We start from the raw sequence: 141,673 nt of genomic DNA, 5'->3' as shown, positions 1-141,673 counted from the left end.
CTGAGCGCTGAGCTGTGCCCCGTGCCCGCAGGCGGCAGACGGCGGAGGAACGGGAGGCCGAGCGGCAGCAGGCGAGCCGGCTGATGCTGCAGCTGCAGCACGACGCCTTCCAGAAGTCGCTCAACGAGTCGATCCAGCCCGACCCGCTGTGCCTGCACAACTCGTCGCTGTTCGCGTTGCAGAACCTGCAACCCTGGGAGGAGGAAAGCGCAAAGATCCCGCCGGTCACCTCCCTCGTCTGAGCGCGGCCCCGGCACCAAGCGGACGCGCGGAGCCCCGCGGTTCCCCCCGCGCTGAAGGGCAGCGCCGGGCCGGCGGCACGGGGCCGGGGTGCCGCCGGGAGGGAGAGGCGTTCCTTTTTGTAAGAAGTGTTAATAAGTTAATTTATTTATGCATCGAGATTTTGGGCACTATTAATACGGAATTATATAAACCCTCGATTATTTATATCGAAATCCGGACGTAAGCATTTCGCGTCGGCTTCGGAACGAAAGGCCGTTTTCGTTTTGATTTTTTTTTATTTTTTCCCCCCGTTCCGGGGACGGCCTCAACGAGGGGTCCCCGAGCGCAGGGGCCGAGGGCAGCCGGGACGGCTCCGCTCCGCTCCGGATGCGGTCGGTGGCGGCCGCCGCTCCCCGCGATGCCCCGGGGCCGCCCGCCCCATCCCGCCCCGCGCTCCGCGCCGCTCCGCACCTCCTCGCACCGGCAGTAGAGAAAGCGCCTTACGGTTCATCGTAACGAAGACTGGGGGTTGGCACGGCCCGTGTATAATACTTTGTACTTGTCGAGACGTGTAAATAAACGGTTTCTTTACAGAGACGTCTCTGCACCAGGCCGCGCACAGCCGCGGTGGGACCCGCGGGGTTGCGCTGGGGCTTCGCTTGTTGGCTTTCGTTGGTTTTCGTTGCTCTTATTTTATTTTATTTTTTTAACGACATACATACCTATTTTCTTTTTCTTAACGAATGAAAGTCCAGCAGCGCTGCGGGTGCGGGCAATGGCCCCAAACGGCGTCGGCAGCGGCCGTGCGGGGAGGGGGACGCGGGTCGCCGTTGGGGGATGTCGGTAGCGTTCCTCCCACTTCGCCCCGCGCTCGCCGTGCGGCTCAGGGCTGAGCCCGAACCCGGCGGTGCCGCTCAGAACACGGAACCGCGCGGCCGCGTTGGAAAACGCCGAGCGAGGGGAAGCGCCCGGCGGGGACCGGGCGATAAAAGCGACGCCGAGATGTCGGCCCGGCGGACGGGTCTGCGGATCGCCGCTTTGGCAGCCCGCACCGCCGCGGCTCCGGGACGGCTCCGAGAGTCAGAGTCCTGTGCTCGGTGTTACGTTTCGGCGCCGTTTGAAGGCAGCGCTATTCTGTGCTGTCCGTGTTCCCGATTTTTCCCAAACAAACAGGGTCGGAGCTGAGCGCTCTGAGCGCGGTACCGCCGCAGCGCGCAGCGGAGCAGTCGGCGCAGAGCCCCGCAGCGCTCACGGCCCCGCGGCCGGCAGCACCGGGAGGACGGGCTCGGCACCACCGTGGGACGGCGGTGGGCTGGGATCCGTTCGTGCCCGCAGTTTCCCCGAGGGCCCCGCGAAGCAGCGGCCTCCAGGCCGGCCGAGCAGCCGCAGCACCGTGCGCCGGGGAATGGGGCCGGGGCAGTTGGTTTGTCGACCCCGGATCGCTTGGGGACGAGACGTGAGCTGCTGCGGGATGCAGCTTTGTGCAGGAAATCCGCACCTGTGTTCCGGGCAGCAGCGGGGAACGCCAGCGGAGACGGATGCTCCGCACTGCTCTCTTTGTAGGTCGCAACGGCCATCCCTGGCAGCCCGAGTCCGCCGTGGCTGTGCTGCCCAACAGTCCGCGCTGCGCCCTTCAGAGGGGCAGTCCCTCGGCACAGCAGAGCCGTGTGGGATAGCAGTGATGCTCCCAGAGGGCATCCAGTGTTCCCAAGGAGCACAAACCTGGGCAGTGCCTGGGCTCGCAGGGCGCTTTGGGGTGCGCTGGTGCTGCTGCTTCCGCAGAGGCTCAACCCACACCCTGTGCCCGGGGCTGTGTGGCCGTGGGGCAGTGGGGGCTGGGGGAGGTGCCCCGTGTCCAACCGAGATGGGTTGGGTACATCGGTGTTTGAAGCTGCTACAAAAGTGATGGTTCTCAGCTGTTGGAAGGGTTTTCCTAAGCGGTTTGAACACATTTGCATGTGCACCCTGGAAGCACAGACAGTGTGTTCGTGTTCCTTTCTTTTCAGAAGCATTAAGCCCAGGGAAACCCATGTTCAAACCCATCGCTGGATAGGGATGGAGAGCTGGAGTAATGCTGAGCTGTCAGCAGGACGTGGCTGCATGCAGATTGCTTAAACTTTGCTGAGTGGTGCTTGTGGGTGATTTTCTGTATGGTGCCCAGAGGTACAGTGCAGGACTCATCCGGAGCCATGCAGACATCCTCAGAGCCCCCCAAGCCCACTTCAAGCCCCAGCCCCTCAGAACGCCCGTATGCACAGCACAGCCTTCCCCGTATAAAAATGGCTGCAGAATTTGCATCTCTCAGCATTATTTTGTGCCCGAGGTATTTGATGTTATGGAGTAATGCACGGTGATCAGATAGATCCGTATAGGCAATCTTTTTCCTAAGTGAGCTTTAAAATCAATGGGTTATTTGCTCTGCTCTCCGCTCCACGATGAGAGCACGGCGCTGGCAAACACACAAACTGCACAGCATTCAGAGCCCCGCTTTACAAAAGTGTTTTGCTCAGCTGAGCCATACTTTAGCTTATCTATAGCTAACATCAATCACACTGAGATTTACACCTCCCTATGCACATTAATTCTCCCTGAAGTGTGCATTTCTGTGCTGCATCGCCACCACCATGAGGAGCAGCTGTGTGGCCATGGCTCACCCCAGCGAGCTCCTGGGCTGCTCCTTCTGAGCTGGTGGAGCACGTCCTAATGTGGTGCTGAGTCCAGATCTCTGGTCAGTTCTGTTGCCTTTGTGCCTGGAACCGAACAGCAGCTGGGCTGAGTGCTGCTCTGCCTCCAGCACTGCAAGGCTTCAGCAGGCTTTTGCAAATGGAAGGTCACGAACCCTTGCCAGGCTCCTTAGATGACTTAAGCCCGGTGCCACAAGTGTTCCAGAATGCCCAAATGATCCCATTAATTTGGCAGCCAGTATGTGCTGCATTATACATAGCGACTTCCATTGGCACATGCCACATCCAATCCATTAGTTGTGCACAAATGCACTTAAGTTTTTTATTGCTCTTAGTTTTGTGTCATCAGCAAAGAAAGGTAAAGTTGATCTTCATCTAAATCACTGACGTGGATTATTGCAATTGATTACAACGAAGGAAGAGCTTTTCAAGTTTGAAAGTTATGTTGTCTTTTATTTCCCCAAGTAGTAATCCTCACTGTTTAAGTTATTGCACGAGAACGGTGTCTGCGAGGGCTGTCCGCATTGCATTCCTTGTTCAGAACATTTCTGTTCATAGGCTGTTGCCATGCGTTTCCCTCCCCAGCTCCATACAGCTCGCTGCCTCCACTCCTTGTCGCAGAAATGCACTGAATGTTCCTTAACCCATCCAGTTACAGAAGGCAAAAAGAGCCGTTTGTGTGCCTGCTGCAGCTCACGGATGCGGGCTGAGGAAGCCACGCTTTAACTGAAAGTCGATGTACCTATATTTGCAAAACAGTGTTTTATTTGCCATGTAATCCAGTGCTCAGCAGCAGCTCAACTGCTCTGCTGGGGACAGGGTTGGAAGGGCAGAGGGGGCTGCAGGGTCTGTGTGCTGCTCCGAGTGTCCGCAGCCCCGAGCTCTGTGCCCTCTGCTCCACACCGCTGCACTGTTCCCCACCTGGGTGAGGACAGCGACTCTTCAGATACAGCAGTGAAACCAAACTTGGGAAAAGAAGGATAGTTAACAGAGCTCGTGGCTGAAGGATGGAGGGGTTAAACACGGGGGCTGCTGAGGAGCTCTGGGCTTTAACGGAGCGAGAGGGCCGGCTGCTGGCTGGGGTGCGGAGATCCATTAAGCTCTGTGTATCTCATCTACTTTACATCAGCTGAGGACACGACCCCGAGTACTTAATCGGTGGCATAATAGAAAGGCATTAGGTTTTCCCTCGTCCATCCGCACGCCGTTCCCATTAGGGTAATGGGGCAGCTGTGGAGATGTGCTGTGGGGCGGGCAGGGCAGGGCTGGTCCTGGCAGGGCTGTGCTCTGCTGGCGGCTGTGTGCACAGTCCTGCAGGCAGCTCGTCCCTGTTTGGTACCCACAGCCAAAACCAAGACTGGGGGTGCAGCCCTGCAGCCCACACTGTAGCTTCTCCCACATGGCATCTCCTGCACACCGCGCTGCTTGCTCACACCTGTGCTGGGATTTCTCCGTATCTTGCAGAGGAGCTGCGATGGTGATGGCTTCTGAAAGCAGCCTGCACAGTGGGGAGTGGGAATGGGGCTGTGGCAGTGCTGGGAGCTCTGAGGCCTCTCTGCAGCAGCTGGTGTGCATGGCACCGGCTGCAGTGTGCAGCCCTGGAGGTTCCCGTGTCCTCAGAGGGTTGGTCAGGAATGTGCTGAGCCGGGACGTGGCCCTTTGGTCAGCAGAAGGTGAGGGGCTGCTGTGTGCTGCTGCCAGGGTCGTGCCTGCAAATGGGAGCTCGTGGGTTAGGTGAGGGGGTGGGGAAAAAAGGTGCACGGGGCATTTTTTGAGATCTGCAGCATCACCCTGTCCTGAGTTCATCAAGTGTAGAAACTGACAGGTTTTAGGTTTTGGGTTTTTTTTTTTCCTGCCTTGTCACGCTGTATCTTTCCAACATCGATCTCTGTGAAGTTGTCCTTCTCCATTCATGTCTCAGCCAAGTGCTTAGAGGTGAAAGGACGCAGCTCTGCTGCACAGGGGTGGATCAAAACCACTGTGCCCTTCTCGCTGCCTTCCCCAGATCCTGAAAAGGGTAGGGGAAGTAGAACAGCCCACATCCTTCCTCGTGTCGGGACTGTTCTTCAAATGCTTCAGGCTGACAGCTGCCCATATAGCTCCTGGGATGGAGCCTGCAGGCTGCCCAACACAGTGCACCCAACATCACTCCCAATGGAGGGAAGCCCTTCTCCAACACCAACCTGTCCAAATTTCATGTCGGCAGCCAAATGTGCCTATCACTGCCAGGAAGCAGTTGGTATATTCCTCATGCTGCCCAGAGCAGTCCCAAGGTCCCGCAAGGTCCCTGTCTCCTCGCCATTCTCACTCCACAGTGTCCCAACTGCAAATTATGTGCACCCAGCCCATGGAAAACACATCGCTGGAGCTCCGAGTACATCGCAGTGGGTGCAAGCGAAACAGGCAGGCATGGCCTTAGAAATGTAAATTGTTCAGTGTCAGCCCACGCAGAGCAGTAAGGTGGGGGAAATTTCTGTGCACAGTGTACCAGGGCTGCTTCGTGGCAAAGCTACTGTGTCACCAAGCAAAATGGAAAGCAGCAAGCACATTAACCATGAGAAGGATGGCTCAAAAATCCTATGGAGCAGAGCAAGCATGGCCACATGGATAGCAGAGGGAGCGGGGGGGGGGGGGGAAAGCACAGGAGTCCCTCTGATGGCAGCATGCCCCCAGCACAGCTCCCAGCAGCCGCTGGGCATGGTGGGCACGTGTGGTGGGGGCTGCCTGGCACCATCTGTGCCCGGTGACACTAGCATGGGCTGACAGCACGGAGTGGCAGCTGGGGGCCGCTCGCACTGCCACCTGCTCGGCCACTGCTCCCCTGGTGCTCCACGTGGGCCTGGAGTGGGGTGGCAGCGGGCAGCCCCCAGGTAGGTCTCGTGGGTTGTGCTTGCTTACAGAGCAGTGGGATATCTTCCTTTGTTGTTTTTTTTTTTTTTTTTTTTTTTCAAAAAATCTGTTTTCAGACAGTTTTTAGTACCCTGGCTGAACTGATGCTGAGATGGATGGGAACAGACGAGGACAGAGCAGAGCAGCCAAGACAAATCCCACACCTGTAGCTGTTCTGGAGCCTGCCGGGCACAGGGAGCCCCGCTGCCGGGCTGGTGTCCCTGCATGGCATCAGGACACAGCAGGACCCAATGCCACGGGGAATGGGCAAGGGGCCACGGGCACCAGCCCCACCAGCGCTCGTGCCACGGCCAGGGCTGGAAGAAGGGCCAGAGCTTGCTTGGAACGGCCCAACAGCTCCAGTCCTCCATAGATCAGGAGAGCCCTGCAGACCCCTTCCTCCCTCCCGTAAGTGCCAGCTGTGGGGCAGGGTCGGGTCGGGGTGGCACAAGGAGCGCACGGCCAACACATGCTGCAAGGCTGCTGCTCTGTGATAAGGGCTGGTGTGCTGGGACGGAGCCTTTGCAGAGCCGTGCTGATTTACGCACAATCTGGCTCGTGGGGACGATTTACCAGCCCTGCCTGGTGCCAAATGCTTCAGCGCACGTTTCTGGTTGGAGTTTTAATCTTCATAACTGCACGCGTTTGCTTTTCCTGATTGTGTGTGCAAACGCTTGTCTAGACTGACAGGCGGGCGTGCTGTGGGCAGCAGGAGCTGGGATGTGAGTGAGCAGGCAGTGCTTTTTGGCTGAGCAGCCCTCAGCCCTGCGCTGGATGCTGGGGTGGCTGCAGCAGCAGGGCTGCTCGCTCCTGGCCACGCTGCATGCAGCTGCAGTGAGAGCAGAGAGTGGGGCATGGAGGTCCCACTGCTGGGGGTGCAGTGATGGAGGGGGTTTCCCTGCTCACAGGGCACTGCAGTGGGGCTCTCTGGGTTTTTCATGTCAGACGCTGTGCCAGTGCCGACCTGTGGTGCTCAAAGATATCCCTCAGGACAAGAGTGAGAGCGATTGAAAACATCACCCAGAGATTTTTAGGGATTTGCATTATGAAGAGAAAATTGAGAAATAGTTGTCCCGTGGCAAGCTCATATTAATTAGTACACAGTAACACCTTTCTCCCCAATAAACCCTGACGGGAGCTGAGATCTGTCACGTAAGAAGCAAGCCGGTCCGTGGAGCATTCCTCGTGCTGGAGAAGCGATTCTCAGCCGAAGTGCCAAGTCACAGCCACAGCAAAAATAGATCTCGTGCTCCCCATTTTCGGCTCGGTACTGCATAATTGTGGCTTCCAGCCATTAGAATTGGTGGCACACTTGTTTGTTCGATGAGGTTTTGTTTGCATTTCGGATTCTCGCATCCGAAGCGGAGGTTCGTTGTGCCGCGGGCTTTCCCTTTGTTCGCAGCGCCCAGCGGCAGTGCGGGCATCCCGCCCCTCTGCCCGTGCTGCGCACACCGGGCACGCTGCAGGGCCTGGCGATGCTAACGTGGCCAGGAGCAAAATCATTAAAATACCAAAAGAAGAAAAGGTTTGGTGCCTCCCGAGCTGCGGAGGCGGCGATTTTCCTCTCTCCTCTGCTCCGCTTCTCCCAAATGCGTAAACTCTGAAGAAGCTTTACTTTTCTGAAACGATCATTCAGTTGTCCCTGGGCTGCATCTTTTGGTAAATTTATTGCTGGTTATTTAGAAAAAAAAAAAAAAGAAAAAGAAAAAAGAAAAAAAAAAAGCAGAACAACAAACCGAAACTGAAATGCATTTTGCATATTAACACGTAACTCTTGTTCCTGTCTGCGCCGTTTGGAAATGGTTGGATTGCTTTTATAAAGAAAAAAATGGCTAATAAAATTGGCCTCAGCACCGTTGCTTTGCAATTCTTATGAACAGTAAAGTGCTACTTACAGTCATTGATGTTAAAAGCTATTTCTAAATTATGGTGCCATTTATTATCTCTAGTGTCCAAAGTAAGTTTAAATGATGCTTATAATTCATGTTTTACCAAATTTCCCTTTCCCCCCGAGGATACCTCTGATTAACTTATGCACATTTAAGCGCTTTTTAAATTCTTCTTTTATTGCCATTATGCTCTGAAAATCTCAGCGATTCTCAAAAATGGGTAATAAAGTTGAGATAAAATGCTGCAGTTTTAGATCAATGCTGACATATCGCCGCGGTGATTTCTTCAGAGCTAAAGCGATAATGCTTCATATTTACAGAATATACACTCGGTTATTACTACGGTATTACCATTTTGTTCTAAGATGAAATGAGTAATTTACCAATTTATTAAACAGTTACATTTAAGTATTGCTTAGGACATTAGCACACCAATCTGTTTACTTAGCTTGAAGAGTTACCATTAAGAAACCCTGTTTATTTAGGTAAAATTTGTAACGATTGTGCCCTCCATTAAGAAACTTATTTTTCTGCAAGCCTAATTGCCTAGAAATGAGTTTCTTCTTATTTACTGTGGTGCATTCTGCTAAGCCAGCTAAAAGTGTCACCATCGCAAGCAGTGCTGGAGAAATTAATAATACATATAGGGAACAGTTTTAATTAGTATAATACCAAACGTTACTAAAAGATTTATGATCCGGTTACAAGTCCTAACGATCGCAACAGGAAAAGGTCTGAAGGGTGGCAGCAGCAATCTGTTAAAAATAAACACACGGTGCAGAACTGCCCCAGTCTGGGATGGGGGAGAAAGTCGGCTTTGCTGCCCGAGGCACAAGGCTTGGTCACCACTGCTGACAATCGGAAGAAACGCCAGAGGCAAAGCAGGGAGAGCAAACAGCATTTTGGGTCAGAGGGTTTGGGAATCACCAGCCTCCCAGCATGGAGCTCGAGCCATCCTGAGCGCTGTTAGAAGACGCAGAGCTGCAAGCTGCTTTCCAGCACTGCTCTCTGAGCAGCACTGCTCTGCGTGGAGCAGCCAGGAGGGCAGGCAATGAGCAAGGAATGGTGGTAAATGCTCTGTGTCATCCAGAAGTGAATCATAGCATCATAGTGATGCTGTTCTCGGGGATCCTACCAGGAATGCATATTGCTTGCTTGGATTTGGGAACCTGGGGCACAAACAAGCACTGTGGATCGCTGGTGTGTTTGTTTTCTCCTGGGTTTGGCCTCCAGCAGTACTGCCAGCAGTGAGCTTCCCTCCTCAGGTGTGGTTTGGGAATATCCAAAGCCCATGTGAGAAGCTGGCCTTGTCCAGCAGCACCATCAGGCTGCCCAAAGGCAATCTGTGTGTGCTGGCTCGTGCTCCCTTTGTCCATCAGAAGCAAGGTGAGGCAGCCAGCAGCCTGCAGGTGTGCAGTTACACTGGTGGGAATGGGGTCATTCACTGTGAGGGGATGGGAGCTGAGTTCCCTGGGGCAGAGCAGGGAGCAGCATCCCCAGTGAGCGTGCTGAGCCCAGGGCTGGAGTGTGCAGGGCATGCAGGACGACATCTCATTGGGCTTCTGCCATGCACTGGCTGGGGCAGTGCTCCTCCAGTAAGGCGTGCCTCATTCCTGCTATTGAGAGGACAGTGTGCAAAGACACATTGCTTTTCCCTCTAACTTTCATGCAGAGTTTGTTTTCTATATGGAACAAGTAATTGATGGAAAATCTCCTGTCCATTACAGAATGATGCTCCATGCCTGTCACAATCAGTAAGTTTGGCAGAGGTGAGTGGATTCCAGTTCCCCATTTGCTTTTGCTTGGGTGGTGGGCGGCTTGCAGGCAAAGAATTGTAGAATCATAAGAAGACTTGGGTTGGAAGGGACCTCAAGGATCATGAATCTCCAGCTCCTCAGCCACAGGCAGGGCTACCAACCTCCAAATCTGGGACTAGACCAGGCTGCCCAGGGCCCCATCCAACCTGGCCTTGAACACCTCCAGGGACGGAGCTCCATAGCCTCTCTGGGCAGCCTGTGCCAGCACCTCACCACTCTCTTGGTAGAAGAAGCATGGGGTGACGTGAGCTGTGGGCTCCTCATGTTCCTCAGCAGCAAAACCCCTCCTCACTCAGTGCACAGAGCCCTTTGTCCCCACATTCAGGATGCCGTGGTGGGCACAGACCATTTCTTTCTGAGTATCTCTTCGGAAGATGCGGGAACAAGAAGAAGAGGGGTCACAGGCTGAGCCTCCTGCTGCTGCTGCCAGAGAACAAATGAATGTCAGAGGTTTTCTGAATTGTCTGCGAAATGCGGATTTTTATTCATTCCTAAACTTTGCGATGTGACTTTCCTTATTCGTTCCCAAGGCCAGAAAAGGAAACACCGTATTTATTCCTGCTAATGCAGCAATATTGATTAAGCCATAAAGCGCATATAAATACATATTGACTCACATTACATTAAAGTATCTATCACTTACTACTTATTCCTCAATAATACTACAGTTATGTAAAAAAAAAAAAAAAAAAGCATTAAAATTGGCATTACCTCAAGGAAAATAGGATCTGCCGTCATTATTAATATTAGGTTTTGGCAAAGAAAAGCTTTAGAAAGGATACAAGTGTTAAAAATGGAAAAGCACCTCCTCCCCCAGCAGGGCTGAGACGTTCCTGGCTGCAGCACTCATGTGGGGGTCCTGTCCCCTGCTGACAGTGGCAGAGCAGAAGCAGCACAGCATTGTGCAGGGTTGGGAGGTGTGTGCACGCTGCTCCGAGCCCAGGCTGCTACAGCAATAAAGGCCAGGAGAGGAATTTGTTAATCCCAACATTTCTCTCTTGCAGAATGCGTTGGGCCTTTTCCGTGCAAAGAGAAAATCCAGCAAAATGCTGTCCACATGGCTATTCTGTGCTTCTGCTTGTCTCTCCTTTTCTTTATAATTAGCCTAATGCGATATCTGATCCCTGCTCTTCTTAGCGTTCGTGTGCCGGCCTGACAGGGCCGGGGCTGTTATTCCTTAGATAAGCTAATCACTTCTTAATGACCTCACAAGGTATCTTTGCTGAGCCGCGTAAAGAGGTTTAACTTTTCCCGTTAAGGTCCGCCTTCTGGTTGGGGTTCTGCTAATGTGTGCAAGGCGTGTGGTGTAAGTGCTGGGGTTGGGATGGGAGAAGCTCACAGTGCTGCTCCAAGCTCTCCTTCCCAGCACCACCCAGAGCCACATTCCTGGGAGAAGCAAAGTGCCCAGAGGCCATTCCAGCCCAGTGCCACCCGTCATGGCACACTGCTCTGTCCTAGCCCAGGCAGCTCTCATCATGGAATCACTCAGTCAATGAATGGAGTGGGTTGGAAGGCTCCTTAATCATCCAGCTTCAACCTGCTGCTATGAACGGAGTTGTCCCCCACCGGATCGGGCTGTGCGGGATGCCACCCAGCCTGGCCCTGGATGCCTCCATGGATACGGCACCACAGCTCTCCGGGCAGCACTGCCAGGGCCTCTAAGCAAAACATTTCTTCCAAACATCTAACAGAAATCTCCTCTCTTTTAGACTAGACCCATTCCCATTTTGTCCTGTCGCTATCAGAGCACTCCTCCTTCTCTGGAAAGTTCTGTCCCCAGCATTTATGAGCACCTGAAAGCACCCACTCGGCAGGAACCTGTGCTCTGTGCTGACAAGGAAAGGGCCATGCCGGTCTGGGAGGCTTAATTTCACTGGCTGGCTCTGATGTCAGTCTTATCAATGATATCTTTTCCTTCCCAGTAGCATGTTCTAATAAGAAACTAAATCACTAAGACAAAAAGCTTCTGGCATCTCCATCTCGTTGGCTCCTACTTCCATCTATGGCATGTTTACAAGAAAACATTTATCGCCGGCACGCTTGCTGGCAGCGAGGGAGGAGGGAGAGCGGAGCAGAGCAGTATCTCAGCCTGTGCTGGGCTGCAGGAGGAGCCCAGGGCTGTGGGCATACGTGGGGACATGTGGGCTCGCTGGGCTGCCAGCAGCACTCAGCCTGCTCTGCAGGCAGTGGGACAGAGCAGGACGGCGGCTGCTCCTCCAGCCCTGGAAGGTCCCACTGCAGGGCTGAGGGGCACAGCGTGGCACACAGGGAGCTCTGCCCCACTCCAGCCTGCTGCTCACGCTGGTGGCTTGCATCTCCCTTGCTGGTGTGGCATGTTGGGGTCCCAGCACCAAGGGGGTCCCATCTGAGGAAAGGCGCGAGTGGGCCCAGTGCCCCCACAGACCCCACAGGGAGGTGAGCAGCTCTGGGCAGCTCCGGGCAGCCCTGCAGCACTTCTGCTGCTCCTTGCAATTAGCAATTAGCAGAGTTATATGCCTTCGGTGCCGGTTGCAGGCATCAGCGAGCAGTTCTGTTTCTGCTTTCTCCCCGCAGCTTGGCCTGACGCTTGTGCTTTAATAGCAGATGCTGGAGGATAATTAGAGCCGCTGCAGATAATGCCGCGGGCGATTTGCTGCTGCGTGCAGCGTGGCAGGGCTGGCACTGTGTGCCCAGGGCTTCCAGCGCTGAGAGCCACGTGCCATGAATTTTGGAGGTGGAGGAGAGGGGATGGGGAATCAGCAATGGTGGGGATCCCCCCAGAGTGATAGATGTGGCACATGGGGTGCTGCTCAGCCCATCCTGCTGCCCAGTCCCACAGCTGGGTGCTCCTTGCAAGCAGGTGCTCCAGACCAGTTGGGATTAGAGGCTGCAAAGCCAGGAGGCCACAGGGCTCCCTGCAGCTCTGCAGCCCCACAGCGCTCACCCCACCAACGCCTTCGCTCTGCTGCAGTGCTGCTCTGCTCCGCTCCGCTCCCCCTCGTTTCCCTCAATTCCCCTCAAAAAAAAACCAAACAAACAAACCCAAAAACCCATGGTTAATGTAATATTGCCTCAGATTGCACTCCAAGGAGCAGAAAGCCAATTTTGGGGGAATGTGAGCCAACCTACATTTAACTGGAATGCTGATATTTACTGTTGCAGTGATTCGGGCCCATAGCATGGGTGAAGTCACTGGCTGGGGATTCAAAGTCCAATTAGGCAGTGCTAATAGAGGAGGCGGCGATGCTTCATTGAGAGAAATTACCAAAATTGTACTTTTAGGACAGTCAATTAGCTGTGTTTTGACAAAGCAACAAAAAGATGAAACTGAAGCCCTTGAAAAAAGAATGAGAGAATTCAGAAGGAACATGTCTGTTTGGGGAATCCTAATATTTTTTGTTGAAATCATTAAGTGAAATTAAATACTATTTTAAACCAAAGGGATAGAATATCTAATTAAGATAGAAAAAAGGTTTGGGGAAGGGTATTGTTGAGGGGATTAGAGGAATGGTTTACAATCCGTGTTGACTGAGGCGGAGCCCAGAATATATTAGGTATATTAGTAGAGGGGATGGGAGAAATCCCCTGACGAGGCCCTCCGCAGCCAAGCAAGGATTTCTTTAGGGTGACTGGGCCCTGATGGTTACGTCTCTCCTGAGACCTAAATCCCCACTTTCTGGCTCTGCTTCAGTCCCAGCCCAGCAGGCTCCTCCAGAACTGAGGCCGGGTGGTGGGCTGCGCTGTGGGCTCCCTCCCGGCTGCTTTTAGGTTGGTTTGGGAGCTCCTGGCAGCAGCAGCCCCTCCAGCACATCACCTGGGAGGGAGCAGCCTGGCTGGGCAGGGCAGGAGGCTTCCTGGACAATTTCTAAGTAACTCTGGATGATTTTCCAACGTTTTTCATCCGTGGCTCCACAGGCTCCCACTGGTAACTCACAGCTCCAGCAAAGCCCTGCAGCCCAGAGGCCTCTCCTGAAGAACTCAGGTTTTGACCTATATCACTGTGCTGTTTAATTCGTTTGATATACAGAGACAGTTAGTGAAATATGCATGCTATATTATATTAAAGAGAAATGTAACCTTCAATTGGTATCTGATGTGCACTTTGCAATAACTGCTATTAGTTGTCTATAAAACTCCTAGACATCATTTGATTTTATTACCATTGTATTATTTTACTTGGGAACATATAGAAGGAGTGGTGATTGCAGGTCTTCGAGCGCTTACTGGGAAATATTTAACGCAGAATGTTTTATTTATTAGCGTAAAGAGACACAATGGATTGTTGGTGATTAAAGTGATGATACTGCTGCCATACTTGTCAAAAATATAGACCTAATTCAATAGAAAGGCGACAGTCAGTCTCCATGTTGATCTATGCTGAAGTAAACTGCCTCTGAAAGCAGTACAAAGCTTGAATTGGCCTCTTAATTTTATGCTCTAGGGCATAGTATAAAAAAGGGAATTCTTTCTAAGTGCCTGTAATTGCATGTTACCAGAACCTAAAATATAAGCCAAATTTTTGAAATTATAAGTGTTAAGCTTTCCATTTCAATTCCTTCCCCTCCTCCAAAAAATCATCACAACAAAAGAGACCTTTAAAATGCCTCGTTATCCCACATCATTAATAAAAGATATGGGCATACTTAGCCTTTAATTGCAAATGTACATTTCGAAATAAAATACTTTTATTTTTCTTCTAAAGAAATCGCTTTCCCTCTCTCCCAGTTGCCAGTGCAGGTCCCAGCACTGTGCTTACACCAACCAACCCCAGCCTGCTGGAGTTCTGCTGTAAGGACCCCGCATTACTTGTAGGGAGGTCAGTGGTGCAAGGCAGATGGGCATCGCTGGTCCCAGGACCGACGGTGTGATGGAGCTCAGCATCACTGCAGCTGGGTGAGGGGTGGCAGGAAGCTTGGGATGTGCCACTGCTGCTGCTGCTGCTGCTGCATCCTGCTGTTTGCTGTCCTGCAGAGCTGCAGAGTGGCAGGGGCTGATCTTGTCCTGTCTCCTGCTGAGAGCTGTGCCTGGTCCCAAAGCTTGGGGCAGTGTGGCAATGCCAGAGGGGTCTGAAACCAAACCTCAAATATTCCAGTGGGGCAGCTTCTCCAGTGGCAAGGGCTTTTGTCCTTCCCCCGCCCCATGCTGACACAGACTGAGATTTGCACTGGCACACAGTAGCACTTGCCTTGGTAGGTCAGGTATTCCCCTTGCACTTGCATGGATTAGCGATTACAGCTTTACTCCTCTGAGATGACAGCAGGAAAAAAAAAGAAAAAGATTAACCATTTTGTACATTTGACGGCTTCATTGGACAGGCAATAAGTCAATACAATTGAATTGGAGAAGATAGTGTTCAAATGCTATTATCTAGCTCTCCATTATTGAGCTGGGATCCTCTGAGTGACTTGCAGAGGTACCTGAGCCTCCAGGATTCCCTTCTCAGGAGCCTGCTCCTCCAGGCAGCCCCGCACACCCCACAGAGCTCATCCTTTGGGGCAGGTCTGGAGGTGGTCTGCCACCTTTCCTCTGTCACCTGGTTGGGTCTTTAGGTACAGACAGGATCCCTCTAACAGAAGGTGTAGGATGCCGTGCTTGCAGCAAGACAGGAGAAATTCACCCGCAGCACCAAGCATGGTGATGCCATGTGTCCCTGGGGAGCCTCTGGGGCTTTCCAGAGCTAATCTGCTCCTGTGGATATCTGCTTTTGCTGTCTAGAGGCAAGATTACCAAGGTGCAGCCATGGCAGACCTGTGGGATTTGGTCATTCAGGGCTGCTTGGAGACCACAGTGATTTCACCCGAAAGAATTCCCTGTGTGGTTTGGGTACCCACATCTTTCCAGAAAGGACGACGGCGCTGTGAAATGTGGGGTTTGCAGAAAGGTGTAGGCAGGCTCTACAACAGCTCAGAGTACATTAAAGGCAGATTCAGTGTTGATTAGATGGGTTTTGACCCCAGCAAAGCTGCCCTTTAATTAAACCTCCCTAAATGAAAGGCAGATCAAACCAAAACTTCAACTGCAAGGATGGCTGCTGGCTTTAAACATTTAGTTAGCAAAATAATCTCTCCAATACAGCCCCTTCTTTGCACGTTTTAATATTCCAGAGTCACCCTTACACAGTAGTGTGAAGGTTCAGATTCGTCAATTGCAGCTTCCATCCCTTCTCATAGCCGAGGTCTTTCCCCAGCTCCATTACCTAGATAAATTTTCCTTTTGCCATCTGTAATTTCACAGTGCCCTCTCGTGTACGGACACCTCCAGTGCATCACTGCTCCAGCACCCGCTAGCGCGCACCAGCCTGCACGCACAGCCCTGCTGCTTTGCGTTCCAACACGAGGGCATCACATCCAAACTCAAACCCAGATCCCACCGCACAAACATGGACTTATCGAGTGCCCCGAGAGCCCTCAGCCTTGCCAGCTGGTATCTAGGTAAGGGTCCTGGCCACCCGATGGTGAAATCGGAGCCTAAAACTGCAACAAACATGGATTTGGGTTGTCACTGATGAGAAAGATGTCTGGAGCACGGGTCTTTACAGGGCTTGGGAAGCAGCGTGTCTTGGTGGTGACACCTCAGAGTGAGCCAGCATGAGGGCAGGGTGGATCTGTGCTTTCTGGAACATTTACAAGAAAAGATGGGCCAAAAAATCCTTCCTCTATCTCTGCTGATTTGGGTGGATGTGACACTTGCTTTGGAAACATATGTCTACAACAATGTGATTTCACGTAAAAATAAGGCTGGCGGGGCTCTGTGAACCAGGGGCACCCTCCAGGGCAGTAGGAGGAGCAGCATCAGTGCCGTGGCTCTGCAGAGCCCCTCAGGTGCCGGCAGCAGGTGGCAATGAGGCATGCCAGGTGTAAGGGGCCTGAGACTCCCTCAGCTGGCATTGTGCTCTGGGACAGCTAATCTTGTGCATTTGCAGCTGATGAGAGCTTCCATTTAGCTCATCAACACAGCCTGTTGGTGGGTGGTGCAGTGACCATGAAAGAGATGTTTCTATGAAGCTCATGGATCCTGCTGAGTTCAGGCACCCTGTCCTCTGCTCAGCTCCAGCACTGCCCTGCATCATGGGCAGTGCTCAGGACACGGGAGATGTCTCTGCCATGTGCCAGGCATGCCAGATAGATGAGAATGGGAATGTACACGAGTGACAGCCTGCAAGTGGGCAGCACGTGGGCAACGCTAATGCTGGGAGTGCCAAGGGCTAATTGGTCTGTCAGCAGCTTGCTGTTAATGAGGCACTTAAGGCAATCCTTCCCACCTCTAAACCCCACCAGCCATGGAACTGGGGGGACTCTGGGCTCTTGCTGAGGTGACAGAAATGGCAGGTGATAAGGGACTGAAGAGCACTACTTTGTAATTAAATGTTAAAAGGCGCCGCAATGAAGGTAAATGAAATTGATGGGACCTGCAGGAAGCCGCTCAGATGTGTGCAGTACATCTGGTTGTGTCAGGACAGTTAACAATTTTAGTTAACAAAATGAAGTGAAGATGTTGGCAGGAGGGAGCTCAGCAGCATCTCGTCAGAGATTTGCAAATAGAGAGCAAAACCTGAAAAGTGCCATACAAGGCAGATGGGAGCTCTCATTGTGAGGCTGTTGTCTGCACTCAGACTTCAAATTTGGAAATAATTTAGAGATATTTAAAAATCCCCCCTTTTTTATTTTTATTTTTTTTAATTTTCCCCTGAGGGAGCTGGAAATCCTTTTTAATGTAAAGGGAATCCTACGTTCTTTTGAGATCTAATATCAAGTCAGGCTGATTGTGGTATTTCTCCACCATATCTCCCCAAGCACTTCAAGTTCTTGAGCCAGAGCCTGCTCTCTGCTCTCCCTTCACTGATTTATCATTTGCCATGAAAGTGTCCAACACATGTAAGGTTCTGGTGTCCCCAGCATCCTCTGGCTGCCACTTCCACAGTTTGCACTGCATGAAGATCTGACTCCTTCTTTTTTTCCTTTTTAATCTGCCACCTACAAGCTTCACTTTCTGCCCTTCTATCTCTTCTGTTCGCGAGACAGCTGCCTGCTGCCCAGTCTTTATGCTTCCTATCACCAAAATGCCTTTTTCTTTTCACAGGGTAGGACTATTGCTACCTATGGAAGATGGAACGGTATCCTGCATGCATACAGTGTCCTCATGGTATTTTCTGTCTCTTGCTCTGGGGATGGAACTGGGATGGTGAGGAAATGGGGCCTCTCCAGATTTCTGAGCAGAAATTGCAGATTTTTTTCCTTTATTTTATTTTATTTTATTTGAGGGTGTGTAGGGAAAAGTGTAGGAGTGGTGGGAAGAGGACCAGAAGGACTTGTTGCATGCTGGAAATGTGGGGCTGCTCTGTTGCTCTAAGCTGGGGCAGCAGAGAGAATGTTGACCATTCTTTTGATTCTCTTGGCATCTGTATTATCACCTTTGTGTACCAATGGGAGCTTGGGAACAAAGCATGGCCTCTGACTGATGTGCTTGAGGTCCTTGCATTGCATGACTCAAACAACATGTGGGCAGGAGAGAACAAAGGGATGAATAAGGAGAGATCATTTCTTTCCCTGAAGAGGTTTAGTTTGAACGTGGAAGCTGCGAGTTGTGCAGGAAATGCTCTCACTGAGCCAAATGGGGTCTGGCACACCGGACACCACAGCTCAGTGGTGTTCCTTGGTCTGTGAGTTGATTTGGATCACCTCATCCCAGATCTGCAGGTCTGTGTCTGAGTGCTCCCAGCCTCCACCGTGCAACACCTTCTGCTAAGTAACCCCCGAGCACCAGTGCTGGAGGTGGGAAGACCATCCGGGAGACCTGGAGCAATGCAAGAAATGCAGGGGATGAGGCAGGCAGGTCACAGAAGCTGATTTGGGGTTAGTAGGTGGTGCTGTTGATCTTGATAGATCAAGATCTTGATAGCTCTGAGAGGATGAAATTTCCCGCCTGAAGCTTGCATTCAGAGCATCAGCTCAACATTGTGTTGGACTGACAGCACCCTATGTGCCTCTCACGCAGCAGATGGGTCTGTGCTTGGGGCCCTGACACTCAGATGGAGTCGTAGAGTGTGTCTAACCCAGGAAGCTCAAGACTTGGACACATGCATGCTGTAGGCCCGCCTTGCAGCCTTAGCTCTACCTTTTTCAGAACCTGTGGAAGTAGTGCGTGAGGAGGTTATCATAAAGCCAAAGCAGAAGAAGTAGCAGTGAAAAATGACCAGCAGAACAGGCTGCTTTATGTGGAGTGCCATCTATTTCCTCCCCTCTCCGTGGCCTTGGTCACTGACCGATGCCTTGGTCAGGAGAGCTCATGCACATCTGCACCAGTGTGGAGCATCACCTCAGGAATGGGTTCATTAGTTTAACGAGCAGAGGAGTGTTGGCAACTGGAAGCAGATATAGCAGTAGTGCACAGCAGCAAATGATAACCCAGTGGGAGGCATTACAGACCCTTTAATGGGGCAAGGCCATTTGGTGGCTGAGGAGAGTGGCTCTGCCTTGCCACCTTCACCTGTGCTTGGCCTGCATTGCTTCTCACTGCCATATTCCTGCCTGAGACATCACAACTCCATCAAATCCAAACTTACACCACTCCTGGTGGGATGTGGTCTCACCTTTGGGACTAGCAGGACACAGAATGTACCTAGGCTTTTAGATACTTTTTTTTTTTTTTTTCTTAAGGCAAATGATCCAGAAGGCAGAGCAGGTGGAGGTGCAATCTGTGCATAAGGCATGCCAGCAACTGGGAGTGCTGATAGGATCCTGGATCAAAAAAGTTGCTGCAAAGCAGTATAAAGTGCACCATATATCGACTTGCTAGAACTCAGTTTATACCCTATTCAAGGACCAGAGACCCTAATTTGGTAAGGACTGGCCTAAATATTGGCAAGGCAGGTGGAAAAATTTGGAATGGATACTACATGTCTTTGAATTGTACCTGGTACACAGATTGTCTCCGCTCTCTTTCAAGGTGTGGCTCTAACTGATGTCCAGTATAAAGGCAGGTAAGGAAGGAGACAGCTCTTCCTGCTCATCCCTGCATCAGGGCCATATAACTCAGTGGAAGAAGCATCCTCCTTACACCCTGGCTTTCATTCCTCCTTCTTTCCCCAGAAGTTGGCCCACATACTCAGCATCTAGCTCCTGTGACACTGAGGCCCTGAGCCTAGCACGTACGATGGTCTGTTGGTACAATTCAAGTTGCTGCAAGAAGCCAGCTTCTACTACCTAGCATTGCAAACAACTGGCTGAGATCTAGGCACATAGAACCCATCTGGGCATGAGCAGAGCCATGTCTGAACCTCGTCTGCATGCACAAAAACTCATCATACAGCTTAAATTCCTTTTTTATATAAAGGGACTGACTTTGAGCTAGCTATTTCATGCTCAAAGCTCATTCATACCGCACGTTTAGGCTCTGTACACACTGGTACAGCTCTTAGGGTATTTAATAAAGAAATAAGGAGAAACTAGGTGAGCTCAGATTTTACTCTTGTGATGCTAATGCCAGGTGTAATCTTGTGTAATTTTGTGACACCTGAGTGCCTTCTTTGTGGACATCCTTGTTGGTCATTCCTCCATTTTAGAGTTGGATCTCTGAAATGGGACCCTAGCAAACAATGGATCCCTTGGAAGTGAAATGTGAGCCTTCAGAAGAGACGGAGCAGCAGCAGCAGGCGCTGCCATTAGCATGCAGGCTCGGTCGTCAGCCTCCCTTGGCTTCCCTCCAGCACACAGCTTTCTCCAGTGCTGAAGGACCTTCTGATGCAGGCCTTGGGCTGCTCTGCATAAATAATGTGCTGCAGGCGAGGCCTGGATGGAACAGACTGTATACTAAAGGAGAATGAAGAAAACTCCTAGTGCCACCCATGGCAGGATCAGTGGATCCAAAGACTGCGGTAAGGAGGTGAGGCTGAGAAGATCTGTGGCTGCAGAACATCTCAGTTCCTGCTGCTGTGGTGCTGGAATTCCACCAGGTATTGCTAGCAGTGTCTTTGTGACAGCAGCTGGCATCACCTGTGTCCCCCAGCCTGCTCACTGCAGTTGCTCTAGGTTCAGTGGAAACACGTGGACTTTCAGGTCTGTAGGTGTTATTTCTGACGTCAAGGAAGGGTAAGTTCTGGTACCTTGTAAGAATTTCTCCTGGAGTTCTCTGGGGCAAGAATGGTGGAGCAATACATGCCTGCAACACAGCTGAAGGTTGTGTCATCATGTCAGTGTGAAAATTAAGATTGCATAGGAAATCTTTATTATGTCTGTAACTTCTGATAGCTTGGCTGCAGCCATGCTGTGGCTTTAACCGTGTTTGAAATGCAATTTCCTAAGTTTTGTAAAAGCTTACTAGAAAGAGAATTCCATTAAGGGAAACCATGTTGACTCCAATTTCTTCCTCAGTTTTCCCAGTGCAGCTATTTCTAAATCACTTGTAAGCTTTTTCAGCTATGCTGAATATTAGATGGCATAGAGTTGAGCAGAATAAAATGATCGATATTGTAATGGACTTCTCATTGTAGTACATGGAAGAAGTGATAAATGTCATGATATATGACAGCCCTTCTAAAGCCCCATGGAGCCAAACGAGATGCAGTAAGCATATATCTCCTACTTGCTACCCCTGTTTTGCTTCTCTGCGTCTGTCCTTTGTTTCCTCCCACATTTATTTCCCCGGTAATGGAAGACTGTAATTGAATTAAAAGTGACTTGGTATGAAGTGGAACGTGCTGTGGCTGCACTGCTTCCCCTTGACGGGGCTGGGTGGACTCCTGCAAGCACAGGCTGTGCTGTGGGCTGCGTGGAGCATGTGTTGGGGTGGTTTTGAGGAGCAGCCATGTGCTCCTATTGGCTTTATGTCACGTGAATGTACATGCAAACAGCCGCAGCCTCCTTCACTATGACCATGGAGTGGCAGCTGTGCATCTTTGGTGTGGCAGTTCAGTCTGCCAAAGACACAAAGAGGATGACTGTGGCCTTGAGACAGTTGTGGAGCTTGGGAAGGACAGAGAAAAGATTGTGTTGTCCTTGGAACCTTCCATCCCTGAGGTCTCTGGTCTTTCCATGCCCATCTGGCTTCGTTACCAATTTAAAGAAACTGCACAGCTCTGCTTTTGCTTGGCATCCATCTCCCAGTGGGCAGTGAATGAAATGATAAGGTTAGGCACTGCTCTTGTCTTGCATTCATATGGAGCAACACACAACCACCTTTACTTCTTCCCTCTTGAAGTTAAAAATGTCTTCTACCAAGCTCTTAGATTTGGCATCGTAATGGAAAACAGATGCAGATCGTGGTGCACTCAGACTTACTGAGCTAATCCTTACTCATACTAGATTTGTGGCACTTCAGTAATTCTGCATTTTCAGGACAAAGTAATGAGCTGTTCTATGAGACGCTTATGTTCTTTTTTGATCTCCGGTTTCCTTGTGGCATTCATGGTTTGTCACACTGAGAGGCTAAAGCTTCTCTGCTTAGGAAATGTGCCTGTAGGGTGTGAATGAGCGGAGTCAGGGAACACTTGGTGACACAGGTACAGGTCGGGAAATGCTGCTTCTGACAGAGTGAAGGGAAACACAGCATAGGGGCTGCAGTACCAGCACAATCTTCTGTGCTCTCTCTGCCTCTTCCCTGCTCCCAGCAGGAGCTGCCCTCAGCCCAGCAACTAGCCTTGCAGCCTTCGCCCCATGCAGTTTCTTTTTCTGTCATGAATGCGTTTTCCAGAGATGATGGTCCCAAATATACAGTGCCTGCTGAGTGCCTGCTGGAGTTGTGCAGCCGTTATCAGAGCTGCTGCAGGAGCTGCGACCAGGCTCAAAATAGGAGTACAGAGCTGCCACCCATGGGGGGTTATTTCCACACACGGGCCCAAATCCCCATCCTCACCCATGTGGCAAGCATCACTATTCGCCCCTCTACCTTACACACAATTATTGTGCAATTATTTTAGTTAGCCGGTGACAATCTGGTAACAAAACCCTGCACACCGCTGCTTTCACCTTAACAGGGCCGCGTGGGGATGCGTCCTGGTGAACCGGAGCTCACACCGTGCATTGCACCAAACCACCACGCTCAGCACCGGCCGGGCTGCGTTTCAAAGAGAGCAGAGTGCTGCGGGGGGCACGAATGAGACAGTGAGATGCACTTGGGCACCACGTGACTCGTCCCCGTTTTGGTAACGGAACTGCTTCCTACTACCCGAATGCCAACGCAGGTTCGAGGAACACGATATGACATGCTGGAAACGACCGGAGTGACGTCATGCGCCGGCACGCCGTCCGCGCGGCCGCCTCCATTTTGTGGCCGCCTCAGCCGCGGGCACCGAGCACCGCTCACGACCCTCCAGGCGGGCGCGCGCGGCGGGAATGGGCGGTGCGGCGCGTGCGCGGTAGCGGCTCAGCGCGGGCGCGGCAGGCCCGAGGATCTCGCGAGAACGCGCGGGCTATATCTGGGAGGGGGCGGGCGCGGGGCTTCCTTTAGTGCGCGTCCGCCCGCAGCGCCGCATCCTTCGCAGCTCCTCCAGCGCGAGCAGGCCGAGAAGATGGAGGACAGCGCCATGGACATGGAGAGCATGGGCCCGCTGCGCCCGCAGACCTTCCTCTTCGGTAACGGGCCCGGCCCGCGCGCCCGCACCCCGTCCCTTTTCCTTCCCCGGCTCCCCTGTGCGCGCTGGGGCCGCGGGGCGCGGTGAGGCGGCCGGCGGGGTCGCGGGTCGGAGGGGCGTCCCGTCGGGCGGCGTCGGGGCGGGCGGGAGGAGGGGGTTGCGCGCGGGCGGCACTTCCCGCGTGGCGGCGGTTCCCGCGGCGCTCCCCACGTGGCGGCAGCGCGGCCTTTTGTTCCGCGGGCCGGGAGCACGTGGGGCGGCGTGCGGGGACCTGCGGTCGTTGCCGCCCACGCGGCGCCTGTGGCGGGGAGGGGGGAGGCTGCGGCGGGCAGCGCGGCCCGTTGGGGCGCGCCGGCGTGGCGGCGCGTGGTCGTAGGCCGAGGCCTAACCGAGCACGTGGAGCCGCGCTGCGTTGTAACGGGGGATGGGGGGGTTGGTGAAGAGCCGAGTGCGGCGCTGTGCTCATCGTGCTTTGCTCTGCTGCAGGCTGCGAGCTTAAAGCGGAGAAAGAGTATCAGTTCAAAGTAGACGATGAAGAGAATGAGCATCAGCTGTCCTTGAGAACGGTGAGTACCGTTTGTTCCTCCATTGCGAGGTCTTAGTTCAGCTGCTGCCAGAAGGGCGGTGCGAGTTGTGAATTCATTTCATCCCGCTGGATTTCTGCAGTCACTGGTCTTTTTCTACAAATCTTTTAGACAATAAGATTTACCTGCTGGGGACTGAATGTATGATTTTGCTTACTGTATCCTTCAGTAAGTACTGATCCTTTATGGCTTATAAAAAGTAATGCAAGTTAGAGGAAAAGATAACCTATGTACAGTAAGTTAATAAATGCTTACTGGAAGGAATTGAGAGCTGGAGCTGACTGAGTGCAATATTCAGTTGTTCCAGGAGCACGAGGAGGGGAGGACTTACATTAATCATAGAGGGCACAGTTCAGCAGACCACAGAAAGTTAACTTTGGAGTGGATCTTTCATATTCTTCCCAGTCGTAATTCTGGGCTTTTTTTCCCACCAAAAGCTAATAGCAGTGCATGTGCTTGGATCTTTCTGGAGCCTGTAGTAGCAAGCAGGGCACAGCATTTCAAGGCCTTTCGTCAAGGCTGAGCATGCTTGTGTTTTCTTTAGCACTAACACAAGATGCCACAACTTTGCATGGAAAGAGGCTGTAGCTCCCAGTCAAGGAGGTGATGGTGTCTCCGCACTTCAATTTTTGTTTAAATGTGGAGATTGCACCTTGACTTAAAAATAAATAAATAAATGAAAAGCTAGAAGTGGGAGTTGCTCCTTGCAAGAGACTTGATGTTAATGCTCTCCTTACACAACTTACACAGTTGTCCATGCACAACTTACACAAAATGATACTTAGGATGCTTTTGCTTAAACATTAGTTGTGGGAGTGATGTCTTCGGTCCTTGCATTTCACAGAAATTACACTCTGGACTTGACTATCTGTAATTTTTACATGATTGTCAGCCCTTTAGAGTTCACTTTCAGGGAAATTTTCTGAGTGAAGTTGATGTGGGTGGTTCTTATGCCTGTATGTTTGTAATGAAATGAAAAGTGTCCCAGGATGATACTTCAGTAAGGCTTTATCTAAAGATTCTCATTTTGGAAGTGAGCTATAGCATCTCCTGAAGGATTGTGCAGTCTTCATTGGGCATGAAGCAGATTGCATGCTTAGCAGGACAGTTTTAGGCCAGCGTGGAAAAAGATGTAATTAAACAGCATAGGTGTAAAAAGGTGTAAATAAACAGCATAGAAAAAAGATCACTGAAAGGAATGATGGGGATTGAAATAGAGGTTAGACAGGTTAGAAATGTCTTAAGCTTGGAATCTCTTAGAAGAGTCTACACACAAGAGATGGCTTGGTAAGCAGAGTAAGCAGTTGCTGGAAGATAAAGCATGACTGTTGTAACACTGTGACTGCAGTCTGTGCTCAAATGAAAGTCGAAGTGAATAAAGAGAGACGTGTTATTTAAGCCCCTGGCCAAATTTGTACTAGAGGAGAGTGGGATGGGGGAAGTGAGGACAAAGAAGGATGAAAGTGAAAGGGGAGGAACATAGATGTGTGTAAAGGTAGAAAGTGGTATGAGTGTTAACTCAGGTCTTTGGGCTCACTTATCAAGTGGGGTGCTTGCTGCCTTGTTCCCCATTTTGTTATTGCTAAGCCTGCCATTGGTGTAGAAGACAAAACGTGCAAATGGGTGCCTGCTAGCCACTCAGTAAAAAAAAATGTATATTAGGTGCCATAGTATTGGTTGAACTGGTGCAGGTGGCAGGGGTAGGTAGCTGGGAGCAGGGAGGACATGTTTTAAAATGAAATTCTCATCCTAGTGGGCAGTCCCACCAGCTGAATGATTCATTGTGCAAATCCATCTGAGAGGTGAGATCAGTGCACCGTATCACCACTAATTCACATTAAAAAGCTGCCTAATGTAGCGCAGCCTACATCCTATTTCTTAGTCTTCATCTGATGTGCTTGTCTAGACTGTGATCACTTGCTTAAAACACATTTCTTGGGGAATGGAAGCTTGAGCATGCCGCTGTCTGTGAAGTGTTTTCACAATTCAGGAAGCGTGAGAGAAGCTTTCTTCTCATGGCTGTTGGGAAGGGATGCAGTAAGCCATGCTTGCTTGCCTCAGAGATAATTGTAGTAGTTAAGGAAGTTCTTGGTTTTCAGAGGACTTGCATGCAACCCTGACTCAGAGGCCAGAGGTTCAGAAAACTGGAATTTCTGGCCTGTCGCAAGTCTGTCACTTCAGGCTGTGCTACCTTCAAGCTATGATTTCCGAGTTTCCAGCATGTGCCTGTCTTGTATGTGGTGTAAGGAATCAAAATACTTGAGTTTGAAGTGTGCTGGGATGACAGCTCTTAGTCCTTGCTGAATTAATGCAGAAGGCTCACGTCTAAGTAAAAGCTCTGAACTCAGCAGCAGTGAGACCTAAATTTTTCTGTAGTAAACAACATAGTGTAGGTGATGCAGTGAGAGCATGATAGATAAGCAGTAGTTGTAAAAGGGAAAGGATTGAGGCTGTGATTCTGATAGCAAAAGCAGCTGTTTCTCTTCCTTTAGCCATGTACACGTGCTTCTTCACACAGGCCTGTTACAGCACTGTCTGGACTTGTCACTGACACCCCCTCCTCCTTTAAAGCAATAAGTCATGTAACTTCCTATATTCATCAGAGCAACTGTCTGGAATTAGACACTGTACATGCGAGTGCTATGGGAGAAGAGGTGGTGGTTTTGGGAAGGAGTGCAACTCAGTGTTAGCAGTCAGAGATGTAAATGTCAATCTTGGCACACAGAACAGCAGACACAGTTTAAAAACTTGAGGAGTTGAAGACTGTTCTGAGATGTGCACTGTTCTGTATTCCACAGGTTACATTAGGGGCTGGAGCCAAAGACGAGTTACATGTTGTAGAAGCAGAAGCACTGGACTACGAAGGCAACCCTATCAAAGTAGTACTGGCATCTCTGAAAATGTCTGTGCAGCCCACAGTAAGTAAATGAACTTGAAACAATCTATTACACGTTGGGTTTCAGGTGAGGAGGGTGTATCAGAAAAGAGTTTAGGTTGGCCAAATTGTATTGATCTGCCCCAGTGGGTTCACAGATGCAGTGAATACAAGCTAAATCAATGTATATATTTCTTGGTACTCCCAGGCTTACTCTAGTCACAGGCAATTGACAGGCTTTAAGTCAATTTATGCTTTTTTTTTTTAAACAAGCTGTATTAATTTTGCATGTCATATCCTTCTATACAAGCACATGTATTTGCACGTGGATGCATCTGTAACCTTCCAGTGTTGTCTAAGTGGAACTGCACAGTGCTGGAGCAGGTGTGCTGACTGGAAGTTGTCCTTTCTGCAGCAATACCTAGAGACAAACGAGGATTGGTCTGGCTTTAAAAAGCGTGCTTTGGTTATGATATGCCATCACCACGTTATAGAAACAGTGCTACTGCTGCACTTTGACCCTGAACTAACTCCAAATGGTTCTGGAATATTCTGTGAGTGTGAAGAGTGTGGTTGGTGTGTTAGGTTTGCCATATCTGTACATTGGTGCAATTGTTTCAATTTGGATGGAGTGCCTGTTAAGCACACTCTGCTTTTTTCCCTTAGGTTTCCCTAGGTGGGTTTGAGATCACGCCACCAGTTGTCTTGAGGTTAAAATGTGGTTCGGGGCCTGTTTATGTCAGTGGTCAGCATCTTGTAGGTATGTATTGCACTGGTTACTAATCTTTCAAGCTGTTGCTCATTTATTTGCAAAACAAAGGGATTTTTACAACTCGCTGTAGCAAACCTGCATGTCACTGATGGAAAAGCAGTCTGGCATGCAGAAGAGAGCACCCAAATTGGGAAGTTCCCACTGCTACCTGAAGTGCTGTGAGCTTGAGTAGTGTATCAAGCAATGCTTCTCTAACACAGGTCTTCTGGTTTTTCTAATTGCCATGTTTTCAGAAACATGGTATAAATAACAAAAGGCAGAGGAGTTCAGAGAAAAAATGCTTGCACTTATTTCCTTGTCTTCTGTATCTGCGTACTGCTGGAAGGCTTTTGGCCTTAGTGGTTAGAGGTGGTTGGAAGCTTGCTAATTTTATTTCCAGCATTCCTAGAAGATCTTGCTTAGTTGTGGGTGACAATGTGCTGTTTTTCCTTACTAATAATCTTTTACTATTGTTAATGAGGTGGATATTTTAAACATTACCATCATTTTATCAGCATTAGAGGAAGAACCAGAATCAGAGGATGAGGAGGAGGATACAAAAATTGTGAATGCTTCAACAAAGAGACCAGCAAGTGGAGGAGGAGCTAAAACACCACAGGTACATTTCCAGTCAGCTCGCTGAATTCTGTTTTGCTGCAGTATTCATTCTACCTTAGAAGTGAGCCATTAGGTGACTTAGTGACTGACTTAATAGGGAGTGTGTGAGACATCTTTGGAAGAGGTTTGTTTTGTAATTAGGCCTCCACAAGTACTAGATTAAAGCAGAGTAGTGCTGTTAAATACAGATAGTTTCCAAAGCTTTGATGAATGGGCTAATTTAAGGCTGCTTTAACTGTTGCAGTAACTGTATGTGTGTGGATTTTGGAGTAAATGCTTACAAACCCTTGCAGTATACTATTGAGGCACTGTGGTGTAGAACAGAAAGGTAAACATGTGCACTCTGTATGCTTGTATAGCATTTAACTGGGCAGCTCTGTGTTGATTTTCAGATAAATTGCTTTTAGTTAGGACAAAAATTACTTTGAGAAGTTGTCTTTTAAGGCTTAATATGGTACTGATGCTTAAAATATACTTTTTTTTTTTTCCCAAGAAAAAAGCGAAATTATCAGAAGACGACGAGGATGATGATGAAGATGAGGATGATGATGATGAGTACGTGTTCTGGCTTTGATCACGTTTTGAAATGCAGGGATCAGTTTCAGAGTATGACTTGTGTGATGTATCTAGATGTTAAGTGAGGAAGGGTGCTTCTTGGCCTTCACTATAGGAAAATAATAAGCTCAAATTTATTTCCAAATATAATTTAAATTGGTGTTATTCAAATGTGTAGCGTTGGGTTGGAAACTTATTCATGTGTAGTTCAGTGACTTTCTATAGATTGAGGATTTCTTTAGTGTGGTGTTGATAACTGTAAGGTTTGTATCTTGAGCACTGAAGCAGAAGGCAGTATATTTAACTGCACTATTACTAAGCAGAGTATTCTGCATAGCAGCATGTCATGTGTTGAAACTATGTGTGGTGAATGACTGCTTTCTCATTGTAGAGATGAAGACGACTTGGATGATGATGAGGAAGAGGTTAAAACACCCATGAAGAAAGTAAGTGGTGCATTTGTGTTGTACTGAATGTATGTGTGACCTTCACCTATAAAGCAAAGCCTTACAGCAGGGGGACAGCTTATTCACACAGGAGTGGCAAGTGCTTGGTACTGCTTACCCCTTTTAATAGGCCTTCAATGGCTGTCCTGATTTTGAGTGATGTTTGAGGGTTAACATGAAGACCCCTCAAGTGGGAGATGGGGGAAGGTGTGTGTGGATGGGATGCTTTGGAATAAACTTCATGTGTATGAAGAAGCTCCAGTAGGATGTGGAAACAAGTGTCTGTTGTATCTGTGCTACAGAAGGGAGGCAGAGTGGTTCTTCACCACCTGTGTGCCATGTGCAGTAAATAGGCTGTGGTGGTGTTATGTGAGGGTGCTGGGCAGTAAGCACAAACTCGTTCCTACATTTGGGTTGTGCCTTGCTGTTTTGGTATGATAAAGCTGATGGTAGTGACAGAGCTTTGAGTGAGAAAGGATATGAAGTGTGTGAGCCTGTGGGAAGGGGTTTAGATGCCAGGTGTTTGAAATTGCATCTGCACTTCAGTGCCATCTGGTGGTAAAAACAAAATAAAACAACTCGGCAGCTGCGGAGTAGAAATTCTTTATTTGAGCTTGTATGTATCAGCTTGAATTTATATTTCAGTAACAGCTTTCTTAGAAGGGAGCAGTTAATGTATCAGTTTTGTCAGTCATCTAATCACTGAGTGGAATGATCCTTTGGTTTAAATGGGAACACAAGAATCCAGTTCATAAATATGCACGTGGCATTGCTCTTGCACAATCCCGTGCTGGATTTCTGTATGAAATATTAGGGGATCTAGGATGTAGAGGAAAATAGTCGTGCATGCTTGTGTGGCCTCATAGCAAAACTTAATTGTTCTCTATTGTGCTGAAGCAGCAAGCAGGTTGTCTTTTCATATTTAATTTACTGTTGTTTCTAATTTCTGCTTAAGTAATGGGCACTGATCATGCTATGTGAGGAATGAGACTAAATTTTTGCTGGAGTTTAAATAGTATTTGTCCCAGGGTTTTCAGTGTTGTTAACACCACTAACAGTATTGTCTTCTCATGGCAAATTGTTTGGAATGCTTCCTTTGCAGCCTGCCCGTGAGCCAGCTGGAAAAAATATGCAGAAAGCAAAGCAAAATGGAAAAGACTCAAAGCCGTCCACACCAGCATCTAAAACAAAAGTGAGTGAAGGAAAAGGAGTGAAATGTTTGTGGTGCTCTGGAAGCTGATTTCCTTGCCTAGCAGAAATTGAATGTGCTGATCTTCAAGTTAGGTTTCTGAAGGAATATGAAGCAAGCTGTAGCTTCCTTGCTTCGTGTACCCTGTGAAACTGTCAGTATTGGAAATAAGCTGTCCACTGTGAACATTAGAAGTCTGATGGTTTGAATTGCCAGGCTGTTTTTGTGTACCTGTAAAGGAAGGTGTTGGTCCAGCACTGTCACTGTGGTACTGTGGTGGCTTCTGCTGATGGAGCAGTCTCCCTTCTGGTTCTGTTTGCTGCCTACTGTGTCCCAGCAGTGCTGCTACATTGTTGGCTCAGTGGTAATCACCAGTTAGGAAACTGATCCATGTGAGGAGATTCTCAAGTTTTCTTGTTCTGTTGCTTTGTAGTTGTTAGTCTTTCTTAGGTGGCTTTTCCTTCCTGCATCTACTCAAACAAGGAAGGTCAATACAGAAATTAGTGTGGAGTGGATGGATACCAGCGTGGCATCTGAAAAAACAGTCAGTGTGTGCCTTTCCAAAGTGTCAGCTGCACCTGGCTGCAGTTGTAGAGGAAGCTCAAAATCAGTGAATGTTTGGGAAATGAAATTTCAGTTTCATTTATGCTGAAATGAAAAACTGTAGACAAGTGCCTAGAAACAATTACAGGTATTTGAGATAGGCACTACTTGTATTGAAGATAAATTTCACAATAGGTATCCCGATGTCTTCGTTATCAGGAAACTTGATTTTTGCATGCTCTGTATGCAGCTTTGTGTGTGATCTCTAACAAAATGGTTGATTTTTCAGACTCCAGATTCCAAGAAGGACAAATCTCTAACTCCAAAAACACCAAAAGTCCCTCTGTCGTTAGAGGAGATCAAAGCAAAAATGCAAGCCTCTGTAGACAAGGTGAGTTTTCTAAACTTCCATCAGCCTTGTTTTTAACACTTCTAGCAGCAGAAGAATGGTTTTAAGAAATGAATGTCACTGCTGTGCTCTTAAATCTGTGAATATTGGTAGGCTGATGTTGACACTGAGAAGTGAAAGGTTATTTGGAATAAGCCTCTGCTCCTGAGAAAGGGGAGAAAAATATTCCACCAGTAGTGGTTTTGTATTTGTTAGTGAGCCGCCTCAGTTTGAAGCTGCATAAAAAAAAGAGAAGCACAGCAACAAATCTTGGGGCTTGATGTTTATTCTAGTGGTGTCAAAATAGCATGCAGGTTTTGTGTTTTAGGCAGCTAGAGTAAAGAGGAGTTTTTTGCATGCTTGGAATTGCTTGGTCTTCCAGCTGTATCCAGCGTTGATATCCAGAGGCTTGTAAAGCTTTGGAACTTCCAGAAGGGGGAGATAGATGCTTGTGATTAGAACTGCATTTTGATAGAAGTGCCCTGTCAGTGGGTTGCTTGAGTACAAGTGTGGAAAGTAACAGCAGTTCTTCTCTTGTAAGCCAAGTCTGGATAGCTGTGTGCTGTGTAGGCTCATTGCAGACAAACCTTAACTGCAGAACAGCTGGCGGAGAGGATCTGACATCTACACCTGTGGTTTTTTACTTCAGTAACTCAGAACTGCTTAAAGATGATGTGCCTTGGGAAGTTACTTTTGAGTAAAGGTAAAGCCTGCAGTGATGTCTGTGCATGGAGAGTGTAGGTTTTTCATTTTGGTCTGAGGTGAGCTGTTTCCTCCTGACACTTGACAAGTCACCCAAAGAACTAGAATCATGGAATGGTTGGGATAGTTTCTGCGCCTGTGCTGTGGGCAGGGATGTCTTCCAGTAGAGCAGGTTGTTCCAAGCTCTATCCAGCCTGGCCTTGGGCACTTCCAGGCATGGGGCATCTGTATCTTCCCTAGACAACTGGTGAACTCTGATAGGATTAGGCTTATCTTGTTTGGATTCCTGAAGTTTTAAGGCAGTTTTGTCCCACAAATGTAAAATGCAGCAAAAATTATTTTAGTGTACGGGGGGGTGTGGAGTGAGCAAGTAAGGATGGGTGGTGCTTCTGTCGGGATAGACATGCATAACCTTTGATTGTGAGCCTGGTGTTGACCGATGGTGTTCTGCTAGGTCAAGTTAACCTCTTGGTTCTGATGAGTGCTAGGGTGGTTCCTTGAGATTTCGTGTTTTCCAAGATGTTGTTAAAAGAGTTTATCTTGATATGCAGAATGCAGTGTGGCTTTTAGCTGTGACAGCCAGTGAGTTAACAAGAGTAGCTTCCATTATGTTATTAATATCATACAGAAGTTCCACTTCAGTAAATACTAAGTCGATACCAGCAAGCGAATGGAAAAGTGGCAGATGGTAAAACATCATCCAGATACAAGCTTAAGCAGAAGTATAGTGGTGCTTCAAGCTGCACAAAGCAGTAGGGACCCCTAAATGTGGAATTAGTTAGTCTATCTGAGTAGCATATTGAGGTTTATTACAAACAAAGATACTTTAAAAGGTGAAAGTGTGCTGTTTTGGAGCATAAGCAAAATGCCTTTGCAGGCATTTCAGTGTGCAGGCACGCTGCTTTGAGAAATACCTGGGTACCATTAAAAAAGCAAACTAAAATAAAAGTTTGGTTTTGGATGTTGCAAGGTGAGTTCAGTAAAATTCCACTCGTTGCAAAAGCTTTGAGCTTCCTCGGGGTTGTTTGGTGTACGCAGGTCATTGCATCATTCCAATAAAGCTTGCTTTTTTTCAAAATAGGGTTGTTCCCTTCCGAAGCTGGAGCCCAAATTTGCCAACTATGTTAAGAATTGCTTCAGGACGGAGGACCAAAAGGTAACTGGATTTATTGAAACCTGATAAAACCCAAAGCCTTTTATAACCTAACCTAGGGATTCTTTTCCACTTCTTAATCTTTACAAGCTTTGGACTCTTTCAAAGGGTTACAAACCACGAACAGTGCTTCAAATTAAATGGGAACAGTTTTAAGGGTTTAGTTGGCTAAGATGAGAAAGTTAATATTTTATTACATTTTTCCAGCTTTTATATGGTTGGTAAATTATCTCTTGCTTACTAAACCCACAGAATTTTCCTTTTGGCACTGGATTGGTGAAGGAAATGAGCTGTGGTTTTCCTTGCTGCTGAAGTTGGCCACCTAGGCCAGTCTGCTGCGCAGCCTTTTGTTGGGGAGGGTGTCTGGGAGGGGGAACTGTTTTGCAATTGAGATTATGGCTTTCTTGCTGCGTTTTCTCCCAAAGTCAACTGAACTCTTGTAAGAGGGCAAGCCAAAAGGTGGTATCAGGAAGCAAGCTTCTGAATTAGTTATTACTCAACTTGTACTAGGCTAAAATGTGTCTTAGATTTCCCTACTGAAATTCCTGTAAGTTAAAAACTTTTCTTCCAGTGACAGAATTCCTTACGCTTTCCTGCTTCCTTCAGTGGTTCAGAGTAAACTTGTCTGATAGACTAATTGATAGGTTCTTGAAAGAGCACTTAAAAGCAGTTAGCCTCAGCTACTGGAGTGGGTCTGACATTAGCCAGGGTAGGCAGAGTTCAGCCAATATTTGCCTAGCTGGTCCACACCCATCCTCTCACTTACCTTCACTGAATTTTTATTATTGTGATTAAAGTGAATAACAGTCTTCTAGCAGAAGGATCTCATGTGTTGCTTTCAACTTAGTTTTCTCTGACAAAAATGCTTTCTTTTTTATTATGTCATGTCAATATTTTGAAAAGTAGAGATAGCAAAGCGGGGGAGGAAAAAACACAACAAGAAACAGACTTTAATTTCTAACTCTTTGTGTACACTTCCAGGTCATTCAAGCTCTCTGGCAATGGAGACAGACTCTGTAAGAGAACAGTTCAAACAGTTTGTTAAAATCTGCAGTCTTACTTCTGTAACCGTTATTTGGCTGTCCTTTTTACAAATGCTGAAAGAGCTTTCCCTACAGTGTCTGATAAATGTCATCCAGATTACCTTGCCAAGAATGTGTTGTCCAAAATGCCTGTTTAGTTTTTAAAGACGGGACTCCACCCTCAGCTTCATTTTAAGTATGTATGGAATGTTTTGATAAGGCATGGTGGTGTGGTGGTGGTGGTCAGACAAATGGAAATGGTGGGAAGACTAAATGTACGTGGAAAATAAAATAAAATTTAGTATTTTAATAAAGTACTATCGTTTCTTTCTTTATGGGTTGGGGGCAGTCTGCATACCAAACCCAGAAGATAGCAGGGCTTTTAAGTTCTCCTAGGAGCTACTGCTAACTATTTTAGCTACTTCTGTTTAGCAATTACACATCAGTCTCAGTTATGTTGTCAGCTTTAAGAACAGCCATAGCCCAGTTCCAGGAGCTCCACAGCTACCAGGCAAATGGCTTAGTGAGAAGACTTAGTGGTAAGCGGGACTTTATTCTTGTCTGGAAGTGACCACTAATTATGTAATTGCATACAACAGCCCTTCCTGCATCTCAGTTTCTGACTCGCTTCATTGCTTTTTGGTTTATGGCTTCATTCTAACAGCTAAGTTTGTAGGGCTTGTGACTCTGCTTGTAAAATGTAATACTTTTGATTTGGGAACTGCTGGCAGCGCTGTTCCTCTGAGGGGCTGCAGTCTCTGAGGTTGTCTCACTTAATGACCGGGCTGAGGGTTTTGTGGAGGGGAGCGTAAGCTTGCATGCTGAAGGATGTGCCCAGGGAGCTCACAATGAGGGGGATCAGTGGCCCATGGAGAAATTCCTGGGAATAACGGAGAGCTAATCCTCCGCTCTTTTGAAGATTGAAGACTGCAAATCCCAAAGGCTCAGATGGGCAGGTAGTCTGCATCACGGTTCCTCAGATCATTCCCCGAAGCACTTCAGATAATGGTTGTCCACGTTCAAACTTAATCCTCCTATTTAAATGGGGCGAAGCATGTTCAATCCTTACACTGGCCTTAGGAGGAAATTAATTCTCAGAGTAAACACGATGCTTACTAAGCAGCAATTGTCCTTTGATATGGCTGAGATGACAAAGTGGAGCCTCACTAGCTATTTTATTTTTGATGATTGCCTACTAGTGATACTAAGGATAATTTAAAGTAACTTGTTGGACTGTTTTCAGTTGCTATATGAAGTACAAATGCCAAGGTGTTAAGTCAGTGGTATGTGAAGGGAGGAAGGAAAGCATGGATGATATACCTGGCACTGTGAACTTGTTCTCGAAGCTCTTGTCTTAATGCTGTATTGCTTCAGGTGCTTGAATGCTCTCTCTGTGTAGTAACTGCAGTAATGGTATGAAGACCAAAACAACGTTAATAAATGGTGACAATTAAACTTGATTTAATCCTTGCTGTGAGTTAATGCAACTGACTTTTCTCTTTTTCTCAGCATGAGAACTGGAAGGCATTGAAGCAACTTGTTGGAGAGCTTGTTTTTATCTGCATGAAGGATGTGTACAGTTGTTGAGGAGACTTTTTGGTTTTCTTTGTACCAGATGATAAAACCAAAACAAAAAGCCTGCTTTGGCTTGTGCTGGCTGGGCATGGTGTCGCTCGTAGAGTCTGCTGGAGTTGCTTTAGAAGTGGAATGTGTTTTTCAACTTGCAAAAAGTCGCTTTTTTTTTTTTTTAACAAGTTTGCTCTTATAAAAGGTTTGACCCTATAGAGGAGGTGATGGATGTGATGAAAACCAACACAGCTTCCTAGAAGCAGCCATTTCCCCTTGGTGAAAATAAAACGTGCTTGGGAAGCAACAGTGCAGATCCATTGTCACAGGTGCATTTAAGCTTTCCTGTAAGTGCAGCATGTGAGATGGCAGTGTGAGGGTTTGAGATGCCTCTTCCTGCAGGGTTATGTCAACAGATGGCATCATATGTATGAGTGAGTGCAAATTTCCTTAGTGAAATAGAGGTGATGGGCTCAGTTTAGGAAAATTGCCCTCCATTTTGCCTGAAATGTGAAAATGGTTCAGTAATTTCAGTGTGAGGTTGTCCAGTCAGTAAAATATTCCGAGTATGAAATCTGGAAGAGAAGGCTGGGGGGTTTTGTGTCTATAAGTCCCTACTATAGCAGGGCACTGGGTACAGCCACGCTTGACAGCACGATGGCAGGGGGATGGTAGAGCTTGTATGGGTGGTTCCAATGGGGAGGTGTGTTCCCATCCTATAGCCAAAGCACAGAGTAATTCTAAATCATCAGGCTACCATGAGGCATCTGTCTACATCACAGCATAACAGAGTAATTCTAAATCATCAGGCTACCATGAGGCATCTGTCTACATCACAGCATAAAATTGATAATTTTAATGAGCTTTTAAGTTGGCGTTTTTTTTTTTTTTTTTTTTTACACCAGTTAATAGTCTTGCACCTCCAGCAGTGAGCAGCAATTGCTGGCTATCTGCTGCCTGTGCCCCATCTGGCTTGTTGCTGTGTGGCAGTCTGCCCCAGCCCTCCTCAAACCAGACTTGGCCTGCTGCTGCCAGTCGTGTCCCTGAGCACTGTGCTCCTGTTGGGACTGGCCGGCCGACGAGTGCAGTGGGGATGCTGGGCTGTGCAGTCCCAGCCCGTAGGTATGGTGTTTGTGGGCAGCTGCCAGCTCTTTCAGTTACTCTGATGAGCTCACGAGGTTGAATTCAGAAATCTGTTTAAACTCATTTGAAGAGAAAATACCAAATACTTGCTGAAGTATTGTTCTTGACTACAGAGTGTTGCCCTTAAAAATAATTGCAGTAAAACTAATGTTTGGATGGAAATAATTCAGTGTTGAGAGCCTGGCTCTGGTCTTGGAGGGTGGCCTAGCTGGGAATGCAAAGGTACAGCAAGAAGTAAAGAGCAACCTGCTTTCTTGTCCCTACCCTGGCAGATCAGCTCCTGACGCCTGCACAGCAGTGCCAGTGCCTCCAGGTGGCTGAGCCCTGACCAATGCTGCTGGCTGCAGTTGGTCTCCACATCTGTTTTCTCCTCCAGATCACGTATCTCTCACACAGAGGGTGCTGAGGCACTGGAACAGGTTGCCCAAGGAGGGCTGTGGATGCCCCATCCCTGGAGGCATTCCTGGAGGCTGGATGTGGCTCTGGGCAGCCTGGTCTGATAGTTGGTGACCCTGCACACAGCAGGGGGTTGAAAGGAGGAGATCTTTGTGGTCCTTTTCAAGCCAGGCCATTCTATGATTCTCTGATCTCCAAGCCTGGGCATCTGACTTGAGAGGTAGTGATAGCAGAAGGGTGCTGTCCTGCAGCAAAACAGTGTTTCTCAATTTCAGGTCTTGGTTTGTCTTCTTCCTTGCGTTGCTCAAGAAAAGTGAATTTTGTTTATTTAACTTTCTCTCTTGGATTTCTGTTTGGTCCTGTAAAATTAAATATCCAAAACAGAGTGTGGATGCCTCAGAACCAGAGAGCTACGACCAGTATGGGGCTTTGCTCAGCACCAGTTGCAGCCTATGGGGAGGCCCAACTCCAGCATGGCTGGTAGGAGCCTGGAAGGGAGCGTGTGTGGGCTGAGGTAATGGAAAACAAGGCCGGGATGGGTGGTGGTTCTGGGCTCCTCGCCACCCAGACGATCCCTCGGGGCGACGTTCATGCTGGAGCACTCTCTGTCCTCCCCTCCTCTGGTAATCTTACCAAATGCCCCAGGCTGTGTCCTGTCCTTCCAACGGGCCGTTACTGACTGGCAGCCAACCTCTCCCAGCTTTTCCTTCCCTCGTTCCCTGCAGAACAAGCAGATAGATTCCTCTTAACATTACCCCAAAGGAAGACTGAAGACTGGATCCTACTTGGGAAATGTCATAGACGAAGCTGCAGATGAATTTGGTGGTTTGGAGCTCAGCGTTCGATGGAGTGCCTTCATTCCCTGGCTCGCTCTAATGGGCAGTAGGTCCTGGCAAGCAGCAGTGCACACAACTCGTTGCGATGAGTGAGGCTGGAGGTTTTGTGATCTGGTATTCATTAGGGGTTGCTCGGAGTCCTGACTGTGATCTGATGGAAGGGGGAGCAGAGCTTGCGTGGCTGGGTGCATGAGAACGAGTAGGGCTGAGGGCTGGCCTCATCTCAGTGGGGCAACCCTGGGCTGTACCTGCTGCTTTTTGCTTTTTCTTTAACCTACACTGATGCTTTTGGAAGCAATCCCGTGTGTTGTGTTGGATCAGCTCTTTGGTGTCTGGCTGTTGGTTGTCTGTCACACAAGTGGCTCTTGTAAGAGAGGATTTGAGCTATGCTTTATTTGGATGAAATAAGTAAATAAAAATATATAACATGTTAATTAAGATGTTATAAATGTGTGTGTAGAGACAGCTCAGTGCTCCTAATCGCGTGCACGGGCTGTTTTGGGATGAGTTCTGTGTTCCTTACTTTCTTTCTTCAGAAACATTCTTCCCTTGTGCCATATCTATGAGCTCTCCCAGTCCAAGCCAGAAGAGCAGGAAAGGGAGAGTGAAGGGGCATGGAAAGGAGTTTGAAGTGCTGGGGATGGCCCTGTTGCTGTTCTTATGAGGTCTGAAGAGCTGCAGAGGTAATAGGGCTGCGAGGTGGTCCCACAAGGGGGGCTGCGAGGTGTTCCCACAAGGGGGGTTGCTTGGTTGCTCTGTCCTGAAGCCCACCATGAGTTGCTCCTAATCGTGTCTGTGCTGCTCTGGGGTGGCACAGACCGTGTGTGGCTGTGTGACTTCTATGTGCAGCTCTGCCCTGAGGTTCAGCAGGGACAGGTCCTTGCCCAGAGGAGGGGGCTCCAGGGCTGGGCTTGTGATGGGGACTTGCTGGAGACAGCTTAATTCAGGAGACCTCAGTTAAAGAGGTTTATGTTTAAGAGCTGTTGAGCTGCAAAGCTCCGAGTTAAGGAAATATTAAGTTTTGAAGCTTAACAGCTAGTGATTTTTTTTTTTTTAAAGGAAAAATGAAACCATGGAGGAATATAAATCCAAGGAGCCAAGCCCTAGGATTTAGCGCAGTGCGAAGGCTGGGATTTCCCATGGTGTGTGTGGGGATGTCTGCAGAGGTCTGTCCATTCTTGCCCCCCAGAAGCACTCCAGCAGCTGCCATGTGCTCTCCTGAGGAGCTGCAGTGCTCATGGGTGGTGGGAGCATGGAGAGCCCATGGGAGCACGGTGCTGCTGTTCTGTCTGTGCACCAGGAGCCCCGGCAGCTCTCAGTGTAGTGCTGCTGGGCGAAAGGATCTCCTGTTGTGGGCTGTGCTGTAGTCTAAAATGGAAAGCTGAGGGATGTGCTAAAAAAACAAGAAAAAACCTTCCACAAAGTTCTGGCGCCTGCGTAAACAGCATTCCATCTGAAATCAAAGCAACATTGTGAGGAGAGGCAGTGATGGTCCTGAAGGCGAGTGCTGAGTGCCACACGTGCGCCCCAGGGTGAGTATCCTTGGTGGGGTCTGGTGGCAAGTACTGCTCCCATGCAGCTGCCTGCAGGATTCTGTCCTCATGGATGCATTCACTTAGGAAGGACAGTGCGGCCTATAAATCTGTATCCATGTGCAGTGCTCCTGTGTGGCCGTGTGCTTTGGGCCCCTGGGCTTCAGCTCCCAGCTGAAGCTGTGTCCTGCCTTCCTCCTGCAGGGCTGTGACTGAGCATCACAGTGCTGGGCTCAGTTCCTGTCCTCCCAGGGAAACACTGGGGTTTTTCTGAGCTCTTCTGACAGTGCTCGCATTGTGTACCCCCCCATTGCCTGGCTCATCTGCCTGGGAGAAGTTTCTAAGTCCCCTATGGCCTCTATAAGGTTGATGTATGTGGGCTGGGTATGAACAGAATATGTGTCCCTATATGCATTGTGTCCCTTCTTAATGTTGTCTTGCCTTTTACAGATGGATTAAATTGTGGAAATCCCCCACAAGAGAAACTTCAGTGAGAATCACTCATGGACGTGGACCCAAGGGAAGAGATTGAGAATCAGATGGAGCGAAAGCAGCATGGGTTCACCGTGGGGCTGAGCTGTGCAGCCCAGCTGCTCTCTGCAGCATGACCCTGTGCTTTCCTCTTCCCTGCAGGAGGAAGAGGCCCCTGGTTGCAGGACATACCAGGTCATGGAAGGGAACCTCAGTAGCCCTGTGAGTTGGATGGGGCTGCTCAGTGGGGCTGCTGGGAGGCAGCAACGGATTCAATAGGCCCCAAGGCCCCGCAGGATGTTCTCTTAATTAGGGATTTGCATATGAGGCTGAAAGGCAGCAGCCCTGGGGACTGATGGGAAGCACGCTGCTGGGCACACATCTACCTACCCAATATGCTGCTTCATGGAAAAGTGATGAGAGAGCTGCTGGGTGCGCCCAAATCTGCACCTTGGTTCAGCTGCATGGAACCAGCAGAGTGAGCTGTGGTGCTCATGGGATCAAGGAGAGGCCTTCAGCAGGGGAAGCAGGTAGGGGACAGGCTGCTGCCCTTTATGTCTGTGTATATGCATGCACTACGATTCATGCATTCCTTGCACTGTACAGCCAAGTGGTGTTCTGGTTTTTCCACCTTTTCTGTTCTCTGTGCTCAGCTGTGCTCCGCAGGGCAGCTTGCCAGGGATGCTCTGCGTTACTCTCCAGGTAACTACTGGGATCGTAAGACTGAAGGAGGGCTTGTCACGCTTCTGAGGCATAAAACGTGGATCTTGAAGTAAACATCCCGTTTCTGATTTCAATAGGATATCTTCAGCATTAAAACCCAAATCCTGCTGCGCGCTCCCTGCCACCACCACCAGCCCTGTGCTCCTGGCAGCTCTCAGTCTGTGGGGTGGGGGTCACTTCTCTCTGTGCCCCCCTGGCACTTTGTCTTTGGGACCCAGAGATGTAAGGCTCCAGCATCACCACTTTGCCCACCCGGTGACAAGTCCCAGGGGTTGTGAAGCTCTGCAGGGAGCTGCTGGCAGCAAAGGTAGGGCCCCACTCTGCATCCCCTCCCACTGGGTCATGAGCTGCGCTAAATCCCCTCTGCCCATGTGTGGCTGCTCGCCCTCAGAGAGGCAGGGCAGGGAGGGGAGCTGCGTTGTGCCACACATGAACGATTTGGGGTTTTTGTGGTCCAGGAGGAAGGAGCAAATTTCACTTTTGCAAGCATTCAGCTCAGCGACAGCCCCGCGGTGCTGTGGGGCGGTGCAGGCAGAGCTCGGTGCTTTTGGAGCTCACACATGGGGGGCTGAGCCTCTGCTGCAGAGCCCAGCTGTGCTGTGTTGCCCAACCCATGGGGCTCAGGGCCTCCCCAGCAGCTCCAGGGCTGCACCCCATGAGGTGTTCCCTGTACTGGGCTCTGCATTTCCCATGGAGTTTACAGGGCCTTCAGTGGAGTCAGAGTGGGGAAGAAATACTGGAGGGGGGAGGGGGGTGCAAAGCAGTGCGTTGGGGCCCAGCTGCTGTTAAAAAGCAAACAGGGAATATGTGGAATATTTTCCTGGCTAACCTGGGAGGATGCTGAAGAAGCTCTGTCACTGCTTTTAAACTTGTTGGGGTTTTCTGTGAGCTACAGGTGGGACAGCACCGTGTGGTGCGGCCTGCAGGTGATGTGATCTGAAGGGAGGGGGGAAGATGCTGCAGGCTGCGGGCTGTCCCCATGGGTGTGTGCTCTGACGTGCACCGTTACTCGAGTATTTGGAAAGCTGGCGGTTATGAGCTATGGTTATGTTCTCACTTAATAAGGTGTTAACTGACATTAGGCTCTCTTCTGAGAGTTGGAATATGCTGGAGGTTTGCAGTTCCCGGCGCTTCGTCTGCTCGGAACGAGCTCTCGGAGACGGGCAGGCACTCACCGCGCGCTCCCAACGTGTGATTTTTTTTCATTTATTCCGGAAAAAAAGCAACCCAAACCATATTTCTATATAGAATAAGAGCGCAGAAAGGCGAAGAGGGCCGCGGTGCCGGCTGCGGTGCGGCGGAACGGCCGCTGGAGGGCAGGCGAGCCGTGCGGAGCAGAGCGGGAGGCAGCGCGGCCGCAGGGCGAGCGCTGCGCGGGGCGAAGCCGACGACAGGACCCGGCCGGGAGCGGGGGCGATGCGAACGCGGCGGGGGCGGGGGCCGCAGCCCGAGCCTGGGGGGGGCCGCGCCGAGAGCCGCGGGGGCGACGCTGCCGCCCGCCCGCCCGGGGCTCTCCGGGACGCGCCGCGCTCCGCCCGCCCGAGGTAAGAGGCGCCGGGATCCGCCGTCCCCCCCCCTCGAGCTGTCCGCACCACCGGGCGGGGGGCGCGGCCCCGCTGGCCCCCGGGCCGTTGTCGTGGTTATCGGCGTTTCTTTCTTTCTCTCTCTCTCTCTCTCTCTCTTTTTTTTTTTTTTTTTTTTTTTTCTTTTTTTCATTTCTCGCGCTCTGCCCCCTCCTGCTGCGCGGCCGCGGAGCGCAGTGCCGGGCGCGGGGCCGGCCGGGGGGGCGGCGGGGGGGCACGGGCTGATGATCGGAAGTTACTGACAATAAGCACCTTCATCCCCCCCAAAGGCGGAGAGAGAGAGGGAGAGGAGGAGGAGGAGGAGAGACAGGGGGAGAGGAGAGCTGATGCCTAAGCGAGTCACTCGGCGCAGGCACGGCGGGCGGGACCACAACTTCCCGGGGCGCGGAGCGGCGCGGAGCGGCGCGGAACGGAGCGCGGCGGTCGGAGCGCGCCCATGTCAGCGCGGCGCCGGGGGACTGCACGGCGCTACGGGCAGCACTGAGCAACCCTCCTCGCCCAGCGATGTATTCACTGCTCTCCGCCTGCACTTGCCTGTAAGGATTATGGCATATATGTATTTTTTTTCCTTCTGTTTTTTCTTTTTTTTCCCTTCTTTTTAATTATTATTTTTATTATTGTTTTTATTGAGTCTATTCGGAAAACTTTCATCTTGGAGGCTCCGGTTGCGTTTTTGCCTGCAGCCAGGTGGGAGCGGGGAGCGGAGTCCCTTCGTGTGCGCAGCGCCGATCTGCGCCGCTTAAATAATCGCAAAGAAAAACAAAGCGAAAAAAAATAGTGAAAAAAAAAACAAAAAACCAAAAACGCGACCGTAACCATTGCACCGCATCATCTGATCTTTTGTTGCCTTTTTTTTTTTTTTTTTCTCCAGATGTTTACATTTCCTGCTGCTGTGCTTTCAGGTACAGGTACGTTGTCCTTTTCTGTCCTCTTTTGCTTTTGGTTGTTTAAAAAAAAAAAAAAAAAAAAAAGAGAAAAAGTAACAAAGGCGGCGCTGACCCCGGCGCGCCCCGCACCTCCGCGCTGCGCTTCGCCCTCCGGTTGCGCGGATCCCGGTGCGGGTGCTCCGCCCGCAGCGCAGCGCGGTGCCCGCGGAGTCCGGGAGGCAGCGCTGTGCTGGGCGCGGAGGGATGCACTTGCCTTGGAGCGGCAGACGCTCTCCTGCTCCTGTTTTTTTTTTTTTTTTTCCCTTATTTCGTAGGGGACTTAACTCCCAAAAAAACGATACTTTGCAAAACACGGCGTGCCCAAGCCAGGAGGAGGCTGCGCGCTCCCTCCCCTTTATTCTGGAGGAAGGCGTCCAAGCCTGCTGCTGCCTTTGATCCTGCCTGGGCAGAAGGCAGCCGCTGGTGGGGCACCACGGGTCGGGGCTTCCAGTGCCACCTCCGTGGGACCCCCGGTGTCATGTCCGGGGGATCCCTGCTGCCGTGTCTGTGGGACCCCGGTGACGTGTCTGTGGTACCCCAATGCAGATGGGCACAGCAGGTGCCACAGCCTTGCTGCCTGCTCAGTGCCACCTGGTCCTGTGTTGGCCCTGCTGCACCTGCCGGTGCTCTGCAGCCAGAGGTGGTGCTGGCAGTGCCTCAGGAGGGGCTGCGTCCCTGCGGTCAGGCCCAACCCAACAGCCCCGTCCTCTGCTCCCCTCCTCTGAATGCATCCACTTATTTTTCCCCTCATCCCTCTGAAAATCACGACTCCCCCGGTGAACCACCAGCACAGCCCCTGCATCGCACAGACCGCAGCTGTAAATCACAGCCGCCGCTCTCCGGTGCGTTTTGTTGTTGTTGTTTTAATCCCAGACCCGAGGAATCCCGGCTGCGATGGCACCCGCTGCAGCGGGAGACATTTTTCTGTGATTGTGTGGTAACTGAAGTTAATCAGCCCCGGCCCCCTCCCTCTCCCCCTCCCTTCGGTGCTTTTAGTGAATCAGAAAAAGTTTGGCCTGCTGCCTGGAAAGCACTTGCTAAAATCTGATCTCTTACTTCAGCAGCCTTAAAACTTGGGAAGTTATTGGCATTTATACAGTTGGAGCTCGCGGGCTTCCAAAGCAATAAAATAATATAAAAAAAAAAAAAGAAAAGGGAAGGAACAAGTCGGTGCTGTTGTGCTATTAGAAGCACGCTTTCTCAGTCTCGGTTGCGGGATGCGCCGTGCGTGGGGCTCAGCCGTCCAGCAGGGCCACACGGGGCTTTGCAGTGTTAATGGCAGATGAAAAGATGTGAGCACCGTAAGTTTTTATTGCCCATTCTGTTACACTTTCTTTCTGGATTTATTCACGGGATTACATGTTTTGAGCCTGAATGGGAGCGAGGGATTATAGGATTTCTTTCATAATGATCAGTTTGGGTAGGAGTTAGCCTTTGGTGAACCGGAGTAAATTAATGCATCGCTCCGGTTTAATATTTATTTAGGCTAAAAGAAGTTGTTTGGTTTTGCTTAAAGGGCTCTGCGCAGCGCTGGGGAGGTTTAGGGACGGATTATATTCTCAGGATGGATGGATTATATCCTAAGGCTGATTTTCACCTCCTGCCGCTGTCGCCGTCCCGCGGCTGCGTTGGGAGCGCTCCCGCCCTGCACGGGGCCATAGGGCTCTGCGTGTGAAGGTGATGCACCTGCAGTGTGCTCTGGGGTCCTGTGGTTGTGCTTCTGCTGCAGGAGGAGTGGTACGGGGCGGCTGCTCCTCCACGGTGCAGCATCCCCTGGTGCAGGGTTTGGCAGAGGGTTTGGGCTCGCGGAGGAGCCGGGCTCCTGCAAGGTGCCACTGTTGGGTGACACGTCCCACGAGGGATGCGTGGTGCAGAGCCAAGCTCCTGGCTCAGTTGTGAGCATCCCTTTGTGGCTCCTGCTCCATCCCTGTGGCCATGTTCCCACCTTGTCTGCTTCCAGCAGCTCCTTTGCTGCCTGGGGTTGCTGTGCCCTGAAAACAGTCCCAGGCAGCAGAGAGGTGAGGTCTCTTTGGGGGCACTGGGGAGGTTAAGCTGTTCATGCACGTTTCACTTTAGGGCTGCTTTGCTGCACTACAGTCTCTCCTGCTATCACTGCCCCTCAGCATTCTTCTCTTTATCTCTCCTGCCCCTCACCGTGCCCTTCACGTCTGCCCGGCTCATGGAGAGGGCCTGGCAGGGCCTAAGTCCCTCGCTCTGATGCTTCTCGTGTATTAGGATCCAGCTTGGGAATCTGATCCAGGAGCAAACGGGAGGTCAGAGCAGCGCACGCTGCGACACCGTGCTATTTTCACATCTGCTGTTGTTGTCTAAGAGGGAGATGGCTGCATCATGCCAATAGTAACTGTTTCTCTAAAGGTCCCGTGCAGCTCCGGGTAGTCACTATTTGGGGCTGTGTAAATTGGGACATAGAGAAATGCTGTTTTCACATACTCGTCGGGCCAGGCCATGTGTCCTGTGATGGGTGGCACAGGCCCAGCCCTGGGGCTGGAAGAGGTGAGGCTTAGGGCAGCCAACTCAGCTGTGCTTGGGACCGGGGCCATCACTGCCATCTGCAGCACCCACTGTCCTGCCACACCGCATTGCCTTTGGAGAGGCAGAGGCCTCTGTCTTACAGATTCCTGTCCAGAGAGGCAAAAAACCAAGCGTGTGAACTTTGGCATACCAGGACTTTTCTGTTGTGCCAATGGGCAGCAAAGCAGAGCTGCTGCTTGGATGCCTTAACCTGCAAGTCCATGTATTGCAACTCATATTGCAGTTTCAGAGCTTAGAGATATGCAGGGTGCTTCAGGGAAGAAGGAAGAGCTTGCTCACGGCAGAGGTGAGCACACAGCAGGGTGTAGTAGGTGTGGGTTCAGAGCTCCCCATTTGAGATAGCTGGACACGCAGTGACGGCTGTATTTAATTTGAGTTTTGCCTTCCATATTGCAACTGGCATGGACAAGGCTGGATGGAGGTGAGGGATGCTGAGATTTGGAGGGATGCCTGCTTTTAAAATCTCCCTGCTATGTCCTCATACAACAGTTTGGTCAGAGAAGAGTGACGGGGCAAAGGGTGGCACTGCCCAGGCCGTCTTGGTTTTGTCAGAGCTGATGTGAGTCCAGCAGCAATGCCTGCACATGAGCAGCATCCGGAATAGTTTATGTTGCCATAAGCCACAGCATCAGTCTGGGCACTGGCAGTTTCTGCAGCTGTGATGTGATCCAGCTGAGCAAGCGAACCTGGAGAGAAAGGCTCCCTTGGGGCTGAAAGTCACTCCTCTGGATCCACAACCCAATTCCTGGATCTTCGGGGCATTTTTTGTGTGTCTCTTCCTTTCCTCAGGAGCTGGGAAAGTCCCTGCTGCCTGCTCTCCCCTCCTCCTGTCAGTGCTATCTGATTTTGCTTTGATTCCTTCCAGATACGGACGCTTTTGATACCAGTTGTGATAAAAGCAGGTGAAAAAGAATTTCAGGAAACTGTGAGATTTTAAAAAGGAATAAAGGAACCTGGGAGGGTAGATACCAGCCTCGAGGACCACCAGGCACGCAGCCTCTGAGGCATCTGTGTGGTTCTGTGCCCACAGGGCCAGGGCAGTGTGGAGCCATCCCTGTGCCCTGCATCTCCCTGTTCTGTTGTGGGAATCACAGGGCTTCAGCCTGGTGCCGTTATCTTTTTTCTTGGCTCTTTTTTGTCCCGTCCCTGGGCTTTTGTGTCTAGGTCCCTGTGGGCCATAGCAGCAGGCACAAGCAGGAATGGTGCAGCCCTGCCTACCTGGCGTGTCTCCTGTTCGCTGGTGTCTGAAATGCCGATGGAGGATTAGCATCCAGCGAAGTAGCTGGAGGGGAAGTGAGAAAAAAACATAGAAAAGACCGTCTGAGTCTGCCAAAGTATTTTCTTATTGGCATTCAGCAGCCTCGCCATAGCATGAAGAGAGAAGAAAGGAGAACAGAGAGAGGAAGGAGGAGGCTTAGCCTGTCATGGTCTGCCTACTTTCTTTTGTGAGAGCTCCTCGCCACGCCGGTGTCTGCGGTGGGTGGGAGCGGACGTGCCGATCCCTGCCGGGGGCTGCCGGGCTGTGCCCCCTCCCCTCGGCCTCCCACAGCACAGGGCCAGCTCGCAGCAGCCGCCCCTGGGCAGATCCCTCCTGTTGTGTTCAACCAGCCGGCGGGTTTCAAGCTCAGGCGCGCAGCAGAAGCGCATCCTCCCCAGGTGCGGCACCGCGCCGTTCTGTGAACGTCAGCAGCTCCCTGCTTTGCAGCACACGGTTGCTTTTCCACGAGGGTACCTGATTCTTTCTGCTGCAGACGCTGGATGAGGGGTCGTGTGGTGACATAAGGAATGCCTTGCTCTGCCTTAATGCCTTGGCCTGTTTCCTTCGGGTGTGATAAAAGCATCCTCTGCGAGTAGCTCTTCTGTGCTTGGTGCTGCCCTAATTTCACTGCTGTTGAGCCCATGGCTGATGGGAGAGTGTTTGTTTTGCCCAAAGATCCCCTGGGGTGCTTGGAAACAGAGGGGCAAACTGCAGCAGGTGAAAGTGCAGCACTTTGTTGGCTTTGGCTGAATGTGTGGTTTGGAGGGGCTTGGTCCAGCAAGCAGCCAGGGATGGCACTGAAGGGGAGCAAAAGGGATGTGATGTGCCTTGTCAGCCTCCTGGTAATGTTTTGTGACACAGCACATTGAGATCGGTGAGCAGTGAATTTGGTGTAGCTCCCAGGGAGCTGCAGGTTGCATCTGCACAAATACCTGAGCTAGTTGATAGCAGCTTGCAGGGTGTTTCCAGCACTGCTTCTTCCCAACTCCTGTTTCTCCTCCTGCACATTCTCAGCCCCCTGTCTTCCCTGCTAAAATGCTGTCTTTGGCACCACTTGCAGGGACAGGTTGTTGAAAAGCTGCTGTATCTTTTCGAATACCCTGAGCCACCCTTCTGCAGCAAAACAGAATTAGCCCCAAGCCTCAGGAGCTCAATGAATACCAAGGTGTGCAATGTGCTGTGTGGGGTGCGTTCCTCCGAATGCAGGGAGCACAAAGTAGAAAATGGGGAGAGCAGTAGTGCTGGCAGAAGCGCTTTGTGCTTCTCGTCATTGCTGTTAATCCATCTGAAAGGAGGGGAGGTCTCTGCATATGAGGGAGGAATGGTTGCTGGTCTGTCCCTCCTTGCCCAGCACCCACACCATGGACCGAGTGCCGCAGGTGTGTGGGTTCCACTTGAATGAGACTGATGCATTTCTGAGCTGGGCCACCCCTGCCCCATGTGATAATCAAGCTGCTCGTCAGGCTTGTCCTGCTGAATCATCTCAGCAGTGGGCATGGTGCTCAACAACACTAACACTTATTTCTCCAGGCTGGTTTCAGGCTGTAAGCAGAATCATACTCTGTTGCACGACAGTCCCAACCAACAGCTAGTGGGTGTGCACTGACTTACAGCCATCATTTACAGCCGTACAATGAAAGCTGGGTTTGACCCCTGAGGCTGCCAGGCCTTAGGGTTCCAGTGCTGCATCAGCCCCTGGATGTGACGCTGCAGTGCAGCGTTGCGCAGCAGAGTTGGGTATCGATTGCCTGGGAAATAAATTATGATGTATGCAGTGCTGGTTTCTGACCCTGTGGTCACGACCTCACAGCGATTGCTGAGACTTCCGACCAGCTGAGATCAGAGCAGTGAGCAGCCCCCTGCAATCAATAGGAGAACCGGCGGGCATGGCTGTGGGGCCTTTTATAGGAATAGTGTGCTGTGCTGCATACACACGATGCTTCATCCTGGGGAACAGTCAGTGCTTTTGGAAACTTTGCCTAGAATTGCATGGGAAACTTGATGTTGGATTTTTATCCTGCGTAACAGGCGGTGTGGGGTGGAGTGTGAGCATCTGTGCGTTGACACTGCAGGGCTGGGGCTGGGTGGAGGTGTGGGCTGTGTCCCTGGGACGTGCAGGGGAAGCAATAGATGGAAATGGTTTGCTAGGGAGGCTGGGAGTTTTTCCTGTGCTGTTTGTATAGAAATAGTAGATAATGGGAGTTGAATTGCTGTTGGAATATTTAGCAAACAAGAACAAGAACGCAGTTTACTTCTGCACTTCTCATTTCTTTCTGGGCATTTCTTCACACCATGATGGTGTGTACAAAGCAGTACAGTAAGCCCAAGTCCAGAAGCAGGTCCTTCCTCTGATAAGCAAATCCAGTCTGGCTGTGGCATTGGCTGGGGACATCCCCAGCACCATGGCAGCAGCTGGCATCTCTGCATTGCCTGTGTGCCAGTCCCCGTGGGGCTCTGCCCCATCCCACAGCTCCCTTGCAGGGGGATGCCCACACTTCGGGAGATGCCTAATGATTGATATGCCTCTTTTTGATTTTTTTTTTCCCCCCCGTTTAAGAAGTTTCAGAATGAATTTATTTTCAGAAACTGTTGAGAATTGTTCCCTGCAAACAGGAAACCTGCAATGAAAGATTAATTAGAAACAAACAAAACTTTTCCCCAGCTCAACAAAGCAGAAAGATAAGAAATCCTATTTGCCTGGCATTTGCAGTGTCAAGATTTCCTTGCAGGAGTGTGGCTAATACAGATCAGTACAAATCTTGTATTAGAAAACAAACTGTGCTTTCATTTCTGGCCCTAGGCTCACATGTTTGTTATATCTGATCCCAAAGGCAGATTGACAGTTTGGTTTGGATTAAATTCAACACATGGTTTATGCCGTGCTTTTGATAAGGCTCAATAATAATCTGATATATATTTTTTTCATGTGGGCTTTAGTACATTAACAGCAGAATTGTCCATTCTGGGAATATTTTTGCAGTGTAACCATTGAGGAATTCATTTCTGGAGGGAAGATGAAATTACTGATTTTGAGAACTCTCAAGGTCTCAACTAAAATCGAAACCCATTAACTCCAGTAAGCCTGACATGACCTGGTCAGGTTTCCAGCTATTTTATTAAGTGATAGAGAGAGAATTTTCTTTAAATATCATTGCAAAGGAGGAGGCTGCTGGCTCACTGGGAGGTATCGGAGCAGGTTCCTGTACTTCTCCCCCCACACCAGCAATTGGCTCAGTTCTCTGGGTCTCTGGGAATGAAGCTCTGTAGCATTTGCACCAGTGTTTGTTCCTGCAAGCTGGGATTACTCTGCAGGAGTTCTGGCATCACCAACATCCATGGGATCCCAGAGCATCTTGCTGTGCTGTGACCCTGAGGTGGCTCACAGGTACGTTGGGTACGAGTAGGTATTAATTGGTACATCATATATTTGTTACATTGGTGAATGGGCTTCCTTCCCACTGCAAAGGCTCTTAATGCAAAGTCATTCATCATTGCTCGGTTCACTACAAAGAAAATTGGGGCGGGGGGGAGATCCAAGACTTGGGCAGAATGAGGAGAGGAAAAAGGCAAGATGGGAATAGCTGGTGGCCTTTGAAATCTCTGATTAGCAGCCGTGGGTCTGGGAACATGGCTGCAAAGCACTGTGTTTGCCCTTGCTGTAGTAAGCAGGACTCCTGGGGCCACCTCCACCATCATGGGGCTGCCTGCACTTCTGATGCAGCTCTGAAGCTTTGCAAACGGGGATGGAGATTGGCATTGCCCACGTCTGCTCATTAGAGTAAGTCGCACCCAGAGCAGCGTGAGCCTGCCCGAGGGACATCGCACTTGGCTGCGCATTGAGCACAGCCCTTCCTTCCAGGCAGTGCAATGGCTTATTGATTTCTTTGGCCCACTTACCCCCACCTCTTCAGCAATAATGACCCTTCCACCCCAACTCTAAATCATCCCAGCCTGGCTCGCCCCTAAGCCCTCTAATCTTTTTGGGTTGTTGTTGGTATTTATGCTTGTGGAGGTTTATGATCTGTCGGCGCTGGCTGCTGAAATGCTTTATTTATCCATAGGCTGGGCCACACAGGGAGCGTCCTTATTCTGGTATCATGTTCAGGATGCTGTAGTTAAGGTTTGTGTCAGCACTTCCATGCACAAACCTTGTTATTCAGGGGTTTTGCAACTCTGTGGAAAAGAAAACCAGCAACCTGGCAGAGGGAATGAGGCTCAGAGGCGTGGATGAAAACTCAACAACCCACTGCCCATTTAGGGATTATTAGATGGGCAACCTCTTTCCTTGAGGAAAATAGCCAAAAACATCCTCCTCCTTTGGTTGAGCTTTTTAAAAAGAAAACCCTCTTTTGTGTGCTCGTATTTTGAGTCGGATGGGGAAAACACAGCGAGGTGAGAACGCAGACTGGAATCCTCCCAGTACCCTTACAAAACACATGCCTAGCTCGTTCAGAACAGCACTGCCCCGCTCTGAATGAGACATCCCAGTATGCCTCGGGAAGAGCAGGACTCAGAGGAGCACATGCCTGCTGTGAGTGCCTCATCCCATCCAAGCACCAGGCTGCTCTGACTAGCTCTGAACTACGAAAATGAAAAATAGGAAGAAAAAACCTATTTTTTTTTCAGTGGAGTTTCTCTTTGCAGCCTCTCAGATTCCTCTAACGTGGTTTATAGCCCTTCTGGACATGAGATTTAGGGTTTTAGCAACGTTCCCGCGCCATGCTGCCCGCTGCTCCCACGCCGCTGCCCTCCAACAGTAGGCGATGCGGTGCGTGAATGTGATTTATTGCCCCGTTAGTGTGGGAGCTTGTGGGCTTATAAATTACTTGGAGATCTCTCGATAATAGAGGGAGTGTGGTATAAGCAGGAGAGATAATGGGGCTTGGAAATAACTTTTGGGGAAAGCAAACTTTGGGCTGTTAGTGGGCGCATGGTGCCGGCTGTACTGGAGGAGCACTGAGCAGCCCAGGCTGGGTGATTTTTATGGCTCTCTTTATGGCTGATGGGTTTTGCAGGCAGAGCAGGGTTGATAACTCAGCAGAAACGCGTGCATAGCCTGTTGTCCTGAGATAGCAGGCTTGGGTCTGCACTGGGGTCGATTTGTTGAAGCCAACCTGCCAGCCCTGCTGCTTGCAGGAAGGAGCACGCAGCGATGACATCCCTCCAGGCTCCAGCAGAAGGGAGGTGTGGTGGCAGCAGGGTGTTATAGGGGAACTGGGAGCACCAAGTATGTGCTCAGCACTTCTGTTAGCAGGTACTGAGCTGGTGTGGCAGGCAGTGCTAAGCTGGAGCCCTAAAGCCATTTCTTTCACCTCTGGGACAGTGCTGGCAGGTTGTACTGTGTGCTTCCAGGTGGGGCGACTCTGGAGAAATGATCTTAAATGGAGAAGGAAGGCGGTTGTTAGCAAAAATCAATTAAACTCATTAAGTAAAACCAGGTCTTCCCAAGTTAAGTGGATTTGAGGAGATTTCTTTAAAAGAAGTAGCACATTTCCAGATGGACACTGCTTCTGTCCGTCTCCAGCATCAGCAGGGCTCCCACTGAGACGTTTCTGGGGCTCAGAGGGCGCAGTTCATGAAATTGCTTTGCTTGCCTTGCAAAGCCTGAAAGAAAGATCAAAGGGAAATATCTCTCATGCAAAGATGATGGAAATTTTGCATCTTATGTTTCAAATAAGTGAATTACTGATCAAAATCATCTCTGGAAGGCTCTGTTCCAGAAATAACTTGCAAGATTTTTGTAGATAAAGAAGTTCCTCATGTACCCAATCAGAGGACTATGCAGGACAGACCTTAGCACTGCAGGTGGCTGGTCACTGTAACTTGGGGAAAGAAAAAGGAAACTTGTTGGCAAAGCGTATGAGTTGAACTGGATGCTCATCTCCATGGCTGTGACTTCATAAATCAGGGTTTGTTTTCAGGTAAATTGCAGGCCTGCCCTGCTTCTCACTCTCACCTCTCTTCCTTCAATGCAATCCGCACAGAACTTTGCCCTCTCCAGGCGCTGGGGCCCTCAGGATTGGGCTGTGCTGCTTGGGATGAGATGGGGGCCTGCCCTGGGCTGAGCACTGGGTGCTGTCAGAGGGGCAGAACTTCTCCCCCTCAGTAACTAATGACGACAAACTGGTATTCAGAAAACATTGAGGCTACTGCATATTTACCAGTCTTCAGCATTTTGTGGGTAGTTTCCATAAAACAGATTTGATCCTTGCCCTGAATTTGCAAACATCTCCATTCAGGGTGGTGCTGGAGACAGCAGCAGTGAAGAGGATGCTCAGTTGGACGCATTTGTGGGTCCCAAATAACAGGAAAATGAAACTTCACACACAGGGAGGAAAGGGTGCAAATTATGGGAAGGATTTGGCATCTCTGACAGCCAGTCCTTAAAGCAGGCATGAAAAAAACAAAGCTGGGGGCACAAGGCAGAAGCGAGCCATCAGCAGCACATACACTAATTAGCTTCCTAGTGAGATGACTGCTGCAATTCCAGAAAATCCCAATTGGCCTCCAGGTATTGTTATACAACTTAAACCTCCTGTTCCTGGTCACAGCCCTCTCCTGACATCCCGGTGCCATGTGGGTGCTGCCTAATCAGGGAGTGATGGAGCAGGGACACCTGAGCATGCCAACCTTTCCAGTTGGCATCTTTCCCATATAGGATCACTGTGTTATCTTGCCAGAATAAGCAAGAGTGGGACTGGCTGGAGCTTAGTAAACGGTTTCCAGAGGAAACTCGATAGAAGAAAAGTGGCACAGGATAATTTGATAGGGTTTCCAGGTATCACTGCTGAATCAGCAGAGAAATGGGAGCTGTGTGCATTTGGAGAAGCCATGTTTCATATGAGACCGTGGCTAACAACCATCTCCTTGGACAGCAGCTCCCATCTCTATATTGCCTTTGTAAACTTGGTGGAAAAAGGCATCTGGAAATGCTGTCCTAAATTTGTGTGTGCTGCTCGGCAGTTGCCACGCTTTACCCTAGAGGGAGTTGCTTTTCTGCAGTGGGAGCAGGGACCTGTGTGTTCCTTGGACGATGTCAAGGGACTGAGATGAAAGGAGCTACCTGGGTAAACATCAGGTCACTGCTGCGGTGCTGCCACTGCAAATGTTTATTTCTTTTATGGGAAGATTGGTCTCCAGTGATCATCTGTCTCTTTCTGACAGCAGTATTTCACTGAGCATCTCTTGGATTTTCCATGTCTTGTGCTTTCGCTCCTGTTTTTGTGGAGGTCCCAGCTGGGCTGGCATTGAGCAGAAGGGACACAGACATCACTTTGGACCCCGTGGGCTTGTGCTTTATGTAACTCCTGGGGGCGACCAACTGCCTCGTTCCAGGTTGATCTGACCCATTTCAGTGTGGTGGGCTTGAGGCTTCTTCTCTTCCCTGTTCCTGTGGCCAAACAGGTTCATGGCTGGAGCATCACCCCAGGAGGGAAGTCCCTGCCGATGGAGGGAGGAAGGGACAGAAAAGCTCCCGAGTGTTTCAAATTTGGAAAGGTTTTTTTTTTTTTTTTTTTTTTTTTTCTTTTAGTAACTGGGCTACATTTAAAGAGACAAACAGACCACTTGTAAGCATCTTTAGCGGTGTGTGTGTGTAGCTTTTGTCCTCGAGCACCCTGCAGGGAGGACTGCCCTGGTTGCATTGCAGCCTCCAGCCCGACTGGGCTCCCCACAGTGCCTGCAAATAGGGTGCAGCAGCCCCTCTGGCTGGGCACGAGGCTGGCAGCACCCTGGTGTGGAACAGCCCTGTGCTCGTCATCTCTCTGCTTTACAGAGCTCCCTCTGCTTTGTGCAAAGGCACTTCCAGTAGTTTGGAAGCAGTTGTTTGCTGCTTCTGAGTCTGCTTTAAAACTTTGTTTCCTCCATGGTTCACTGTGATTTTGTTTTGGACTGCAGGGACTTTGCGTGTTCTTCTCCAGGTTTTATTTTTTGAATGCACATTTCAGCTGCTCAGAAATGCTAATAGAACATTACGTGCAGCAGTTTGGATTGCTGAATAGTTTTAATTCCTGCATATCAGGGCAGTTTGTTTCAGCAGGAGTGTTTTCTCCGTAATGAAAAGAAATGCTTTTTGGTTAACAAAGGCAGCTGTAGCATGGCCAGCTCCCCATCTCTAACTGCTGGCTGTGTGGATCCGTGATGTCAGAGGTAGACTGGGGCTGTTTGGCAAAGCCTTGTTACCATTTTCTTCAAGGCAATACCTATGCCATGAGGAGGGCTGCTCTGTTTGTGGCAGAAGGGTCACAGGCATGAAGCTACATCTGAAAAATGTGGCCTGATGCTAGCAGCAAGGGGTGATGGTGGTAGCACAGACTCGTGGCTCATGCATGGCCCCTGCTACACCCGAAGCACATTGCCACCCATCAGCTGGCAGCTTCCACTTGCTGAAGTGATGGTGTTTCCATGCTGTGTCTTGCCCACAGGACCCACTTGTAGGGATGTCTGTGGTCCTCTGAAAGCTGATGTGGGTGATCTGAACTGGGAGTGCAGTGTGTATGATGTATTAACAAATACCAAAACTTTCTCCCACGCAGAGATTGCACCCTGTGGAAGGAATGGTGGGAAGGTGGGATAGTGCTTTGGGTTTTCTTTTGCTCTCGTTGAACTTGCACGTGTCAGAGATAATTGTGGTAAAGACCTTAAGAGTTCCCCAGCAAAAACCATCCAGGGAGGAGCTAAGGCAGGAGACTTCACCCCTAAAGGGGAGCATTTTGGAAAGATCAGGCTTGTGCAAGTAGTGATTTTTCCAGATCAGGATTGCTGTGGAGCCTGTTGTACTGTAGGACATCCTCCAGAGCTGATCCCAACTTCTCTCTGTGGGTTACGTGGCACAGGCTGGGTTTAATCAGCACCATAGGAAGCATCCTGGGCATGCAGTGAAGGCATGATGCTGGGGAAGGCTTTGGCTGGCACCTTGGTTTGGGTTGCAGTGATCATCTCCAGAATGGAGCTGCCTGACAGGTGTGTATTTCAGGATCTAAACTTTTGAGACCAACCCTCTGAGCTGCAGAAGCGAGCCCCTGCAGATCCAGGTGGGTGCAGAGGGACCTGCAGTTTCTCTTTGAAACCAGTCCTTCCCCATTCCGCCTTGGGGAGGTGAGATGTCAAGAGGAGGGTGGTGCAGGAAGATCTGCTGCTGATGTCCTTTGCTGAGATCTTCTCGTGCCCATCTTCCATAAAGCAGCCTGGCTGCTGTGAGCCTGTGAGGTGTTGGGTGGCTTCAGGCCAGACCTGAGCTGCTGACCCTTGGCTCCCTTGCACACGCTGGGCAGTGGCTGCTGGCAGGCAACCTTCTGCCAGTAACAGTGGAAGTCAGAAGGACCACCCAGTTCTGATAAGGACAATTTAGAAAGGAAGGAGATGGTTGTGAAAAGAGGGGCAAAGGGGCACAAAGGAAAGGGGGGTGGGGGGGGGGGAAGGAGGAACAAAATGAAGATCAAGACCGCTGTTAAGCACACTGCCTGCGAGGGAGGTCTCCATCATGCCTTTTCTAATCTAGAGCCAGCAAGGATTGTATTAACAGCTTCAACGCCATGGAACAAATTAATCCCTGATGTAATTGAAATCGGTGAGGTCTCACAATAGGTGAGTTTGACCCAGTGGGATAGAAATAGAACAAGTATTGGAATGAAGTAGTGAAATGAAGTCACACTGTTAAGACACTGGTATTTCATTCCTAGAAACAAAGGCCAAACAAATGCAGAGAATACATGGCTCTGCTGGGCATGGTTGAAAGCTGCTCAATAATATCAAGCTTTGAAGGGATATTTCTGTGCAGGGAGGAAGTATGTAGGAGAGATATAACAAGCATTAGAAAGAAAGACAAAGAAAGAAAGGAAGAAAGAAAAGCCCTGCTTGCTTGTTGCCTGATTGATGGCTGTGGTAAAATAACACCAGCTCTGAATTTGAAGGAGAAGAAAAAAAATCACAACTGGGGAAAAAATCAGCAAAAAAAGTTAAGGTCTGAATTGTATTTCCAGAGAAGGAAATACAATTGCTGTGGTAAGAGGCATCAGCACCCTGCAGATACCTGTGTGGCTGAGGTGCACGAGGACGGTTTGCTTTGGCTAATGGAGGCAGCAGGACCTGGTGCTACAGAAAGGAGGCTGCTATGGGCCTGGTGTTGCAGCAAGAAGGGCTCGGGCTCAGTCCCCTTGGCACTGCCACGTGGGCACGCTGTTGGAAAAGGGGGAATTTCAGAGGGGTGGGCTCCCTCTTGCAGACTGTGATAATAAGCTGCAGCCAGCAACCTGGTTTTGGATTGGTGAAAATGGGCAGGTAAGGGTGGGGTGCAGAGGATGGTGCTGTTGGTGCTGGTTTAGGTGCTGCCGGCAGCTCTGCCAGCAAGGACCAGGTGCAGAGCTGTGTCCAGAGCAGGCTGGTTCTGCAAGCCTTCCAGCTTCTTCTCTTCCCTTGGTTTCATGCAGTGTGCCTGTGTTTCTTTACGTCATTAATCAAGGCTGAAACCTTGCTCTTCCCCAGGCTGAACCGTTTCCCTGGGTGGAACGAGTTTAAAATGTCACCATCTAATAAATGGCGTGCTTTCACAGTGCTGGCTGAGGTTCAGTCCATCATCAAAAGGAGAAACTCGGTTTTCTCGAAGGCGTCATCATCTTTCTCTAGAGAACAGCCAAGCACTCAGCGATAGGCCATAAAACATGTGTTTCCTCAAGGCTCTCTCAGGTTCCTGGTTCTTGGCACTGCCTCGTGCCTTCCTCCTGCATCGAGCCGTGCTGGGCTGCGCTGCTGTCTGCCATCCGACGGCGCTTTGCAGTGGGAGGGCTGCGCGGTCATCGCAGGAGCTGTGCGCGAGCGCTTCGGGGACACGAAGGACAGCTGCACGCAGGGTCTGTCCCCACGCGGCTCTGGGCTGAGCAGGGCTCAGCTCGCGGCGCAGCTTTAAAACCGATGTGGACCACGGCACCGCGCCGCGCTCTTCCGGCACCGCTGAAATGGAGCGGGAAGGGCCGCCTCGGCCTCCCTCCTCCTCCTCGGCTCCATCCCGGAGGGCCGTGCCCGCGCTGCCCTACTCGGCACGTTCGCTCTCCGGACCCCGATGCCCGGGCCGGGCCGGGCGGCCACCAGGGGGCGCGGCGGCTGCAGGAGCGGCGCGGCGCTGCGGGCCCGGCGGGGCGAGAGGGCGCGGCGGGCGGGGCCGGGCCGGGGCGGTGGGTGAGGAACATGGGCGTACTTGGCTTTCTTCCTTCCCCAGCATGGCGAGATGAAGGCTGGGAGGAGAGCGGAGAGAGGGAGCAGCCTGAATGCATCCCAAGGAGAAGCGCGAGGGGGAAAGGTGTTGTTGAAGCTGAAGGACGCTGTTGGTACAAGGATAAATAGACGTAAGCTGGACGTAAGTACACAAGATGCTGGAGAATGAAGTCGTAGAGTGCTAGGAAAGTGTCTTTCTCAAACAGCTTTCTAAAGAAACAGAGGCAAAAAGTGGTTTCTGACTTGATTTGCAAATGGGTGATGGAGCAATGGGGCTCTTGTGGAGTGTGGGCTTCTGGGTTTTAAATGGGACATTCTTGCTTTCACACGAAAGAGAAACAAACCCAACCCCAAACCAACCAATTGAAAAAAGACCCCAAAAAACAAAAAGCTCAAAGGATTTCAAGGGAATACTTTGTAACTACCATTGGTGGAGTCTTTTGTGGTGTTTGTGCATCTCATGTCTGTGGTTGGAAGAAGCAATTCCATGGTGCAGCACATAGCCCTTCGTGCTGCCTGTCCTGCACGGTGCAGAGCTGTCATCCAAAGGGGCATCTGCTGAGACAGACAGTGACAGAACTCTTTGGGGAGACTTATTTCTAAAGGAGAAAACCCTTTTCAGTGAATAGCAGGAAGAAGTCACCTTGCAAACCAGCAAAGCAGCACAGCTCTGAAGTGGTGCTATTATGAAAGGTTTACGTAACGTTTGTGCAATTCTAGCGGTGTCGTGCCATGGCCTCTCCATGGATGTGCAGGGATTCACTCTGACGTGCCCTCTCCCTTCGCTGGGGGTTCCTGCTGTGCATCTGAACACGGAGTGCTTTGTGTTAGGTTAATTTCCAAATGTGCGTCTGGGCACAAAGAGGCAAGTACGTCAGAGCTGTGCGCAGCCACTTGTGCCTTGCTTCAAACTGCGCTGTGTAACGTGACTGTAACACTATCCTGGCTGTGGGTTGACTTTGCAGTTAAGAAGAAGAAAAAGCAGCAAATAAGGAGCGCATTATGTTTCTCCGTATGTCGAAGAATGACTGTCATGGTGAGCTAGCAAATCTTGCTGTAATTGGCACAGAGGAATGTTGCCAAAGTCATGGAAGCGAAGCGGTTTGTTACTTGCCTTTGCAGACTTGAGAGAGATCTGTCTTGGATATCCCCTTGTTGACCTTATTAAGTTAACTTTCAAGTCTTTAGAAGGTCACGGAGACAATCATTAATATTAGGTTGATTTGATGGCTGAAAGGTAATAAGTGTTTCCTGCTTATCAGATTGGGTTTTGAAAGGACTTTGAGTCGCTTGATTTGTTTATCTTTTGAAATCAGTAAGGCCCTTGGTGAGAGGGATTTTGTATTTCTCGTTCCATGACATATGGTTTGCTCTCTGATGAGGCTTGGAGGCTGAGTTCTACAGAAAGCAACAAATCAGGAAATTCTCAAGTCCAGCTCCCAGCTAGTTTGGCCATGCTGTGGGCCTTGGACATCTGACGCTGTAACGCTTTATGACATGGACAATAACATATTAACGTTCCCTTTTACCAGAAAGCTAAAAATAGAAAGTGAGGCATGTGCAGAGCTTGGTTGGATGGCAAGCCAAATCCTGTAAACATGGCTTGGCACGGTAAGGATTGCATTGACCTCGGCGGGGCTTTGATTGCTTGCAGTTCAAAACAAGCGGCGGTGTTTGCAGGGTCGTGGCATGAGCTTGTAGTAGCACTAACATCACGGTGCTGCTGTCAGGGGCTTTTCTGATTCTTGACCATTTCTTGGATTACTTCATGCTGAAACCTTAGGCAGCATCAGCAAAATCATCTTTTTGCTGGCCCTCCATCTGGGATTTAACACTACTGCCATTCTCAGAGCTGGTGGGTCATTGTGAAGTCATTTAAAATGAAATCCACTCATTATTTGATATATTCATTGTGTGTCATTGCACCAAAAAAAAAAAAAACCTACAGAATTTCCTATTCCGGACTGTCTGAAGACAGATTAGATGTCACCCCTTTCTGTCGCTGAGCAGGAATTAGGACTAAATGGACCTATCTTGGATGTTTGAGCAAGTAAAACAGGAAGCAGAGAGAAGAGACGGCTTCTTGCGTCCAGCCAGCTTGGTTGCTCGAGATGATGGCTGTTTTCAAAAGAACTGCTATTTATTCCCTTGCCTGAACTTCTGTATTGCCAGCTGTATTTCAGCTATACTGCTGTAGCTGTATATATTGCTGAGAGATAGAGTGATAAATAATGCATGTATAAGGAACTGCTCGAAAAGGAAAATAAAGGAAGAATGAAAATGAAGCCGGATGTGATGCCCTCTGTTAGGTTTTGCAGACTATAAGCAATTGGCAAAGAATTAGATCAATGGATCTGCTGTTCTGAGATGCTGAAGTTGTCCTTCATAGACAGTGGTCCATACCAGTTGAACAGGCTTGCAGAATAGACCAGCACCAAACAGCAACAAAATATTGGAGGAGATAAAGTAATGCAGGAAATCCTTTTTCTGTCCCAGGAGTGTTCTGTAAGGTACTTTTCTGGTTTGGAGCTAGAAGATGCAATTGGCCATTGACTTCAGGGACCGTTTGTGCTGAGCTTTGGATCTGTAGGTGTTGTTGCTGCTGGCAGGAAAGGTATTGCAGCTGTTTCGGTCTGGTATTGCAAGCTGGCTTTTCCGTAAGGCTGCTGAGTGCCCCCTGCACATGCAGGTGCTTGGACCAGGGCCTCTTCTGTGCTTGGTTGAAGCAAGCAGAAAGGCAAAAGCAGTTTCCAGAGAGCCTGCTCATGTGCTCCTTGCAGGATCTGTGGTTACAAGGCAGATTGTGTGGACAATCAGATTCACAGAATCACAGAATCACAGAATTGTAGGGGTTGGAAGGGACCTCCAGAGATCATCGAGTCCAACCTCCCTGCCAAAGCAGGTTCCCTACAGTAGGTCGCACAGGTCGGCATCCAGGCAGGTCTTGAACATCTCCAGAGAAGGAGACTCCACCACCTCCCTGGGCAGCCTGTTCCAGTGCTCCGTCACCTCACTGTAAAGAAGTTCTTGCGCACATTTGTGCGGAACTTCCTATGCTGCAGATCAGATTGAATCAGATCAATCAGATTGAAAGGCAAAAGAAAAGGTGGTGGTTTTGTGAATAGCTTATGTGCAGTAATAACAAGTAAACGGTTTTAAAAAAGAGAAAGATTTAATTTTGCTTTGGTGAATGGAACCTGAAGCCCTTAAGTTTTACAGCACAGCTCGGACCTGAAGACATTTCTGTATTTGTTTTGGTGTGGTTGTGATTGTTACGCAAATATATTTTGGGGTGAATGGACTTGGTTTTAGGTGACCTCGAGTGAGTGTTGGCGATCAGTTACTGAAGGAGGCATATGTTACTAATTTTTTTGAGCTTTATGAAAGAGAGCCCCACTTATGGTATATATAAATGGGCTTTCTTATCTCAGTAAAGTTAGCTGCTTGAGGGAGTATGCTCTGTAGGGCAGGGATACTGTGAGAATGGATTTCAGCGGTGATCAAATAGGTTTTATCTCGTGAAATCAACACTGCATGAAATTTTATTTTAGAATATTGATACTCTTTGCTGTGGGCCAGATGCAGCCCAGGCTGGCACAGCTAATTCACTTTGGCTATGCGCCAGCAGAGCATCCTATTTCAGCAAAGTGATTAAGCATGTGCTTATCTTTAAGCATACAGCTAAATCCTGGTGATTTCACTGCTTCTCTGTGTTGGGGCATCTCGACCAGGGGACAGGACAGCCACAAGGAGAGAGCTTGCAGTTCCACCTTCCTTTTTCAGGACTTCTCCTGTTTTGGAACTAGGTCTGTTATTAGAGAGGTGATAGGGTGACATAGGCTTTGGCTGGCCCTGGAGGGGTTTGGTGTCTCCAAATGATCCTGGCTGGCCCTGCTTCAGGCCGTGCTGTTCTTGGGCACATTGCTGGGGCTGTGGGTGAGAGTGGAGTTGAGCCACCCAGACAGCCCTCAGTCGGATAGTGCCCCCACGTGCTGCACTTGGGAGACTTCATCTTGGTGTGGAGGTGCTTGCCCTTCTTGCTATGGGAGGAAAGGTGATATTGGCTGCTCTGCCTTGCAAGAAGGCTGGCAAATGCTTGCAGGTAGATGCACAGCCTGCTTGGAGCTGTGTGCAGTGTGAGATGGCTTTGCAGTTGGTGCAGAGTCCATGTGTGCACTTTGCTTGCAGGCTGGGGCCTCTGTGCTGCAAGTGCTTGAGCTCCAGGTGAGCACAGCTCATCTTGTCTAGTGAGGAACCCCTTAAGAAGTTTGCTTTAGCAAATTAAAACCTATCCGTCCCTAAAATTATTTGTGGTGTTAGACGCTGAGAGCCTTTGTGGTTGGTCTGAGCTTTGTGCATCTGAGCAGACAGCAGGGCTCCATCCTCCTGAATGTGTGGGAGAAGGCGTAGGGCTGAAGGCTGTGAGATGCAGGAGGGAAGATCAGACACAGGAAAGGAAAAATCTGGGGATGCTGGTTCACCTCAGGGGTGTTTCAGTGCAAAGAAACAATTAGAATGTTTTGGAAAATAAGTTGCTTTTTCTATTTCGAAGTTCCCAGAAAAGCAAAACAACCTTCCCTTCCCTTCACTTTGAATCCCACCTGTTTTGTTTTTTTCCTAGAAAAAACCAACGTGAAATTCATTATCATGTGGTGAAGGCAATGTAGCGACGTCATCGTGATTTAAAATCTGTTTTAAATCTTAACATGATGGAGCCAGAATCCTAACTGCAAATAACCTTGCTTTTGTGGGTATAAGGCTGGCTGTCGACGTTATTTGAACATCTCTATTTTCAGTTGGTCAACATCCTTTGTAACAATATTATTTGAAAAGAAAGGTGGAGGAAGAAGGAAAGAGTTGGATGTTATCCATGCTAGAAGCCAAATGCAGCTCGCTTTGCTCAGAGATAGCTCTGGAGAGGAAAGCTAGCAGAGCTTGGTGCCCAGGGGAGCTGAGAGCACTGTTAACCTCATGCCATATCCTCAGCAGGCACTTGTGGTGCTCTTGCTTCTTGCTGTGCTGTTTTCTGACAGTGGGAGATATTGCTAAATATTAATTGTCTGATTCTTGCCCATCACTTGTGTCATCCTGCTGAATGTCTGTTTAGATACAGTATTTTCTGTAGTGCAGCCTGAGCGTTCAACTCCTGCGGTCTCCTACTGACAGTCAAAGAAGAGAGTTAAACTGGTTTCTTTCCTAGGACTTGGGATCCAAATATTGTAATCCTAGCATTTAATAAGGGCAGTGAAGGCGATCCTGTAACATCCCCGTGAACCTCATTGCTGCTGCCACTGTGTTGAATATAATGTTTTTGTTTGGGTTGCTTAGTGAAGGTCTGGTGCTAAGCAGCACTGCCTGCCTGAAGTTTTCCTCCTGCTGCTGATCTGTGTGTCTACTTGATAATTGGAAAAGCTAAAAAGTTCTTTTGAGGTTTCGATGTTCAGGGAGTATTTGACTACTTGGCTTCAAAGCATGCGCTGGTGTGAGACGACAGATGCAGGAGAATTAAGTGAAACTGTTCTGTCTGCCTTGGCCACTTGCTCCCCTCTCGCTCTTATGTGTTTGAGCCCAGAATGGACCTGTACAAGGATTTATTGACCCCTTTTCATTTGCGTTGCCAGCTTCATCCACACCCTAATATATCAGAACATCGTTGCTTTCAGGCAGGAAGGGCAAGCATGCTGTAGCTGGAATGTGTTAGGAACCGAAGCTGCAGCTCTGCTGGGAGTAAGTGCCATTCCTTTGCCAGTTCCAAACTAGGCTTCATGAAATTCCCATGTGATTCTTATTTTGTGGTGGAGTTCGTTTCTTACATGCAAATGGTGCACAGCATTAGAGCTTGTCAACAGGTTCGCTTTGACCATTATTTGTTGTGGTCAAATTAAAAATCACCTGCTGTGCAGCAGTGCCTTTTGGGTGCTGCTCAATCATCTTCTGCTGCTTTTGGTGTCTGAGTGATTTACTGTACTGTGATGGGAGTCTGCCACCAAAATATAATCCATTGGTTAGATGTGTATGGGCAGCATGGATGCAGTGCAGAAGCTCTGAGGGGCAGATTGTGGAGTGTTCTCTGGTCTTTTGTGCTGTTTGAGCATGAATTGCTTTTGGCTGTGTGCTGTTGGGCCTCCCAGCTGGGAGGGCCTTCTTAAGAGCATCTTGGTTGCCTCCTCCTCTGACCTTGGGCAAGCCAGGATGGGTCTGGAAGCAAAAGCAGGAATCCTGTTTCAGTGTTTCTTGGGAACCGTAAGTTAAGATTGGAAACAATATACCAGAGAAAGGCAGATGTGACTGAGAAAGTTTCTGGTAATGTTTTGAGGCTGTAGTTAACTAAGGTTAATTTAATCCATTGGCCAGAAAAAACAGAGGCAGAGGCTGAAGCGCCCGGAACCCTGCTGGTAATGGCCTGTCAGCTGGACACATCAGTTGGGCTCTTACTGCTTGCTCCAAGTGATCCCTCCCCAGGTTGGGCTGGACAGAGATGCAGCAATAGGCAGTCAGCAATGATCAGGCTTCACTTAAAGCCAAGCAGGCAACAAATTTGTGCTGAAGAGAGCCCACAAATACATGACACATTTATCTTTCTAGATTTTATGCCTGTCTGTAGCTAGAATCCAGTTCGCTAACGTCAGCATAAATAGGTTTTTCCCTTGACTTCTTCCCTGCCATTAATCCACACAGTTGCTGAAGGTGAAGCACAAATTCTCTGAAATTGAAGTGCCAGTCCCCTTTCTCCTATACATGTCCACGTAGCTTGATAGAGGCTATGAATATGCAAAAGCGAGCCTAATTTATGGCCAGCCTGGTTGACCAGGATTAAATCAAAGCAGGACCGAGCAGAAGTTTTTACTCAACCACCCCCTCATGCACAGTTTGATTGTAAAAACTCAGGTTTGGCTTACTCTCTAGAGCCAGCTCTGGGTAGAATTACATTTTGAGTGCCTGATACCACGGGCTCGGCTGTCAGATGAAGGCCAGCCAAATCCCAGTCATCTTGCACCATGTGCCCTTTGGCAGGTTGATGTGTAATCTTTCTATCTGAGATGCTTATTTTGTTTCATAGTCTGTTCTCTTTTCTTTTTCCCTCCCCACCACTTTCAGATGTTTGTTGCCGAGGAGAATGTAGATTTTCGGATACACGTGGAGAACCAAACACGAGCAAGAGACGACGTGAGCAGGAAGCAGCTCCGGCTCTATCAGCTGTACAGCAGGACAAGCGGGAAGCACATCCAAGTGCTGGGCAGGAGGATCAGCGCCAAAGGAGAAGACGGAGATAAATATGGTAAGAGTATTTACTGGGATCCCCCAGACTTCAGTTCAAAAGCTTTAATTCACTGTGTTGGCCTGAGAACCTCGTGGGAGAAAAATGAGAAGAGCAATAAAATGCAGAGGATCACAGGGAGAAAAAAAAAAAACAACCTTTTCAGATTAAGAACGTGGAATTTGCTGCGTTAGAGTGGGCTGTCAGCCCAGCTCCCAGCTGCGGGCTGTTCCAACCCGTGGTACTGGAGTGCCCCTGTTTCTGAGTGCATGATGGTGCTTGAAGACAAAAATCTTTCTCTGCCTAGCAGGTGAGCGTACAACTTTCCTCGTGTTATTTATGTGATATCAAAGTTGGTCACTTAGGATGTTCTTTCCTTATGAACTGTGGCCCTTGGCTTAGTGACTTGGAAACTGTGGTTGTGAACTGAGCTTGAGGGGTGGAAGAATCCCAGTGCTTGAGTGAAGCATCCTTTCATCTTTCTAGAGGAGAGTGTTTGGTTTGAGCTGAAATTAAGCAGACTTCAGAGCTTTAAGAGTGCTTAAGCTGAATCCTGAGGCACGTAGATCCTACAGGGGCACAAATAACTTACACAGGCTGGCAGTGCATTCAGTAATTTCCATCTTGATCTGCATACAAGCATCATGATAGAAGTGCTGGTTGGAGACTGAACTATAAAAAAATTTCCTCGTCTTTGTACACTGGGAGATGGCTTTGGCAGAGGCACTTTTGCTTGACTTTTTTTAGGCCTGATTCACGGTTGCTGGAAGGGTTTTAGGGCTGTTTTGAGAAATGGCCCTTTTTCCCTTACAGACACACAGTCCACAGGTGTTGCTGTGTGTGTGTGCAGATGTGTCAGCCAGCATGCACGTTCACATGAGGTTCACCTGACGTGCAGCAGAGGTGGAGGTGGGGTACGATTCGTCTCAGATGGAGTGCAGGTCAAAATGTGAGAACTATTATTCCATCAGCGGCCTTCGGACAAGTTGACGTACCATCCATGGTCATCATTTTGCTTGCTTTGGCAGGGGGTTGGACTTGATGATCTCTGGAGGTCCCTTCCAACCCCTACAGTTCTGTGCCCCTTTCGTTACAGAATCACAGAATTGTAGGGGTTGGAAGGGACCTCCAGAGATCATCTGCTGTGGCAGAAATATGTAGTTGTGCCACTGGAGGTGTTAGCTCAAAGGTAGCTGGCTGTTGTGAAATGAACCCCCAAGGCTGTCCGCCGACTCAACAGTCGCTCAGAAAAAGCCCTGCCCTGTGGGTTCATCAGCGTTTTCCTTTGTCATTCCAAAGTGTCCAGATGAAACAGCAGTGCAAAGTGCCACGTGGCTGCTAATTATTGTGTCATTTTATTGCATTCATCCTCTTAAGGTTTGATATGTAAACTAATCACTGTGTGTTAGCTGCTGGCGTCCCAGGAAGCGCTCTTGCCTGCAGTGAATGTCAGGTAACGTGATGCAGTTTTCTTCTCTGTGAAAGAAGGCAGCATTTACAGTGGGGTGCAGCAGGGAAGTGTGCCCGTGAGCAGCTGACAAGTGCTAATTTATGTGTCAAAGCCCATCTTGTCCCCTTCATACATATACAATAATGTCTGAACAACAAATCCTAGCGCAGGAGAGTGCTTGTGACCAGTGGAGAAGCTGCACAATCACAGAGCCTTACATTTCCAGTCTGAGGAGCTCTGTGGTGTGTGCATCGCTGCTTGCCACCAAATCCACTCTTCCGGTTGCTGGAATCCCTCTAAAAACCCGACGTGCTCTGACCATTGAGGCCATTTGCTAACACCCCTGCCTGCTCCCTCCCCCTCTCCTACTAATAAAACTCCTTGATGTGTCAAGCTGCAAAGCCTTCCCATTTCTAGCTCTGCTGAAAGGTTATGGAAATCTGTTCATCATCTTGCCTGGCACAGGAACACTTAGAGCATGATAATCGGGTAGACAGTGAGGTGGGGCATGAAGGTCCAGGATGTGACCATGCAGAGCTCCTAGCTGTGATAATGAAGGGGGGAGAGATGTCAGAGTTACTGAAGTGAGAACCATCTGTGTTACAGCCAAAACTGGATACAAAGGCAATGACACAGGATTCATTATGTGCTGGGAACCCCTCCCCCAGAGGCATTATTATGGAGTAACCTTTGATCGAGACCAGAGAGAGGCTTAAACCAGGTCCGGAGATCTGAACAGTTGTGAACTTTTGATCCAAATCTCAGTGCTGCTGGTCAGATCTGCCTCTGAAGGAGGACACCTTACCCTCTTAGGCAGCAGATGGCTGTTTTTCCTACTGCCCTTTTTCTCTTCTTTCCTCTTTTTCCTGCCTTTAAGTTGGCACAGTGAGTCAGAGCTTAGCATTTGGGAGTGCCTGGTTCCCACTTCTTTTCTTGGCTGCAGACGATGCAGTCTCCCACAGCTTTTCCCCTGTCTTAACCCAGTCCCCACGGAAAGGCGAGATCATGGTGGAGGTGATGTGAATTGATGTTGGAAGGATTACAGAGGCTGAGTGTCAGCCCAGGGAAGGCTTTGAGAGGACGAGCAGAAGCCAATATCTGAGAAAAGGCAACAGATGTGGGAAAAGGTGCCTGTGGAGGTGGAACGTGAGCTGGCTCCAGCCCTGCGTTCTCCTGCCTACTCCTTCCTGAACAGCATTTCAAACACGGGCAGGGCTATCTCAGAACGCCTCTGCTGGGCTCCAGCTCTGCAGTCATTGGGGACAGTTGTATCCGCTCAGGCACAAGTACAGGCCATGCAAAGAGGTGCCACATTGGAAAGCTGTGAGGTGCGAGTGTTACCGAGTGTGCTTCCAGCTCAAAGACTCACTGCTGCAGGGTGTCCGGACTGGGAGCAGGAGGCTTATCAGAGGTTAGGAGGTGGAGTGTGCAGCGGGCAAGAAGTTGTTTTCTTGGCTTTTCAAAATGATGCTGTGTCCTTCCAAGAACTCTGTCCCATTAAAGGGTGGTAATATTAGGCAAGGGCAGGGCAGCTCAGACTTGGTGTGGGGAGCAGGGATGACTCTGTTGAGAGAGAGACCATGGCTGTGGTTCGTAATGCGCATCATGAACGATAAGCACTAGTCAATTTTAAGGCTGGGGAGGCAGTAACATTTTAGCACCTCTTTCCCCCCTCCTCCCATACTTTTACAACTGGTTAAAGAACAGTGTGTCCAATTGAAGAGAGGCCTTTTATTTTTTGCACATATACAGCTTCCAAATGGCTGGCATGTGAGGGTTATTCTGCCTTTGAAGGAATGGAGAGTTGGTTAGTTTTATTGCAAGGTTTTATTGACTTCTGTAAAACTTCTCACCTCTTGGTTGAAGAGAATGCCCAGAAAAGAGGGGAAGTGACAAATCTCAGGCAGTGAATTGCTCGTTTCCAGGCAGCCATCACAAGTACAGCTAAATGACAAGCAGCAAGAGAGCGATCTGCAGGGCCAGGAGAAATCCAGCGTGAGGAAGGGCCCCTCAAATGTTTTATCTGGGCCTCCATGTCCCACAAATGAGGAAAAATGCAACTCTGTGATGCATAGTTTTATTGGCGTGATAATTTGGGTATGTGATGTTAGGTTTATGTGTTGTTCAGGGCCAAGATCTGGCCCCATATGTGGAATTATTAAATGGCAAATTAAGTCAGTTAATAGAATTAATTGAGTCGATGTAAACCTTTTAATCAGATAGATTTGGTCCTTTCTCAGATGAATTAGAATCCATTAACAGATAAGTCAATTATTGGACTAAATTAAATCTAATAATAATGCCTGCTGCTCACAGCTACTAATTAATCTAAATACACTTACCTATCTCCCAAGGTTGTGGGTTGTTTTTTTTTTTTTTAAAGGCTTAATTGATGTTCCTAAAGTGCTCTGAGATCTTTCAGATAACAGAAGGATCTATGTGAGCAAAATATTATCTCTTCGCAGACTATAAACTAATTAAAAGGCTGATCTATTTACAGATTGCAGGTTTACTTTAATCTCCTCGACCTATTCGGAAGAGTTTGCACTGGCTCAGAAAAACAATATTCCTGCTATAAGCTTATTATTACTTTACAGGTTCCTAAGTGGTCCTTTCATTCAGAAAATGAAAGGGGGAAGGAGAAAAAACAACCATTAAAGTGCTGACAAAAAAAGAAAAGGACCTGGAACCTTTATATTCTACCTCCGATAAATGGTACAGATAGGGAAGAGAGGGATCAGTGACCTGAAACCTTAGATCCTTTCATTTATTTTCATTTCACAAAAGGCAGAAGACATTCTATCCTGTTTGTTCGCTATCTTTGTATCCGGTGCAGTTGGTGAGAGAGCTCTCTTGGTTGGGTGAAGGCATTTTTTGCCTCATTTGTATTTCACAGCCATGTGATTTTTGTTTTAAAGTGTCTACCATTATCCTGAGGGGCAAAGCACAGTGATAGACATACAGACAGATGTGACGGACATTTGTGGGGTGTTTGAGCTCACCCTCCACTAACTCCATGGGGAGTTAGTTTTTATTTATGGCAAGTACTTGGCTGACCATGAGGCAAGGATGTGATATATGCAGGTGGGTTATCAGTTAGCCAACGCTGGGTCTATCCCAGGTAAAGAAATCTCTTGTAGTTTGTAAGGTGGGAGGCTTTCTCCGAGGATGTTCCACACAAGGGGCACAGCACGTAGGTGTGCTTTCTCTCCTTCTTGGCATCCTGTTGGCTCTCAATGTTCTTGGCTGCCCAGTTCCAGCAAGGTGCCCTCGAGAACTCCCTCTGATCTCGGTGGCGTTAAGCTCAGGACTCAACAAACACTCCCAGAACAGGTTTTCGGAGACATACAAAGCATGTGTTTGCTTACAGGGTCAGAAAATCTGGGATCAGGCAGCCCAAGAAGGAAAGCAAAGTCAAGAGGTATCGTGCATGATGAAAATGGATGTATCACAGGTGTTGGTGCTAACACATGCTCCATGCACGTGTCCTTTTTTGGTCAGCTCTCAAGCTCTGAAAGTTGCAGTTGGCAGCTACAAGCGTACAGGGGAAGCCAAGTGCTGGTGGAGGTGGGTGCCTCCATCCCAGGGTCACCCTGCCTGGTGGTGTGCACACAGCCAGCTGTCCCACTGCTGCTGTAGCCGGAGCTTCCCAGAGATGCCAGTGGACGAGCCCATGGAGAGCACATTACAGCTGTCTAGACATAAGCCACGCTCCATCCCGCCAGAGATTTCATTTGTGGTAGAAATGGGCTCTGTTCCATGAGAAGGTGTAATATGTGCGGAAAATATTATTATAGCAAAATAGCCTCCTTTAATTGACTCGAAATTTTGCAGGATTCCTTCCTAGGTTTGGGTAATCCTGTGCTCTCCAGAATTAATGAGCTGACATAGCACTTCTTCGGGTTTGGCAGCTTGACAGCTAATTTAGAACTCCCTAAACTCATTTCACTAATGACTCCCATTTGTTCTATCTCAAAGCCTGGAAACAAATGCAAAATAACAGCGCCATTGTCCCATCCTTAGCAAGTCATTCTTTCCCCTCAGTGTTTCTGGCACCTTAACAGCAAGCTGCCTTGGGAAAACTGATTAACCCTTTCCCTTCCTGGAATAATTAAAATCAATTTTGATCCCCTCGGGAAGGTCAGGAAGGAAAACTGAACTCGTTGTGGCTGGAAGGCACGGAATTAACCTGCGAGAAAGATGGCAGGTGTAGCCCAAGTAGTGGCTGCAGCTTGTTAAATATAGCTGTATTTCCACAAGCTCTGCATTCAGAAACCTGCTTCTCGTCCCAGGAACCAGGTATGTGCACAAGGACCTGTCCAGCCCTGCGCAGATCAGCCAGCGAGCCTGACTGCACCGCGCTTTGCCTTGTAATTTAGTCAGCCGAGCCATCAGCGTGGCTGTTTCCTATTTAAACTACATATTGCTGCCTCCCGTCTCTTCCCATTACAGTTTTGACATGACAACAAGACAAATAATTTTTTTAAAAGACCTTTTATCTTCTCAACCATTTATTTTCACTTACTTAGCCCGAGGGCAGAGCTGACCTCAGCGTAAGCGCTGATCATTCACCATGGCAGCTGTACAGTCGTACGGATCCTGGTGATTGGCCTCAGCCTGAGAAGCCTTCGCTGTCCAGCTGCTGCGTTGCGTCTCGCTTTTTTCCCCCCTCTTGCCCAACATCTTGCAGGCTTTATTTGGCTGTTTTTTCCCTCGGAACGCCTGCCCGTGCAGCCGGGCGGTGCGCTGGGCTGGATGCAGCCCTGCCCTGGCCGCAGGTGCGGGGAGCAGCGCGGCTTTGTGCAGCTCCGGGCACGGCGCTGGGCCGGACCTCCCAGGCTTCCCCGTGCAGTGAGGGGGCTCGGCTGCCATCACCTTCCAGTTGACTCTGAAAGGTTCAGCAGCCACGTGAAATATGTTGTAATCATCTTATACAAACCATCTGTACATCTGAGACTTTTTTTTTTTTTTTTTTTTAACTGCTGAGTTCTGCGTCTGTGCCAGAAAGCTCTGCTCAGGCAAAATGTGATGTTTGGGGGGGAGAAAAAAGAATCCAAACCTTTTGCTCTTTGATCTGTCACAAATCTATTTCAACTAACGCGTGGGTTTTTTTGTTTTTTTTGCCCTAAACTTCTGTTTTTCGATAGCTGCCATCCCAAACTCCCACTGTGGCCCAGTTCCACACCTGATGTTCGGCCGTCTGGTCCCTGTTTGGTGTAAGTACCTGCCGGAGCCCTTCCAGCAGAAGCTGTTATTTGTTTCCCTCTGATGATTTCCCTGTTTTGGACGCTGGGATATTTTCAAGGGCCTTTGCTTGCAGGGAAAAAGGAATCACCTCTTAGCTCTGTGTCTGAACTCCAGGCCCCCATCATCACCGACTGATGTCTGGAAAGCCTGCGCCTGCCTGTCAGTAAATATTAGGTGCTCAGACGCCACCAGGAGAAGTAATACAAAGGTCTGCTGATCGTTTGTCATTTTTAATTTCTATGCAGAGTGGAAAGAGAGCTACAGAATGAAAAATCTTTATCTCCATGCAAGTTGTAAGGGGTTTTTTGTTAACAGTTTGTGTGTGTGTATAATCCTGTGCTGTGATTTAAGTGTTCCCATTAGAAATGCAGAATAGGAAATAGGATCCCATCTGTGAGCAATTTAAGAGGAAGTGAGACAATGGAGTCGATTGCTGCTTCAGTTTAGATAATCAATACAAATATTATTAGTATAGTGATTTATCTTCCTAGGCACTTTATGAAAATGTGAATGCCAGACCCTGAAGACAGGTCAATATGATATTATCTGTTCCTGCCTCGCCGTGATTATATTTCTTTCCCATGAAGCTTGAGCAGCTGCTTTCCTAAATGTTCTTCTGCGTGATGAAATAACACAGAAACAAAGTTGGGGCTTCCCTTTCTTTTCCAGGATGGGAAAGAGGCTCTAAGGATATTAGTGCAAAAATTACTTCTATCCAGAATTTATACATGGGGGTGCCACATAGTTATTGGAAGATGAAGTCCTAGAATATGTTTGCATAATTTTAAATATTTCTAGGCCATGAGTGCGTACACAGAAATGCTGAGGAAACCCCTCCTGAGTTGGTTTTAGTTGTTGTATTTTAATGTCCCTCACCAAACACTGCAGTGTGCTTTCTGCCATCTTTTTCTCATATCTAAGCATGAAGACAGTCATGAATTCAAGTTGATTCTTGGAACCCAATTAAAAGCACCCAGAGAGCAGGCTAGTTAGCATTTCTGAAAGGCTTTTAAAATTGCTTTTACTTTGGGAAGGGGTGGGACCTTGTGAAAAGCATCAACTTGTAGAATTTTTTGTCTTCCATCTACGTACTCCGTGTGCTGTCAAGTGGATGGCGAGATTTGTCCTTCACAAGAAATGTTTGGAGGAGAGAAGAAATGTCACTAACTTCAACGAGAGTGTTCTAATTAAAGAGAGGATGATAAATGAAACCTTGGAGTGTGATGAGCACAGTTCTGCTTGCAGATAACATGTACCTTGCTAGGGTACTGTTTGGGAAACCTAAATGCAGCAGCTTGCTTTGCCAGTAGGGTAATATCAGTAGTGGTGGCTGAGTTGCTCAGCTGGGGCATGCCTACTGCTTGCAGCCTGCCCACGTAAAGTGCTGGGCTGCTCAGGCCGGGGCCTCCAGGCAGCAGAGGGAAAAACCTTGACTCTCAGGTGCAACAATGCAGCACAGATTTCATCCTTAACATCCTTGGGCATCCCTCCTTCATCTCCAACACGAAAGCTGCAACACACCGTGCGGATTTGCCATAAGGATGATGGCATTATGACTGGAGAGGTGTTGAAGAGATAGTAGCAGTGGGGACTGGTAGCCTGATTCGAACTGTTTACTTAGTGTTTTCAGGTGCTATGAGGACGTTCTTGTTTTCAGGTTTGAGTTTCTTCAGGAAAGGTGTTGGGCTTTATAAAACCTAAGGCATTTTAATTGCTCAGGTTTTACCTCGGCTCTTCCACAAACCAGATAGTTAGGAATTTCCGCCGTTGTGAGGTGGAGCACAGCAAACATTCGCCATGCCAGTAGCATTGCGTGACCGTCTGGAAGAGCAGGGAAGGGCCCTGTCCCCTGCGAGCCTGCACGGAGCCTTGGGCTCGGCAGAAAGGTGAAAAATATGAAGCTCTGAAGAGGAGAAATTGCTGATGCATGACGCTTGGAAATCTGGAAGAGTCCGAAAAGGGAGCTGAAAATACCCCCCAAAAATGACTATCTGTGGCTTGAACGAAATAGTGTCCGATCAGCATTCAGAAACCGCTGAATTCAGACCGTTCCAATACTGGCATTTTCCAGACTGCCTGCCAGTGGGATGCAGAGGAGAAAACGTGTAGAGCGTCTGCGGTCTCCTCAGCTCTTGCAAGACGGGAAGGCGAGCTGGAAGCAAAGGGAATGAGAAGGCCCTTTAAAAAAAACTCTCTTTTTTTTCTTATTGTGAGGAACAGAGGAGTGTTGAGGTTGGAGGTTGATGGTCGCATGGCTGCACTGGGTGAGCATCTTTCTTAATGAGCTGTGCCAGCAATGAGTAGTACATGCTTCTGTCCCTACTGAATTTTAAGTGTTTTCAGAATGCCCATAAGAGACAATTCAGGCTTTTATAGTAACATAGAAGCTGAGAGCTTCGAAATGTCTCCTGAGCTTTGTGTCCCTGATGTTGTAGTCACTTTAGTGCCTCTCTTTTGCTTATGCTGCCTGGAGCGACTGAGTTTGAAGCATCGCTTGGTAACACTCAAATTTATTTTACCCTCATATCTGAGATCTGAAATAACTGCTTGCAAGACTTCTCACGTTTGCAGCTGCCAAAAAAGGCGCCTTTCTAACCAAAGCAATGAGAGCAAATCCTGCCATCTTCTGCAGTCCAGCCTTCTTGTAGCAGTAGTGAGTGTTGGGTCCGCTCCAACAAGCAGCTTCCCAGCGATCACAACTGGATGGCAGCTGTGCTGGCTGGAAGGATCTGCCCCAGGTAATGTGGTGTAGAGGAGGCCTCGTCCTCTGGCACTGCTCCTCTGCTTCTGTTCTCCATCGAAGAACTGTGTCGTGTAATGGAGGAGCAGTGGGTGTTGCACATGGATGGCAGTGACACAAGCTGAAATTCGTCATGGTTGATGCTGGAGCATATGGTGAAATGCACTTGGGATGCAGACTTTCATGCTGATGTGGCTGGCGTGGTTCAACTTATACCCATAGTTCTCAAGTGCTTTGTCAAGGAAAGTCAGAAGAGGAAGCAGACAAACAGATAAAGGAGGGGGATCTCCAGCAGCAGATCACCTGCAGGCACTGAAGCATTGAAAAATCTACGATGGTACAGAGAAGCAGCATGGAAGAGCTAAGTACCGAGTGGCATATAAATACCAGCTAAATCTAAACAGTGGAAAAGTAATGTCTAAATGGCTTCAGTGCTTGGCCAGGGATGGTCATAATGCCCTCACTGTGTCTGTGGCTCCTCCTGTGTGGGACAGAGGTGAGGAGCATCCTTACCACAGAATCCCTGTTACTAGCAGAGCTCTGGGTTCCGGGTTTTGAATCACATGTTGTGTCAAGGCAGTGGGTGATCTCAGCTGCTGAAAGATGGTCTTATCAGTGACGTTGTCTCAGGTTCCAGGAGCTAAACATTTTGCCTTCTAACTTAGGATAAATCCTAAGGAAAATCTCTGCTGCTGTGTGGAGCTGGAGGGGTCACGGAGTTGGATCTCTGTTGCAGCCGAGGCCTGGTTTCCTTCTTGCCTGCGGTCACGAAACTCCACTGACTTCAGCAGAGCCGTTCCTGAAGCTCCCCGTGAGACCGAAAGGAGATTAAGATCCCAGCAGTGCCTCCCGTTCCTCTTGTGTCTTGCACCTTTGTTAAGACCTTGCATTTCAAACCATTTTAGCCAGTGGGAGGCAAATCAAAGCTGTTAGGTTTTAGCTGGTGACAATAGTACGGTGCTGCATGGCCAGCCCAGCCCCTTGTCTTTGCGAGACATTTGATCAGCAGTGATTCTTGCCTTTATTTCATTTGTTTCTGCATCTGCATTCCTGACTCTTTTTTCAAGTTGAATTTTTAACCGGTGGCTTGTTAGGAGCAAATAGACCAAAGGATATTGACTTTACACCTACTAATTTGGGGGTGCTAACACGTAAACATAAAAGCTGGATGATCACTGGGTAAATTGATCCACCTGGGAGGACTGGAGGAGGGGAGCTGAAAAGCATAGCAAAGAAACTGCAGTTGAGTTTCTAGCTGGAAACCTTGTCTGTTCTTGCAAACAGAATGAGTTTGTGTGAACATCTGACGGTCACAATTGCCATAAGCCATTTTGTGCTTTGCCAGGGTTTTCTGGTGCCGGAACTATTAAACCCATGTGGGCATAAGAAGGAGCTAAGATCCTAATTAAAAGATGCTGAATGTGTTTACTTGGAAATGAAGTGCCCTTTACAGCACTGGTGGAACAAAGCTTTCTTCCTGCAGCATATGTGTGTGCAGCTCAGTGGATGAGTCAGGTTCCATGTAGCTGTGGGGCTGGCGAGCTGTGTGCGTGCAGCAGGCAAAAACAAATCTTGTAAGGCATACAGCAGCTCTGATATACCTAGAATAGATACTGACAAGAGCAAAAGTCAGCAGTGTGGGAGTACACCTGACATCAGTTCTGCAGCATGGAGGCACGCAGTGAGGGGAGAGATGTGTGCAAGGGGTAAACCTCAGCCTCCAGAGTGACAAACTGGAGGTAGCAGGAGCTGTGCGGATGGGGGTTGTCGATGTAGAGTGGACATTAATACCTTTCTGCTGCCCGTTAAGCAAATATGAATCAGCCATGGGCAGTTTCAGTGCTGCTGATCTCAAGGCAGCTCCAGGTGTGCCTGTTCCTCTGGCAGAATAATAGTGCGTTCCTTAATTCAAGATGAGGATGTCAGCTTTCTTGGGAAGAGCGACCTACTGCAGTGGAGCTGAGCACAGCTAAGGAATGATGGATTAGTGTGGTCCTGCTCTGGGCAGTGGGCTAGGCCAGATGACCTCCAGCAATCTTTTCCAGCTTGTGTTATTTTGTGATTTGGTGAGTGTCTTTCAACACTCAGACCTGGCACTTAAGGTTGTCAGTGACCAGTTGCTTTGAAGGCAGTGGTTCTCTGGATGCACTGGGATCCTTAGGAAGTGTCTGGTGGTGGCCTGTCTCTCCCTTTCCTCCTTGTGATTTTTTGTTGAAATTTTGAAGAATTTGTAGTCTAAAAAATTAGATGTAGGCAAAATTTCCCATACTGCCGTGCCAGTCCTTCTTCCCCTTCCCTCATTTTGGAGTGACTAGCATTTGTTAAGGCAACACCTCTCTGCACAAGGGCACCTGTGGTTTCTTCAGAGGTCTGCACTGTGTAGTGGAGGGGCATGTTTTGGACCAGTGCAATGACCAGTATGTGTTATCCTTTCTCCTTTCTGAGCATTAAACCAGCTTACTGTGTACTCTGAATGGAGAGGAAAGGCAGAGGAGGAGATCTCTTGGCCTGCGCCTCTGCAAATTGCTCCCCAGGCTCCAGACCTGAGACTCCAGCCCTGCATACCCGCTTCCAGGCCTCCTTTCACCAAACCCTGCTCTGTGGTTGTGACTTTCTGCCCCAGCCCTGCTCCTCCGTGTCTGACCTGGCTGAAACCAATATCAGTCTCTCAGCAGGAGGAATCTGAGGAAACGCTGCAAATTTCAGCTCCTGGGGCTAAATTGTTGTGCTCTTTAACAGCAAACTGTGTTGAACTAATTGACAACCAGCTTTAAACATACCCTGATCAAGCAAATGCATTGATTTATTTTTTCCTCTCTTACCAAGCGTTAAGCAGCTTCCAGCTTGGTTTCCTCCCCAAGAGTTGGATAACTCATCTATTGTGTAGTAAAACTGATGGCGGTTTTGACCTCTATACAATCCTTTCAGTGTGCTGAGGGAGGAAGGAGCTTCTTAGGCTTGTGTGACTGTTTGACCACTTAAAACAAAACAAAACAAAAAAAGCCCAACCCCAAACCACACACAACAACAAAAGATGATCCATTTTCTCTGGATGTCTTTGAAAGAAGCTCAGTTTAGAGACAGACTGGAGAGAAAAGCTATTGATTTTGTTTGACCTCCAAACAGACTGCGGTCAGTATATTTTCCCTGCTGGAAGCGGCTCAGGGCTCTGAATTTCAGTGTCAGTGTTTGTGTTCTGAAGTGGACTGGAGCTTTTGCAGCTTCTTCAGTAAAAAGCGAGCTTGAAGGAGAGGTATATATGTATTTCCCTCTGGATCTGCTTCTCTTTTTCTCCCCTATATAGCTTGGTTGTGTTGCTGATTAAGCATTCACTATTCCTTCTCACTGAGGCGCTACAGGTTAGTGGCTTAGGCTGGGACTGCAAGCAGCAGTTCTTGCTTTTTGCCCTGCAGAGCCAGGCCCTTTGCCCGCCTGCACCCATTGCTCTGCATTAGGAGAGGTGCTGGATTTTGGGTGCAGGCGTGAGCTTTCCAGAACCATCCAGTAGGTCTTCAGCGTTTTCCTTTTCTCGTTTTGTTTTTTGTTTTTCTTTTTTTTACCCTTCCCTCTATGCAATGATAAATCTCCTAAAAAATGCCATCTCATCTTACACTCCAAATACCAACTTTTACATAGGAAAGCTTTCTTGATTTGCACTTGGACTCCTGCAGTGGAACCAGGTGTTCTGCCCGGTGACTCCGTAGTCACCAAATGCAGTGATTGCTCTGTTTGCTGCTAGTTGGTGTCGTTAAATGTTCTTGTGAAAAGGCTTGTGGCAGCTGCTGTTTCCTTTCGGTGGCAGTTGCCTATCTAGGAGTGAATTCAAGGGTGGAAGGAAGGACAGTTGGGACGTGTTAAATGAACTTCTTGGAGCTCCTTTGAGCAGTGCCAGTCAGCATCTCTCCATGCCGAGGTGTTGATTGCGTTATCTCCTCGTAATTTAACAATAATGCCTTTCATTATTGTGTATTTGGTTTGTGTGTTTCCGCCTGCTTTGTGGCAAATTCAACACAGTTAGGCAGTAGTTAGCACATCAAAGGGCAGTGACAACCGGGGAGGTTTAATTGAGCTGCAGGCAGAGGTGGGTGATGCCTACTGCTGGGCTCTCTTGGCTCTGATGGTACATTCCTAACATCATGTATAGCAGTTGGCCCTCGTTGACTCTGCTAGCCCTCAGTGTGCTCCTGACTGCATCTTAGGTCAGGGTGAGGGTGCAGACGGGTGAGATCCTGTCTTGTAACTGCCTGGAGTGTATGTGGTCTGCTGGCAGAGACACAGCATCCGTGTGTAGCTATAGTGCTCGTTATCCCAGAGCCATGGCCCACGGCTGTGCAATAGTGACTGCTGGAATACTTCTCTGTAGTCCATACCAGGTCAGGCTGAGGGTGCAGTCCATGCTGTGCGTGTAACCTCAGTGACTTCAGGGCTCCCCAGAACTTGATGACATCTTCAACCCAAACCCCCCTCTCCCTACATCTGAATTTACATGAACCCTTTGCAATGGCTTGGCAAACACTGCTGAGAGTGGCGAGGGACAGAAGCAGAGCCGTTAAACCTCTGCACAAACATGAAGGAAAGGAGCTGATGGGGGGGGGGGGGGGGGGGTGGGAATCAGGCGAGGCCATCGACATGCCCTCAGCCCAGGTGGCTGCGAGCTGCCCAGCACTCAGCCAGTGCCTGTGGTCCTGGGTGGTGGTGACAGCAGTGTTGAGATTGCAGCTAATCACCAGGAAAGCAGCACGGTGAGATGCTAATGTCTTGTGATGGCTTTTGTAGGCATTTTTCAGCATGCTGCGGTGATGGAGCAGAAAGATGACAATGTCTTTTTAATGATCTAAATGAAAAATGAAGCACGCATAGAAAAGCTGAGATGTCCTTGTGTTCTAAGTGACTATAATCTGTTTCTGATAGCAGGGTACCAAAATAGCCCTTTGATTCTCAGAGGTAATTGTACCTCTTAATTAGCTGAAGGAAAAAAAAACACTGCCTGAGATCTTGCTATATAAATTATAATTAACCCCTTGGCACTGGAAGTTGAGATTTCCTGCCCCCGAGCACAAATGCAGAACGCATTAGCAGCACTTAGCGTCAGGCACTCTCGCCCACCGCAGAGGGGTCAGCTCTCTCCCCAGTGAATGCTGCTGGCATCCAGGAGGAAAATGGCCGGGACACCACGGACACCCGAGGGGAAGCACTAAATGCACCATTTGGAGATGTTTGACCCGCTTCTTTTTTCAGAGCTGCAAATGCCACAGCAGGAAGGACAACACAGACAAACCCGGTGGGGAGATGCGAGCGAGGAGAGGGCCGTTCCCGGCAAGCGTTTTTGTTCGTCGACATGGCTGGGTGGTTCCACTGGAGAATGGCTCTGGGGGCTCCCGCTTCACACACCTCGGGTGAAATAATTGTCTGTTGCCAGACACACTCGGCTGTGCCTGTTGTATGCAGAACGCACCGGCCACGGGCGACTGGCCACCCACTGTTATCATTCACCAGCATCCTGCTTTTTTGTCTCCTTTTCATTAGTGTCTCTCTGGGGATGAATTTTAACTCTTCCCACTAGAGGTGGACCTGAAGCAGAGAGCCAGGTCGAGGGCTGGCGGGTGAGCACCATGGTTGTGCTGGGCTGGCTGGAGGCTGCTCACACTGTGGCTGTGCCTGCCCTGTGCCCTGCCTGCCCTGATGCACACAGATGGTCTTTGTTTCATGCTTTGCTCTGGCCCAGCTTGGGGAGGGCTGTGCCGTGTGGGGCTGTGCCCTGTGGGGCTATCTACTGTCCCTGCCAGGAGCTGGCACCAAAACTCCCTTTCTTTGGTCAGCCGGCTCCTTGGCTCCTTATGGACTCTCAGATGGAGAAACTACTCTCTTCCACCATGTGTCACCTGGAGTGACTGCACTCTGCAGTGGGCTGTTTTTGGGCAGGCTGTTTCCCACAGGCTTTCCGTGGTAGTGTGGCACATCCTTGGTCTCCCATACACCCGTGGCTCAGACAGGGAGGGGTGTCACGGTCCCCAGCAGCATCCCTGAGCTCAGTGGATGGCAGCAGCCATGGGGATGCACTGGCAGGTTTCTCGAGTGGCCTTGTCCTGCCGTGGCAGAGATGAAGGGCAGCTCCACTCCTTGGTGTGGCCATGGAACTGAAGACGTGGCCACCAGGGCTACATTTAAATACTGCAGCTCCTGTACTTACAAATAAAGAGGGATTTTCCTTCTGCATCCTTCATTCTCCTTTAAGACTGTAGGAGAGGACTTGAGACTAACGAGGTGTCCGACTGGGGAGGAGCAATGCAGGCATGGGGTAGGAGTGCTGGAAGGAGGGTTTTTCCTTTGCATTTTTCCTTTGAAAATGTGAAGTTTTTTAAAGTGAATGATGTGCTGATTGAAGAGTTGGCCAAAGAGTCTTCCAAGCTAAACAAGCTGTGTTTGTCTGTGCTAGGACAGGTGTCGGCTGGACACCTCGAGCAGCAGCATGCCATGCACTTCCAGCATTTCACCCACTGTGCTGAGAGACCGACCCCTGCACAGACCTGCGGGGACCCTCTGGGGTGGGGAGAGGACAGAGGGATCCCCTGTTACAGACAGAACAGAAATGGGTGTGCGCTGGGTGAAGCTCGGTCACGCTCGGCTCTGTGCAGTGAGACTTTCTGCAACACGGCGGTATTGGACAAGCGATAAATCAGGGCAGAATTTGGACTTTGATTAAAAGATCCTGCAGGCATCCAGATGAGCTGAGCCTAAACTGAAACATTTGGGAAACACTGAGAAACTTTGGTTGTAAATACGGGACTGAATCTGAGCTTTGCAGATGCTGTGTGTCTCTAGGTAAATTGAAACTGGGATAAGCAACAGTAATATGTATTTTACTCTATCTATGTTGGTTCTTTAAATCCAGAATAACAACAAATAAGCTGTTAGAGACATTGCTTCTTTTCTGCTCTTATTTGTAACACAGTAGATGAGAACTGGCTGAGTTCTGTACTTGATTTACTCCTTATATTACAGTTCAGCTTGGAATCTCCTTTTATAAATCCAAACACTCGTGCTTTGAATGCAGAATTATATTTGAGCTTTTTAAAGTACATTTATTGTACGTAAAACTAATTTTACAGTTCTGACAGGTCTTATTTAAATGTCCAGTGCCAGATGCCTTTTGTCCCAGGGGAATCTGGAAAGAAAAAGAAAAAAAGAAAACCATCAAAAAAGCCAACTTTTCAAACTTTTCATGCAGTGAAAAATGCAGTAGGAGACAGGTAAATAGTCTTACTTATGCTGTGCCTCACCCTATGCTGTGAGTAATAGTTAAGGAAAAATATGTTTCCAGAAATAGTTACATGAAACTGAAGGTGTTAAAGGCAGGGTTAATGGCATATCTGATATTTGCTATTTCTGTTGCTGCCACTCTGGGAATAGCTGGAAGGATTGTGCTATTTCTAGTGGGAGAGACCTTTAAAGGGAGCTGATAGAGAGGACTTCCTCTGAGGTATGTCATCCAAGGGCTCTCTTTGGCTGTGGTTGGTTCCAGATGGATGTGCCTTCATGAAAAGGAGGGAAGGGCTCTGTGGCTGGTTGTTCCTTGTCCTCCTCTGTCAGCCTTTACTGAAAATTAATTACAGTCATCTGAGAATGATGACTGTATGCTTCATCTCAAAGAGCATTACGTGGCGAAAGTGAGTGGCGGCAGCACGAGCATAAAAAGTCAGTGTGTTTCTCTGAAATTGAATTCAAATCCATTTGTAACAGCCACTCCCATTTTAAACCTTAAAACATAGAGGAATTTCCCCAGTGTGCCAGAACATTTTTCTGGTAGGTTTTGCTGCTACCTCTGCTCCTCTGGGTTCCAGAGCCACAAGAATCCCACTGAAAATACCGTAGCGTCGTGCAACTTTATTTTGAACATGTTTTTTACTTGTTGGAAGAAGGGAAAGTTACAGTGAGCTTCTTTGAGAAATTGCACAAACATGCTTATATTCCCATCCATAAAATTAATTGTCATTATTTCAGCTCTGCACAGAATAATAAAATCCGCACAGTACACAGAGAACATTACCTATTTCTGTGCCAGACACGGCTGATAATGTTAATTCACATAACTCCACAAATGCCTTCTGCATTTCTCCTCGTTGGCCCCAGTTTGGAGTACTCACAAACACAACAGTGGGACCTGGATGGGGCTCACGTCTGCAGTACGTGCAACCATCATGGTGTTGGCACATGGGAGAGATTTATGTGTTTGGGAGTCCTTGGTATGAGGATATGGTGGTGCTAACATCACACCTAGTTCATTGCTGAGGATGAGCAGCCAACCACCAGGCTGCCCAAGCTTGATGGATGAGTGCTTCAGGGTAAATACGGGCTGTCCTATGCTTCTGGCCACAAGTAAAGGAGCTTTGAAGAAGCAAGAGTACACGGGGTTCCCATCGTTGTCGTTCTCTGCTTATTGTTATTTTTGTGTACATCGGTATTTTTTTTGGGTTCGGCTGAGACTGGAACAAGAGAGTCAAAATAACATCAGCAGAGTTTGTTCTTGTGGTAATTCTAACCCTCTGCGGGACAGGGAAGGTTCACGTTGTTTCCAGACCCAGGAGACTCCAGTGCTTTGGATGCATTTCAGCTGCGCGCTCAGGGCCAGGTTCTGAGGTCCTTGTCTGTTGGTCTTTACTATGTCAGTAGGAGTTTATTCAAATGAGAATGATCAAAGACATCAGGGTTTGGCCCTTTATTTTCATTTTAGGTGCTTTTTCAAGCATAACAGAGCTTCTGAACTTTTTGAGGCTCATCCTTCACTAATTCCAGACTCAGAGCCTGGCAGCTTTTCAAGCAGTTTTCCTGCATCTGTAGAAATACTGTCCACTTGAGCTGTGTTTGGAGACAGCAAGACACCCTGGTGAGATAGAGGAATTTCTGTGCTAACATTTTAAACGTTTCTCTTTCCAGGCCTACGTCTTAGTCATTGCAAGCTTGCAGGTGGTTCAGTTCAGCTCAGAATTTGTTCGCTGCCACTCCCCGCCCAGACGTTTTTAAAGCACACAACCTATTGCCTCCAGTTTTACTGAATCTTGTCTAAATAAGCTTATTCACCATAGCTGAAGCTACTGCCAAAGTATTTTTAGTCTCTTATGTTAGATGCTGCACGAAACATCTGTGAGAGGCCGGGCCTGATTCTCCATTGCTTCGTGCTTTTTTCTTGATTCTACAAATGGGCACAGATGGCTCTGTGTGTAATGCTAACCCTAACCCAAATCCCTGTCTGAATAGTGCAGACGTGGGCTAGCAGCACGATGCTTATGATCTTAATGTTGTCCTCAGCTGTTTTTTTTTTTTTTTTTTTTAAATTTATTTCCATTTATTTGTTTATTTGTTTGTTTATTTTTAAGTTGGGTAAAACCTTTAAGACTTATCTCGGTATTTATTCCAGTCTTATGTCAGCTACACTATCAAATAATTTTCATGTATACGGAGTGATTGCAGACCTCAGCGTTCAGTGAATTTTCATTTAAGCTTCTCCCAAGATGAATATCATTTCTAATGGAGTTGGCTTACAGGGATCGTGAATGAAAGCTTTGTCATCCCTCAGTGACCCAAGTGGGCAATCCTGGAAGCAGTACTTCTTTGTTTTAGATTCTTGTTCTTTTACCCTTGGTATTGCTGTTCTGGCAGAAGCAATAACCACATAACCTCCTGCAGAGATGAGAGCTCACCTGAGAGGATCCTTGGGGTGCCTGGGGAGCACCAGGGGCTCCCAGTCATTTCTTGTTGGCCGCTGCTGAAAAGGCAGGGGACTTTTTGAGTGGGCATCCCTGAAGGTGAAACTATTGCCACAGTTCAGCTGGCTTAAAGAGCAGATGGTTCATCAGTTTGAGAGTGGTGGTGTAGAACCCGATTATCTTTAGGCTGTCTCTGCCTGTATCCCTCAGGACCAGCTGGGCATAACAGCATGCCGTGCTCACACAGCTGTCCTGGGCTGGGAGCTCAGGAGGTGTGGCTGGCACCTATGCGGATGTTTGCACATCTCTTGGCCTCGTGTCACGTCGACGTGCCCACTGAACGCTGAGCAGATAACTCGGGGTCCTGGAGATGAAGCAGGACATCCTGCTGCCGAATGGTTGTTTGCAATGAAAATGCCTGAAGGCATTTCTGGGAGCCTGAAGCCCTTATCTGCAAGTTCAGAGGTAAAAATCTCAGGAAGCTGCTCTCGTGTGCTAGGAAGGGGATTTTAGCCTTGTTTCCTTGCTGAAATTGCTGAGATCCTGTGCTTTGCTCTGGCTCCTGGAGCCCTTTAGGTGAGCAGAAAGCCCTGGGGAGGGTGGAAGATCACACCTCCTTGTCCAAAGCCATGCTTCCATTGCTTTGGCAGTGCAGCCGAAGGCAGAGACCAGACTCTGCAGCCCTGCATGGTCTGTATTGGCACTCAGGGGCTTCCGACGTGTGTGAGGTCCTTTGTGTGAAAGTATTTGCAGGACCAGGTTGCTGCAGTGTAAGTGCCTTTGAGGTCTTTGCTGCGTTATAGATTTTCTTCTGATGTCTCCATTGCAAATATTTAACCTGTCTGGTTCCTGAGAGCTCCGAGTGCTGGCGTGTGCTGCTATGAGAGGGTCGGATCATCTCTGCAGTCTTTGCTTTGTCTGCATGCTCTCCTCTGCAGGCCTGAAGGGATGCCACAGGATGTAGTGCTGTGCTGATGCCCCCAGGGGTTTATTTGCCTGAGATCTTGTCCTTCTTGACCGAGCAAGAGGTTGTGGTTGTCCTTGCAAACCTGGGTGCTTACAAGTGTTCAGAAATACCTGGAATGTGGGCCTTGGAGCCTCTGTTACCCCACCTTGCAGTGACCAGGCACCGTTTGGAGGAACATACAAATGAGAAAACAGAATTTACAGATGCACCATGGATTACCTCGCTTGTCAACAGCCTGCAGGCCTTGTTAGACCCTGCAGACTTTACATAATTTTGGCTTTATTCCCTCCTATTACGTCATGAACATAAAGTGGAGACAGGGTCATTCTCTCCGATGTTGTGGTCACATAAAGGATTTTCTTATTTTTTTGCTTGGGGGCAGGCAGCATTTGGAACAAACTTTAACTATTTGAAGCGGGGATGTGCAGAAGAGCCTGCCCTTGGCTGGGGTTCTCCCTGGAAGCACAGCCCTCAAGAGCGTGTCTTACTCTCTCAGAGGAAGAACAGGTCTGCTGTGCTCACAGCCAGAGCTTCTGCAGTAACATCTGTGGGTCATCCAGTCCTTCTGCGCCTTCATTGCGTTTCCCCTTTGCACCTGGCTGGCACCTAGGAGTTTGTGATAAATGTCATTAAGACACTTCTCAGGTACTTTTTTCTTCTGTCCTTCCTTGTGCTTTTCTGGCTCCCATCCTCGTGCTTCCAGGAAATATTTCAAAGATAATTTGGCATATTTTCTGCTACCTTCACATATCTTCATGGCTTTGTGTTTTTTTAGCTGGAAGATAGCTTTTCAGCATATATGTGTAATCCTTTTCACCTAGACATGTGAGGAATTCCAGTCTCTTCCAGTGGGAGTTTTCAGGAAGGTTTAGGTTAAATGGGCCAATAAGGCAAAATCATGTAGCAGAAGATCTTACCCTCTAAAGACATCTTTTTTCTTTCTTTCTCTTTCTCTCTCTTTTTTTTTTTTTTCTTTTTCTGGAAAATGTATCAGACTATCTAGCTGTCAAAGAATTTAAACAATAATAGCTGATCTGAAGGCTGGAGCAGAGAGCTTTTGAAAATAAGATTGTAATCTCTCTGCAGAGCACCTGGGGATGGATGGGGCTGGAGGTGCTGTGTGCTGGGGGAGGCTCACTGCCACTGAGGGCCCACGTAAAGTTCCCGTGTGTTTTTCAGGGCTGGGATTCACCCTGACTCATTCTAGTTGTCTGGGTGTGATATTCAGCATCACTGTTTGGGCTCTTGAGAGAATTCAATGAGAGATGGGCAAATCATGGATGCCTGGGTTAAAAAGGAGAATCTGTAGGGTAGAAACCAGCTGGGTTATGAGCCCTACCCCAAGGCCTGACTGATCTCTCGAGTGGGACAGGAAGAGAAGGAACCCTAAAAATAAGAACATGTTCTCAGCATCTTATGACTCAGCTTTTCCAGAAGTGGGTACCTCTGGGCTGCCTTAGCCCATGCTTCAGCAGCCAGGATTGCAGCAGGGAGCAGACAGCATCTGCTGAGCCTCTGCTCCCTCTTCCTGGACATCAGGGGCTGCTGAGCAGGGCCATGTGGGTGCTTGTATGTCTGTCAGTGATGCTGTAGATGTTTGTCCATCACTGCTGCTTGGTGCAAGCAATGGCACTCTGCTGAGGGAGGGGGGGGGCTGCCGGCATAACCTCTGCCACCCATGGGGAAGGTGAGTTCCATTTAGCTCTAAACTATAATGTTCTTTTATTAGATCTTTAAACTTTATTTAAATTCTTTATTTAAAAAGGGGGAGGAAGGTATCATATTTTAATTAGCAGCGGTGTCAAAGGAGACCTAGATTAATTATTTGAAATCATTCCATCCAGATGGTTTTAATTTTCACAGCAGGGAACCGGCATCTTTTTAAGGTGATATTTTTCAAATTAAAATCAGCTTGGATATTACTCATACTGGCTGCAGTGTGAGGGGATGGGGGGAAGCAAGGCGCGTGCCCCGTGTTTGTTCATCTGAGCCCGGGCACGCGTGCTGTCAGCCCGTGTTGGCTGTGCGCGGGTTGCTGGCCATCTGGCAGCCTGCAGCTCGAGCTCCAGTGGGGAAATGGAGCATTTTATTGACCTTTACTTCTCCTTTGGCTGGATGAAGCCCGTATCTGATATCTGGGGTTGTTCTTAGCAGTTCTAGTAGCAGTGCTGAGGCTTGGATGGATGGGGTTGGCCCTGCAGCTTAGACGTGGTGCTCCCGGAGTGGGGGTTAGCAGAAGGTGGGCAGGCAGTGAGGGTGAACTTGTGTCCTGTTTGTGCCTGAATGCAAGCTGCCGAGCCCTAGCTGGTGTTTGGAAGCCCTGTTTATGTTGCTGTGTGGATATGATGTGGAGATCTGCAGGCAGCTCCTTGTAGCTCTGGGTGTTGGCCACAGTTCTTGGCCAGTGCTTGGCATCTCACATCTGGTTCCTTAGATTTCAGGCTGCTGCTTTCCCCTCTTGCACTGACTGTGAGTTTCTGTCGCTTCCTCATGGAATCACCAAGGTTGGAAAAGATTTCCAAGATTGTCCAGTCCAACCATCCACCAACAACCAATATTTCTCCACTAAACCACGTCTCTTAGTACAAGACAACCTTTCACAGTTACTTCTTTAGAGATAGTCATACTCCTGGCTGTTCCCTGATCCATTCCTATGGCACTGCATCTGAGCAGCCTCCCTGAGCAATTTGAAGCGATGACCTTCTCCAAGGTACACACCATTTAGCTCAGTGAAGCCCTGGCTTTGATCTGTGGCATGCTCTGCCATCCTGGATTTGTTCATCTTTGTATCCCTACAGTGATGGAATATTTCTGGCCATGTGGCCTTCCTGCCAGAAGTGTGGGTGAGCACTGGTTTGATTCCACCTGGGCATGTGCTGAGACAAAGCATGCAGCTGCTGTTGGTATCCATCCTCCAACCACAGCACCTGCCTGAGAGGCGTGGATAAATGTCCTTATTTACATGTTTGCAAGCTGTGTACTGGTATAATACAGGCATTATCCTACTTGCTGTCAGAAAGAAGTACAGAAACATATTCTTTAAATATCCCCTGTGATAAAGATTTAATGAATATATCTACATAAATGTAAACAGTAACTGGCAAACCCTGAACTTGCATGTGTGACTGGGCTGCAATGGGAGAATTCCGTTTAGGGCCCTCGTGAGTTAAAGGTGTGTGATATTTGCACTGCTGCAGAAGCCAAAAGCTGACTTTACAAGTGGGAAAAATATTAATGTGTTTAAATGAAACAAACTCCTATTTCTATCCCCATGGTAAATCCTTAACGGTGAACATATTTGCTCTTAGAGGGTTTTAAAGTTTGAAATATGAATGCCAAAAAGAATGTGACTTTCTGCAGCGCACATCAAACATTCTTCAGAGTTTGGCAAAAGCTGTGTTTCTACGGTAAGACTCAGTTCTTACAAACGTGAGAATTTCCAGAGCAGGAGCGTGGATTTGCACTTGCTGACACTTACACATTCTTGCATTGTGTTTCCACCATGTCTACTTTCTCCCCTGCATATCGGAGATGGAGCTGAACCAAAATGTCCAGTCTGCATGTTCCTGCCTCTCCAGGGAAATTCTTGGAATCTGAACCTCGAGCATGACTGGAATTTGAGTTTAGATCAGAGTCAGAATGGAACGCTGAATTTGAGCGTGTGTAGGTTTTAGTGATGATGATAGCATGCTATACATCTGTGTGACAGCTTGAATGGCTTCTGCAAATCAAATTGCATCAGGGCAGGTGGTACATACAGATGAAGCAGAAATCTAGCTCCTGCCATGGCTCCTGGAAATGCTGCAACACACTATTTGGCCTTAATAAGACATGCAAAACACAATGACATTGGCCACGTTTCTCCCAGCTGGGCCTGGAATTGCAGGCTCAGCAGAGCTGTACTGCCACAAAGCAATCAGTGACCTCCTGGAAAGACGTCTTGACACTCTCAGGACTCAGAACACAAACTGCACTGAACTTCTCCCCCACTAGCTGTCGTAAGCACCAAGAGCCTGTGCCTGGGGTGCCTCTGTGAAGTGTTTGGGGGCTGCTGACTGGGGGGAAAGGAATCTCATTCTGTCTGTGCTAATCTTGTATCTTCCATGAGAAAGAAATCCATTCTTTTACCTCCTGCAGTGTGGACGGCTAGCAAAGACATATAGAGCACAGTTGTGTATGCCTGTTCTGTGCTAAAGAGGCATTAAATCTGAAGTGTCTGACATGGAGAATTGTCAGATTGGCACTTCTAACCAAGTCTGAAGCTCAGCCTGTGGGTGGTTATGAGGGTTGTTCCCTTGTAGAGCATCCAAATGTGGTGTGGTTCAAGTGGAGGCAATGGGACAACGCACTGGTGAGCTTTGCACACACTGACTTAACATGACCACGCTGGTAAATGCTTTTTTTTCTTCTTCCTTTACAAGCCCAGCTTCTAGTGGAAACAGACACTTTTGGCAGTCAAGTCCGGATCAAAGGGAAGGAGACAGACTTCTACCTTTGCATGAACAGGAAAGGCAAGCTAGTAGGGAAGGTAAGTGTTTCCTACTGATTCTTTTTTAACATGAGTGTTACCTTTAGCAGCCTCCTCAAAGCTGCAGTGATGTGTACAAGCGTTGCCTGTCAGCCTCAAATGAAAAGCAGGACTGAGCAAATGTGGCATTTAAAGGCGGTCTGTCCCTTCACCAGGCCTCCCCCATGTCCTTAAAACCAACTTGCAGCCATCCACTGGGATTCTGTGGTGATGTTTTGGATGCATATCGGTTGACACTTTACAGTTGGGTAAATTGAGAAAAGATGTCAATTCTGTATCACAGCATTATGGAATGTGGTCCATATAACTTCATGACTTGATTGAATCCTGCCTGACTTTGGAGTGATGTTAGAAAAAGGGAAGGCAAGAATGTGCTAGGAAGGTTAGCAACATAGGGCTGCTTTCAGTGTTGAGGCAGGTTACAGCATGGCAAAGCTAATACCGAAATCAGATCATCTTACTGGGACAAGGCCTCGTGGTTCTAGCATTGCAGGAATATTTTATTACATTGGATCCCTGCACAATGGAAGCATGTTGGAAATTACAGCATATTTACCCATGTAGCTTAACTTCTTTGCTGAAGTCATATTTTCGTGCATTAACTTGTTTTTGTAGCTTAGGCAGTTCTTCTGAACTGCTGGCGAGGCTGGCTGCTCGCTAACGGGGCAGGAGGTGCTTCAAAGCTAAGACATGGCCAAACACCCCCAAAAGGTCCCTCCTCCACTGCTGCACTGTGTGCTGCCAGGAATTAAAATCTGGCATCTCCGTGGCTGTGAAAAAGGGAAGCTGAGTTTCATTTTGAGTCAACAAAGGCAGAACAGTGAAAGCCACACTCCCAAACAGAAACCAGAAACCAATTGCTCTGATGAAACATTATTTACATTTGTGGTCCCAAGCGTGACACTTGTGGGACAAGTGCCTTCCCCTAGAGGATCGTTTCTGCCACTTTTATTTTCCTCGCAGCACTACAGATGCTTCTTTGGAGGCTGAGCCTGGGTCTTTCAGAGGTAGCACTACCAGTGGCACCCTGCCTAAGCCACTGGAGAGCTGCTTTTGCAAAGCAGGGAGCATCCAGCATGCTGTGGAGACCTGGAAATAGGATGGGCTCCAGGAGGATTGGACCAAAGCAGCCATTTCTCTCTGCTTCCTGCATCTCTGCAGTGTAACTGCCTGCTCTCAATGAGACACCATTGCTTGACCTTGTTCCGTGATAGGACGTGGGAAATGATTTTAAGCTAAGACAGAGGAGGATTAGGCTGGATATACAGAGGGTGGTGACACACTGTAACAGGTTGCCCAAGGAGGCTGTGGATGCCCCATCCATGGAGGCATTCAAGGCCAGGCTGGATGTGGCTCTGGGCAGCCTGGTCTGCTGGTTGGCGACCCTGCACATATCAGGGGGTTGAAACTAGATGATCATTGTGGTCCTTTTCAACTCAGGCCATTCTATGGCTCTATGACCTTGGACAAAGAAATTTGTTTTTTAACTGGATGTGGATGTATTGGGATGCACACAGTTGCTTTTGAAAATTGCACTGCATATAAACCTGGGCATTAATTTCTTTACACCTTAGTTTTCTGTGGTTTTACCTTGTCTTACAAGTGTTCTAAGGATAAATATGTTACTACCTTTGATGTGCTGATAGGACAATAATGGAGACCTTATAAGCATTCTAGTTATACAGGGATAAAGTAAGCATGAAATCTTATAGTTTTCTGTAACAGACTTTACCCCAGCGTGGGTCAGTGTTGGTACACATTGCCACCCACATCCTTTCCTGGTATGTGCTGAGTGTCCAGAAGCATCCTGGCAGAGTCAGAGGCTGTTTTTCACAATGTATAGTATATTTTGGCAACCTCGGTTGCCCACTGGGCAAGAAGGCAGGACATTTCTTTAGCTTGTCACCTTTCATGCAGCGTAAAGCTTTTGTTTTTTTCTCGATGTGCTTTTTATAACGCGAAGTTGGCAAACGGTCTGTTATTAAAAAAAAAAAAAACTATTCTTGTAAATACGCCATCTGAGCCTTCCCACCCCAGACTGCTGACAAGTTCATAAAGCAGCCGACCTGAGCAGGAGGGGGTACTGAGCATTGCGCTTGGAAGGAAAATGTTCCAGACGCATTGCCCGTATTAACAGCTTCTCATGAGCAAAAAAGAAAATAATAGCATGTCTTCTTGATACCGAAGAGTGTGGTTTTAATTAGTACTGTAGTTTTGTCTCTTTTTGTGGCAGGAGTTTGGGGGAATGCTTTTTAGACCGAACGCTCTAAACAGTGAGTAAACCCCAAGGATAACACTAGATAAAAGTTACGCCTCGGCTTATACAAATATTTAAGCTCAGTCTGGGGGTGGAGGAGAATGAAACCCATAAACTGATTGTTTCACAGTTGCCCTGCTATGTTCATTTGGCAGCAGAGGAGCCCTGGGATGAAATTGGTTCTTTTTCTCTGCTCATTTCCTATTGCCTTACACTGCATAATCCCTGACAATACCAGCATATGCCATCTGGCTTTGTTCTCCTTTGCAGTCAGCATTTTTTGGATCCCCCCCAGTTGAAAACCTGCTTTGAATTTAGTCCTTTTTGTTTTCCATAATCACCTACAAAGGGCATTAGAGATGGGAGCAGGTTGTTGTTGTTCTCAGATGGAACTTGAGACAAATGTGAGCCAGGCTCGCTCCCCACCTGATTGCATTGTGGGCAAACAGATTCATCCATCAGATTTAGAAGTGCAACCTTTGGCTTTTTTATTTACTTATGGGCACCCATGCCAGCTTCTCTGAGTGGGAGGCCATCTGATGGAGTTGTCTCAAGATCCACAAATGTGTCGTCTTGCTCGTTTGTTACCACATGTGTGTTCACAGCCACTGTTGGCCAGAGGGCTTGGAGGTGATGAGGGCAGGCTTTGGATGGTATTTATTGTCATGGCATGCGATGTGTGAGGCTGCTGGTGTTCCTACACACTGTGAAACCTGGAGTGGGGCAGGGGTGTGCAGGGAGTGACTTGTCTGTTAAAGGTGACCTGCTCCAGGGGAGGACAAATTGCATTGTGTTTCTCAGTTGATTCTTGGTGTTATAAAGGGCTGAGAAATATTCTTTTAATTTATGACTGTTGGGTTTTTTCTGTTTTGTTTTTTTACCTGTGGGTATTTGCTGTCTCTATTTTAGCACATGTAGAAATATTAGCTGCTTTTGCACGTATAAGTCTGTAGCAAAAGTCATAAAGTGACTTTTCACTTGGTAGAGGAACTCAAGATTTGTGATAATTCAGTGTAGGAGAGTTAATGACCTTTGTGGAGGAGCTCGGAGTTTCTAGCTGTCATTCTCTTGGTGAGCCCTTCTCTGTTTTTTCTTCCTGTCCCAGCTTCTGTTACCTCATGCATTAAAGATAATAGTGTCATTAAGGTGGGAACTGGATGCTTTTCAGAGCTAAGTCTTTTAAAGCAAGAATTAGCAGACCAGGATGTGAGCAGGTGGCCCTTAATTAGCTTGGCCACTTCTAACTGCTTTAGCTGTGCTGCCCTTAGAGCAGATTGGTGCTATCTAGAATTGCACGCCTTTGCAGAGATTTCTTTTCCCTGTTCCTTCCCAATCCTCTCATCAGAGAGTGTTTGAAAGGTCAGAGGTCTGTTTGAAGCTCAAAGTGGGTCCATCGGCACAGGTGCAAGGTTACCAAAGCCCTGCCCCTTCCTTTAGCTGCTGCCCTGATTTCCTCTTGTAACGCACGGACTTCTGGAAGATGGCAGAGCAGATCCTGAGTTATTGCAGGAGTCAGTACAGTGTGACAGTGCTTACTCTGAAGTGTATCTGAGAACGTAGCCCCAAATGGCCCAAATGTACCTCAGGTACCTTCTGATCCCATAGGGAGAGCTGGCAGGGAATTTCTCCTGGTTCTCTCAGTGTGGAATCACACTCTGCGGTCTGCATGGGCATTGCTCTCTCAATTATAAAGGAAGGGAAGGAAATAGGCCTGGTTTTCTGGTGACCAAGGCTGGGGAGGGATGAACCTCGGCTTGCTGCAGGGCAGGAATGCAGGAAGAGGGGCAGAACGTGGTAAGGGAGCCGTGTTTGTCAGAGCAGTGCGTAGAAATGGGGAAGGTAATGACGGGAAGGAATCCAAAAGATTTGAGAAGAATGGGGAAAGAGCTAAGCATGTCTTAGATTTGATCCAGAAATTTCTTCAGAAGATGCTCCAAGCAGTCCCACTGATGTTCTTCCATGGTTTACCTTAGCCGGGCTCTGTCTTTTCCAGATCCAACAGCAATATTGTTCCTTGCTCTTTGCTGGTTACGTTCTGAGAACAGCTCCGTGTCTCGGTGCTTTGAGCCGCTTGGTGAACTCTCCCAGGAAGGAGAAGCAGGTGGTGGGTGCTGGAGCTCAGGGGGGGACGGGCCCTGAGTGCAGAGCCATAGGGACAGCACGCTCACTTGTCAGCTGGCTGCTGCCCTTCCACGCTACACAGCCGTCATCCAGCCACTGCAAGTCCTTCTTTTGGGGCAGGATGTGGTTATGGAAAATGTGCCAGAAATAGGCCCAGGGATTAACAAAAGAGGGGCTTTCACAAATATCCTTCCATGCCAGTTTATTCTGATGAAGGGAAAGTGGAGGGCGGTTGTGAAATGCATGAGAAAACCCACTGCTTTTTTTCCTAGATGACTGCAATGACCGAGTCTTTCTGGTTGGTGGTTTCCTCAACCCAACATTCAGATAGAAAAGCGCCTTGCGTGCCAGATTTGAAACCAGATGGGAGCAGGAATCCTGCTTGTTTGGATCCTTAGCTCTGTGCTCAGGCTTGGCTCTTCCCACTGCCCTCCACAAAGCCTTGGCATTCAGAGCAGTGGGGCTACTGCCTGTGTGAGGAGTGGTTCTGGCTCCAGGTTCTGGTTCCGTTTTGTGACCATAGGGAGAAGACATTTAGAGCTCTGCAGAAGGTGAGAACCATGGACTCGTGTCCCCAGAAGCCTCTCCTCATTTATACCACTTCAGTGCCTGCAAAGAATTCAAGCCAGAGTTTATGGGATACTATAAAATGGGCAGTTTCCCACTCAAACCGCATGCTGACATGCACCGTCTCTGTTTGGGTTTTCTTTAAAAATCTTCAGTGACCCCATATACGAACATTCTCAGAAAATCGTTATAAATACTTACACATTGCTTTGGAAAGAGCAATTTAATGAGTTTGGTTTTGTTTCTGCTTTCCCTCTGTTTAATGTGATCAGTGGGAAAGACCTGTTCATGGAAAGGCACGAACCCCCTGGCTGCTCAGGGGGACTGGAGCACTGCTTCAACTTGCAGACAGCTAACTCGGGTGCTTTTGGGGACAAGCCTGCTGTTGCTGTGCCCGTAGCCCTGAAACCCTCCTGGCATTCACAGAGCACAGAGGATCACTGCTGAGCTTCTTCCCTCAAAGCCCTGTCCAGCTCCTCTCAGCCTTAAAGAAAGCAGTGCCAGGTGATGTGGCTGTGCCAGGAGCTGGAGGTGATGCAGCTCTGCTGGCTGCACCGATGCTGCTCCCACCATAAGCTGTATCAGAAGTATAAGATCTTCTCTGGTGTGACAACTGCTTTCCAAGCCAATGTATTTCTTAACATTACCAGAAACTTGCTTATACCATATGGCAAGACTCTCTATTTTTGCAGGACAACAAACAAATTGTTGCTAGATGCCAGACTGCTCTGGCAGAGCTTTATCACTGATTCCTGCCAGCAGTAGCCTTTAGGGGATAGTAATGATTTGGGGTTGTTTACATTGCAGCTTTAAAATAGGGGTTTTCTTGAAGCATGTGTGTATTTAGTCAAGAAAGTTGGCTAAAAAAGCTGTGACAGCATCAAAGAGTGAAGGCGCTTGTTAGGGCCTATCATGCAGACTTGGCCCTTTGTGATACCCCAACCCTATAGGAAAAGGAGCGTTGTCTTACAGGAGCTTGGGGTGGCTCACTGGGAGCCAGGACAGGAGTCTTACCTGGGTGGGGATACTGGGTGGATTAGTGTGTCTGGATCAACATCCTTCATTTTGGAACCGGGCATTTCTGTAAAGCCAGGATCTGCACAGCCTGGGAACAAGGAAGGGAGCAGAGCCTGCTTGGTGCCTTGCCTGAGGATGCTCTGCATGGGGCTGGGCTGTGGCTCTCCCAGTGCTGTCCCAATAGCCCTGAGCACTGCAAAGCTGGAGCTGTGGGGCACCCAGCCACCTGCTTTTAGTCTTCCTATAGGCAGGGGCTTTTGTTTGGAAGTCTAATGCAGTAGATGAGGTGTTTGCACTCCTCAGTGTGCACGTCCAAACCCTGCATTTTGGACTTGGGGCAGCACTATGAGTTTTGCACAGTTCTGATGCTTATCCAGGATTTTTCACGGAGTTGCACAGCATTCAGGTTGCTTGACAGAAGGGCTTGTAAAACCTAATGATTTCTGGGACCAACTGCTGAACTTACATCAAAAACAAAACCAGAAACAGAAGAGTGTTGAGTTTAACAGCACGTGTTTTGTGGATCTCTTTGTGACATGTTCAGTCATAAACTATCCTGACTTGGCTTCTCACTTGAGAACCAAACTTGACATGTCTTTTGCTGGATCTCACTCCGATCTCATTTTGGACTGCAGTCTGGTTCTCCACGTAGGGTGGAATCAGTCCTTTTTAAAAATGAACTGTTCCCAGGCTTGTGCTGCCCTTTCAGTTTGTTTTAGTTTTAGTCATCTAAATAAACACCCCAATGGAACCTGGAACCAAACAACCTCCAACAACTCAGAATATGGACCTGACCTGAAAGCAACCTAAAGTGCCCCAAAACCTCAACTCAACACTCCAGGACTACAAAGGCCTAAAACTGATGAGATGACAAAGCCAGTTTTCTTTCAGCTGGGTGAGTGATTAGTCTTCTGCATTCGCCTAATCAGACTTTTTTTTTCTGCAACCAATGGAAAAAATCTTGATTTTTAGTACTGAAAACTTAAAAGCTTACATTCTTGTAAAATTAAAAGCAGAAGTGGAAGCTGAAATCACCCTCTTCTGTTCTCAGCCCCCAAATGTCATGAGGCTTTTGGTAATACTGCAGCCTTTCTCAGCCGCTTTCCATTGCTGGGCAAGTAGAAGCATTGCATCCAAACTTCTGTGTGTGCTGATGGTATCTGCATCTGGTAACTCACTTGTAATTTCACATCTCTACGGTGCCGGACAGAAGTGCCTTGCATAAAGGGGTTCGTAGTCATCATGGCAGGGATGTTGTTATACAATTTCAGGCTGTGTGGACACACAATGATTGTTCTGTTGTGTTATTTGTGTAGGTTTAATGTGTAAAAAACCTGGCCAGACCCCATCATGCACCTTCCCTAATAGGCTGTGAAGATTCCTCCTGTCTGTAGGAGGGTTGGCATGGGTACGTTGTGTTTGCATACCTGGCACACAGGAACCACATTGGGACAACTCTTGTCCTGGAGCAGCATGGCTTGGGGCAGCCAACTGATGCTGAGTGCTACCTGGCATTTCCAGGAATCCCTGCTGAGAATGGCACAGCCGTGTAATGATTCCCAAAAGCCATTTATGGTTGAGCCCAGCGAAACTACTTTCCAGTGTTTATTGTGCTGAGGCTGCCTTGGCACAAAAGCAAATGGATGTAGATGCTCAGTGGTTCCTTCAAAGAGGTCGGGGTTTGTACCTGGACCTTCGCAGCTGTTTGCTGTTAGCAATGGGCCTTGTCCTGGGTCTGTGCTTTTGGCAGTTTGTTTACAGCAGCACACTACTTAAAAGTTTCTCTGGAGGTGGAAAAGGGGGGAAAATGACGTGAATGTGGGGAATGAATTTTGAGTTTAGATGTTCTGGGACGTTGTGGGACAGCAAGCGGCAGATGTTGGTTTTGTGGGAGAGCAGAGGTCATTTTGAAGCTCCGTGTATTCAGAAGAGGGAGAGAGCTTTTATGGATGCTGATGAATATTGAACAGCCGTGGCGGTTGGGGAGGTGGGACAGTGTGCAGGGAGGATGGGACAGATGGGAGATTCTGGAGTTGTTGGAGCTCACACAGTCCACCAGAGGTTGAGAAGATGGAAGAAGCTTGCTCATATGGAGAAGACTCTTTTATTTCATGAATGGTGAAAAGCTGCGTCAATTGTTAACAGTCTGGCCTGCAGCTGTGTTTGTACATGCATGCTTAGATGCTTATGCTCTTAAGGCTGTTTGAGCCAGGAGGCTTTTGTGTCCATAGCACTGCATGGAGGGAGCTTTGTGTCTTCCCTTTGCTGCCTGGTCATCAGAGATTTTGAAGCTCTGGGTGCTGAATATACGTTTTTACCTGCATGGTCTAGTAGATTTAGGACATAGATTACGAAATCTGTGAGGTTATGAAGTACATTTGAACGTGCACAATGCTGCTGGGATTGGATTCAAGCTTAGCTGCTTTATCAGGCAGCGCATTTGTATTTTTTGGTTGTATATCTAGCATCTTGAAAGAGTAATGTGAATATTTAAGGTCTGTGCTACGTCCTTCTGTGTTACCTTCAGGTAGTGCATTCTCTACGTACCTCTGCTGGATGCCAATCCTCCCAGGCTAGTCAAGAACAGGAGGTTTAGCTTCAGCCAAACTGGGTTAGAGGAGCACCGTGACATTTGCTGTATCCTGGAAGCAGAGCTGCCCTGGGTGGCATTGGGACATCCGGGATGGGGCTGGTGCTCAGTTCATCACTGCACAGGTCAGGCCATGTGGTCGGGCCCTGGGAGTCACCTTCTAGGCATATGTCTACATCTCTGGTTAACTGAGCCTTCTCAGTACAGCCAACTGCTTTAAATCAATTAAATTTGTTCAAAAACAAAGGAAAAAGGTTGGGTCCCTTTTGGCAGCCACTCTTCTTTTTGTTTGAAAAATATGTTTTTTCGTGACACTGGTTTTATGCTAAGGAATCCCATTTGTGTGTCTGGTCACCTGAGAGACATGTAATAAGTTTCCAGTTTTTTTGTGATTCCTTTTCAGCAAACCTCAGTTTTCCTTTGTATGTTCATAAGGGCCATCAGTTCTCTTTCTGAGAATGGAGCTTTGCACAGTCAGGGTTTGCATTGCAGAGCAGGCTTGTAAGCTTGGCTTCTGAAGCTTCTTCTTATCCTGTGGCTGAAAGCTGTATATCTCCTCCCAGGGAAGAAATGCCATCTTCTTGAAAGCTGCGTGATAATTTAATTTAATCCTTTTTGTGTTCAAGGAGCAAGTGTCACCATAAAGCTGCTAACATCCTGTCCCTTGAGTTTCTCGATGATTGCAGCTGTGTGTCACATTGGAGTATTGCAGTTCCCTAGGGTTGAACATTAATTACAATTATTGAGAGGGGATGATCATCCCTGAGCCCTGCTCTTGCCTCATTCACCCTCTTTGGGTGGAGAGGGCATGCTGCGTGCGTCTGGTGCAAATGCTTGCATCAAATTGAATTTATTTGCTTACAGAAAAGTGTTATTACTTATAGAAAGGGATTATGTTTTCCTAAAGAAGGACAAGCCTTTAAAGCCCTGCATTTGTTGTTTACAAAAGGAGATGTGTCATTTGCAGGCTGGAGCAATTCTCGATGATTTATGGGTAGCACTTGATTTGATCCTGGGCTTCTCTTTTTTCTCAGTTATATAAGTTGATGTGGAGAGAACTAACACCATCCTGCAGATAATCAATGACCATCCTTGGTCCTAAACTCCACTGATTTAAGCTTGCCTTGGGGAAATTGATGTCACTACCAGAATGTCAGCTGATGGAGACTGTGCTTGTGTGAAATGATAACTTAAAGAGTCAATGCGTATGTTTGTTTAATAAATATAAATGTAGGATCTACCAGATTTGCTACAGGGTCAGCAATGTTCTGGTCCCATGTTCTTGCTCCAGTTATTGTCTAGACACTGTTTTAAAGTGTTTAAAAGTTTTTCTGTAGTGTCACGGGTCCCCACCTAATGAATGTAAGCCCACACAAAATACACTGCTGTTTTTAGATACCTTTTGCAGGCTCAGAACTAAATCTCAGTGGAGACTGAAAATGGGGTCTCTGTGGAGACTGAAAATGACTGCTGAGGCTGCAAAAGCAGAGCAAAGCCCAGCAGTGTATCTAACCAAACAAATCTTTGTAGGGATGGGTAGCAATGCCTTCCCAGGCTGTCCTTCAGTTAGCAACGAGAAGCAGAAATTGAGCTGGATCAGCTAGGTGTAGGGAACGGTGTCTGCTCAGATGTCGTGTCTGAATTGTGCCCATGGTTTCAGGTCTCCTGCAGCAGTTGTTTCCTAAAGTACTGACTTAAATGATTTTCTCTTAAATTTTCATAAAGTTCATTTAAAAAGTGATCAATGTCTCTCACTGTGACTAGTAAGTACACGTAGTTCTCTGAGATGCAGTTAGGAATTTCTATTAACCAAATGTGCGTCTTTCCAGATGAAGCCATCCCAATTTGCTCCAGTCATGAATACGTGCCTTCCTGCTGTGCTGATAGCAGTGTATTTGCTGATATATTTGCAGCAGGTTGGGAGGCATGTCCCGATACAGCCACGGTGTTGCTTGGTTCACCCCAGCAAAGCCTGCAGCTCCCACCCCACAAGTGCATGACTGTGCCCATTTTTGCATGTTTTCTGGAATGCCTGGTGCCTATAGACAGGTATGTGCAAAAATGGGCTATACTGGTGTAATGAGCTCTTCTAGCTTCTGAAGGCGGAAGTACCTTCTCTTTGGAGAATCCCCACTGCATAGATTTTGCATCACTTTCCCTGCTTTCTGAATGCACTTAGATGTCCTGTGTACATAATTAACCTCTCTGCTGCTCTGGCAGACACTTTTATTGAACTGCCCATCATGGCTCCTAAGTATTTTCCTTGGAGAATTGGGCAGGTTCAGAGGGCAGAGAGCTGGAGGAAGCGTGCACGAGGCTGAGTAACTCTTGGCAGTTATAGATGCAGCTTCCCTGATTTACAGCCTGGGCTGGGAGCAAGAATGTGCATTTGGGTCAAGAGGTGTCTCTGTGGTCAGCAGGCCTGGCCATAAATCCTGGGTGCTGAGCATCAGGATGCATATGACAGATCTGTCCTGATAATGCCTATATAGTGCATGAACGTGGCTGGGCCTGGCTTTCAGTGGCCTCAGCACTCAGATTGGCTGTGCTGCGAGGGCTGGTTTCCCCTGCAGCATTGATGGAGCCATGTATGCCTGCTGCTGCACCTGCCTCGCTTGTCCCACTCCCTGACCTACCTTTAGTAGATGTGTGTAGACATAGAGAGGTGGGAGTGCTAAAAACTGCTATTTCAGCATGGCCCTGCCTTACCTTCCTCCACTCGGGCTTTTCCAATTCACGCCAAGTGAGTCTGGAGGCTCTGAGTGGAGCTGGGCTGGTGCAAAAGCACCGAAGTAACGTGCTTCCTGAGATCACACACTGCCATGTTCCTGCTGTGTGCACAGCTCTGGTGTCTTACGGGGGTATCAAGGATGCTGGGTGCCTTTGGTCCTCACCTGGGGATGGCTCTTTGTGGCTCCTATGGACTGCTGAGCCACATATCTCCTGGAAACTTAAGCATTGCATGCTGTCAGCACTCTGAAATGTAGAAAACAAAGGGCAGGATTTCTTCTGTAGAGTGCAGTGTGTGAATATAACAGTGCCAGCATTAGAGGGAAATTCTCAGCAGTCCTTTGAAATAATTGTTGTGCTCCACGGGGGCACCTCTCACCTGGGGGTGGTGTGAGAACCCAGCACGGCGCTTGGGAAGTTCCTGGCTGTGTGCAGAGGAGGAGGAGGGAGGAATGCAGAAAGCGCCCTTTTTCAGGGTTTTTCCTGGCAGAATGCTGGGTGCATATGCCATTTGGAAACCTTAGGCAGGGGGGTTATCTCGATCTCAATTGTAAGGCTGAGTCCTGCCCAGCAGGCGCTCCTGGGCCATACCAGAGTTGCTCCACACGGTTTGTTGTTTGTTCCTAACCGCCCATCACCGTGCATTTGGTCACCGCAGCCTTATCCAAGAGCTCCTGATGTCAGGGTTGGCTTAGAGGGGAGGGGAAGTGCTTGAACATAAGCTTAGCTAACAGCAGCTTAGCACAGCATTACTGGCGGGGCTTAATTTGTGCCCTGATCTTTGCAAACAGAGAAACCTTTCAGCTGTGGAGGCATCTCTCCCCGTGCAGCGTCGTTATCCACGCCGGTTGTGCGAGCTTATTGTTGCTCTAAAAGCCGAGGAAGTTTGGATTTGCCGGTGCCCACTGAGCAAGATTTGTGAAGCATAAATGAGAAAACCTGCGCCGGCCTCCCTTTCCCATAAAAAGCTGCTCAGGTGGCTTAGTGCTGTGGGCTAATGCGGAGGAGGAGGAGGCGGCTGTGCACCTGCTAGTGCTTTGGCTGGGGCTGGTGGCAGAGCTGCCACGAGGTCCCCCCAGCAGCAAGCTGTTAGTGGCAGCGGTGCCACAACAACAAAGGGCCCTTTGATCCTTTCCATTTGGAGAACTTAAAACAAGAAAGCAAAACTACAATAAGGCCAAGTTGGGTCATAAAAAGGAAAGCGGGGAGGAGCACCAAAGCGTGCCGGAGTGTAATTGCAGAAGCAGCAAATGCTTTGGCACTTAATTCTGCTTTAGTGTCAGTTCGGCATTTCGTGTTTAATACTGGAGAGACCGTCGCCAAATGCTCTGCACAAACAATCCAGTGCTCCTCAGTATGTTTGTGGTACTTGGAGAGACCCTGGCTCGAAGGCACCTCCCCAAGCTCTGCTGCCTTCCATTTCCCGTGGGCTGCAAGTCCAGGCTTTGTGAGAAGTTCTGTGGCAGACATGTCCCTTCCTGGCTCTGGGGTGACTGCTGCTGCTCAATGTCTGTGTGGTACAGGAATTACAGTTGCAGCTTTCTGCTTTGGTGCTGGCGATGCCCCCATACACCCCAAGCTCGCAGCAGTCAGTCACCGCTGTGCTCTGCTGAAGCCTCTGCTGTCCTGCCTGCCTTGCTGCCCTTCCGCTCACTTCTTTGCAGGCCTGGGTGATGCTTGAGAGCTGTCTGCAGAAGGTGGATTTCAGGTTGGGTATTTTATAGGTTTATCACAAGGCTGGCTAACAGCTGCCATATCTAACAGCTATGAGGAATGAATTTAAAACAAAAAAGAAAAGCTCTGGATGGTTTCTCTGGCAACAGCTGAGGTCTCAGGAAAGCCATTTCTCTTCTCTTTTTGGCGCTGACTGTGGGTTTTGGTGCCAGACTGAGATTCTGTCCCACAGCCCTTCCTGCTGCACTCCGTGGTCGTGGCCAGCTCCTGGAGGCAGTGGGCAGCGGGCAGACCTGCTGGCTGAGAGCAGGGAAGGGCTGCTGCACGCCACTCTGCTTTCAGAGCCAAAAGAAGGAAAACATCATAAGCTGTTATGCAGTATTGGGCTTTTCTCTTTAAAACTTAATTTACTTGCCTAATTGCCTGCAGCCTCAGCTCCCTCCAGCTGCTAAGGTGGATGGGACAGAGCGCTGAGCTCCCACTGCTGAGCACAGTTGGCTGTTGGCTGGGAGGTGTTCGGTGACTGTGGATGTGCTCCTTGTGAAGGCAAAGCTTTTATTTGTGCCACCAAAAGCTGACACTCCCAGGATGTGCTGGATCAGCTCAGCCTGCATCTGCTTTCCTCAGCCCCAGTCCCATGCCTATGGGCTGTAGGACAGAGGCATCCCTGGTGCTGCTGAGGTCTGTGTCCTCCCAGGGCAGGGTCCCAGCCAGAGCTTTGCAGATGGGCTTCCTCTCCCTGTGTTTTCCTTGTGTGCATCCCTTGTGCTAGCTGTGCTCCTTGGGGCTGCCAGGGCAGTAGGGCTGTGAGCCCTCCCGCAGCACTCAGCAGCTCCTGCCCGGCTCTCTCCTGTTTATCTTAATGAAGCAGAAAGTTCTGAGTTTTGAAGGCTGATTGCTCTGTGAGGTGCATCCTGACTGCTGAGTATGCATGAGATGCACCTGGCAGCATCTCCCTGATGACATCGCAGGGGTGGATGCAACCCTGTATTGGTGGCAGATGTGTCATCAGTGCTCCAGAGAAGGGCAGGCAGTCTGCTTTTTACCTGGTATCTTCACCTGGAAGCCCCTGGTGCTCGGCAAAAGCCATCTCCCTTTTCCATCCATCTCTGCAGTACAGAACAGAGGAGGTAGGGAGACAGACCCAGAGAGGGAGCGTCGTGCTGCTGTTTGAGCAGGGACGTGGTGAAGTGACGGGCACCTGATGAAAACAAGGTGATAAGAAATACTGAGAGCCCTTGTAAATTGTTTCTTGCCCCAATTGTGGGTCCAGCTCTCCATGGTGTAGGTAACGTGTGTGAGTGATTTATGTGCTGTTGGGGAGTATTATAACAGATGCTGTAAAATCGTCTTGTAAGTATCTGAAAATCATTTGTCTGTCTCAGGCGTGCCGTAGCACGTACAGGAATGCTCTGTTTGGGGAAGAGCGAGCTCCTTATCCTCATTTATCTCGAAGTACTTGTAGATGTTGCTGTAATTTCATGTTATCGAATCATTTAGCTCTTCCTCTTCCAAAACGAAATTATTTTATCTCATGCACTTTGTTTACTTCAAATTAGCCCTGAGGTTGGCCTCGAGTTGCACCTTGTTATTCCTACATCTCCCGTCTCTGTCTTAGGCACTGCTGGCAAATTTGAAGGTATAAGTAAATACTTTTTTGTTATGAATAGAATAACTTCCCCCTCCTACACACACATTTTCTTTTAATTCCAGTCTTCGTTTTCCATGAGAAACTGACATTGCAGTGCAAGCGGAAACCTCCCAAATTGCACGAAAACGCTGCAGTTCTCCTAGCAACAAGGTCAGGGCTCAACGCCAGGGCCTTTCTGTGAGCGCGGGGAAACGGCCGCTCCAATTACCTGCTGCCCTGCAGTACAGATTTGGTCGCTTCATCAGCACCTGGGCTTGGGTGGATTTGAAAGCCAGCCACGGTATTGTTTAAAAGTTCTCCATTCATTGGTGAAAGGTCTGTAGTGGGCTGAGCCCTGAGAAACCCGGGGCTGGTTTTATGGCTTCGCATTGAAACCCGGTGGAACCCTGTGGTGTCAACTGATTTCCTCTTCCCCGCTCATGTGGCTTTGATCAAACCCAGGACTCGGAGAATGACCCCCCCAGGACCTGAAACCCTGCGCTTCGCCCACCTCTGCCATTCATTAAAGCGTTTTCAGGCTTTGCATTGTGGATGATAAAATTCGGACCTTTGTGCCTGGCGCCGGGTGAAGCTTGCCAGTTGTATGGCCGAGCTCAGCCCCGTGGGGTGTGCAGCCCAGGTCAGCTGTTTGCACAGAAGGAAGCCATCTAGCTCCTTCTCTCACACCTTCTGCCTGGTACTGCCCTGCTCTGTTGTGTGCTCTTAATGAGGCCGACATGTGTTAACGAAGCCCCTTCAGCAGGATGGTGCTTTAATGGCTTTTGGGTTGGCGTACCCCAGGCTGTGGCAGCGCCTGTTGGGAACAGCCCCAGCATCCAGCCCCACTGCAGCCCAGTGGGCTCCTCACCCCAGTGACCTGCAGCTGTGCTGCTGTGCTGCTCAACGCTGCCTTGGTGTCCCCGCAGATGTGATGGAGACGTGGCCGAAGGAGCTGATACTGCTGCGTTTGTGCAGGAGGGAGGAAGTTTGTTAGCCAGCATGGGCTTGCAGTTCTCTCAAAAACCCGAATGTGACTTCACTGGGGAGCTGGATTGGACAGATGCCATGCTGGAAATCTTTCCTTTGGCTGTGCTAAGCATTAGATCAAGTCCTGTCAGAAACACTGTAGTGTGTTGGTCACTGTCCAGAGACTGTGAAGCACTTGGGGCTGAGATGGCATCCAGGGCTGGATGAGCCTATAGCTACTTGTTGTCTTCTGATGCCCAAACCCGAGTGCTGCTCAATGCTCTCAGTGCAGCACCACTAAATCAACAGTTAAAGGACAAAATGTATTTTCAGACATGTGATTATAGATGAAAAGAATTTCCTCTATGCTGAGTGACTCAAATGTGCTACCAGGTGACACTGCAACTCCCCACAGTGCTGCAGGTGCTGTAGAGTTTGGAATCCTGAAAGCACCCTGAGATCAGTGCATGGTCTCTCTCAGCACACAGGCTTGGCTCTGGCTGAGCCAAACCCCTCTTGCTGGAGACTCAGACCAGTGAGTGCTTTGAGTCTGGGTGCTGTCACATTGGCTGTGCAGTGGTGGGGAGGTGGCTTGCACCGTGCTGTGTCTGAGCAGCGGTCCTGGTGGGACAGGCAGGGTGCTCAGGGAACAGGAGGTCTGACCTCCAGTTCTACATCTAAACCTGGCTCCCTCTGCAAAGAGGCGAGCCATTTAAGGATGTGAGATGGATAGGGGAAGGCTGATACCCTCCTCTCTACCAGAAATGAAACCCTCTTCCAAATCCTGGAAGAGTAGAGCTATATATATGTATGTATATGTAAATATATGCATCATCTTATACATCATCCCCTTTGGCAGTGGACTTAGTCCCCAAGCTGTACTGGCTTGGGAGGCACTTGGGATGCTGACCCATCCTGGAGGAACTGCTCGGCATGGTGACTGCCCTCCATGCTGCTGCACTGCCAGGGCTGGCTTCCACCTAACCCCAGTCTGCAGCAGCAAGCAGATGGGGTGCTGAGGGTCCAAGTGGGGTTGGTAGCACAGCATGTGCCTATGGCCCTTGCCATCCACCTGTCTTGCCCTGGGAGCTTCAGGCATGGTTTATCTGCTCGCTGCCATGCCTGGGATGCTGCAGGAGCATCCAGTACCATCAGGCATTTTTGAAAATATTGAAAATATATGAAAAGCAAGCAGTAGAAGTAGAAAGTGTGTCATTTGGCCTATTTGAAGTTCTGTTTTTTCCTGATAAGCATGAGGTTTCCTTGGAACAAGTTCAGTTTGTCCTCCTTTCTAATGGAAAACGAGAAGCAACGTGTCCTGCATTGCTTGCAGATGAAGGAGCTGGATGGGACACGCTGCTGTCTGTGAAAAATCTCTCTGCCCTTGGATAGGAGTGCTCCAAAAGATGGTGAACTGATGTTGGTTATGTTTTGTTTTTTCCTAAATCGTTTCTGTTTCAGCTGATGGTTTGTTACTGCTCCTGTTAGCGACGTTTGAACCAAAACCAGGGTTCAGATGACTTTATTTGTGCCAGATTGGGTTATGGTCACTGAGCTTGCATTTGGTTAACGATTGATTTCTTTTTTTTGTTCTTTTTTTTCCCTTTTTCAGCCTGATGGCACCAGCAAGGAGTGCGTCTTCATTGAGAAAGTCCTAGAAAACAACTACACGGCGCTGATGTCAGCAAAATATTCAGGCTGGTATGTTGGATTCACCAAAAAAGGGAGGCCACGGAAAGGGCCCAAGACCCGAGAAAACCAGCAAGATGTACATTTTATGAAGAGGTACCCAAAGGGGCAAGTGGAGATACAGAAACCTTTCAAGTACACAACAGTCACCAAGAGGACTAAGAGAATACGACCCACCAACCCCAGTTAAAAGTAGACGAAACAGTGTCACAATAATAAACCACAAAAAAAAAAAAAAAAAAAAAAAAAAAACTGCACCAGAGGAATATTTTTACATTAAAAATAAGGAAGAAGCTCTATTTTTGTACATTGTGTTTAAAAAAAAAAATAAAAATAAAAAAAATTAATAAAAGACTAGATGGCAAACGCTGGGGAAAAGCTGTTAGGGATTTATTGTGACTTGAAAAATGAAATGAACTGCTCTATTTAAATTGACTTCTTGTTGTTGATGACACACAGGTGCTTATTTCTCTTTTTGGAAAGGACAACTTTTCAAGCATATCCCCAGAGGAAAAAAAAAAAAAAAACAAAAAAAAAACCAACAAAAAAAAAGTAATTATTAAAAATAAATAAATAAAGCCAAAGAAAACCAAAGTTCTTTCCCAAAGTTACTGAGACCCTGCCCTGAAACTTGCCAGTTTTGCAGTAATCTATTTATTGTCTGCTGCAAGCTGGACCGAGACAAGATGGTGTGTGCCGCAGTGATGGAGTTTGCGTGGAGTCCTCGACGCATCGATCTTCTGTAACCTTTCTGACGACATAAGGTGTCACGGCTCCGTGATCCTGCATTACGCTCAGTTCTGGAGAATGCTGCTAAATACATTCAAGTGACTACAAAATGACCTAGTACACCAATGATAAGGGAATATTTTAAAACCAGCTATATTATATATATTATATATATATAAGCTATTTATTTCACCTCTCTGTATATTGCAGTTCCATGAACCAAGTATTACTGCCTCAACAATTAAAAAAAAAATTATTTAAAACGCATGTATATATTTTTTGCTGTTCGTGCTTCGTTCCCCTTGCTGAGTAGTTTTTTCTCAATGGCTGTTTACCTTTGATGTGAGGGCTGCAAGGTATATATTTGGGATGGCTTCCCCACTATAAACGTCATTGCCGGTTCTGTAATTCTGCTTTTTCCTCAGTACTGTCTTCTTTCTTCTCCCTCACTGCTCCCAAAGGGGAGGAATCTTATGTGGGGCGATGGGCCGAGAGTGGGGAAACACGTGCTGGAGTTTTTCAAGAGCAGGACTTATATTTGATACTTTTCAGCCCACTAAATATTTCCTAAAGCCTTGGCCAAGGCAAAGGTAAACTGGAAAATTAGCATATGACTCAATTAACACATACTTACGCGTGGCTTGTGTTTCCTTTGCTGGAGCTCTGGAGAGGTGCTATTGGTTTCCATGGAGTCGACAGGATTCAATATTATAACTTTTAAGACTCATCCTAACCCCGACCAGCCCCCAGACCACTCCCTGCCCTCCTTGCCCCACGTGTTTCTCCCCACTTCTGGGTGCTCTGCTCCTCAATGCGGCCCATTCTCCTCGTGAGACTTCAGCAGAGATTTGGGTGATGTGGAGCCGTGTGTAAGCACAAAGCGCTCATCCGTGTTTGCAGACAGCGTGTGCTGACCCTCCTGGTGGAGCGGGTGACACAGCACTGAATGGAGAGCAGCAAAAAGAAGGAGGACAAAATGGTTGACCTCAAATTATAGCTGAAAGGACGACCAAGCACCATTAAGGAAATGCTCGCTTGCTTTCTTGCATGCGCACATGGCTGTGCTCCCTGATTCCAGCCAGGGCTTGGGATGCTCAGAGCTGCTCAGAAAGCTTTTTCTCGTTAATCAGAACGGCTCTCCCAAGAACAAGCTTTCTCATGATAACTTTGAGAGCTGCAGCCAAACCCTGCAGATCAAAGCCATTTGAGTGATGGTGCAGATAAGCATGCAAACGTGAGGATGCTTATCTGAAACAAATCTCCAAACCTTGCAAGCTCAGAGAAAAATGAGCAATGCTGAGTGGGGTCACTCCACGCTGCTTGATGGCAAGCCAGGCAGCCCTGCAGGTGATGCTTTACCTGCAGCCAGCACGTGCGGCTGCTGGGCAGCCCATCTCCATTCTGACTGCATGGGAGCTGCCCGCAGCTGGACCTCGCAGGATGGCAGCGTGCTGGTGGATATGGCTGGTGGGTGCTGGAGGGCTTTGCCAGCTCAGTTCTGCCTTCAGATTGATGCGTGTGGGAGAGATTTGGGGAGAGTTCAGAGGAGCGCTGGGGGTGGGCGACTGGGAGCGGCTGTAGATTGCTGTGTGAGTAGCTCTGAGAGGAGAAACCCAGCTGATTTCCAGGGGAAGAAAGGGCTTACAGGTGTCCTTTTTTTTTTCCCCTGGAAATACAGCCATGGCTCACGGCACCCAGGATCACTGTCAGCATGATAGGATTATAGGATTTGTTTGCCATTGGGCAAATCAGGAGGGGTGAAGGCGTTAGATGTTGGAGAAGGACCATGTGGGGCCAAGAGTTGGGGGGATCTGCTCCCAGTCCCACAGTGTGCACTGGGTTTTGACTGGCACATGGGACCTAGGGGTCGAGCAGTCAGCAACAGGGCCTCTGGCACTCGTATCATTGGGTCAGAGAAATGTTTAGGGGAAAGCAATGAGATGGGTTCCTCAGGCTGTGAAGTATCAGCACAATGAAGAGACGGCCGTGTTCACCTGGGTTGGAGCCTTCTGAGAGATTTTTTGGCTGAGGATGGTGCATATTGAGAATTTGTGTTTGAACATCTGTTCCTGACACTTCATTAAAACAACAGCAACAAAAGCAGCAGAAAAGATGAGAAGAATTCATCACCAGGCTCCCTTCAGAGTGCCTTCACAAAGGGCAGAGGGGTGCTCAGGGAAGGAGATGTTCAAGAAATGAAAAGAAAAAAGGGAAATCCATCATGTGCCAAAAGCCAGACATGCCAATGCTCGAGGCCACCCGGGTGCTGGTGCTGGTGTTCCTATGGGTCATGGTGTTCCTATGGTTGGGTTGTAGTGTTCTTATGGCCAGGTCACGGTGTTCCTATGCTTGAGTTGTAATGGCTGGGTCATGGTGTTTCTATGGCTGCATCATGGTGTACCCATGACTGGGTCATGATTCTCCTATGGCTGGATCATGGTGTTCCTATGGTTGGGTTGTAGTGTTCCTATGGCTGGGTCACAGTGCTCCATGGCTGGGTCTACTCCATGAGGCGGGAGGCCACCAGTAGGCTTCAGCCCACTCAACAGTGCTCTGCTACCCTCCATGCTGTAGAGAAGCAGCGGGTTTTCTGCCTTTATTTCCTCCTTTCAGAAATTCTTCAGGCTGCCTGGATATGATCTACAGTTCTCTGTGTAGGCTATTACCTTTCATTTACTTTATAATTGAAAACTGTTAATGAGAATTTAATTACCATTGTGGAAATAACCTCAATAGCAAGGCGTGTAACACTTAGATGATTGCTCGAAGCAATCGATGGTGTTAATGTGTGTGGAGCTCTGGGTGGGCACATTTTAAACAAATACACTCCTTAATTGAATTTAATAACAGTATATTGTAGCTGCTGCTGCAGAAGTAGGACTGGGTTAGTCGTGCTCTCACAGCAGGGATCAGCTTGTGGCATGCTCTGGTAATGCCGCAGTTGAACCAACTGTGGAACTGGGCCTATGGTGTGCCAAAATGTCTGTCGTCTGAGAGGGGAAACTCTGGGAGTCCAGAGAAGATGACTTTGTCATCTTTGACTCAGCTCACAAGCACACAGCTCAGAAGAGGTCAAGTTTGGGTGAAGTAAACACCCAACTTACACAAGTCTATCACCATGGGCTGCAGGGCTACAAATGGCTCCATGGATGCCCGTGGTCCATCTTGGGCTTACGGAGCATCTCAGTGCCCCTGCGACTGCACAGGCTCCAGCTGGGCCCTCAGCCTTGTGCTGTGGGAGATGGCTGAGTGATTGGTCTTCCCAAGGAGGGTTCCTCCACCATCAAAGCTCTGACCCAGATCGAGCAGGTGAGATGGGTTGGATAACACAAACCATACATGAGCTTTGCTTCAAAAGCACGTTGTGTTACCATACTCAGCCTTGAGAAATAAGGTTCTATGATGGGAAGTAGTGCATGTGTGTGGGGGGGGGCTATAGCTGTGCTTCCTTCCATTAGTCTCCAACCAAGGTACCTGTCTGGGAAGGAAGGAAAGTCGTAGCAAACTATGGTCCTCCTGTCCATCCCTCGGCACCAAGGGAAGGACGGAGCCTGGGTAACCCCAGGGAAAAAGCCTCCCACCCCCATCCCCTCTCCTGCACTAAACGTTGCAACTTGTGTCTGCTGCAAGGGAAAGCAGGTATATTCCTATGCAGAATTTTCTGATTTCCTGCCAAAGGGTGGAAGTTTACACTTAAGATTCACAACAGCTGTTTCAAGTGCCGCTGTCTCGTGCCAGCCATACCACCTGAATGGCCAAGGGATATATATAAAACTTCAATTATTTTTTGAATGTTTGTTGTTTTTCATTTGGAGACAGATGAGAAGAGATTCTTCGCGAATGATGTAACCTACATAGACTCTGTTATTTCCAACGGTGTGAGCTGAAAAATTAGGGAGGAAAAATCAGGTCAAACTGAAACTTTTCTTTTTTAAGTGAGACAAAGTACTGGGTGGAGAGATTTGGGTTTACCAAAAACATTTAATTCAACCTATTCAACGTTTTATTTCTTCTTTTAAATGTAGGTGATTTGAAAGGGAGAAATGAGAAATGAGAAGCCTCACTTTGAAAACAAAAAAGCAGTATTTTGTGCTTAAAGAAATCTCTCTGCTTATTTTCCAGTGGAAACTGTTTTCAAAATCTCTGAGTAGGTCTAAACCCCCTCTCTAAAGTGCTGTTCCTGAGTTTGTTCCTCCACCCCACTGCTCAGCAGTGTGTCTGTGCCCCATGTAGTGCCACCTGCAGCCCCTCCTGGAGCCTGCTGATGGTCCCAGCTGATCCCACAAGCTCTGGGCCATGAGCAGTCCCTGCGGTGACCCCCAGGAGTCAGGAGTGCAGTCACAGAGCACATAGATATGTCACTGAGCATCCCCGTGCTGCGAGCCCCGCGCCACAGGAAGCGGAACTGGATGACAGCAGGTTGGGAAAGCAGCAGCTGAGTTTCCCAAGCCACATCAAACCAATCTGAAGAGAGATGAATTGGTCTGCTTGGGCCTGAAGGATAGAAAACACCACCTTCGCTTGGAAGAAAACAACGGTAGTGGCCAGGAATAACAGAAGATGTAACCGCATCAGTGTTGGCTTCCCTGGGCTGCAAAGCACAGCGGTGGGAGCTCTAGGTGTGGTTGGAGGGATGGAGCTGGGGAAGGGCAGCACGCAGCTGTGGGCACACTGAGCATCCCTCCCTGCCCCAGTAGCCCAGACCTGCTTCCCTGCCTGGCATTCACACCTGTTAGAGCAGCGCTGGCCTCGGCAGGGACATTTGCTATCAAAACAGGCAGTTTTGAGCCCATGGTGGGAATGCTGGGAGAAATCTGTGATTTGGAAGTTTCACCCCAAGACTTTCCAGCTAAAGGATATGGAGAAATGTAGGCATTTCAGGATGTTCTCATTGCATCTCTCCATCAGTACTGGCAGAAATCACCAGCCACCTTGGCATGCACGGTGAAGAAAAGGAGAAGGCAGTGGATTTGGGATGGTTAGAGATGCTTCCTGGTTCAGAGCAGCGCCCAGCTGTGGCCCACTTGGGAGATGCTTTGTGCAAGGCAGGAGGAAGCAGTGTCAGGAACCATGGAGCACAGTGATGGTGTGAGATGGGCCATGGCCCAGGGCACGTCAGTGATACATCAGTCTCTGGGAGGTAGCACGTGTTGCTTTGATCATATGACCATATTTGCATGAATCAGAATGTACAAATCTTGGCTGGGGTTTACAAAAGAGCCTAAAGGAATTAGCTGCCTATCTATCAGTGTATCCGACACAAGCAAATAGTGAAAACCCTTCCACTTCTTTGTGGAAGGCATTGCTTCCCAAGGAGAGACAGCTACGTGGAGCCTGAATGTTGTTTACAGCAGTGGCAGGCTTTGGGGCTGTGATCATCACTGCTCAAGAGCTTTCAAGAGGATAAAATAAGCCTCCTATTATAAGGGCTGAAAATGATCCTAAATGAATAACACGCATGCAGCTTTTGCAGGCACACATTTTTGAGACATTGGAAATGTTGGCACATGCAAACAAACAAAAACACATGTCTCGGGTCTCTGGTTTTCATAGATTTCTGCATGCCATGACATTCTGGGGGGTGGCATTGCCAAGAACTAATGAACCAGATTCCCTTGGCCTGCAGGTTGGCTTGGGGGCATGGGGACGGCGAGGGGAGCTTTGAGCTGGGGGCTGGGAGTAGTAGCCACTGCCCATGGTGGGAAGCAGCAGAAGGGAGGCCATCCTCAGCCTCCTTCTCAAGCAAAGTGTGCAATGAGGAGGCTCTCGGGAGGCACCTGAGCCAGATCTGCATCTCTCCTTGCCCGAACACTGACAGGGCACGGAGCCTGGCTGTCTCACTGTGGCTTTGGAAACCCAACACAGCACCCCAAATAATGCGTGCAGCTTCAGGCAGAAGGTTTTGGTGAGCTGTGGGGCAGTGATAGCAGCGATGTTGGTGAGTGCCATTAGAGCCATTAGAGTGGTGAGACCCAGCTCCCAGTTCTGCATCCCTGCAGACCAGTGCTTTCCGTCCCGCCCATCTGTCTGAATTGCTTGGGAAAGGTAAAATACCATTTCCTCAGGGGTCAGATATTTTGGAGAGGGAAGAAAGCAATTTGTGGCTGTGTTGTCTGCCTGATCAAAAGTGTTACCGGGCTCTGCTACACAATGTGTGCTCCTTAAACCAGTCCCAATTAGCCCTTCTTGCTAATGCTGCGTTTCATTCCTGGGAGACTGCACTGGGAGAGCTGTTATGACTTTGTGATTGTGCACATACCTTTATGTGCTTTCATTCTTAATCCCCTTTTTGCAGAAGCCAAAAGGTCTTCCAGCCAAAAAGGAAATCAAAACCTTTTGTTGGCTGCTTCATAAGAATTAAGGGTGGGATGAAGGTTGTAGCAGGATCTTAATTAGCCATTGTAAATAACGAGAGCGGCAGTGCCTGCAACCATATACCACCTTGGGTTGAGATATTGTCAGACCACACAAAGCTAGGTGAATGGGCAGCACAATGGCAGCTAACATTCACCACCAGCAATTGCAGGGCACGGCACACCGCGAGGAATAGCTCGAGCTCGTGAACCTCGTTGGGCTCCAAATTAATTGCAACTGTTTCTACTGAGCCATCCACAGCGACTCCGAGGTGCTTTTTCTTTTTTGCTGTTGGAAATGTAAAACAAAATATGGGGATGGTTAAAGGGAGAGAGGGAAAGTATTCCTGATGCGGGGAATCTTGAGGAAACCCTTGCTGGAGAGCCGGGCTCTGCTGGATATCTGATCTCGGAGGGGATGGAGGGCCATAATGAGCGCCCAGCGGCTGACAATGCAAACGATTAGAGGCCGTGTGAGGGACTGCTTTATGGAGAGGTATTGAAAGGACTTCGCCCGCCTCATTTAGAGACAGGAAAGTAATGAATAGTCTAGACTACATGGAAAGTGAATGGGGACCGCCTGCTCACCTGCTCCCAAAACAGGCAGGGGAATTCGGTGAAAGGCAGTGAACTCCGAAACTGGTATGGGGACCTGTTCTGGGTTTGAGGGAGATGAATGCGGGGCATGGCAAGCAGGCACTGGCACTCACTGCCAGGCAGGTGGGATGCTGCTTGCTTGTCTGCCTTGGGCTGGTGACATTCTGGTGACAGCTCAGGTCTGGGATGGGGACCTGGATGTGAATTTCAGACCTGCTCCTTGTCCAAGAGGGACTTGTGCAATGAGAAGCCTGCCCTGGGGGTGGAGGGCACCTTAGCTACCGTGCTCCCCTTCCTCACAGTGAAAGCTGTGGTGCATGCTTCCTTTCTCAATACATTTCCACCCCTATAAGAAGCTCCAGAGCCACATTTCCCCCCATGGAGATCTTTCACATCTGCTTGTGGTGGGTTCCAAAGGATGTTCCATGTGGAATATTGGCTCCTTTTGCTGACATGGCATTGGGTAGGGGCTGGAGACAGCCAACAGCCCTGCATGCATGTGGCAGCCCAGCTCTTCTCCAGGTCCCACAAAAGCCATGCCAGCAACCTAGGTGATGTTGGTTCCATTACAGGATTGGAGAAGCCTTTTGATCTTGAGCATGGCAAGCTGTGTTCAGCTTTGAGCCTCCAGGCTGAGATCTTCCATTGCCTGGAGGCTGCGAGTGTGCACATCCCATCCACTGGTGTGCTGCAGGGTGTCTGGGGGCGGCCCTGAAGAAAGCTGAGAGGGGGGCTGGGTGTTTTGGGACCCTGCAGTGAGCAGGATGTTGGTAGGTGGTCTGAACCCGGCCCTAATCTCCCATCTGCTGCCGGAGCCAAGTGACTCAGGCTGCAGGTTCGCTTCGTACCTATGCAAGGTGTGACCCGGCACTGCGTCACCAGCTGGAGGAAGAGAGCAGCCCCAGCCCCTCACCTGCCTGGCCACGAGCCCTGCAGGAGCTCTTCTGCCTCCTTTGGGCTGCCTCCAGTGCCTGAGGATTACCCCGAAGTGTTGTAAATAGCACCCAAGGGTGGGGGCAGAAAAAGCAGGTCAAAGGGGTGGGAGGGAAATGAGCAGCAGTGGCGGGGCTGGAAGCTTCCAGAGCAGCAGTGTTGGGTGAGAGTGAGAGCGTGTGCAGCTCTGCCGGGCTCTGAGCTCAGAAGGAGGGCTGCACCCATTCCTCCTGGCACCCACCACGCGTTTGGGTTCATTATCTGCTCCTGGGGTTTCGTTATCGGCTTCACATCCGACCTGCAATTTCTCTGTTTTGAGAGCGCGGCTGCTGGAGAGCAGAAGCATCCTCCTGGAGGGCAGGGACACCTGCTAGAGAGTCTCTGCACCCACGTGGATCGGGGGTAAATTGAGTCAATTATCTCCCGCATCTCTGTTGAAAGTGGTAGTTAATCCTTTCCTCTAAACCTTTTATCTGACATTAAATGGTCATTAGTTTAAAAGAAAAAGTTAAGCTGACTCTCTTTCCAGCTGGAATAACCTTAGTAATTGCAGTGAAATGCACCGAGGGCATGTACTGATAACATTGTTTTAGGGGACAAACAAAAACCACCATCAGTTCTGCATTCATTACTTTTCTGGGCAGATGAATAAACGAGCAGGACTTGTTCCCCGTGGGCCCATCGCTGCGTGTGCTGTCAGACCTTCCTGGAAATTTCCCGGGTTAGAAGAAACATTTAAATGACAACCAGCCACACGTTGCTGGTGGGAGCCGTTCCCAGCCCTTAATAAAGAAGCAGTCTTCGGCATGACGAGAAGGAACAGCAACACCCCGATGCTCTCAGCCCAAAGCAGCACCCAAAGCCCTGCTGCTTGGCTGGGAGATGCTGGTGGGACCCCTTCCTGATGCAGCTCTTCTTTACATAAAGAAGCAGCCTGGTGCTCGCTGTCTGCCCTCCTCATTGATGCTTTTCGGCAGTTCCAATCCAGCCAGACTTGACATTAGCAGATGCCAGATGAATATTTGCACAAATGTTCACCAGCGAGTTTTTGTGCCGCTCCCTCCCTCAAGGTGGCAAGGGTGGGTGCGGCGAGCGCGGCCGTGTTTGCGAACGTGTCCCTTTGAACTCCCCGGCAGGGAGGGTGAAAGCGAGGGGAAAAGGTTTTCCAAGCGAGAAAAAATACCCACCTGAACAGGTTCCAGCATGTGCTGTTTTGTTGTTCACCCAGAAACCTGTGGATAATGGAATCTGGGAAAGGAAAGGAAGGATCGAAACCGACGCGGGGTGAGCAGCAACGTGGAGAGAAATAAAGCAAAGCTGAGAAAGCTTCGGTGCTGCTGATATGAAAATTAGACACATACAAATTAGCTAGGAAATATCCTGTTTCTTTAGGGGTTCGGGGGCGGAGAAGGTATTAACCTTTTAAAGGGAGCTCTCTGGCCACCCCAGGGAGGGTGTGAAGTAAGTGTTGGGTGATGTGTTGACTTTAATGCAGGAGAGAAGTCTGCTGCTGAGAGCAGCATTAATCTCGTGTCTGCGTTTGCTCTGCAGTGGTTAGCATCCTCCCTTGTCTCCCAAACGCCAGCACCCGACTTAAAGCTGCATGCAGGGCATTCTGCTCTGGATGCGGATGGAGCGTGGAGGGGATTTGCTGTGGGGAAACCCGAATCTGTCCGTCTGGCGATGGGTGTCTGGGTGACCTCGGCCCTCATATGCAGCCTTTCCCGCAGCAGGAGACGTCTGAGGAAGGAAGAGTTAAGCGCTGGCTGGCAGAGCTCCCCAGCCTTGCCTCCCAGCTCATCGAGCAGATGGGGCAGGCACTAATTATCCCCTGCCAGTAGCTGTGCAGTGAGGGCGATGCCGTGCTGGAGCTGTGCCATGCTGGCCGTGCCAGCCCGGTGGGGAGGATGCAGAGTGATGGCCAACCTGGATGGGGATGAGGGCAGGTGGCTGGCGGAGCCGGAAGGGCAGCGTGCATCTCTTCTCCCCTCTCGGCCTACCCTGATATCCTTTATTCCTCATGGGAGTTCCCAAAATATCCAGCAATTTTTACCACTGCGGCACATCATAGCAGGTAACTGGAAAGCTGCTCCAGCAGAAGCTGTTCCTTAAAAACAATCAATCAAACAAATAAAAGCCCATGTCTCTGGCACGCCTGAGAGCCTGGAGTGCGGCGTTTGGCCAGGGCTGCATCCAGCAGCACCTGTCTGAGGGATGCTCTGGGCGCCCCAGGCATTGCCACTCCTTGTCTGATCAGACCTCCGCCCCTTCTGTCTGTGCACATGAGAGATGCGCTACGAACAAAGCATTACTGATTCTTATCTATTGTCATTTCAGAGCAGGCTATAGCATTTCATGTGCACGACACAGTCCACGGGCTTGCTGGAATAAATAACACATGCAAGCTTGTTCATATGCCGAGTCAATAGGGAGCTGTCGGCTCCCATGTGATTTCACACATTTTTTCAGCTAGCTCAGCAATCCAAATGCAAAATCCTGCAAACAGGGGCAGCGCATTTATTTCTGACAATCCCTGGAGAGGGCTGTATCAGTAAACCAATGAATGGATTACACTCACCCGTAGATGATTTTTTTTTTCCTTTTTTTTTTTTCCCATCTGCAACAGATATTATATGGAAAATCTCCATTTAACATGTGATCCAAGAATAATTTGATACAATATAAGTAATATAAGTTAAAAATATTGTAAATCCTTCTTAACTTTCTTGGGGTTGTACATGCAAGAGGAAAGCAGAAGCTGGTGGGTTTCTGGTGGGTTTCATCGTTTATGAAATGGGGGTTATGCTTTGCAGTTTGTGTCTCCACCGGGAGGCCCAACACTCATGCAGGTCTTGGACATAGGGATGGCCCTTCATTGGCCCTGGTGAAAGGCATCCTAAAAACCTGCCTGGAAAGAGAGAGCTGGAATACAGAGTTCATGGGCAGCATGGGATGATGTCTCTAACCCGTGCCTGCCAGAAGGCTGCTCCTCTCTGCCCACGCCTGCAGGCTCAAGTCTGGGTGGAGCATTCCGGGTTTGGGCCAGCAGCTGCAAAATGGTGATAATCCATTAATATGCGGTCACTAGTGCTGCAGAGATGTCTGTGGGCTGTGATGTCAGCTGGGCTGTGCTGACATGGCGGTTGGTGTGGCAATACCAATGCCAGCCTGAAGACCACACAGGGCTGATGAGGCAGCTGGATGGTGTTAGAAAGTCAGCAGAGGAGGATCGCGATCAGAGTGAGGTGATGCTTCAGCAAAAGGTGCTCTGTGCACCAGCTCTGCCTTCTGGACCTTCTGGAAGTTGACTTCCATCATTCCTGACCTGGCGTGCTTTGGATGCCAAAAGTTATTCCAAAGTAGGATGCTGCAGACTTTCTCCTAAACCCACCAGGGTGCCCCAGAAGCAGTACACATCACTGAGAGGTGAGCTGAGAAATTTGGAGGAAGGGGACCAGCTTTGCTTTCTGCTCTTCTACTTCGGCATTGGGCTGGGACCTATATCCCTGACCCCTGTCCATCCTGAGCAGCTGGCACGTGGTTGTGTCCTCACGCCTGTGCTCTCCAGTCCAGCCTGTCGTCAGCGTGAGGAGCTAAGGCTGAAATGCTTGCTGAAAGAGAGGCTGGTAGGCGAGCATTCAGAATACTGAAACTTCTAACCACACAGAGAGCTTAGAGAAATTCCAGTGTGGAAACATCATCCTGTGTTACTTCAGGCCAGGCCGACGTTTCTCGCTGTGTCTCATGCAGCCACAGCTCCAGGTGCCATCATCCTCAGGCAATGCCAGAGCCCCATTCCTACGGCACTGCTTTGTCTCCTGATGGTCTCTGTGACCCTGCCCCGTGCACCAAGGAGGTGCCTGCCCACAGCACACTGCGATGGCCCAGGGTGGGGATTTTCCATGGGTCTGGCATGAAACGAAACGCTTTGATTTTCCTGGTGGAAGAAGTGGCTCAAACAGATCTCACTCTGCAGACGTTCAGGTTTCAGCCAAGTCCCATTTTTTGGTGGGGTTGTTTCCTCATTTATGCATATCCGGCCAGGAGAAAAGAAGCACTGACTGCCAAAGACTGCCCCCGAATAGATACATGAGTACAGGAACAGATGTAGATATAGGTAAAGATATAGATAAAGATACGGGCATAGGTATATAGAGATACAGGTATAAATAGAGATAAAGAATTAGAAATAAAGTTATGTACATCTATGTATATTTGTACACACTTGCATATACTTGGGGTGTGCCTCTCTGTCTCTTGCTGCCTCCACAGCATCCTGCAGCTTTTGTCCCCGACCTGCTCCCTGCACAGCATTGCTGCTCTGAACCCCAGCGCAAGCCTGCAGGCAGCAGATGGGTGCAGACAGAGAGCGAGCGTGGGAGGACGATGAGCCAATATTGCTCAGTATGATAGACAGTGGTCTTAGCACACCAGCAGCCTAATTCAGTCTTTTGCTGTCAGTCTTTTCGGTAGATATGCTGGCAAAGGATGGATTTAAGGAGGAATGTGATGGGGAGCAGGGCAGCCCTTGCTGCTCTTTGCAGAGATGGTCTGAGTGCAAGGAGGGGGCTGGAGGACAGCAGTGGGGGTTTGGCTGCCCTGTGCCCAGCAAACCCTTGCTGTTGCCCTGCTTACTGGGTGGAACCCAGGTGCTCTCAGCCCTAGGACCTTCCAGCTCCCTCCAGGTCTGTCCCTAACAGAGCAACTCAGGAATCATTTTGCAGAGGTGCTCCCCCACCTCTCCGAGCCCAAATCTTTCACTTTGCTTTAAATATCATAGAATGATACAATCATAGAATCATGGAACGACCTGGGTTAAAAAAGACCGCAATGATCATCTAGTTTCAACCCCCTGCTGTGTGCAGGGTCACCAACTATCAGACCAGGTTGCCCAGAGCCACATCCAGCCTGGCCTTGAATGCCTCCAGGGATGGGGCATCCACAGCCTCCTTGGGCAACCTGTTCCAGTGCCTCACCACTCTCTGTGTGAAAAAACATTGGTGAGGAAGTCATTGCTGCACATGTTCATTATTCTCTTTTGACACAGTGCAGTCCACTATTATCCACACTCTTTGCAAGAAGCAAGGTACAAACGTACGTTAAAAGATTTGCAGTGGCTATGGCAGCGTTGCACCTGGTATTTGATAAAGGACACAATTTGGTGTCTTCCTGATGAGCAAAAAATTACATCATTGCTTCTGTCATGTATAAGCCAAGATGCTTGTTTATGGTGTGAACTCTTGCAAGGCTTGTATTATGGTTTATAGTGCAGTATAACATTTGCGTGTGTCCTTATACTTTCACCGTTCAATCAGTAAGAAAAGAAAGAGGAAATAAGATTTGTTAGCAATAAAGCAGTATACAATAGCTATTAAAATGGGGTAATTACATAATTAGCACAGTAGTGGTAACTCGCCCAGCATGAACAACAGTAAAACAGGCCCCGGTTTCCCTCAGTCTGACTTGAGCCGGGACCCTAACAAAACCTCCAAAATGGTTATTTAGTTGAAACACACACGAAAAACTTAAAAGCCATCGTAAAACTGAGAAGGGAGGCCCAAAAAACCACAGGGAAGCCAAACACTTTCAAAGAAACAATAGTAAATTAGGTGTTAAAGATATAAAAGCCTGTTCCCTAACAATTTAATTAGGTAGCATGTCTGTTACAGACATTATGCTGCTAGTTTTGGAGCCCACGGCGGGGCCTCACAGCTCTCAATTCACACTAGCCCCCAAGAGAGGAGTTTGTTATGAAGGACTGATGTTTTTGCTCTACAGAAAAGTGTGATGGTAATCAAGTGAAAATGGCAGGTAGCACAAGGAATTACTATTTTTCTTCCCCTTTGCAACTTTCCTCGACATATTTTTACAGTAATTAAAAGCCCATTTTGAAGAATAGCCCTGTTTTTAATTAGCACCTGCTTCAGTTTCATCTGAGCTCATTCCCTCGAAGAAAGACCAAAACAACCAAGATGGCCGGGCCGGGTCTTGGCTCAGAGCAGTGTGCCAGCAGCTCCCGTCCTGGACGTGGGACAGTGCTGCATCCCCAAGTGCTGCTTCGTGCCACTCCTGCTACTCCATGGGCATCCCTTCTGCCTCCTCGTGCTCTCTCTGAAGTCCTTTTGGTGCCTGATCTCAGAGGCAGGGCTGCAGCTGCTGGGCTCAGAGTCATTTCCAGGGACAAAATTTCCTTTGGCTTATTGCTTGGCTGTCTGTCCTTCTATCACCTTACAGCGATACGAACTTACAGGAGCTGAGAGCAACAGTGAGCTGAGGGGTCACTTTAAGTGGAAATTCTTTGTGAAACAATGGTGATGTATCCCTGCTGGAGTCAACTGAAGCAAGTGGAGAAGTCCTGAATTCACCTTTCTGTCACTTAGCATGTTTTAACTTCATGCTCAGCCTGATTTTAGGGTGCAATGCTTGTCCCAGCCTCCAGTTGCAGGAGCACACAGGTTCACTCCAGCATCACCAGCTGGAGAAGCCAGAGCTGTCCACTTCCAGCAATGCACAGAGATGTGAGGCTCTGCTTTGAGTGATCCAGAGATGGATGACAGCACTTCTATATTATTTTCTGAGCTTCTGACTTTTACTTATGCCTTTAGACTTGCTTCCGGACCTGTACTGCTGTGCAAAACTGGAAAAAGGAGTAAGCCTTTAAAATGGGGTCAGCTGTGTTCCAAGCACTTGTTTGTATGGACTGGGTATTGGGGCTGGAGAAGAGCTGCTCCCTGTGACACTCATATCTTAAGAGCATGCATACCTCTCTGGGCATATACTGAGAAGGGCTTCAGAATTAGAGAGAGGCATGCATACTGCGGGACCTGGGGATGCTCCCATGGATTTGCTGGGCACTGATGCAGGCAGGACTGGTTCCCAATGGGACCGAGCAGCCAGAGTGGATGGGTGGCTTCATCTGACCCTGTGTCAGCCGCTCAGCTGAGCTGCAGCATTTCTGTTAAGGAACAGAGAAGCAAAGACTTCTCTTACCTCACTATCTGTGTCTAAGCCATTGAGACTCCACTTCTCCTCCCAAAGTAGCTGGCAGCAGCTCCCCTCCCCAGGGTGCACAGGCTCCTGCATTTCCATGCTTGTGCGCATTGTTTGCAGAGGGCTTTAGAGTGGAATCCTTCTCACAAGACTTTTTATTTTTTTATTAGCACTTCATTGTTTTTTCAGGGCTGGAAACAAGCTCAGCCATCCTGATGCTATTTTGGACCTCACACCTCTACTTGACCGAAGAGAACTAAGGACAGCTGCAAAAATACAAACAAACAAATAACTTCGACCACTGGATATGCTTTAACTGTTAATGAGCTAAGCCTAACACCCCCCCTAGGAGGCACATGTTAATTTATATGTTTGCGTTAGGTCCATCCTGCAGCCTCTCAAGCTGTCTGTGCAGACAGGATGAGCTGAGCAGGGCATAGAGGTGGCACGGAGTCTATGGTGAGGTTTGACTGTGCCACTGGGGCTCGGTGTGGCAATGCCCATTCCCTGCTCCTGAGGGATGGTGAATGGGACTGCAGACAGGAGCTGCAGAGCTGCAGGAAACCATCGTCTCATGTGTAAATAGCAGTGTGATTTAGCCTGCGGCAGCTGCCAGAGCAGTGTGCTGGATGAAGCTGTGCCCCTTGCCTGTGAGGAGCAGGCCTCCCGCCCCTCGCTGCCCTGTTTCAACCTCCTGTTTTCACCTTGGGCTGCTGGAGCCACCAGAGCTCCTTCACCCACGCAGCGCAGGGGTTTCCCCCCCAGCCTGCCAGGCTGTACGCTGCAAAAGGCCCAGGGACACCTCGGGCTGTTGGTGCTGGAGCAGCAGAATGGGCCCACAGGCTTCAAGTGTCTCCTTGGTCAGAAAAGCAAAATGTGTAAAAATAGCAGCTTACTGTTGAGGAAAACTGCTTCCTGTCTGGGCCTTATTTCATCACCCAAGGCCAGAGCAGTGCAGCTGTGAAACCGCAGTCTGACCGCGGCTCTCTGCTCCCTACCAGGACATGGCCAACGTGCTGCTGGCCGGGGCACCTCAGGGTGACCTCCTGTCCCTGGGGCTCTGCCTCAGAGGAGCCAGCCTCGAACACTTGGGGCTCTGCATTTGAAATACATGACTTTTTTGTTGTCGTTATTTGTGTGTTTGCACTGAAATCACTCAGAGAGGCTTCTTAGCCCTGCTAGGAAGTCCCCACCCTGTTTTACTGATGATCTAAGCTTGTAGTTTGTAACCTCTTGGCCGGCGGTGGGCATTTGTGGGCTGAGTAACTCAGTGCCTCTGCACCTGAGATGGGAGGATGGCCATTTTGTTTGTACGTGGGATTTGTGTCCAGTTGGACAACAGGAGGAAAAGGCTGCAGGGCCCTCAGAGAAGCAGGCTGGAGAGCAGACCTCAGACTGGATCAGTTCTTGAGTCTGATTGAAAGCTTGTAGCTTGAGTACAGTTGGCTATTAGTGGGTATAAGAGTAAAGGCTGGTGGAACTGGCATAGTTTGGTCCAGGGAAACCTGGAATTAAGTGACGTTCTGTTACCAATGGCCAGCAAGATTCTTCAGCTCCTGGTACTGCAACACAGAGGTGAAGTCACTTTGTAGGCGATCTTAGAAACAACCCTAACCGTAACCCTTAAGCCAAGTTTTTTCCTGAGGTAAATACTTCTCCAGTACTACAGGACTTCTCAACGGATTCTCCAGAAAACCTGTGAGGAAAACAAAGAAGCAAAGCATGAAATGGCATTAGATATGTCAACATAGTGTATGGGAACTGCTGAGTCCTGGCCTGAACCACTGATTGAGCACCTGGAGAAAGGACCTGGTCATCCCTGAGAGCACAGGCAAAGGCAGTTTAGCTGTGAGATGCAAAGGGGGTGCAGCCTGGCTGCATCTCTCTTACACCTCATTTAAGGGCTGACTGCCACTGGGGAAGAGCCTCTGGTTGGAGAGCCCTCCTTGTTGAAGCTTTCCCTTGCAAACCTGGAATCTTCTGATACAGGTGAGCACTCTTCTTCCTTTCCTTGAAAGCGCTTCTCTATTGTGCCAGTCCTTTCATCATCACACATCTGTGATAATGCCTTTCCTATTGTATTGATCTGCTCAATTGCTACACGTAGTTTCAGATGAGATCTCACTCTAGCAACTGATGTTTCCTCTGTGTTTCTGCTGATGACCCTCAGTCAGTGCTGCACCAGCCTATGTGGTCACCTACCCTCACTTTCACTGCACTGTCAGATGAGCATCAAACAGCAGCGAGCTGTGTCACCCAAATCCAGTAAAATGTCTGCACATGGCAGGTGAGACCCAGAAGTCCAGAAAGAAACTTCAAAAAGGAAGGAGCATTTCAACCCAAGGCAGCGTATCTCTGTCTGAAGGCCTTGCAAACAGATAAGCAGAAGCTGCCTGAAGTTTGCTCAGCTATGCCGTGGTACGTGGAGGTGGCTTGCATTTCACCAGCACTTGTAGTGTGACTCGCCCCAGGAAGAGGTTCCTCTGCTCGTGGTGGGTCTGGGCACTAATGTTATTACTGTAATGGCCTGGGTTTGCAGCTTCACATTCTTGTTGTCTCTCTCTTGGTTTCGGTCAAGGTACACTCAGAATTTGTTTTTTTTTTTTTTTGTGCCCACCTTAGCAGAAAAATAACCATGAGAATTTATATCACTACAATTCCTGTTCCCCAACAGGCTGTAGATAAATACTCCAAGCTGCATCTGATTTGATTTAAGATCTTATTTCTCTTGCTGAGGTATGTTTCCCTCGTGAGGAGGGCAGTCATCAAAGCCATGATGATTCACGCAGTTTTGCAAAGGAGTGGTTTGCCAGTTGTGTTCTCCCAAGCTGTTGCTAGGCTTGTGAATCAGATCTACCTTATTCGTTCCCACAGAGCCAAGGACTTCAGCTGGAGCCATGGCTGGGGGAGAACTGAGTGGTAATGAGGGTTGGGTCAGGAGGGGGAATTTCCATTCTGGGGGAAGTCCTGACACTCCCCAGCTCTTTTGTTATGAATTGGGATGAAAAAGTGAAATTTGGAAATCTCCCATGAGATGTATATTTAGAAACTAGTCAGGAAAAAAGTCTAAATAAGACTAAATGACGTTGATTTGTTTCTACTTTCCTATTGTATAAAAATGGAAAAACGAGACATAAGGCAGTGAGAAATATCTGAATGCACAAATGCAATACAGATTTTATATGTGTAGCTGTGGAAGCAAAAAGACCATAATGAAATGGAACACATCAATACCATTGAAAAGAACCACCGCGGCGGTGATGAAACACCATGTTTTGACATTCTCCTGTTGTAAAATTTCATTGAAATTGACAAACTGCCGAGAAATATTTTGATTTTGAATAGACTGTACTGGATGAGAAATTGCACTGTTGAAAATTTTTCAGCTGGCTCCTTTGCAAACTGAGTAAACAGCTGACGAGCAGGCCATCGTCGCTGCTGGAGACAGCGAGACAAACACGCGAGGGTCAAATCCTGAGCATTTCAGCAGTCACTCATCAAAATACCATTTGACTTGAGCAGGAAGCTGGACTAAATGTGAACGGCGGTGTTTGGCACACGGTGGGTGTCCAGATGGCCTCGTGTTAGGCACTGCCTTCTGAGGGTGGATCCCACCCAAGTTATTATCAAGGATTCTTGCAACAGCCACGGGAGAGATTGACAAGTCAGATCGCCTTCATTAGGAGCCAAATTCGGGTCTGCTAAATCACCCTCTAAATTTCAAGCAGATGAAAGACGCTGAAGGAGGAGGAAGATGGCAAGAAGCGTTGTTCACTGGAATGCATGTACTGGAACTCACACTCACGTCTTCTGCTGGAGGGACCTCTGCCAAGGGAGAACATCACTTCTCAGGAACTGCTGGTTCGAATTGCCACTTAATCTCTTCAAATTGGCTTTCGTGTACACCCGTGGCACATGGACCTCAGCAGTCTGGTAAGTCTGAAAGTCTGCATTGTTCTCTTGTCAGGTTCTGAGAAAGACGAAACAAAAATGCTGAAGTCCAGTTGCCTCACTTCCAGCAATTTCTTTTAAACTAGTTGAAGTATGCACTTGAAGTGCTGAAGAATAATATCCACTTAATGTGCTGTCAGGTAGAGAAATGTGTGCCCTGCTTTTGAAGACGTGATGATGTACTGCTTTGTCTCAGGTGCAGAGCTCAGTGCAGCCTGAGGAGTTGCACTAGATGCTCTAAAGCCTTATCCTGGCTGCACTGAAAAGTGAGGTAAGAGATGCAGAATAATGCCTGACGCCTCAAATGGTGTGTATCAGGGCTATTGCGTGATGAATGAGTTTGCCTTGGGAGTTGAAATTCATGGGTGATAGCTTTAGGGGAGCAGACAAGACTTCTGAATGTATAAAGAAAGAAGGATACAACTCTGAATTTATACAAGACATATTTAATGTAAAACCCTAATGAAGGGTAATGCTTTGACCCCAAGGAAGGCATACATTTGCAATAAAGCTCTGGGATGCCTCACTTGTTGATGGCACACAAAAGCTTGGCGAATTTGGACTGGGAGATAGGCACTGTTATATGTCAGTGTGCAGCCTGGCTGCTGCTATCACAGCACTGGGAGATGGGAGACCTCACAGAGTTCCCTGTGAGGGCTGTATTTGTTTTCCCTTATGACTTTGGCATTAACAGTGGTGTTCTACTAAATGTGACAGATACCACCTGCAGGCGGCCTGCAGTTTTGAGGAGGTAAACCTTCCAAAGCATTGCTCTGTTCAGCAGTGAAATTCCACTGATCTGGAACTTCGGGTGCTTTGTCCCCTGGTTTGCTGATTTGCTGCAAACCTGCTGTTTCTGATTTTCTTTCTGTGGCAATGTATTGGGAACACAGTATATGGCTTCTTGAAGCTTAGAATTGAGCAGGCAAACCACTGATGTGCAAAAGAGGCTTTTGATGCATGGCAATGTTGTAGACATACAAAATATGGCATGTCTGTACAGACACACATGTGCAAACACATTTAGTACTGCTGTGGCTTCAGAAGCACCCTGTGCCTCCCCAGAAGCCTTTCCAGAGGCAGCAACTCAGTCCTGTTACCTTGTGTCTTCCTCTGTGAATGTCCCTTGTACAGCAGAACACAAGGAAGATTCCATCCTGAATCCCAGAGACGCCTTCATCTCTGTATCTATGCAGCCCCAACCTGTGGCAGCTCTGTGGCCATCCTAAGCACGCGATGCTGGTGAGGTATGTGACCACACACTTGTGCAATGCCTCTAGTTCCTCCCTGCATGCCTCTACACAGGCTGTGCTGTGAGTTCTACTTTTCTTGTTTATTTTGGTTGTACCTGTATGTTCTTCTGCAGATTCAAAGCTCTGAAGAAGCGGTCTTGGCATGACTGTCTGCTGCTGAGTTTGCTGGAGAAATTAAAACTTGTCTTACAGAAGATGGACTCACTGGTTTTATTAATATTGCAAAATAGCTAGATTTGACAAGCAGCCAAGAGCAGAGCTAGTCCCTTTCCCAGCCACAGGTTGTCTTATAGTGAACCCTTCTTTCACTTGGCAGTGCACCGCAAATGTGAGAACCATGCCTCCTCCTGCCATGGCTCTCACATTACCCCCATCTCCACCACGCTGTCCAACTCAGCTTAGCTGAGCATGGAAGCTGCCTCCTCACCCAAGCCTGCAGTGCTTAGCCAGGTGTGCCTGGCTGGATGAGGGACGGGGACACCGCAAGCACTGTGTCTGTAATAGGAGGTGCCATGAGCTGCTCACATTGGCCAAATGTCCCATGGTTGGTTGAGATGACCCTTCACCTTTGTCTGAAGGGTCACAGCTTGGCTTTTCTACAGCTCCAGGTAGAAGGAAAAGTGCCACTGGCTGCAAGAACTGATTGAGTAATTTGTGATGAATAATTCATGGGAGTAATGCTGCCTTTTTTCCAGAATGCGAGCTGTCTGTAGGAAAAGGCTAGGTTTTTCCCATAGAAACTTCTTATTTGGAAACATTTATTGAACAATCTCTGAGAAAAGAAAATCTTGGTCTGCAGCTTATTAGTGAGTTGTTTGTTGTGAGTGTTTGATAGTCCAAATCCAGACTGCCTCGCGTGCATGCATGCAGCTCACATGGGCCTGATTAAAGTCCATCTAAAGTCAGAGGGAGCCGAGGGTGGCCCGTGCAGTGTCTTCTTCTCAGGAGCAGGTTTCTCCCACTCATTGCACTCATTGCACCCAGGTGCAGGTATCTACTGTGCTTCAGTGTTGGGCTCAGAACTGGTCAATTTGAAGAACAAATCAATTAATTGTCAGCATCCTCTAGTACCTCTAGCACTACTAACAAGTACAAGTGAGCTTCAGGCAGCGTCCATATAAACTCAGAATTGTTATACAGGTTATAGAGTTTAAAAGGTCTTATGAAATCATCATGTTGGGCAGAGGAGACAAGACAGCCTTGTATGTAAAGGACTTAAATTATGGAGAATACTTCTTTTTTTTAAAGCACTTCTAAGCACAGTGACTGCTTTTTTTCCGTGCTTCTACACCAGTTCTGCCCTTTCCAGTTTTAATTGTACTGAGTGGCTTTACTGTTGACTCCAAACCCTTGGAGCAGTCAGCAGGAAGTGAGCACTCAGACATGTGAGAGGACTTGGACCACAGCTTCCCACCCATGCCAGTAAAAGGGTCCTGCTGGGACTTGTGGAGAATGGAGCTTCTGGGCCATCCAGACCGGTGTGAGCCACCATAGAGAGCCGTGGTATAATCTTGCATTATTTTTCAATTCACAAGCTCTTTTCTTCCTAGTGAGCCATCTCACCTTGCTGTTTTGAGGGCTTGAAATCTTTTGTGACTGGAGAGAAGACACCATCTTTAGGCACCATCCTTTGGAGTGTCTGGCCTGCAAGCATGAGTTTTCTAACTGGCACTTTTAAAATCTCCCTTATTCTCATGGACTTTTCCAAGAGGACATTGGCTGGTGGAGCATGTCAGACTGCTTGCCAGCCACCACCTACCTGCAGCGACATTTTGCAGCTCCTTCAAGGAGGCTGTAAATATGCACTGGACACATCTGACTTCAGCTAACCTGGTCGAGGTTAATGTCACAGAGATGCGGGAAAGACAGGGAAAATGATCCCTGTGAGCTCAGTGGCACTGTGGCATCATTCCCTTTCCAGACAGTAAATCATACACTAATGAATGAGAGTGGTCATTTCTGAGAGCAGCAGTTGGGGGAGTTGAGAGCAGACCTCCAGGTTGTTCTCATCCAGCCTGAGTCAGCCAGGGCTCTGTTGTACTGGGTTTGCTGAGATAATTTTTTCTGCAGCACCTTGTACGGTGCCCTGTTTAGGGTTTGTGACTGAAACAGTGCAGATAGCACACACTGTTTTAGCTGTTGCTGAGCAGTGCTTGTGCGTCAAGCAGGCTGAAGTGCACAAGGAGCTGAGAGGGGGCACAATGAGGGAAGCTGAGCTCTGCTGACCAGAGGCATTTCCCATACTGTGAGATGTGCTCAGCTCGTGGAAAGAAGGAGGAAGAGGTGATGGTCAGAGTGTGTTTGTTTTCTCAAGTCCCCATGACGTGATGGTAGTGGCTGAACTGTGGTTCAGTTCAGTGTCTGTTGGTAGAAGGGAGGGAGTAAATTCCTTACTTCGCTTTGCTTGTGCATGCAGCTTTTGTTTCCTTTATCAAACTGTCTTTATCTCAATTTATGAGCTTTTGCACTTCTACCCTTCCCAGTTCTCTCCCTCAAGTAATGGGGGATCACAGAATCATAGAACTGCCTGGTTGAAAAGGACCACAATGATCATCTAGTTTCAACTCCCCTGCTATGTGCAGGATCACCAACCAGCAGACCAGGCTGCCCAGAGCCACATCCAGCCTGGCCTTGAATGCCTGCAGGGATGGGGCATCCACAGCCTCCTTGGGCAACCTGTTCCAGTGTGTCACCACTCTCTGTGTGAAAAAACTTTCTCCTAATATCTAACCTAAATCTCCTCTGTTTTAGTTTAAAGCCATTCCCCCCTTGTCCTATCATTATTCACCCTTGTAAACAGGGTCTACATACACCTATACTGAGCATGGAAGACATGTCAGCTTTTTGTGCCCGAGCAGACCAAGGTTCTGCAGCACATCCTGGAGCTCAAATCTCAAACCATCCCTGCTGCCTTGGTATCAAGCACTTCCAGATCCAGGCTTTTGGCTCCTTTCAAGCTTGCTGGCAAGTAGAGAGTGATGTCCTTAAATACAGAGAGAGCTGAGAACTTTTTGGTGGAGTTAGTGCATGCACATCCAAGCAAAGTCTGGAAAATAGAAGGGGAATGGAGCCTGCCTGCGAGGCTGTGCAGATAGCCAGGGCTCAGCAGTGTGCTCCAGCCACGGAGCACTAAGCCATGACAGCAGGCTGGCGCGGGATCGTCGCAGATTATTAGTGCCTCCTGCTTTATAAGCGAAGCTCTGGGGGAGGAAATATGTAGTGAAGTGAAACTGGTGATTGTACAGGCACGCCAGCGATTAAGGTTGAAGTGGGTGGGCAGTCTGTGGGGGCTGGTGTGTTAACTCCAGCCAAGGAGAGGCACAGGCTTTCCAATCTCTGCTATCTCAGTTTCAGCGCTGCAGACAACCCATCGGGGTGTCATTAACGAGCAGTTACTTCACTCTCGTTGCTGTGCTTTAAGGAAATATGTCAAAGGCATTTCTGGTGAGCAAGGGCTCGGTGCGATCAGATTGCTCGAGCCTTCTCACAGCATTCCATTCAGATTATAATACACAATAGTTCAGACCCTGCTGTGTCCCATTACTCAATTATGAAATTGCTTTAGAAGTTGGGAGCTTACTGATTGGCTCTGAATGATTTCATACCCATCATATTTCTGCGTGTTTGTGCTCTTGGGCTGATTTCTCGTTCTCGTTGGTTCAAGCTGCTTCACTCTTCACTTTCATACATGAGAATGTATTTTATACTTTCCCGTATCACTAAAAAAATTACCACTCAGCGTTCTTTGTCTCTTCAGGTCGGTGGCAGAGACACACACGACCTCTGAGGTCAGTTGCTGTGGGTTTGGAACCTTAATGTAATTGCACAGCAGCAAGGAGAACTTGGAAGATGTGGTGAAGTGAATGACAAGCAGCACAGAGCTCTTCTGCCTTACTGTGGGCTGTTTGAGAAAGAGGGCTGGGACTGCAGATCAGTCCAATTGTGCAGTTTCCCTCCTTCATACTAAATCCTCAAGTTTACCCACTAAGAATCACAACCAAAAGGCATAATCAGCCTGTATAAAAATTTAACTTTGTTCACAAATTGAATGGAAGAAGCAAGGAAAAGGTTACAGTGACTGTTCAGGAATGATTTGCTTTTGTGAATCCCCCTTATGCTTTTGCAGGGATTTTACACCTGTTTGAACTAATCCCGAACCCCTAAAACCTGAATCATGCCATTTGATTCTTCAGAACAGCCAGTCTGTTGGCATGCCATGCAAAACTGGAGTGAACAAGAACAGAGAGTGGGCCACTCGGCTCATGCATCCTTAGGACCTGTTTGCATCTGTCCAACGAGAGCTGAAGCAAGGTCCTGTTCTAAATTAAAAGAATGTTACATGCTGTAGTTTGGAGAGCCAAAATAAACTCAGTCTTTGAACTTTCCTAAAACTAACTGCAAGCGATCGCTTTGGGCACCTATTGTTATTAGCAGTGTCGGTTTTCAGAAACATTTTGTACCAATCAAAGCAAAAAAAGCTGGGGCTGACGGACTGATGGCACACGGAATTGCCAGGGTCTAGTAGAACAATACCATTGACGTCTTCTAAGGCAGTGCTGAACTTACAAATTTCCTGCATAGGAAATGTCCTTGGTATGCAATTAATAGTTTTCTCTCTTCTTCATCAATAAAGGAATGTGAGTCAGCATCAGAGCATACTGCCTGGGAGGCTGGATGGGTTTAGGAGCCCGTGTGCGTGGCCAAGCAACTGGATGCCATTGACCCGGTGCTCAAGCCTTGATCTGTTGTTCAGAGGGGAGAGACTTCTTTAGAAAAAGCCTGAACTGTGGCAATCCCTTAAGAGTTTCTCCTGGGCCAAATACTGAAATCCTCTCTAGGTTAATTCCTCACTGGAGACATTCAGAGAGTTGCACAAGTCAAAATGAAATGAAGACACTGGAACTGTCTGGCTTATTCTTAAGGAATAATTTATTTCCCAGAATCAGCATTTATTTTTTTTTTTCCCCTTCAGTTCAGATCAGACCACCAGCAGGTTTGTTTCACCCTCTAGGTGTTGTCAGGGAATTACTGGAAACATGACTTTCTATACCTTTGATGCTCTTAAAATTATAGCCCCTTTTCCCTACACAGAGATGTAGCTAGAAGGTCTGTGAAAGGTTTTAGCTCATGTTTCCAAGAAAGAACCACTGATTTTCTGATGAGTTAAGGCTTTGGCAACAGCAATGGGATTCTCTCACCTGCCAGCAGATAAGAATCATTGTAAATGTTCACCATTCTGGGCTATGCTATCTAGCCAGTTTAAAAGCCAGTACTGTGCCATCTGAATTTTCCCCTTTCAGAATTTCCATTGAATGTGGTCGTTCTGACAATCTGCCATTCCACCAGCACAGAGAGGTGCTTATCTTGCAAAGTTATTTCATTTATATTAACTCATTGTGTTTACTTATTTAAATATTCTCTGCAGATGAGACATATGGCAAATGCTGGCCAACTTAGTCTCAGCTGCTTCTCAGATCCAGATGCTAATATCATTTCATAACTTGGCTTGTGCAGTTCAGATCTGTACCAAAAGATTCTGTTTTGAATTACCATTATATTTGATATTAATACTAAGCATACTCACAGCTGTCCTACATTGCTATTTCCACCCTCCCTGGGATTCAGATCTCAGACAGAGAACATAACACTCTTCCATGTCTGCCTCTCAGGCTTTTAGATCTATCCTGGGCTCACAGTGTATTGTCTGCAGGAGAGAGTATGCACTAATTACCTCTGCATCATACCTAGCTTAGGGGCTTGATGGCCTTTTTGGGGTCAGGTCTAACCTGGGTGGTTTTTCCAGCACTGTAATAGTGATCTTTAGCAGGGAAGTCCAGAAAAGACTGACGTGGAGATTGTTGAGTCTCTGAGGGCATGCGGGGCTGGATTTCTGAAGTGTTTGGTCACCTGAAGATGAGGAATGGTATCTAATGGGATTTTCCAAACCACACTGGGTTCAGATCCTCAATGGTATTAAATGTCTTTGTCTCGGTGAAGCCGATGAGAGTGAAGCAGCAAAGCGTGCTGAGCATGTGGTTGTCTATGCCCTGTACTCTTGGACAACATCTGCAGTCTGTAAGAGCATCAACACCTTTATGAGTCTGGAGAAGCCAGCCCAGCCCCAGAAGCTAAGCACAGGACTTCCCTGAGCTGTGGGGAATTTGCTTGTGCCTGGCACAGAGATGAAATATTCCCAGCTCGGGTGCTTTATGTAAAGCCCATGCCCACGCTCAGCCATGGCACTCACTGGGGAAATAGAGGGTGCAATGAGTAACACTTGCAGCCTGCTAAGGGCAGTACTGGACCAGCTGAGCCTGGGTAAAAATTCCCATCACTGGGAATGGCACTTCAGTCACTTCTATGACTCAAGTATTTTCTCTTTCCCACAATGCCGGTGGCATTAGGGAGAGGAGAAAGATCAAACAGCCCAATTCCTTGTGCCCTCTGAGTATGGCTGAGCAACACCTTTGTGTCCATGACCAGAAACGTGCCCTGGGCATGTGATTCTTTAGCACAAGAGCAGGATGTAGGCTGCTGCTAAGGAGCAGGTCAGCAGTTGAGAGGGAGTCATGTGCCTATGCTCACTGAAAGCTAAATATTTCTATTGGTGACAATCTAGCTTACTGTCTTTCACAGCAGAAAACAGGAGAAAAGCTGTAAATCCAACGTAACCTCACCTGGCCCGTCGGGAGCCAGCACGGAGGTGGTAGGACTCAGGTTGGGGAACATCCTGGATGCTGTTTGGGTTGTGAGAAGGTTGGCATCCTTGGCACGAGCCCATTCAAAAGCATCAGGCACAGCTGTGGCCCCACCAGCAAATTGTCCTGGCCAGTTATGTGCTTGAGGAGCACCTCGCCTGGGTGTTTTCCAAGGTACACCAAGATGCATGCTGTGCAGCGAGAGTCAGCGCCTCTCCCTCCATCTTCTGCTTTCTCCTCAGAGAGGATTGGAGTTTATTTAATCTCAGATTTCTTGCTGAAAAACGCTCAGTGAGCATGAAATGCCTTTGAACTCTGGGAGCATTGCTACTGCCTGTAATAAGGCCGGGTAGCGGGAGACAGCCGCTTCCGCTGCTATTCCAAACACATCTGCACAAAGTGCTTCAGGAAGCACCGAAACGTCCCCGCAGCCACGGCCCCTTGTGTAGGTGCGGGAGGATGAAGGGCACGGCGTGCGACCCGCACACCTCGCACACCATCGGCACGCAGCACGCGACGGGGGCAAATGGCTGAGCCTCATATGCAAGTATTTCAGCCTAGACAACAATCAGCTGCAAGGAACTTGGAATACATCGGAAAGCGGATAGCCAGGAAACCCTTTCCATGAAGTGCAGAGAGGATTTAGTTGCTGAGAGCTGTAAAGATGCATACATTTTCCTAAAAAAACATTCCCGGTGCCAACATGAAGATTCAGTGCATTGTCAAAACAAGCCAAGATTCTTATTAAAACCAATTGCTTTGGTTTGTTAGGCTACTTTACTATGGTGTCTCTAAGCCAACATATGTATTTGGGTTTAGAAGAGCTGTTGCAGCCAAACCTTAGGTGGCTGGAAATGAATGCGAGCTGAGCAGATGCAGGGTATCATTTGCCCACTACTGTCCTTTTGAGGCTGCTTGATGGTATGTGGTATGTCAGATGTTGGCTTTCTCCTCTCTGAGAGCAGATGGCTGGGTGAGGAAGCTGTGCAATGCATCTTTGGATGAGGTAGGCAAGGCTGCAGGAACCCTAGGTGCATCTCATTTGCACAACCAGCAATGTAACAGAAGAAAATAAGAGAAAACATATATGATGTTTCTTGTAACCCGGATTTCACGTCGCTGAGTGCCGTGAATAAAACTTTGAAGAAAGAGGTGATATTTTTCATTAGGCTGTTATGATCCCAAAAACGCTCTCAGAAGAAGACCTTGTGTGTCTGAAAGTTAGTCTGCTTTTTGGGAGAGCTATATTGGTCCAGCAGAAGATATTACCTCTCTCCAACATCATTTATATCTTTTGCCCATCATGTCAACAGCAATCCTATGCTGGAATAAGAAACCAAGGGGGTGTGCTTCTGCAGCATGGATCCTCTCTTTGTGGCATCAGAGCAGAAGGAGAGTCCTTCCACCTGTGCCAATGATGACAGATGGGGTATGTGAAATTGGCACAGGGGGTGATGTTCTAACACAAGTATTCAATTATTCTCTAGGCAAACCTAAAAAAAAAAAAAAAAACAAAAAAAACAAAAAAACCTGAAGATTTTTTGAATGTATATTTGAAGCCAGAACTACATTTCTACTTTATAGTATATATAGTATTGGAAGATTTGACTGTTTTAGTAGTGTGAGGTTAAAAAAAGAAATCGTTAAGCCTTTGAGGGGGTGTGCTAGAGAAGGCAAGAAATTTTCCTATTCCTTTATTGAGCACCCTGGCTCACCCATGAGCACTGTGCTTTGTGACCCCAGTAACATCCCACAGCGATAACGTATTTCCTAAAAGGGCATTTCACACAAATGCAGGACGATGCTGTAAGGTTTGCTAATAGCACATCACCTGCACCGGGCATTGGGAAGTGCTGCTGTGCTGACCCACAGCCCTGCAGAGGGGCACGCTGCTGGAGGAGAGAGGACGTGCCCGAGATTCCCATGCTCTGAGCAAGAGCTCAGCTCAGCCTGCCTCCAGCGGGCTGCGTTCGCACATCTGAGCCTCAAGGCAAACTCCCAGCCCAGCTATCAGACTCTTGGCAGCAATTTCCACACGGGTTTGTTGTATTTGGACTCGAGATTCCCCCTTGACCCCAAAAGTCACACTAAAACGCTAAAAGTATTTTCTTTACTTGCTAAAGAAAACACAGAGGACTTTATTTAGTTATTCAGAACTCCTCAGCCATTCTTCGGTCACTTCATGATTTCCAGAGATTGTATCTGTGCTGTTGTCTGCCGGCTCAGGTCACTCCGAGCAGCTTGGAGGGGAAGGAAAGCTGCTACATTTCATTGTCCTCAAAAGAGAGGAGAAAAATCCGACTCGCGTTCCCAATCCAAACACCACCGCTGCCTCGTGCATTCTTGACAGCTAGTGAGGCTTCATTGAAAACCATTTGTAGCCTTTAGCTCCCTTCTAACAAGTTGGCCATTGCCATCGAGGAGATTTTTTCTCAACTGATTTATGAGCTTTAATTTATATGCGAGCCTGGAATAGTTGCTTTGGGAAGAGTTCTGCCACAAGCCAAGCTTGCACGGAGATGCACAGCAATTTGCATGGTATGTTCTGTACGCTCACCGTCCGGCCTGCAGCAGGCCAAAAAACCCCAGGTGAGGAGCATGCGTGGTTGGAGGTGGTGCTGAGTGCTCCCATCCCAACTGGTCTGCTGGAAAGGTGCATTTGTCGAGTGGATTTAAGGGGTTTGGAAAGCCTCCACATGACCCAGCAGACACATTTTGGAAGTGTGAAAGCACTGCTGAAGCCTGGACTCCCATGTAGCCTGTGCACTGTCACATGGCGAGGCTGGGAAATTGTTTAATGGTGTCTGAATGGGTGGTAATGGGATTTTCCAATCCTGAGCTGCCTCGGTGGAATCTGGGTGTAGGTAGGATTGTGCTAACTCCACCGTTTCCTTTGGAGGGGATGGAGAATGCTTGGCACTTCTTGCATTGGGTCAGGAGCTCCTGACTTCTGGTTTTTTGGCCCAGATGTGTGAAGGGAGGTGTGTGCCCAAGTGTGGTGGCAGCCCTGTGTGTCCCTGAGGGGAGCAAGCAAATTCAGCTGCTGTGTCCCAGCCCAGGGCTGGTGTCTGGCTGAAGAGCAGCATGTTTTGTAGGTGCTTATCAATTTCACTGCTTGCAGCGTGGGAGGGACGTGCTTCTCATCTCTCCTCTGTATTCATTGGTTTGCCATGACCACTTGTTGCAGTGTGGCACTCCTACAAATGGACTAATTGCCAGGAAATCTGAAGACCTGTGTTAAAATCACCGGAGATTGGTGGAACAAGAAACATGCTCATTATACCCAGCCCTTCCTGCCCTTTCTAATATGAGTGGCAATGCACAGGAGAAGTGCCTGATGGGTAGTGCTGCCCCAAGAGGAGAGGCACTTCATGCTGGATCTAGAGGAATAGGAGCTTCAGCTCTGTTGGGCTGGCTGATGCATCCATGGGGAGCCCTGATGGGCAGCTGACGGGGAGGAACTGGGAGTCTTCATTTTCCAAGCAGAAGCTGGTTTCTGCAGCAAGGCCTTTAGTGAGCACCTTGATTCTGCAAGGCAAACAGGGCAGGTGGGGAGGTGTGCTTGCAACACACTGCTGCTTGGCAGTGAGCAAGTGGCTGGAGGAGTGTCAGTCTCACTAGCATGGGGAGTTGTGGCTGGGGAATTGGCAGCCCCATGAGTGCACGGAGCTTGGTGGTCACCCTCACAGAGCTGCAAGCCAGCAGCAGCGTGTTTACAGAGTTGTGGTTGTCTAATCTTGACTGTTATCACCTCATCTACATAACTTCTTCACAAACCTCAAGATGCTTTATCTAGCACACTGAGGTTGAGGTCTTGTTGCTGACTGCTGTGCTGGAATAACAGACGGTGCTCTGATATGTGCTGTGCTGTCAGCAAAGCCCAGATGGATCTGAGTGGATGAAGACAGCTCTCATCCTCACAGACAGTTAAATTCAAGCAGCACGTCCTTCTATGCTTGGCTCTTTACAGCAGGTTTGTTCAGCTCAGTGCCTCTGGTCAATAGCTGCATCACCTCCATCACTTGCTGACAGAATTAACATCTAATCATTAATTGCATTGAAGTTTGGAAGGACCCTACTACACTTGAGAATCTCCTGTCATTGGAGAGGTGGCTTTCTGACTGCAGGTTCATCAGAGCCCACTGAGTTACCCTGGCTGTGGGAGGACTTGAGGACAGCTTGAGGGTCTCCAATGGAAATCACCGTGAAGTCCATGGGGCAGCTTAGAGGGGCACACTCAGGTCCTGAGGACGTGTGCAGATCTGAAAGGGATCGCGTGATGGGCATCCCAGGAGGCTGGGAGTGTGAGTTTGGATCCAAGCACAAGGGCTTACTCACACCCTGATGATAAGAAGGCCTGGGGGAGAGGCACAGGGTTATTTATCCATTTGTTTGGCAGTAGACAAGGCAATAAAAGGTGCTCTGCAAAATGCTCACAATAAGGAAACCTGAGTCAGAGACAGCCCCAGCCTCCTTAGCTGTTATCTGTGTTGCTCTAAGCAACATAATTCATCTGACTTACTGAGAGCTGCTCTCTTGGACGTGACCTCCCTCCTGGGATGTGCTCCACCCGCCAGGACCTCTCTGACCTCATCTCCCCTTGCCCATCCCCATCTACAGGCAGCTCCTGGACATTCTGTTCCTGCCAGGTCTTCCATCTATGCCCAGGACCCCCACTCCAGCCAGCTTCCACCTTCAGCTTTTCTTGAGAGTTCCCCTCCCTCTGAAAAAAGGCTCTGTGGTTTGGGAGTTGCCAAACAAACAGAACCCAAGGGAAGGCTGTGGTTTCTGCTGTTCTTTCCTAGAGCAATAAACCATCTATGGTGCACAGATGTCACTACTACACATAGCACAGAATGAAGACATCAGGCAGGTCTGTGGAAGGCCAGGTTCGTGGGCACACAACCCCTGAGGGTCTGAGCAGAAGTGGGGACACTTCCCAGCATCATCCCCATGAGCTACATCTAAGCAACAGCGATACATGATATACATTATTAGTGAAAAGAACAGGGCACAGAAGCAGTCATTAGAGCAGCTTGTTCATCATACAAGGAAGATCACTATAAGAAAGATATTGAGGCTCTGGAGTGTGTCCAGGGAAGGGTAATAGAGCTGTGAAGGGTCTGGACCAGAAGTCTGATGGGGAGCAGCTGAGGGAACTGGGATGGTTCAGTCTGGAGAAGAGGCTCAGGTGAGACCTTATTGCTCTCTACAACCATCTGAAAGGAGATTGTTGTGAAGTGGGGGTTCTGTGATTCTGTGATTCTGTGATTCCCACCACAATGGGCTGCGGGAGTAAATAAGACAGTTTTCAGAAATAAATGAAATCTTACATATTTGTCCTGTAGGGCTTGGTGGGTGTTTCCCATCTGCATCAGCTTGTCTGGTAAAACCCACTACCTTTTTCTCCACAAAATGTCTTTTCCAGACAGATATGTTGTACAATTCCCATAACTCCTATGAATTATGAGACTAATGGAGCAATCCCCAGCATCTGATGTGTGGGAAAGCAGCAAGATGTTGCAACATCTCCTGCTATATGCTTCGCATTCTGGGGATGAACACTGCTATAAAACCTATACATCCTTCCCATTGTACATTCGTGCTCCTTCTTTGCAAGGCCTGCCATCACAAAGCTGCATATCCCAGCCTTACTTGCGTTTGGCAGCATGAAGAACAAAACTGACAGTCACTTCCATTTGAGAATACATCTTTGGTCCTTTCACATCCCCTCTGCATCAGAGATTTCCACATGCTCCCATGGGAGCTGGACTGTGCAGTAGCTGAAGCAGTTCTGTGTACCAGAGTTTAATGACAATGAGTGTTTACAGTGCAATTGACAGTGGAAGACCAAAAGAAAGGAATTAGAGAGAGACAGAGGAGCAAAGTCAGGGCTTTTTTTTTTTTCCTGATGGGCACAAGTGTATGGTTAGCTAGAATTATTTTTAAAAAATTAATTGCTTTCACTGAATTGGGGAAAATACAGGCCTGGCTTGTCCTTGGGTTAAATTTTGCCTTTTGGAACTTAACAGAAATAATGTCGTGTGAGTTTACCAACATTTAAAACCTCATCAGACTCTGAGTCATGTTGGGTTCACCTGCTACCTGTGGAGATGAAATTTATCCATGAGCTCAGAATCAATTAATTTTCCATGTAACAGGACCATACCTGAACATCTGCACCACATTGGAACATCTTTCACGTTTTTTGGCTTTGAGGAATTTGAATACCTGCTTAAAGAAAATGTATGTTTCCCATAATGCATTATTACCATGTTTTTAGCCTTCAGATACGATGAGCTCTTTCAGAGCCTGCAGTTGTTGTGGTTGTCTGGCCAGAACCATGTAAGTACAATGGACTGGAAAACATGAAAGGAAACATTTTGTGCTTCAGAAAGTTGAAAAGTGAAATAAAAATGCAAAGAGAATTGAGAAAGAAAAGGGTTAACCATCTAAAGGGTTGAGTTAAACAAAGCATATCTGTGCAAGAGCCTCCCCAAGGAAGCGGCTGAGACCACATCGCTTGGATCATTTAAAACTGGACTGTACAAAGCAATAGAGAAAATTCTGCAGGGAACAATCTTTCACTGGCAGGTGGGATGGACTCAATGACCTAATAAGTGATCTCCATCTCTAAGTCTATGGGATGAGTCTATAAGCAGTGCGCTACAGCTGTGCCCAGACTTCCCATGCATTGGCTATAAGCAGAGCCAAACTGCACCCAACTGTGTGCTGTTTAACTGTTTATGTGATTCTTTTGCCACCACCTGGTTTCTTTTTCAGCAGATTTTCTACGCAAACAGATGATTCTTTTAAACTCACTTCATTTTCTTGATATGTAAATCACATTAAATCACATAATGTACCATTATGTGTCCTTAAAACAGAACAGGAGTGCAGGAAACTTCCTCTTTCTCATCCATTTCTGCTAATGACCATCTGAATGTCATCGTGGGAAGGAATTGG

General features: G+C 48.5%; 2 protein-coding genes across 2 annotated transcripts; both read left to right on the top strand.

The window, feature by feature from the left end:
• Nucleotides 1-22,914: 22,914 nt before the first annotated feature.
• Nucleotides 22,915-34,190, top strand: NPM1 (nucleophosmin 1). Its single transcript, XM_042826554.1, has 11 exons — nt 22,915-23,048; nt 23,534-23,613; nt 26,430-26,549; nt 27,173-27,266; nt 27,773-27,876; nt 28,369-28,430; nt 28,822-28,876; nt 29,979-30,068; nt 30,898-30,999; nt 32,780-32,854; nt 33,833-34,190. The coding sequence occupies exons 1-11, from the start codon at nt 22,985-22,987 to the stop codon at nt 33,869-33,871; spliced, it is 885 nt and encodes a 294-aa protein (XP_042682488.1). The 5' UTR covers nt 22,915-22,984; the 3' UTR covers nt 33,872-34,190.
• An 8,813-nt stretch (nt 34,191-43,003) lies between these two features.
• Nucleotides 43,004-107,393, top strand: FGF18 (fibroblast growth factor 18). Its single transcript, XM_042826473.1, has 4 exons — nt 43,004-43,031; nt 65,167-65,347; nt 89,856-89,962; nt 107,127-107,393. The coding sequence occupies exons 2-4, from the start codon at nt 65,167-65,169 to the stop codon at nt 107,391-107,393; spliced, it is 555 nt and encodes a 184-aa protein (XP_042682407.1). The 5' UTR covers nt 43,004-43,031.
• Nucleotides 107,394-141,673: the final 34,280 nt, after the last annotated feature.

This window comes from Centrocercus urophasianus, unplaced genomic scaffold (genome assembly GCF_019232065.1).
Source record: "Centrocercus urophasianus isolate 14NV4802_14NV808 unplaced genomic scaffold, USGS_Curo_1.0 seq_26, whole genome shotgun sequence".
Taxonomy (NCBI): domain Eukaryota; kingdom Metazoa; phylum Chordata; class Aves; order Galliformes; family Phasianidae; genus Centrocercus; species Centrocercus urophasianus.
Note: the sequence above shows the minus strand (reverse complement) of the source record. Positions and strands in the feature narration are given on the sequence as shown.

Coding starts and splice junctions, on each gene's coding strand:
- NPM1 (XM_042826554.1), top strand. CDS start 22,985: ATGGAGGACAGCGCCATGGACATGGAGAGCATGGGCCCGCTGCGCCCG. Junction 26,550..27,172: donor AAATGTCTGTGCAGCCCACA/GTAAGTAAATGA, acceptor TTTTTCCCTTAG/GTTTCCCTAGGTGGGTTTGA. Junction 28,431..28,821: donor GATGAGGATGATGATGATGA/GTACGTGTTCTG, acceptor TTCTCATTGTAG/AGATGAAGACGACTTGGATG.
- FGF18 (XM_042826473.1), top strand. CDS start 65,167: ATGTTTGTTGCCGAGGAGAATGTAGATTTTCGGATACACGTGGAGAAC. Junction 65,348..89,855: donor AGAAGACGGAGATAAATATG/GTAAGAGTATTT, acceptor TTCCTTTACAAG/CCCAGCTTCTAGTGGAAACA. Junction 89,963..107,126: donor AAGGCAAGCTAGTAGGGAAG/GTAAGTGTTTCC, acceptor TCCCTTTTTCAG/CCTGATGGCACCAGCAAGGA.